The following is a 144,179-nucleotide window of genomic DNA, read 5'->3' on the forward strand; positions in this document are numbered from 1 at the left end:
CTATTCTGATCCAAATTTATTCATGATAGAATAATGCCCTTTTGGGTTTTTCCCAATTTGAATCAACACAAATCATAAAAAATTCGTCAAAAATTCCAAATTGATGGGAATTTTAACTTTTTGTATTGTCATATTCTGACAATTAGAGGATGAAAGGAAGCAAAGGTGTAGAATATGCTTCCTATGGTGATCAATAAGAGGAAAATGTGCGAAAAGCAAACGAAACACTTGTAGAAAACACATAATGTGCGAACAATAAACCACTAAATAATGATTTCCTAGGGGAAAATCTTCAGGAGAAAAACCCCACACTATAAAGAAAGAGCTTACAATACATTTATAGAGTCATGTTATTAGTGAGAGCAATAAGCAACATGTGAATTTTGGATAAATTTTGATAGCATAATGGTATCCTCGTTAAACTCACACAATTCTCAAACCCAAATGCCTTATATATAGGCATAACATTTTATAATTGTTGACATTGATGGCAAAGGGAGTTGATGTATAACATTGTTGTCATTGACAGAAAAGGAGCAACAAAGTATGATGGCAAAGGGTTAATGGATCTATGCACAGTTGAATATGATGACATGCTTGTTATGTTTGTCGAGCAGCAAGGTATGGTGCAAAAGGTGTTGAAGTGCTTGATTGGTGTTGAGTAGGTGTTGTTGATCAAGAGGTGAAGGTGTTGTTAAATATGCTTGAAAAAATTGTGATGCAAGGCAATGGCAAGTGTTATACTTGTTATGCTTGTTGTGTATGCTTATTACGCTTACTATGTATGAGCGAAGTTGTTGATTGCTAGACAAAGGTATGTTGCAGATGTTGCAGAGGTCAATGTTGAAGAGGTATGTTGTGGATGTTGCAGAGGTCAAATTTCAAGGTATGTTCGTTGACTATACTCCACTTAGTTCAGATCCTATTCAGATGTTCATTGACAGTATGCTCAGTGACAGTTGCAGTATGATGACTGAATGGAGTTGAGGTGTTACAGAACAAAGGGTTGTTGAGTATGTCACTTGTCAGAGGTATGACCACCAATACATTTGCATATGCTTTATGTGTAAGTCTGATTTGAAGGTTGATTTGTGCATTATGTAAAGTTGATTAGAGGCGCTTAAAATGTTGTGATGTAAGAGGACTTTGGCTATTGTAACCTTTAAAGGTGGCTTATATTAATGCGTGTTAATTGAATGTTTTGAAATTCATATTTGGTATTTTCGTATTCAAATTTTGAAGGAATTTGGAAACAAATGAGTGGAATGCAAAGAGACAATAATTTTCACTTCATATTCTTGTTTGAAATACTAAAAACCAACAAAGTTTGTTTATAAAATATGTGATTTTGTAAGGCTAAATGTTAGAGTGTGTGTGACAAAAGCGAAAGAGTTGTTGTGAGTTACTTGTTACAAGGAGAAATAAGAAGAGAAGTTGATGTGAAGAAAAATAGAGGAAGAAGAGGCAAGATAGAGATTGAGGTATGCATAGCTGAAGACCAGGTAAACCAGTATGTTGAAATTTTCATGTAGCAGGGGATTGTATTCTCCTTTCAAGTTGTTGCTTGATAAAGAACAGGATGGAACCTATTGAAGTGGAAGTAGGAGCTTTCAAGAAATTAGTATCTTGCATAACATAATCGAGGTAGGAGCCTCCTGTAGGTTGTAGCCTACATAAAATTTGTGTACGTGGGAGTAGGAGCTTCCCAGTAAGTTGTAGCTTGGAAAATAGAAGAGAGTTTGCAACTTCCAAAATATAATCTAATAGAGGAAGTAGAAGCTTGCCTTTGCATCACAACAACAACAAATTCGTGGTTTCCCCCTTTATGGGTTTCCACTTATATTAGGTGTCCATTTGTGTTGATTTTATGTGTTGATTTAATGTTGTCATAGAATGTTGTTTATTTGTTAAATTTTCTCTTTATATGAAGTATTGTTGCTCATTGAACAATTCAAATAAATGTTAAAAAGAAAAGTAAAGTAAAAATTGATCTCCACGAATGCACTAAATTGATTCAACCCCCCCCGCTCAATTTAATAAAGTTTCCAACCATTTGTATTAGAGTTGGTTCCCTCTGTGTCAACCTAACAGTTGGAAGGTAGACCTGGTTCAGTCATGGACTATAAAAGTGTATTTGTGCTTAGTAAAACAAACTTTCATGAATGGAGAGAGAAGGTAAAAGCATAATTGATTGCCTACGAACCTGAAGTATGGAAGTTAGTATATGATGGATATAGTAAATATTCCCCCTCTATGCAAGAACAAAAGTGGAATGATCAGGGAAAATGTGCATTTTATAATAATCTTCACAATATGGATCTTGAGATGGTTATAGATCTCAATCTACAAAATAAATTTGGGATAGGTTGCGCTCGTGCATTAAGGAGATAATAATAGCAGTAGTGTAGAAAAGGAGAAGAAAAATAGGAAGAATAAGAAGACCTATCAGAGATAAAGTATTTAGTCAAATGAGACGTGTTCTGTTAGTGTGAATATACCTAATTTTCATGAGGAAAAGACAAATGAAAACCAAGCTAAGCTTGACTCAGTCTTGGTTGAACTTTAAAGACTTGTAAATGAAATCAGAGATCAAAAACATTTCTTGCATATATGTGATGACATAGAGGATAAGTACAAGGAAGAATTTATTAGCCTGAGGACACAGTTGGAAGAAGAAAGAAGAGTTGAAGAGGTGATCAATAACCAATTGAAGGAGAGAGAGGAAAAGTGTGAAACAATAGAAGCTAAAGTTGTTTCAGTGACAAATGAGTTAGATGAAAAGAACAAACTACATTAAAAGCTAAAAGAGGAGAGCAATAGCTTAAAGGTGATCACTGGAGATAATATAACAAAACCAAAAATACTTGTAGGAGAAGGGGGAAACAACATGATTAACAAATAATAAAACAATAATAAGCACTAGTATCAAAAGTAGAGGAATGAGCCAAAGAAAGCGTCCCTTGTAAGAAGGTCATATGCTCCTTGAGATGAGGTTAAAAAGCCTACAAGATTTCCAAGGAGGAATAATGTCACGTGATTCCATTGCCATAAATTTAGCCATATAGCAGTAGATTGTAGGGGAAATCAAACCAAATATTATCAACAAAAGATGCAACTGATAAATCATCAAGAACACTAATTTCTTCTATGGCTATCATTTCTCGTGTAATTCATTTGGACATAAATTTTCTGATTACAAACATAACAAAAATAAAAGTAGAAATAGCACAAGAAAACACAAGCACTTTCCTTCATTTCTTGGCCACACAATGTGTTATAAATGTAAAAATCTTGGCCACATAGCCAAAGACTGCAAGCTACCCTATACCCTAAAGAAGTCTAGATAGAAGGAGAAGTCATTCAAAGCAGACCAAATATTGAATCAGAAGACAACGTATATAGCATAAGGTATCCCACTAAAGTCTGGAAGAGGAAGAAGGAGAAACATGTGACTTCAATGGAGAATTGAAGTCAACATGGCCTTAGGGAGAGTTGCTTATGAATTCAAAGAAAAATCCAACATGTTTCCATTAGAATACTAGTTATGAAGTGTGAAGCATCTTAGGGGGAGAGCAGCCCCAATAGTTGACAGTATTATGGGAATTAAAGAAGAGCATCCCTATGTGATATGAAAAAACTTGAGATGATTATATTTAAAGAGAACAATGTATGCAACAATGAGAAAAGTTGTACATTGGTAAACAATGCAAAATGTTTTTTTCTCCTGCCTAATAATCAACTTTTGCATCATGATAAATCCCGCAAAATTGAAGAGTTAGTATTCTTATTTTATTCAAACAAGAGAGTGCATGGAATACTTGAGAACTTTGTTCATAAAGATGCACAAAAATCTACATTAAAAATTATGAAGAGTGATGATGTATGCAAATTATGGATGTCTAAACTTCCGAATTTCCTCTACAATTAAATGAAAAAGGCCCTTGAGTTGAAAGGCATAAGAACAAGACACAAATTTTGACTTACTGGACATAATGTTTTGACAATTAATAATGAATAACAACTACATGTTTGAAGACTAAGAGATCAAACTTATAAATCTTTAAAAGAGATGTTGGTCAATTAAAGAGCCACTGCCTCATAAGGATGTCAACACAGCTTCTAGAATAGTGGGGAGATAAATACCATAATCTAAAATGTAATATAGAGACTAAGGGTTATGAAATGAAATGCAAAAACATCACACTTCAATCATTCCTCATACATAAGACAGTTAAAGAAAATGAAATTGTGAAGTTGAATGTGATGCCTTGGCCACGTAATAGGCTAAACATGTTAATGAATTAAGATTATTCTGTTGAAAAGTGTGCAACAAGAAATGCTTGTTGAGAATGCAACAAGATGATGGAGCTTAGTGGAAAGGAGTTGCCTTCACTAAGTGGTCCCGCAGGCAAGTTTTGGCGCAAAGTCTATTTTTAGACATATGGATCATGGTCTATGAGTTGCAGTTTGTTGTTTATGGATGATTGGTCATGTTGGGAAAAATAGATGGACTTCTATTTTTGGATCACAGCATGAGTGATCAAAGTCTATTTTTAGACTGCTAGTCAAAAATAGAAAAGTCAAATATTATTGTCTCATAATAATATTTAGACTATAAACTTTATCTTATCCTCTTGGAGCACTTCAGTTTGAGCTACAGATGTGGCACATGCAGCTGTCAGAAGGAAATACGCTTTCTTTGTGAGTTAGTTGAGCTATTGCATGCAGGACATCAGTTAGAACTCATGCATGTGAGTTATGTGGAGTTGGATGAGCAGTTAATGGAGTTGTGTTCAGTTTGACTTAGTTTGAACTAGTTGTATTTAGTCTAACTGGCCAATAGACTAAGTGATGAGTTGTGTGAATTAGTTATTAATTAATTCACTAATTATTAACTCATAATGCAACTGAAGAATACATCAATTAACTCAGTGCATGTACAGTTCAGTGGAGACAAGTGTTAGAGGTTGAGATTGCTATCAGTTATGACTATAGTTGTGCATGAGATTTTGCACAATCAAAGGATTGAGTATGCCCATGAGAATTGCATATGCCTAGTGATATAGCCTCTGCTCACGTGATTTCCAGTGTTAGTGATTCTCCAAGGTAAATAGAACTTGGAACGAGTTTGGATTCATGCATTCTCTTGCAGGATTGTGCGGTGGAGGCAAGCAAGAAACGGACGAGATTTGGAGATCAGATATGAGCTGTATTGTGTGTAACAGGTGGAGATAGTGCTGGATACTTGTGAGGAGTATTGTACCATGTATTGTTACATGTTCTCAATCATTAATATACAGATAGTGTGGGGTTTTCAGCTATAAGCTTTCCTTGGGTTACATACTGTGTTAATGTGCGCATGCGATTGATGTTTCATTGTTTTTAATGCTGCTAAATTGATGATCAACGTAGAGGAGATTATGTATTGTGCATGTATTCCACAATAGTGTATAATCGGGATAATCTCTGTGAATAAGTGTTTATTATTCAAAATTTCTACATGGTATCAGAGCGAGCTGATTTGTAGAAGAAGTTCTACATGATAGCAGTGTTGTATTGATCATCAGATCTAATATTCAGAAAGTGTTTACATTTTATTTCTTCAGGAAGAGTTTGTAATCGGGCCAGGTAGCTTCTAGATTCATCCTTCCTTTGGAAGGTGAGATATCCGGTAAAATCCCATACAGTCGATCTCTGTTACGAGAAATACTTTGTTCTCACGAATTTTAGATCAGAAGCGGTTGTGTTTTGAGCTGGTGGAATGGCGCTCAAGGATAAACTCAGAAACATTAGGTGTGAGAATGGAGACAGTATGCCCCAGTATCTCACGAAGTTCACCCAATGCCGGTATGAGCTGGGAAGTGTGGGGGTAACTGTTGAGGAGGATATGGTGAGTCTAGCACTCCTTGGCCTTCCTAAGAGTTGGCATAGCTACCAGGACTCGGTGAATGGAAGGGAGAAATTGCCAGGATGGGAGAGACTTTGGTCGGATCTTGTGCAAGAGGAGATTAGACGGTGCACTAGAGACAGTTCTTCATCTATGCATGATGAGGAGAACTGTGCCTTAGCGAGTAAGGCGAAGAAGGGGAAGGGGAAGGTTTCTCTTTCCGAATCCAGTTCTTCCAATGATGGGAAGAAGGTTGACAAGTTGAAGGTGAGATGCTTTCGTTGTCATGAGTTGGGCCATTATGCTACTAATTGCCCAAAGAATAAATCCAAGAAGGGATCCGGGGAAGGATCTGAACGTGAGGCACTTGCTTCACAACTTGAGTTGGATTTCACACTCTTCGCATGCATGGTTTCATCCATGATGGGAAGTGGTTGGTTTCTTGACAGTGGAGCTTCTTTCCACATGACCAGTGACAAACGTTTGTTCAATACTTTGGAGGAGAAAGATCTCTAGATACTCATAGCGATGGGTAATGATGAGAAGTATAGTGTCTCAGGTGTAAGCACAATTATTTTTTTGAGGGAGCTTGGAGCTCGCCTTACCTTGACCGATGTCAAGTATGTACCAGGACTGAAGAGAAACTTGGTGTCGATCGCGATGCTGGAAGACAGAGGCTATGATGTAGTCTTCAGTAAGGGAAAGGTTTTCCTCAGACACATCATCACTAGACAGGTGAAGCAGATTGGTTCACAGGTCAAGAACCTGTATGCTCTTGAGGTTCAAGATGCATGCAAAGCCTTGAGCAGCGAGGAAATTGATGGAGACTTGGTGGTTGAGAGGGAGTGTATATTACCTCTCAACATGCAGAGCCAAAAGAAGTCTCAGACAATTGTGGAGGAACCACGATTGGTGCAGCAGCTTCAGGAGGTTGTGGAGCAGCCACAACAAGTGAAGCTGAGTGGAGATCGAGTAGAGACATCTACTCATGCAGAGACCTCCAAAAGGGGGAAACTTTGAGCCAGATGGGCAGAGGGATCGCATGCAGCCATACCTCCAGGTAGGAGGTCGGGTGATGTGGATTGATCGTCCGAAGGAGGAGGGGAAGGATCCTTGAGGTACCCAACCTCTTGGATGAGACCTTACTACGGGAGCCCCAATGTGGAGTAGCAGGAACTGGCTAATTGGGTAGAGACAGATGCGGAAGGACTGGCAGAGAGAGCGACATTGTAGGGAATCCCAGGACAGCGCATAGCATGTAGGCTGCAGCAATGTGAGAGGCACAAGTGTTTTGCACAGTGCTAGGTGGCACAAAGAGGTGTGCAATGGTGCGAGATGCATGGAGATGTTGCAGTAGCACAGATGTTAGAGAGGGAGCACTTGTCAGCAGCAGGTAGATCTTCAGCATCAGAGTATGTTCCTAGCCCAACAGAGTGGTCAGTTGGGAGTGTTTTTGTTCTAGGTGTTGTTGGAGCAAAGTGGACCGGGCAGATGTGTTGCATGCAGAACATTCCAGAGTTACAGGATCAAGCCCAAACAGTGCTAGGTGTGTGCAATGGTGCGAGATGCATGGAGATGTTTTGTTGCACTTGTCAGCAGCAGGTAGGCATGTATGTTTAGGAGTGGCAGTTGGGAAGTGGAGCCGGGCAGATGTGTTGCATGCAGAACATTCCAGAGTTACAGGATCGGGTTTGAGAGGAAGCCTTTCTTGTTGAGAGGGAGTGTTGAAAAGTGTGCAACAAGAAATTCTTGTTGAGAATGCAACAAGATGATGGAGCTTAGTGGAAAGGAGTCGCCTTCATTAAGTGGTCCCGCTGGCAAGTTTTGGTGCAAAGTCTATTTTTAGACAATGTCTATTTTTAGACATATGGATCATGGTCTATGAGTTGTAGTTTGTTGTTTATGGATGATTGGTCATGTTGGGAAAAATAGATGGACTTCTATTTTTGGATCACAGCAGGAGTGATCAGAGTCTATTTTTAGACTGCTAATCAAAAATAGAAAAGTCAAATATTATTGTCTCATAATAATACTTAGACTATAAACTTTATCTTATCCTCTTGGAGCACTTCAGTTTGAGCTACAGATGTGGCACATGCAGCTGTCAGAAGGAAATACACTTTCTTTGTGAGTCAGTTGAGCTATTGCATGCAGGACATCAGTTAGAACTCATGCATGTGAGTTCTGTGGAGTTGGATGAGCAGTTAATGGAGTTGTGTTCAGTTTGACTTAGTTGAACTAGTTGTATTTAGTCTAACTGGCCAATAGACTAAGTGATGAGTTGTGTGAATTAGTTATTAATTAATTCACTAATTATTAACTCATAATGCAACTGAAGAATACATCAATTAACTCAGTGCATGTACAGTTCAGTGGAGACAGGTGTTAGAGGTTGAGATTGCTATCAGTTGTGACTATAGTTGTGCATGAGATTTTGCACAATCAAAGGATTGAGTATGCCCATGAGAATTGCATATGCCCAGTGATATAGCCTGTGCTCACGTGATTTCCAGTGTGAGTGATTCTCCAAGGTAAATAGAACTTGGAACGAGTTTGGATTCATTCATTCTCTTGCAGGATTGTGCAGTGGAGGCAGGCAAGCAGCGAAGGAGATTTGGAGATCAGATCTGAGCTATATTGTGTGTAACAGGTGGAGATAGTGTTGGATACTTGTGAGGAGTATTGCACTATGTATTGTTACATGTTCTCAATCATTAATATACAGATAGTGTGGGGTTTTCAGCTGTAATCTTTCCCCGGGTTACATACTGTGTTAATGTGCGCATGCGATTGATGTTTCATTGTTTTTAATGCTGCTAAATTGATGATCAACGTAGAGGAGATTATGTATTGTGCGTGTATTCTGCAATAGTGTATAATCGGGATAATCTTTGTGAATAAGTGTTTATTATTCAAAATTTCTACATATTTCCTTATCAAAATCAAGTTAGTTCAATGGGTTTGTTGTAGCTGGAAACCATTTTACAGGGCTCTAAGGAGGGCTCGCCATGATACGGGTTTTACAGGTTTACGCAAAGAACCTATCCAAGCTTTTCCAACCACCTCTATAGGGATCAATTGCATTGTATTGAAAGTCCTAGTGCAAACAAAAATTTATATATAGGAATTCAAACAATAAAAGTCTATCCTGCTTGGTTGAAGGTCAAATGAATTGGGAAGAGCAGAGCAGATAAGGTGTGATTAAGCTCTAACATTAATAATGGGAGCAAAGTATTCAAGAGGCATACGATCTATTCTCATAAATTCATAGCAACTACTACTCACTAGACCGTCACTCACAAAATCTTATTTGAGACAAGTCATTCGCCAAAAGGGAGGTGCCCTTATTTCAAGGGCACAATCTAAATCAGTCCCTTGTTCATCTCAAGATGCCCTCATATTATAATCCCAAAGCAGGTTTGCACACAAAAATCTACTTCTAATATCTTATCAACATTTCCTTATTCTAATTCCAAATCTAGAGGGATGAATAATGGCACCTGACGGAAAAAACAAAAAACCAAAAGAAAAACAAAAAAAACAAAACAAACAAACAAACAAACAAACAAACAAAACAAACAAACAAACAAACAAAACAAACAAACAAACAAACAAAACAAAAACAGAGACAGCCCAAAAGGGCAGTTGAGATCCAGTCTGACATGTGTTTGAGACACGGGGACATACTATAAGCACTAGTTTGGTATAAAAAATCAGTAAATAGGGAATGAATCAAAACCAACACCAATACAATATGCTACATCATCTCCTCTCCTCCGTCGCCATGAGCATCCTCAACCTATCGACAAAGCCAAGGATCAAAATCTCGCCAATTCAGAGGAGGTTATCGAAGATGATAAATGCTAAAATCAACAGTGAGATCAGGTACTTGGCACTGAGGAGAGGATTTGATATATACAACAAGATGGGAGAACGAGGCCACCTTCACGGTCACTATCAGAATGGCCACATCTAAAGAGGACAAGTTGGACCGAAAGTGTGGATGAGTTTTGAACGAAGTTTTGGATATGGGTAGCGTGACTCAACATGGATATTATTTTCTAATTGGTACATATATTTTGTTCTATCGACCATAACCATCTGATGGAGACCATAGTGACCAAGGATGTCACGGAAACTAGAAGAATCATAAAGGTTCATCGAACTGAATCCTCTTCCGGTGAAACACTAAATCCATTTGCAACGTATTTTTCCCAAAATTATTCAAATGGTTTAGAATGGATATCATCCCTGAGTCTAATATTGTTATGTTGTTGTGGACAATGCATATCAAAGTGTACTTGAAAGAACATTACATGTGTTGGAATGACTACAGATGAAATGAAGCGGACCTTGATGGAGAATCTAAAATACAATGATCGCATGACTAGGTGAGTAGATAAGTTACAATACAAGTAGGTATACAATGATATGATATGGATTTTAGATATAGAGGAACCAAGGATCTTATTAAGGCAGGACACGTTACACAAATCTACATTACATAGGAATGTTACAAATTTGGAATTGTGTATACAAGTGGAGCGTTACAAGTTAGGACCTACAAATTCCAAATTTACAAGTTGAAAATTCTAGGGATCGGAGGTATCAATTCTAGGAGAAGCTAGAGATATGTTAAACTGGTGATCGAGCAGATTTAGAAGATTAGCATAGGAACATTATCAATAATTCAAAGGACGGAGAGGTATGCCAACATGACAGAGATGCAAAGATAGGTGGTAAAAAGGCAAAAGTACATAAGCAAAAGTGTTCCCCTTTAGGGCAGTAGAATTTTTCACACACCCTGATTGAAAGACATTCCATTCCCCCAATTGGGCTAGGAGTAGGTAGCACCCTCAGGCCCACCCGTGATCTTCGTCGATCGGGTGGTACCACACTGATGAGGCAATGTGGCCCAGCTCCCTAACCTAGGACACCCCATGTGGTTGGGGTTCCAGGATGTCCCCTCTGGTCCACATGTCGAGTGTGGTACCACATACGAGAGGCACGACAACCCGACTCCCTAACCTGGGACACCCCAATCCTCAAGGATGGGCTGGGAGTCAATTCAGTCCCCTTAGGTCCACCGTGACTCCTGACATGAGTGGTCCCATTGTTTCTGAGGCAAGACTGCCCTGACTCCCTAATCTCACTCAATGGGACAACCCTTCCATCAAGGATGGGCTGGGTTCCAGGTAGCCCCCTCAGGTCCACACATGCGTTAGCAAGTGCATGTGGTACCAACAACTTGAGGCAAGGCTGTCGTAGCTCCCTAATCTCAACCTCTGAGGCTCGTTGTAGCGGGCAATTGGGCCGCAAAGCAGTCCTCTAGTGTAACTCCCTCACTTCAACCTAAACCTCAAATTCGTGACAAGGCTACTAGGAATCATAAATTTGTGTGCTCATCCCTTATTTCTTGTTGCCATGTTTGCTAATTTTCTTGGGGCCATTTTTGCTCAAAATTCATCCTAAAGTATTGGGGTCCCATCAAGGCTCAAGGCTCAAGGAGGGGCCCCATCAAGGCTTCAACCCGTCGGGCAAGTTCCTTATTCATTTTCAGCGGTCTTGCCCGACGGGTTGAAGCCTTGATGGGGTCCCTCCTTGAGCCTTGATGGGGTCCCTCCTTGAGCCTTGATGGGGCCCCTCATTAAGCCTTGAGCCTTGATGGGGCCCCAATACTTTAGGATTCATTTTGAGCAAAAATGGCCCCAAGAAAATTAGCAAACATGGCGACAAGAAATAAGGTATGAGCACACAAATTTATGATTCCTGGTAGCCTTGTCACAGATTTGAGGTTTAGGTTGAAATGAGGGAGACTGGAGGATTGCCTTGTGGCCCAATCTCCCGCAACAACGAGCCTCAGAGGTTGAGGTTGGGGAGCTAGGGCAGCCTTGCCTCAAGTTGTTGGTACCACTCGCGCATGCTAACACACGTGTGGACCTGAGGGGGCTTCCTTGAACCCAACCCATCCTTGATGGAAGGGTTGTCCCATTGAGTTGAGATTAGGGAGCCAGGGCAGTCTTGTCTCAGAAATAATGGGACCACTCGTGTCAGGAGTCAAGGTGGACCTATGGGGACTAACTTGACTCCCAGCCCATCCTTGAGGATTGGGATGTCCTAGGTTAGGGAGTCGAGTTGTCATGCCTCTGGTATGTGGTACCACACTCGACATGTGGACCAGATGGGACAGCCTGGAACCCCAGCCACATGGGGTGTCCCAAGTTAGGGAGTTGGGCACATTGCCTCATTAGTGTGGTACCACCCAATCGACAAAGATCACGAGTGGGCTTGAGGGTGTTACCTACTCCCAACCCAATCAGGGGAATGGAGTGTCTCTCAATCAGGGGGTGTCCCTAATACATAGTACAAATTTGGTCACCCAAAGGTGCTATAAACAAGTAAGGATAGGCAATAAGTGAAGGTTAAGGGCATCTAAAAAGGCCCATAGGGTGGAAATCTTAATCACGAATTTACTAAAGATTTTTCCTTATAACATTAGCACATCATATATATAAAAAATAAAAAAATTGGAACAAATAAAAGCATCCAAAGGATGCATCCTAAAAAAAGCATCCAAAGGATGCATCCTAAAAAGCATCCTAAAGATGCATCATAAAAAAATTGAGGGTATAAGGAGGCATCATTAATAAAGGGTACTAAATTTAGTACCCTTTATTAATGATGCCTCCTTGTACCCTCAATTTTTTTTTAAAATTACACCCCCATTTCTATCCCCCTTTAGGGTATTCAACGGTACACCCCCAAATGGGACCTCCAAAGGAGTCAAGGGACACCCCATCCCCAAATGGATGCACTGGGATCTAGGTAGCCCCCTCAGGTCCACCAGTTACTTCTGAAATGATTGGTATCCTATATCAATGAGGCAAGGTGGCCCGGCTCCCTAACCTCAACTCTGTTAACCCGCCCCCCTCTTGTCCACTTTTCAAGAGTGGTACTCTCCATAGAGAGGCAAGGCGGTTGCCCACCTTCACAGTGGAGACCATTCCAGTACCAATTCCCTCTTTCTTCCCTAACCAGGCAGTGGTTCACCATAAATTTACTAGGTAGTCAAACTCAATGCTGACTCCTGAGGTTACCTCACTGTAGGGTGAATTGGTTGTGGGCTCTACCTAAGACCTAACTCCCCGGAAATGAAAATCCCTAAAGTCGGGCTCTATCCTCGGGAGTAATGACTCTCGGTAGCATAGATAGAGGGATGGTGGCTCCCCAGAAATTATATTAACCAATAGCCGGGCATCCCAACATTGAGAGATAAAAGTTTCTCTTAGTTGATTTGGGATGGATGGGTTTTAAACCCAGGGTTGTTTTGTTTCAAAACAATCTATGGTAAGGCAACGGGACTGCCATCCATGGGTAAGGCAAAGGGAGTGGCCAACCACTTGAACTGAGCTCACCTCAGTTGCCCGATAGGGTTCGTATCTTGAGCCAGCTTGTACTGGTACGGGTTGGTAGCCATGAACCAACAGGTACTGATCTAACCTCCGTATCTGAGCTGCCGGTTGTTAGCTAGATAAGTGGACAGTTTCTCGACACCCCAACTGGTGGGTCGCCATGTTTGCTCGTTTTTTCTTGCTGCCATGTTTGCTTTTTTTTTCTTGCCACCATTTTTGCTCAAAATGCATCCTAAAGTATTGGGGCCCCATCAAGGCTTCAACCTGTCGAGCAAGTTATTTAATTAAATTTTAATTCATTTTTAATCAGTGGTCTTGCAAAAAGTACATAGTACAAATTTGGTCACCCAAAGGTGCTATAAACAAGTAAGGATAGGCAATAAGTGAAGGTTAAGGGCATCTAAAAAGGCCCATAGGGTGGAAAACTTAATCACGAATTTACCGAATATTTTTCCTTATAACATTAGCACATCATATAAAATATATATATATATATATTTATATTGGAACAAATAAAAGCATCCAAAGGATGCATCCTTTGGATGCTTTTATTTGTTCCAAATTTTTCACTTTTTTTATTTTTTATATATATGATGTGCTAATGTTATAAGGAAAAATCTTCAGTAAATTCGTGATTAATATTTCCACCCTATGGGCCTTTTTAGATGCCCTTAACCTTCACTTATTGCCTATCCTTGCTTGTTTATAGCACCTTTGGGTGACCAAATTTGTACTATGTACATGGAATATTGGAACATCACAAGTAAGAACTGTAGCTATTGGCGGAACAACACTTATTGGAACTCCATCAGATGCCAGAACAACATAACTTGGAACATGTGCAGATCCCAAAACACTACTTATTGAAATAATCGCTTATGCCAAAACATAAGCAGTAGGAACACGTATAAATGAAGGAAATAAAAAAGACTAGCTATTCCTATGAGACTAGAAGGGGAAGAAAGAAAAGCGGGCTCTCAATAATGGAGAGGAAAATCCATTGGCTTTATATACCGTGAGGGTTAAAGTCCCTCTATCCCCACCCAGGTTCCCAAATGACTATCCTTTTTTCCATGGGTGATATCTGAATCTATTCTAACTTCTTTATTCTTTTATTTTCACAGAAGGTGGTAACTGTAATGAAGTATTCACCAAACGTTATTTATATATATATAGTGGTTGGAACCTTACTTTTCTATAGATATCAGATGGAACCTGATCTATAGCGAGCGTATGGTCGGGTGTGCTTATACTTACCAACCTGCTTGCCAGCTAGTAAGGTATTCACCTTACCTTCTTGAAGGGTTTACCTTTCTTTCAAGACCTTACCTAAGATCAGGACCAGTAAGACCAGGACCTTACCTTTGCTAAGACCTGACTGGGTGGGTTGACCAGGAGCTGCTAGCCAGGACCTTACCTGCCAGCCAGGAAGGTGACAGTACTTTCCCCGGAGGTACTTCTCCCTGCTAGGAGATTCAATACCTTATCAGGTCGTAACACTTGCCTTGGAGCTTGTTGGAGATAGAATGTCGAGAGAGAGATAGAGATAGATATTTGTTGGAAGGGATATAGATATGGAGGGTTGACTTCTCTGGATTACCATTCCAGAAAGGAAGGTGAGTGTTAGCGAGAGAACCCATTCCTTATCCATATATGTGTGTGTTTCTCCAGAGATAGAGATAGATATGTGAAGGGAGATATCAAGGGTTGACTTCGTTGATCCAAGCTGGGTTGGCCAGGGAGGAAGAATGGACCACCACCACTTATTACTCTGGCCTGGACTCTGGGCCTGGGCCTAGGTCTAAGGCTGGGCTTGGGTTGGTTTATTGAGAAGGACCCTATACTTATTTTGAACTCAAAGCCAACTAGGGCCAGAGAAAAAATAATTGACCATAGTACCTTTCCCTTCTAAATAAGGGCAGGATACTACTTTATTATCCTCAAACTTCAATATATTCCAGAACTCTCTTGAGGGGAAGGAATAAAAGTGCCTTATCTTCCCGAACTCTAACTCATTTTCACCTGGTAAAGGACCTTACTTTCGCAGAGCTCTTTGAGGGGAAGAAATCAAGTCAATCCAGAATATCGAAAAAAGTACACCCCCCCATTTCGGTACCCGGTTTCAAATGGAAAACTGTGACCCCCACCCTCCAAAGGGATCAAGGGACAACCTGTCCCACAAGGTTGGGCTGGGAGAACCGTCAAGGTTGTCCCCTTAGGGACCACTCGAACACGGTGGCCCTATAATGGTAAGGCAAGGTAGCCTTGCTCCCTAATCTCAACCCCAAAAAGGGGTGGGTCCGGTACCCAAAAGGGACACCCCATCCCACAAGGATAGGTTGGGATCTTGGTCGCACCCTCAGGTCCAGCAGTTATTATACCTCGACGAGCGGCACCATTTATGTGAGGCAAGGTGCCCCGACTCCCTAACCAGGGACACCCCGTCCCCAAAAGGGATGGGTAGAGAATCACAAATGATAAAGAGGCTAGATGTCAGATGACAAGAACACAGTGGACAAGATGCTTACATGGATGACCAATTACACAATATATGTTAAGATGGTCAGAGAATGACAGAATGAAGGCATGGAAGAAGGATGACAAAGGGGATATTATCCCGAATCTCTTGAAAAAAGCAAACCAGGATAGATTTTGCATTCATGTGTAGATTGGGAATAATTTAAATGATCATTTTTGTTGGTATTTGATAGGAATGAAGAATTTGGAGCACAATGCTGACAATTTGTAAAGAAACATTTATGTGAAAACTTCCTCAAGGATATCATTCAACTTTTTTGAAGCCACCAATGGTCAGCTATATCGCCACAACATAGATGATTCGATGAGAGGCATGTTTGCAATAACTATGCTAGTGAGACGTAATACATTATATGGTTGCTGAATTTGAATATCCCCGTGTTGTATTGTTCAACAACCCACCTATTTATTGATTTAATAGTTAATATTCTATTAATAAATGGGGGCCCTTTAAAAAAAAATTCAAAAACTTAGAAAATGAGAGCTTCCTTCTTTTTGAACTATTAGAAATAAAATTTTGAACAAACTCAAGATATCAAGCCAAAATCCCTCTGTGACTAGGAATTCTCGCTTTATCGCAAACCGCTGGACCTTGTATGACAAAGGTTAATTAATAATCAGAATCCACGAATTGTGATAAAAAGGATCACCATAATAGACTTGTGGTATCATTAAACTTTTCATTAAAACTAAGGCTTAAAATCATTTCTTATGAAATAAAGTACTTATCGCAATCGCATAGCGGCATTTATAAAGGCACAGAACAAGCAAACCTTAATAATACGCGATTTGCGATATTGCGACATGACAAGTCAAACACTCATCGCATCGTGGCTTTTACACAAATGCCAAACTTGTGAACCATGAAAAGTTGCGAAATGCGATGTGATCTGGACCCGGTGGAATTATGCAAAAAATGTTATAACTTAGAACAAGTCTAGCGCATAATAAACAACTACTTTAGGCAATAATTATTCATTCAAATGAAATGTGCTCAAAAGGATAAAAGGTACGTCGCTCGCATCACATTACGTAAAATACTAAAACTTTGAAATGATACATAACTGATATTGTGATATTCTGATTTGTGATATTGTGATAATTACCATTAATTGTAATCGCATAATCGGCATCGCACGCTTTAACGCATCAACTTGAAGTATGTCTTACAAATTTACTATGCGATGGTTTAAATGAGTAATAAAGGAAATAATGAAAAGACCTTAGTGCGTAGTTAATGATTTTTAATGGCATTTAAGTTTAAAACGACTCAACGAGATTTGATATCTTTCATCTGTATTTTCAAATAAAAGCTTCTTCCTTGTCATATTTCAGAATTAACTGTATCATTGCATTTTCACTGTCATTTCTACTCTGTGTGTTTATCCGATAATCTCCATTTCTCAATTTCAGGGAACCTCCGAAGGAAACAACGTTTGAAAAGATGGTGAAGAAAGGAAAAGCTACTACATCTGAGAAATCAGACATGACCCCACTCTTCTCTGATACCACCTGCAACAAAGACGGAGGAACCACATCGTGGGAAGCCATGTATAACTTACTAGAGGGAGAAAAACCGAGACCACTAGAAACTAAGGCAACAACGGACGTTGAAGTATCATATGAGGCTTCCTACTTTGAGGCAACATGTTCGTTTCTACACAGAATAGCTGCAAGGCCCAAGATATTACCATACACAGATATGGTGAAATGGGTAATTGATAATGTGAATATTTCAGATAGGACTTTCAAAAATTCAAGACATGAGGTTATGGGATCTTTCACACCAGACAACTTGTGCCAGATGTACCATCTACCAGAGCCACGAAAGCTCTATGATAAAGATTTTCTTGAACATTTTGCCAAAGAGAATGAGTATCGAATGGACGTTACGCAGAACTGGAGATCAAGCTCCAACATATTCAAATGGGATAAATCTAGTATGTACCCAATTTCATCCCTCTCGGCTATTATGGAATACAGGAAAAAGAGAAATATCTCATCAAGAATTATTCCCCCTTTTTATATGAGCGCTTATTTAATGGATGCCATTTGGTTTTGCTCTCGATTTCCAAACATGGGTTGGAAGTGGACTGCACAGAACCCTCTCCCCATCCATGTGTATCATAAAATCTTGTGGGAGTCCCAATTCAGTTCCCATTTTTACAGAATTTTCCATGGTATTATGTTACCCATTTATAAAACCATTTTTTATAAAATGGCCCCTAGGCTTTCCGAAGAGGCAAAGATAGACATCTTTCCAGTCGCAAGATGGTTTGGTGAAGAAACATTTACTTATATCAGAGTTTTTGGGAGCATTGCAGCTCCACATGTCCTCCCATATTATGTTCCAGACAAACTACTGGCAAGAGAAAGAGCTTACCAAATAGCACGAGATGGTTTAACAAAAGTCCTAAAGGAAATGAAAAATATTATTTGGCCAACATTTCCGCTGCAGTGTGGCACTTTCGCACTACATGATTATGGGCATGCAGTAAAAGAAATAGAGAATATTGCATCTCTAAAATTAACCATGATTCCAGGCCGACAGTATGACTCAAATCAAGTTGCTAAAGACTTCACTACCATGGTCAAAGTTAGACAGTTTACTCATGAAGAAGATCTGTTTGATGACCTCTTCCAGGCAGCCGAATCATTTACACAGGTCTTGCATTTAGCATCACTACAATTAAGCCCAGATGATATCAATGCTTTTCATGTATAAGAAAATAAAAGATTATTGAAGGTCCCATTGGACCTGTTACAAATTGAACAAATAAGAGAACCTACTCCTATCGTGAGCCTGGAGGGAAGTTCTAAGGAGAATTTTGATGAAGCAAAGCAAGAAAAGTCAACTTAGGAGTCAAAACATTCAGAGCAACAATCTCAGAATGGAGAAGGAAGTCCCAATAAAGGTTCCGAGAAAAATAAAGAAAGAAATACTGAGGAAACAGCCGAACAGGCCTTGGCCAAGAAACATACAGAGGTTGAATCCACATCAGCTCAAACAGGGAAGATTCCAGTTGTTTACCTAGACAAGGAATGGGAGAAATTCAATCAAAAGCTCCAAACAGGCACAAGTCTTGAGGAGACATCTGGATTTCAGACCCTGAAACAGACTCAACAAGTAACAAATCCAGAGACAATAGAGCAAGGGGCCACAAACACTCAAGATATTGAGGTCATTCTGGCTTTCCCCACTTCTGAAATTGTCTTAAAAATTGAAGAAATACCTCCGCTCGACATATTTTACAACCTTACACATAAGTTTGTGGTAAAAAGGCAAAGAAAGAAGAGGAAGTTAGACTCTACAGCTGTTGCAACTCTTGAGAACGAATAAATGGAAGTTATATGGAAAGACACTCCTGTTGATCCATCTGAGAACCTTACGAAGTTGTCACAGTTTGCAGGCGCCTATGCCACTGCAACCATTGATAAAGAAACAGAAGTCTGACTACTGCTTAAAGAAAAAGAACAGAGAATACAACTGTTAGAACAAAAATTGGAACAAGAGAAATAGAGTACCAATCGGCAAGCAGAACAGCAGGTAGCTCAACTTCAAAGGGAGTTTGAGCAAATGAGGTTACAACACCAGGCAAGCATGTCAGAGAAAGACTCACAGATTTTCCAAATGTAGGCCATGGTAGACAAATTCAAAGATAACCCTCATATAGATGAATTCATCAAAGAAGCAATCAAGCTAAATTCCCTATTGACACAACAACAAGAGACGTTCTACTAGAAAATCTCACAAATCAATCCTTACTGTGAAACAAGTAATAAATTGACTAACCAAGTGATTGATCTAAGATTTGAATATGAATAAATCCATAAAAAGATTTCAGAATTTATTGCCTGGCAGGAATCTGATGAGGGAAGAAAGGCTGATCTACCAAATATAGAAGAATCCCATAAAGACATTCTATTTGCAGATTGGGATACACAGTTAAAGCAGGTAGAAAGGGCAACAGCGACAGCAACAGTTACAACAAACAATATAATTGAGACCATGAATGAAAATCTTCATAGTGCCAACCTTGTTAAAGAATGCATACCAGGGGCTCTCCCATACATCAGACAGCTAGAACAACAGTGGAAAGAAACAGCTCAAAACAAAGAGGAAGCAATCAAACAGTTGTCCAAACTTGATTGAGAGACATACTGGCAGTATTTGGTAAAACCACATAGTGAGTGGATGACTCTACAATGGTTAACTAGCTCTGCACAAAAAATGGTGCTAGCTCTCTCAGATGCCATATTTGTAGAACGGTTAAAATCTACAATCAGCCAGCTGCCCCAAGTCAAACCGATGTTCAAATTCTGCAATCTCAAGGATCAAGTGGCCGACTAAGATAATTCAATTTGAAAGAATCTTGTCATTAGTTTAATTTCTATTTTTAGTTTTTATTTCTTCTTACTCTGAGGAAGGTTGTTTGAAACCTCGTCATCTTTTTTTGTAATAATCTATTTTTGAAATATGTATTATAATATTTAAACCTCTCTCATGCATTTAGAGAGGGGTCCAGAATTTTATCAAAAACACTTTGCAAGACATTGCACTTTTGTATTTTTGTGAAGGTTTTGATGAAATAATTGGAACAGGATCTAATTTTCTTGAATATTGAAGCATATTGTACTAAAATTACACTTCTGTACTCTTAAGGTATATTTGATTAGAAGAAAGTGGATCAATATTGCTGATCTCATGAGCAGGACTTTTCATATATGGTACTTTTATCTTATGATCGTGTTTCGTTTATGAATTAGCAATAGTCTTTCTTTAATTGTCCTATGTATGAAAATCTTAGTTATAGTTTTACATTATTGTACTTTTGTATGATGTTTCAGCTTTGATTCCTTATTGAATACATGAACTTTGTCTAACTATTTAGCCAAAACAATTATCATTCATGATTTCATTTCTTTTAGTAGTTGAATAATCTTCATGGTCAGTTGATGTTAGAATAAGATAGATGTGTGTGTTTCTTGTTTAGATTAGATCATTTTTAGTTAAATAATTCTTCATTATATCTTATATCACCCCAACATCATTATCAAATCAATCCTTTCTGGGAAACTGGTCCCATTATCCCCAATCAGAGCCACTACACCAAATGGAAAATGAGTTTCTTTTAAGCTACGGACCGGGTGTTTATGCCCCATGTTGTCGCAACGAATTTTGAGGCTTCAACACCCCACAATGCTTGTGGTGAAATTGTTCACGAATCATATTGCTTATGGTTGGAGTATGAAACTCGCACTCATGAAATTACAATTATTGTCATACATATTAATGGCTTGCAAAACCTAGGTATAGTACAACTGATAAATTATCATAATGCAAAGCTAGTCCACGACCTCTCAGGAGTAGAAGAGAACAATGAATCATTGTTTAGAGCATCACCATGTTTGGATTCTTCCAAATTTATTTGATCAAAAGACTCTAGGAGAATTACATCATATTCAACAAACACTGCAAGGAAATTTTCTCTTAAACAAACTATTGCAGGCACAATCTTAGATGTTATATGATTGCATGGAAAAGGTTTAAGTTAGTCGAGGAGATATTGTAATCTGATAGATTGCAAAGGAAATTGTTTCTATATATTTCAAAGAGTTTGAAGTCTTAATTGTCAAGGAAGGGAATCTTGGGGAAGAGCTTGGCACATGCACTGCTACACTTGTGCATGTGTTGTAACCAATGGTTCTCTCTTTTTGAAAAGAGAGGATTTTTGTGGAGTCATTTCAATAGGATTCACCAATACATTTATATTAAACATCATATGGTTAATCGTTTAGCGGTTTCCTTATTAGAATGTTCATTTATGGATGGAAAGAGAACAATTGAAAAGCATGATAATTTTTCAACATTTTATATTGTTCAGCATGGAGAGGTGGACTTAACCTATCTTTCAAAGTTAGATTCAACGTTAGCTACATAAAGATCCTTTGTCATGATACTGATTGGGAAGATTTAAATGGAAGTCAAAATTGTTCAAGGAGAAATGAGGGAAGTTCTTTTTTAAGAACAAATTCTTCTCAGTGAGCAGATCAATACAGTAATTGTAGTTGTTGTTCGTAATGTTGTGTGTTTAATGATTAAAAATGAGTGCTTATCTATTTTATGTTGTATAGTGATCTTCCATATAGGTCGTGGAAAGAGAGTGGAAACAAAATTCTTGAACTTATATATAATTTGAGAAGCAATTTATGAATACCTTGGTAAGGCTAGAATACCATAAGAGCATAATATAAAGTAAGCACACAATAGGTGAAGTTATAGAATTTGACTTGACAATACTAGATGAAACAGAACGAGTAAAGAAATTGATGTGATTTTTTTGTTTGAGAGACTATAGGATGGTTATTAGTCCTCAAAGAATACTGCCTAAGTCAATTTTCTCTTAATGAGTATGACATTTTTTTTATCATCGCAAAAGGATTGTTACCATGAATGCTCGAAGACACATCAAGTTTGTCTTGGAAAAACATGTTTGTCTTTGAAACTTGTGCAAACACTGAGTGTCAAGATAGTGTTGGGTCCCTATAATACTAGTGATTACCCCATTACTATTGTAGTTGTATCCCTTATTAATACTGTTGTGCCCCTATTGTCCCCATATTGTTATTATTGTGCCCCATAGAATCCCTCTATTGTTATTTTTGTGGCTTTATATTATTATTGTTAGGTCGGTTGGGTTATATTGTGACTCCTTAGACTCCTATATATAGAAAGGAGGTTTTGTCATTTGAATCATCGAAGAATTGTTCATTTATGTAATGTAAAGGAGGTTTCCCCCTCGAAGAGGCTAAATTCTAAATCGTTGATCTATCTTTTCTATCTTTTTCTTGAGCTGGTTTCATAACATTTGGTATCAGAGCTTTAGATTCTAGGGTTTCGCTACTCCAAACAGGTCATCGTGGCATTTTTGCTAAAACGTTTTTTCTGCGATGTTTCAGAAGCTAAAAAAAAACCCATTTGAGAAGAAATCACACTGAATCTTGGGTACGAATTTCAGAGATTTTCGCGCTATATTTGCGGAGATATGATCTGAGGAAGTTGGTCTTTTTGCAGACTCCTGAATTACATTCCAAACAGGTGAACTAGGGAAAATCGTCATAACTTTCTCTCTGAGCATCAGATTGAAATTTCGTAAGAAGGTACAGAAAGACGACGGACTGTAGTTTCTTGTATATATTTTTCAGAGCCAAAGGTCGAAACAGTGACTCATGGCACGTCGTACAAGTTTGCTCTACTGAACTAGTCTATAATCAGGTCATTGTGGGAGATTTCGCATAACTCTTCCTTCGAGAATCCAATTTGGATCACACCGGTGGCATTGGAAAGAGGACACACAGGGCTACTGCAGATCGCAATTTTAGAACTGGATGATCCGAAAGTACAGAGATACATCAGAGGCAATATAGAGCTCCTACAAAGTGAAAAAAGGTGTGTAGATTTTTTTAAATTTTTGCTTAAGCTTGGTTTGAAAATTCATTTTGAAGGAATTCAAAGGGCATAGTAGAGCATTATTATTGGTAACTGATGCCCCGAGGAAAGAAAATGCAAACACCTAGTAAGCAACCTGAAAGCTCTAGCATGACTCATGAAGAAGAGGAAGAAATGCTACATGATATATCAAAATTACAAGACCAAGTGCAACAAATATCACTCTCACAAAAGCTAATAGAAGCTAAGATAAAGGGCGTGGAAGCTAAGATGGATGATTTGAAGATATATTTGAAGACAGATTTGAAGAGAGACATGGCAGATTTGAAGACAGATTTGACAAATTTTCTACAAGAAATACTTACTAATGGTGAAAAGGTAGTAAAGGAAATTGATGATGCGAACAAAAGAAATGTTAATCATGATTTCATAGACTCTAATGTGGGATCGAAGACCCACCTTATTCCCAAAATCAATATGAGGAATTTTGATGGCAAGGATCCCGTAACATGGATATTACAGATGGAGCAATTTTTCGATCTCAATAATGTGCAAAACACACAAAAGGTACGTATTGCAACTTTATATTTGGAACCAAATCAGTTTGTATGGTATCAATGGCTTTGCTCTCGTAAACAAATTATCACTTGGGCAATTTTTACGGAAGAATTGATAGCACATTATGAGGATACAAAAAGCAACATTTTTTTTAGCCAATTGATAAGTCTCGAACAAAAGAGTTCAATAATGGAGCACATTGAGTAGTTCCAAAAAATTGAACATAAGGGTAAAAAATAATCCAGAGGAGCATAGAATTGATGTGTTTATAGGGACTTTAAAGGATAATATCCAACATGATGTTCGCCTTTGGGAACCTGATTCATTAGAGAAGGCATTCAGGTTAGCAAAAAAAATGGAAAGCATAATTATGGCAACCAGGAAGCATACCACTCACAACTATAAAGATGGAAGTGTTGTTGCCCCTAGTCTTCCACAACCTATAAGTTTGACACCACAACAATTGGAAGAGAAAAGAGCAAAAGGGCTTTGTTATAGTTGTGATAGCAAATACACTAAGGGTCATAAGTGTGCTGAGAATAAATTATTCTACATAGATTGTGAAGATGAAGAAGAAAAGGAGCAAGAAAGGTCAAAAGAAGAGGATATACTCCAGGAAAAAAGCCTAGATAAAGAAGAAATGAATCCGACCATATCTTGTAATGCATTGGCGGGAATTACCACTCCTCAAACCATCAGGATAGAAGGACAAATCAAGAAGAAAAAGGTAATAGTGTTGATTGATTCAGGAAGTACCCACAATTTTATTCATTGTAAGGTAGCAAAAGAATTGAATTGCTTCTTATATCCAGCACCAGAGTGTCAAGTGATGGTTGCAAATGGAGGAACAATAAATTGCTCGGGAAAGTGCCATAATATCAAACTATCCATGGGAGAATATGTATTGACTAGCCCAATGCTTTCCATTCCAATGGGAGGTGCTGATGTTGTACTAGGAGTCCAATGGCTACAATCCTTGGGTACAATAGCTTTTAATTTTCAAGAACTTTTCATGAAATTTTCTGTGGAAGGAAAGGAAGTTGAATTAAGGGGTATTGCAGGGAAACCAGGAAAGGTAATCAGCTCTAACGGTATGACAAAGCTTCTAAAAAAGGAACAAAGAGGTGTAATTGCACAATTATGTTCACTAGATGTTTCCACATTGGAATCATCTATTTCTCTAGATCTCCAAAAAGTCTTGGACAACCATTCTAAGGTATTTGAGACTCCCAAAGGTCTCCTACCTATTCGTGATCATGATCATGCTATTCATTTGATTCCAGGAAGTGTTCCTCCAAACATCCGGCCGTACAGATATCCCTATGCCCAAAAGAGTGAAATTTAACATATGGTTACAAAAATGCTAGAGGCTGGTATAATTCAACCGAGTCAAAGTTCTTTCTCTGCTCCAGTGGTATTGGTGCACAAGAAGGATGGATCATGGCGCATGTGTCCGGATTATAGGGAGCTCAACAAGCTCACTATTAAAGATAAGTTTCCCATTCATGTCATTGATGAATTACTGGATGAATTGCATGGATCAATTTACTTCACCAAGTTGGATCTTCATTCAGGATATCATCAAATCAGAATGAAGACTGAAGACATTCCGAAAACAACATTTAGAACTCATGAGGGTCATTATGAATTTTTGGTCATGCCTTTTGGCCTTACCAATGCACCTTCAACATTTCAAGGTTTGATGAATTCCATTTTCAAACCATTCCTTAGAAAATTTGTGTTAGTATTTTTTGATGATATACTAATCTATAGCAAGTCTTGGAAGGATCATGTTGAACATGTTGACAGGGTGCTACAACTATTGGAGGAGAAACAATTATATGCAAAAAAATCCAAATGTTTCTTTGGAGTACAAGAGGTGGAATATCTGGGTCATATTGTATCTCATGAAGGAGTTAAGGTAGACCCTAGCAAAATTAAAGCCATTAAGGAATGGAAAATCCCCACATCCATAAAGCATCTGCGAGGATTTCTCAGGTTGATAGGGTATTATCGCAAGTTTGTTAAGAATTATGGGAGAATAGCAGCACCTCTAACAACATTATTAAAGAAAGATGCATTTTCATGGACTCCAGAAGCAACAAAGGCCTTCGAACATCTTAAAAAGGCAATGTGCCAAGCACCGGTCTTAGCTACACCGGACTTCACAAAAACCTTTATTATGGAATGTGATGCTTCAGGAAATGGAATTGGTGTTGTTTTAATGCGAGATGAAAGACCCATTGCTTTTGAAAGTTGTTCAATCAAGGGAAATTTTTTACACAAAGCTATTTATGAGAAGGAAATGTTAGCAATACTCCATGCACTTAGGAAATGGCGACCCTACCTAATGGGAAGACACTTCAAGGTAAAAACGAATCATGATAGCCTTAAATACTTTTTAGAACAAAGATTATCCTCTGAAGAGCAACAAAAGTGGGTCACAAAGATGTTGGGTTATGACTTTGAAATCATCTACAAAAAAGGGAAGCAAAATGTGGTGGCAGATGCACTCTCAAGAAAGGATGAGGATGTGGAAGCATTGTTGTGCGCCATTTCTATTATCCAACCAGATTGGATAAACGAAGCAAGGGAGGAAAGGAAAAATGACGAAGAAGTGTGGGCATTTATTTGAAAGTTACAACAAGATTCCAATATGTTTGATACATTTAGCTGGAAAAATGATTCGTTATGGTACAAAGATCGCTTATATTGTGACTCCTTAGACTCCTATATATAAAAAGGAGGTTTTGTCATTTGAATCATCAAATAATTGTTCATTTATGTAATGTAAAGGAGGTTGCCCCCTCGAAGAGGCTGAATTCTAAGGCATTGATCTATCTTTTCTATATTTTTCTTGAGATGGTTTCATAACAGATAGACCCCTTCTTGTTGATTTTCATTGTAAACTAGACCCCCTCACCATTGATGTCAAAGGGGGAGGTAAGCAGAGGTGAGAATCACAATATTTACATCAATGCCAAAGAGGGAGATTTTTGGCCTTGTTGTCATTGACGACAAAGGGTTAGTTGATGTATGGAACTGTTGTCATTTATGGTAAAGGAGAAGCAAAGTATAATGGCAAAGGGTCAGTTGACGTATGCACAATTGAAGTAGATGACATGCTTGTTATGCTTGTAGAGCAGCAATATATGGTGCAAAGGGTGTTGAAGTGCTTGATTGGTGCTGAGTAGGTGAAGGAGCTAGAGGTGTTGTTAAAGATGCATGAAAAGGTTGTGATACAAGGTAATGGAAAATGTTATGGTTGTTATGTTTGATGTGTATTCTTGTTACCCTTGCTATGTATGAGTATGAAGTTGTGGATTGCTTGACAAAGGTATGTTGTGGATGTTGCAAAGATAAGCGTTGAAGACACGTTGAAGAGGTATATTGCAGATGTTGCGGAGGTTAGTGTTGAAGGTATGTTAATGTTCAGTAACAATATTCCATTCAATTTAGCTATTGTTCAAATGTTCATTGACAATATGCTCAATTACATAAGTATGCTTACTTATAGTTATAGTATCTTTAGTGATTGGAGTTGAGGTATTACAAAACAGATGGTTGTTGAGTATGTTTCTTGTCATAGGTATGGCCACCAATATGCTTGCATATGTTTTATGTGTAAGGATGATTTGAAGGCTAATTTGTTCATTGTGTAAAGTTGATTAAAGGCCGATTAGATGTGCTTAAAAAATTTTCATGCAAAAGGAATTTGGTTGTCGTAATATGCAAAGGTGGCTTATGTCAATGCATGTTAATTGAATATTTTGGAGTTCATATTTGGTATTTTAATATTCAAAGGTTGAACGAATTTGGAAATGAATGAGTGGAATGCAAAGAGATAAGGTTGTTCACTTCATATTATTGTGTGGAATACTAACAATCAACAAAATTTGTTTATAAAAATATGTGATTTTGGAAAGTTGAAATGTTAGAGTGCATGTGAGAGAAACGAAAGAGTTCTCGTGAATTACATCGTACAAGGAGAAAGATGAAGAGACGTTGATGTGAAGTAGAATAGAGGAAGAAGAGGCAGAGACAAAGATGGAGGTATGCAAAGCTTAAGACTGGGTAAACCAATATGTTGAAATTTTCATGTATCAGGGGATTTTAGTCTCCTTTCAAGTCATAGTCTAATAAATAATAGTTTGTGTTAACACCCAGGTTGTTCCCTATGACTCCCAAGGGAATACGGCCGGGGTAACCACTAACCAATCTTTGGGTTACAGTTCCTAGCCTAACTGCAACCAGAGAGGGCTCTCTCTTTATGATTTGTCTCTGTTATGCTGGTGTTTTAGGCTAGCTATTATGCTCAGGTTTTGGTTTATGTTTTGGTTGAAGGATTTCTTTCAGGTCTTATGATGCAGAGTTTAGACAGTATAATACCATTGGGCAATGGAGTCTGAAGTTGTGAAGTGATCTGATACGCTGGTTTGGTAGTGCTCAAACTGCAGGGCCTATTGTGTATTTTAAACAGACAAACTAGATCAAATGGTGATGTACGTTGATTCAACAGAAAGCAATTAAGAATTTCCTATTGAGCTGGTGGGTGAAAGTGAGCACACTGCACAGGAGCAAAACTTTGAATTCCTGTGACAAAGGTCACTGTGATAGATGTATTCTGAAAGTGCAGCATTTAAGAATTACACTTAACTAGATTACAGCTGAAGAAAACATTGATAAACAACGCAGATTGAACTCAGGTTACTCAATGAATAAATCCTGAAAGCTATTCTTTTTCCTTGTTGCTTAGTATTGAAAACAGATAACATATATGGATTTTAACAAAACAACTAATTAACAGAGAGAGATACAGAGACTTATTGTATGACGAAATACACAGGGATCCAATAGTTATCAACAGACACCAGAACGCATCCAACACCTCAGAAATCCGAGAAATTCCATTGCTTTGCTCTATTAACTTCTGAAAAGGATTACAGCATAAGAACTTCTTCAGGAGAAATCAACAACAACCCTTGCAATCTTATGCGAAGGGGACTTTATAGAAATGCGTATACAAAATATCTCAGGCATTGAGTCATCTGAGAGAGAAAATATCTTCATTATTACGTTCAGAAAGTAGGCAAGGAGTTATTACAATGTTAAATGCAGCGTAAATGCCCTTTATGTCTGTCAGAGGATTGTTTTGACTTTTGAGAATCACTGAGTCGGTTGCATTACTCTGTTTTAATTCTGGAGATACGCATTTACTTTTGGCTGCGCAGTGCGTTCTCGGGTTTGCCAGCTGTGGTTCTCTTTTTCTGCTTTGTTGGCCGCTACATCCGCTGAGTTGGCTCAGCTTTGATTTATGCTGCATGCTGACTTTGCTGAACTGTGCTTTTTATAAAAAATTGTAATAAAACAGAAATTTGGTGAATGCCTTACTGATTACAAAATTCTGTGTATTGCATCTGTCCACCATTCCTGTGTAGGGAGCTGATGCTTGAGGATGGCCTCCATTGTCTCTTCAGCTTCTGTATATTTGAAAAAATTTGGGGCTACATCAAACAAGTGATTAATTTCATTCATTATAAAAAGTAGATTTTCTATCTTACTATAGAAAATCTGTCCTGTAATAGGCCCTGTGTCTTCTGAAGTGCTGGCCTTCTCATTGACCTGTGCTGAGGCAAAAACATTTACTCTTTTAGCATACTGTTCATGGGTGAATAATTTCCCTCCGCTGTTCAGTAAGCTAGGGAGTCCTCTACTCTGCAACACCTGAAACTTCTCCATGAACCTATTTACCTCTGTCTGCATATCCTGGGTTCTCCTGTCCAATGTCTGCACCAGATTTCTAAGAGTAAGAACCCTCTTGATCATTTGAATGGTCTCAGTTCTATTTGTGATTCCAATGGTGGCTAACTGAGAACTTGTTTTGTGGTTAAGCACATTGATCATTCTTGTAGCAACTTCAGGCATATTCCCTAATAAGGCCCTTGATGTTCGGATTTCCTTCTGTGCCTTTGGGATGAGCTCTAGTTGCTCATGGATTGTCTCGATATATGGCCATTGGTTGTTGATGGATTGACCAATATTGGACCATATCATTGCTCTGATCTCAGATATGATTTTATCTAGCTTGAGCTCATTCTCAAGCTCCTTGATCCTGTCTTTAAGGGTCTTGATTTCCCTGGCCTTTTCTCCCACCTCTCTTTTTGTCTTATCATGCCTTTCATTTACTTTGGCCAGCTTTTCCTTAGTTTCATTCAGCTCTGTCATCTGGGCTTCCAAAATTTGTATTTCATTCTTTAGCTTCTGCATATCTAGGCTCTGATCTGTGCTGATGGGTGCTGTTGAAGTAGATGTGGCTGTTTGTTCAGCCTGCTGAGGTGGAGGCACCGTAGTAGGAACAGTCTCCTCAAGATTGATGACTTGAGCAGGGGGCTGAGATGTCTGCCCTTCTTGTGCTTGTTTTAATGGTGCTTGTAGAGCTGCTTGTGTAGCTTCATATTGCCCCAATTTTTCTTGTGCCTTCACAAGCTCTTTGTAAATGGAAACTAGCAGGGCAATAGAATCCTGCTCATACCTTTGCTTTGCTATCTCATCAGTCTGTGGATGGATAGTGGCTGGAATTTTGATCTTCTTTCTTAGTGCAGCCATGTCAGCATCTCTAAGCTTCAGGATCTCTTGTATCCCTTTGATGTCATTGGGATTGTGCCCAATTTCTACAATGATTTCCTCTAGGGTTTTTATCCTGTTGTCTTTGGCCTGAGAAGAGGCCCTCTCCAGTTCTAGCTGGGAAGCTGTGGCATTCAGACTGCTTGTTAATTTATAATTCTCCAAAGTCTTGTCGGCCAATGAAGCATACACCATTTCGCCAGTTTGCTTATGCAGCTCAATTTTGTCCATAGGGTGTATGTCTTTGGCGAGGACCTCTAGGTTAGTCCTAAGATAGTCAGCAGTGGATTGTGGCTGGAGTGTCGTAGGCATAAAGTGACTCATTATCATTTTGCCTTCACTTACATCAAAAGCAGACATAAGTCTCTGCTGATTGGAAGGAGCCATGTTTAGCAGGTGATTGTACAGTTGTACTTTGATAGGATCACTCCTCCTCTTGATGTCTATAAATTGCTGCTTGATGCTTACTTGTCCCTCTTTCTGCTGGCTGGAGGAGCTGACCTCCCCTCCCATGGTCCTGTCCTGTTCCTGCTGGAAGGAACTTGCTGAAGCTTCTCTGCTGGGTGGGCCCATGCCCAATGCCTCTCTTATTGCTATATCCTCCTCTGGAAAATCATTTAGTCTCTGCCTTTTCTCTCCCTGGTCTATAGAGGATGTCAGGGGAGTTTCTCTGTCCCTTTTTCTGAAGACAAATGTATCCTCCTTTTGAGGGGTTTGGAGGACCGAGGCATCAAAGGTAGTGTCTTGTCTTGTAGGCACCGTTCTTTCAGTGGTCTGAGGAGTCTCCACTGTTTCCTTTTGCTGGGCAGACTGCTCCTGCCTTTGTTCTTCTTGATGTTGTCGCTCTTGCTGTTCTGATTCTTCTTGCTGCCCTTGCTGCAGCCCTTCTGCTTGCTGCTGTTGTTTTTGTTGCTGTTCCTGCTGTTCCTGCTCCATCTCTTTGCCTTTGCCTTTTTCTGAGATGTTTTCACCAGTTCTTGTAGCTTGATGTTGGGCAGTTGAGGAGGACGCTGCTGCTCCAGTTTGTGTGCTTGGCAGTGAGGTGACCTGTGAATAAAACTCAAGGTCAGCCATCTTCTTGAGGTTCCTTAGAGCTCTTTGATTAAGCTCTTCTTGGGTCACATTTTCTTCTAAAGTTCCTCTTCTCCACTTGCTTTGGTTGGCATATTTTTCTAAGTGAGGAAGGCTATAATGACCATAAGCAGATAATTTGTATTTGAGCCTCCTCATTGTAATGAAGTTGTTGGGGTCATAGGGTTTCCATATGAAGCTGTATTTGAGACCAAGGCCCACAAGCATTCTATCTGCCTCTCTCCACCCTTCATCCCTTTCATTGAGAAGGAAATGGCCAAGTTGATTTCTGACCTTTAACTGTGCCTTCTTACCCTTTCCCGAGAAGTGGAGCATATCCACATAACCAAACTGCCTGAAGTATTCCAAGGCAAGTAGCCTCATAGGCACAAATTTAGGTAGTTTAAATGGGGGCAACTCACACCCATATAGTCTGATAACGGTGTGGTGTTGGTAGAAATACCAATCCCCAATACTGTATGCTTTTGATAAATGCAGGAGTCTTTGCATTTCGTCTGTCAATCTGGGAGGAGGTGAACCCAACAGTAGAGTCAAGGCTGGATGGATGAAAAGATCAATAAATTCGCAGTAGGTGTATGGAGAACAGCTTACTATGTGAAAAACGGATGTCCAATACACTACTGATCTCAGATTGCCCTGTGCATCTTCTCCCTTCTTTGGGAAGGAGAACTTATCATGCTGGAAGTATAGGAGCAGATGATATAGGTAAGAGGTGTATTTAAATACCCTTTCTCTTGACAGATTCATTAACTGCTCATGCATCTTATCTGATATGTATGTGGCATAATCATAGTAGATTGGTTTCTTTCCTGGGGAAAACATAAGCATCATTTGTAGAACAGTTTCATCCACATACTCCACTGAATCATATCCCAAGATGGGACTGATCATGTCAGCAAGGTCTAAGCCCAACTGGTTAAGGTAGGCAAAATTGATGGGAGGAGTTTGCACAGTATCAGCTTTGATGAAAATCTGATTAAGCTTTGTGATTTGTGCCTCTGTTATCCTGGCTCCCTGTACTATTAAATCAGCTAATGATAGAGGGACCAACTTTTGATCTGTCTTGAACTGCAACATCTCCCTGATGGCTTCAAGGGTAATGAGGAACAGAATTGAGCCTGAAGAGTCCAGCACTGCCCTCTGGGATGCATCATAGTAGTCAGCAACTATGTGGATAAGCTCAGGGAATTGATTAACCTGAGGAAGCTTGAATATTGGGAGAAATGAATCCCAAATTCCCAGGATGTCTGTCCCCCTCTCATGTTTGATCTTTATTTCATTTAGGATTTGTAAATGGAACCTGCTTTTGCTCACAATTTCCTCTGATATCTTGTAGTCCAGGTCTGTTAATGCTCTTGTGTCCAATGTTCTATTAGGGGCATTCAGGGGAGCTACATTCAGGGCTATAGGAGCTACAGGGGAATCCATGACTCTTCTTGGGATGTGGTTTTCTTTGAAGACTGCTGTTACTGTGCAGAGTAACACCGACAAAGTTTCTTTGCGGACAATGATGGTTTTATGAGTGAAGGGTGAAGGTAAAGGCTGCAGCAGTTGAAATACTGCCTTTGAGTGATTAGGTGGGTGGCAGAAATGCTCAGAGTATGCTCTCTTGTGGTGGATTTGTTTCCTGCAGGTGACGGGTTCACGATTGCGCGAACCAGCGACAGTTTTCTTTCAAATTACCCACAGTGGTTCGACAGAAGTGTAGTGACGGCTCTGGTTCAGTCTAAATGTCAATTCAGTGGCATTTAACGGTGAATTTCGGGTCTTAAGGTCTGTTACTCATTGATACGCGAAATGCAGTGAAAATGGAGTTTCAGAGCTCAAATGAGGAATACCTGCAGAGTTGGACTGGTTAGAGCTTGCTGGCGCCGAAGAGATGGACGTTCTGGCGGTCAGGAAACACTTTTCCGCGGCTGGTGCAGGTTTGGTCGTAATTATGCATGCAGGATAAACAACGATGAATGCGCTCAAAATGGCAAAAAACACGAATTTTCGGCCAAAATAGACTTTTTGGTGATTTTGGCGCGAATTCGTGCTGACGTCATCATGACGTCATGAGTGGGGTCGGGGCCGGATGACGTCAGCAGGACGTCATCGGGCCAGGTGGCGGGGCCTGGTTGGTCCACTGGGGCAGTGAGATGGCAGGACAGGTGGACCAATGACTGGGCAAGGAAATGACAAGACGGCGTACCTGGGGTGATGGAGCGATGACGGGTTGCTGAGGTCACATAGGCGGGAATGGCAAAACCAGAAACCGCGGCGGTTTGATATCGCACCGCCTACAGTACGATGGCGGTTTGCAGCAGTAGTACCTCCGACGGATTGTGGAGCTGACGCGTGGATACAGCGTGACGTAACCTTTATACGGCCGTCGGGAGGTAACCTTCGGGCATCGGATGAGCTCCGACGCTATGGTGGCCGTCAGATCTGGAGGAGCCAAATCGGACGGTGATCGGAATACTGATGTGACAGGGAGATAGCGTACTTAATTTTCGGACGTCGGAAGGAGTCCGACGCGATCAGGGCCGTTGGAACGGGAGGTATTTGATCGGACGGTTGTCGGGACAAGCGAAGTGACAACCAAGTACGGGGAAGGGGAGGATTAAAATAATGTTTTTTCTGGGAATTTGCGCGATGGCGGAGACTATGTAAAAGTGGGTTTTCACGTTTTGTTTGAAAATAGCTCCGCCCTTTAGACTTAGCATAAATATAACATGTCAATTTTTCATGATTTTTGGCCATTTAGAAGCGGGTGAGGGTAGAAATTAGGTTTTTTAGGGGTTTTTATGTGCAAAAGGGGTCAAAATGAAGGAATTAGCTCATGAAGGGGTAGAGGTACTCGGCCTAGGTTCATCAACATGACCAGGTGTCATTCGATCCCTGACTCAAGACTTATTGGCTATAATACCAAGGGGTGGATATTTATATAATGCTTGGGGTTTATACACCATGGTGTTAGTAGTAATAGGGGAAAAGGTAATATAGGGGATTTACATAGTAGAATTAGAGTTAATATGGATGAGAGGGTAAGTGGAGGGGAAACCATTAAGTTTATGTGAAACAAACTTGGTTTTAAGAGTAGATCAAAATGAAAAGATTTTTAGACAAGAAATGTGGCTTCTAAAGATTAAGAACCACCATGAAAGCTTAGTCTTTTCCATGAATCTTAGCTAGTGGGGGAATGTTAGAAATGAAATTGGAGGGGAATGAGGGAAATTAGTCATGCTTCCTGCTGCAATTCGATGAAGAAGAACACCTTTGTCAATTAATTGACTTTGCTTTGATACCCACAGTTACCATCTCTGCAATGGTAGGGATAACCTTTCTGCAACCCCAACTACTTACCCAGCTACTTGCCTAGCATTTTTATTTCTTCTTGGAGGGTGCACTTGGACTTGCAGACCCTTACTTGCCTTTTCTTTTCTTTGGCTCTTTTTCTTTTGTTTTTCTATCTACTTCTACCCTTATCTCTTCCAAGGTCCCAGATTAAGCTGTTGAGAGCCTTTTCTTCTCTACCTGAACTAGTTGTCTGCCAAGATTAAGCAGTTTGGACAGACTTCTTTCTCTATTCTATAACTCAAAATTGAAACATGGCATGATCCAGGTTAAACTGTTGGATCATCCACCAAAATTGAAATAAGGTCATCAACATTTGAAACACTTTACACACCTCTTGTTCTCTAAGAAATATGGGATCTTTGTGATATCAAAGCAGAGCATATTTGGACTTTCCCTTGCCAATCATGAAATATGAAACCTATTGGTATAGGTATCCAACAGTTTGGAGCATGTTGAAGTGGAATTAAGAGATTTTAAGCAAATAGTAGCTTGTAGAATAAATTTGAGGTAGGAGCCTCTTGCAGGTTATAGCCTGCAGAAAATTTATGTAAGAGGGAGTAGGAGCTTCCTAATAAGTTGTAGCTTGAAAAATAGAAGAGAGATTGCATCCTCTAAAAGGTAATGCAATAGACGAAATAGGATCTTGCCTTTGCATCACAACCACAAATTCGTGGTTTTCTCCTTTTATGTGTTTCCACTTATATCTGGTGTCCATATGTGTTGCTTTTATATGTTGATTTTACGTTGTCATGGAATGTTGTTTATATGTTAAATTTGCACTTTATATGAAGTATTGTTGTTCATTGAACAATTTAGATAAATGTTAAAAAGAAAAGTAAACTGAAAATTGATGTCCATCAATGCACTAAATTCACAACCCGTCTCAGTTTAGTCAAGTTTCAAACTAACTCTATGCATCAATCACTCCTGGTGCAAGACACATTGCATGCATTGATTAATCACATGCATACATTGAGTGCGTACATTAAGTTTACATGCATCCTTTGAGTGACTATATTGTGTTTTCATGCATGAGCCACATGCACGCATGCATTGAAGGTGTATGACACACATTTCCTAACATTCTCCCACTCATTATGTACCTTACCAAAGCATAAGGAAGAATGCATCAAATTGTGAACTAGCTGTTAGGGGCCACAAGGCCCACATACTCATAACAGCACTTGAACTTGTTCATGCCCATTGAATTCATCAATGAATTTGCAATATGTTGTGCAATGTTAGCTTTCTCCAATATCACCTTTCCATATTCTACTATTTCTTGAACAAATGGTATTGGATCTTGATATGCTTCATCTTCACATGAAAGCTCAGGTTCTTTGTCAGGCAAGTAGTATTGTTGTTCTCACATTGAATTGCAATAGCTCTCTCACTAACCCACATATTAACATAGTTTCATGGCCCAAATGGCATCCTCACAGGTATGATTCATTGCCCTATATTTTGCCTTTGCAATAGAAAAAGCAACCACATCGTGTTTCTTACTCATCCAACTCTTTACTCTACCAAACAATCAAAACATGTATTTGTTATTAGATCTCCTACTATCCATATCCTTTACTGAGCTAAAAGATACATAACTTTTTATATTTGCTAGGTGTTTGTCCCTTGAAATATCACCACGATGAATAATGGAGTACTACGAAGTACCTTGCAAGTACATAGAGATCCCCTTCATTGCAACATGTTCTTCATGTCTAGGATTAGCCATGAATCTACTCAAATTCCACTACTCAAGCAATGTTTGTTCTAGCACGAACCATAGCACACATCAAACTACCAACTACACTAGAATAAGGAACATGATCTCTATCCTCGATATCGCCAACTATTGTATGCCACTACTTAAATGAAAGTTTGGTTCCCATACAATAGGAACACTCAATGGTCTGCAATCTACCATGCAAAAAGACTACAACGTAGAGTTCACATGCTTACTCTAACCCAACTAAAGCTTCTTTTTTTTCACTCCATCTCCTTTGATATCCATTCCAAAGATATACTTTGCAATGCCCACATCCTTCATATCAAACTTCGTTGAATGTTAAGACTTTAAATCCCAAATCACATCCTTACCACTACTAAAAAATAACATATATAAGTACAAAGTGATAATGAGAAAATGGCCATTGACTTATTTATAATGCATACAATGATCTAATTTGGATCTCAAAAACCTTAAAATTAGTACAAAAGAATCAAAATTTTGGTATCACATTCTAGGTCACTGTTTGAGACCATACAAAGATTTCCCTAATTTGTAAAAAAATGACTCTTGTCCTTTTTAAACACAGTATTTTGGTTGTATCATATGGATCTCCTCTCGCAAGTTACCATGCAATATTATTGTCTTCACATCCAATTGTTATATCTCTAAATCAAAATTTGTTGCTATGAATAACATGAGCCTAATAGATGTCAATTTAACAACCAGGGAAAAAAAATATCACCAAGTCTATCCCCTCAACCCAGGAATATCATTTTTAACCTATTTGGTCATGTGCTTTTCAACCCCGATCTCTCAATTGATCTCTTTTTTGAACACCCATTTGCATCTAATGGGTTTTCATACATTGGAAAATAATACCTAGTCCCACGTGCATTATTCTTCCTAAGTGCAAAAATATCCTCATCCATGACCAATCTCCACAACTCATTATTTTATATTTCATTACCTCTTTCAAAAGTATAAGCTCATTGATGTTAGTATATAAAGAAAATATACATTTGGTATTAAATAGACTATAATTATACTTGTCTAGTTGCCTTCTTTGATGAGTGAACTTCCTCAAAATGTTGAGGTCAAATTTTTACTCTCTCCCTTGAACTCTTTAAGCTCTCTTCCTTGTCAGTTCCAACATGAAGTTATGGCTTATTTTCTAGTTCATCAACCTTTGTCCTGCATGGTAATTAAACAATTAACTTCTTCTCATCCACTTTTCATTCTACAACTATAGGAGAAGAATTAATTTCTTTGAAAATAAAATTTATGTTATACACAAATTTCTCCACCACAATATCTCAAGATTTGTACCTTTTAACATCAACACCATAGTCGATGAAGATACATTTCAGTCTCATGTCATCCAACTTTTAACACTTCTCCTTAGGCACCTGAACTTATGCCTCATAACTAAAAACATGAAGATGTTGCAATGAGGGTTTTTTTCCTATCCAAACTTCCACAAGAGTCTTGTCCACAAGAACTAATGCACAAAAGTTGTTGATTAGGTAACACGTGGTAGTAACTGCGTCTACCCATAATTTATTTTCTTAGCTAGATTTTACTAAGCATACTCTATTCCTCTCCATCAATGTACTATTCATGTGTTTTTCATTTCCATTTTTCCCAAGGGTATATGGAATTGTCTAATGTGTTTCCTTGTCATTATCCTTGTAGAAATTGTCAAATTTTGTAGAACATAACTCATTGCAAGAGAGCCTTCAACTCCCTAATACCTTAATCTTCTGAATAACTTGATTTTGCAAGAGAGCCTTATACTCCCTAAGGTAACTAAGACCTTGGATTTACTCATGATGAAATATAATACCCATGTCCTTCCAAAATAATTATCAACAAATTATACATAATATAAAGATTTTGGAATTGAATTACATCATATTCAATGGACACTGCGAGGAAATTCTCTCTTAAACAAACTATTGAAGGCACAATCTCAGATGTTATATGATTGCATAGAAAAGGTTTAAGTTAGCGAAGGAGATATTGTAATTTGATAGAGTGCAAATGGAAATTGTTTATATATCGTGAAAAGAGGAATTTGAAGCCTTACTTTCCAAGGAAGCGAGTCCTTAGGAGGAGCGTGGCACATGCACTGCTACACTTGTATCTGTGTTGTAATCAATGGTTATCTCTTTTTGAAAAGAGAGGATTTATGTGGAGTCATTTTAACAGTATTCACCAATCCCTTTATATTAAACATTATATGGTTTGTAGGTATGCTTGCAAAGTTAACACTCTTATAGATTAACTGTTTAGCAGGTTCATTATTAGAAGTTTCATTTATTGATGGAAAGAAAACACTCGATATGCATGATAATCTTTCAACATTTTGTATTGTTCAACATGGAGAGGTGGAATTAACCTATCTTTCAAAGTTAGATTCAATGTCAGGTACCTGAAGATTCTTTGTCATGATACTGATTGTGAAGATTTAAATGAAAGTCAAAAGTGCTCGAGGAGAAGAGAGGGGAGTTTTTTTTTAAGAACAAATTCTTCTTGGTGAGCAGTGTTGGAAACACTGACAAGGGGTGAACCAATATGTCTTTTCAATTGTTACTTTACTAGTTATATCGCTCTTAATTAGAACACAAAATGAAAAATAAGAATAAATACTTTTATTAATCATAATAACGAGGACTTAAATCCTCTTCATTACAATAAATCAAGTATAATATAGCGTAGGCCTCCAACCCTAGATGAAGAAACCAATCTCCAATCCACCAAGCTCTAACCTGTATTTTTCCAAGCACCAACTTGGACTTCACGAGGCTCCAACCCTATCTTCCAAGGCTCTAACCTTGTTACTATGAGGCACCAACCCTATCTCTAATATAGGCTCCAACCTGGTCTTCTTAAGGACTCCTATGCTCTAGGGCTCCAACCCAAGTCTTCAATTCTTCAAGATAGATTCAACGGTTCTTCAAGGCTCTCAATATCTTTCATAATAAGTCTTGACAACATCTACACCTTCGGCACTGCCCTCAAAATATCTCCAAGGCAGTCAAATCATCATTGACAACTTTTTCTTCTTGTGAAAGTGTCACCATTGTTCTTCATGTTACCAAAACTAAATCTCCAAGATCACCTCATGATGATTGCATCATGGTATCCAAGGATGCCTTCAAGAGTTGGTCCAAAGGATGTCTTAAACAATGATCAAAGGCTTCTTTTAGACCTGCACAACATTTCTTCAAAGTTCCAAGATGCCTCAAGGTGTCTTCACTACGGTTCCTCCAAATGATTCACAATGTTCTTCAACCAAGGGATGGCTTCAATGATGCTCCAGGTTCTTCTACACAAATCTTCAAGTCAATAAAATAGACTATGAGTCCACTCCACAAAGTATTCTTTATCCAATGTAGCCTTCGGGCTAATCTCCCTAGATCCAAAAATATTGTCCTCAATAAGTTGATCTTCAAGATGTATATAGCTCAACCTGTCTTCAAATACTACTCTAAACTATGCCCAATATACTACTCTCAATGTCAATCCATGTCTTCTTCGAAGATTCTTCATTGTCTAGTACTTCATTGTCCAAACCACCAAATACTCCATTGTCCAAGGTCTTCAAGTCTTTAACTTGTACAAGCCTCTAGCTATCACCACTTCAAGCCTTTAATGTTGACTATTCATGCCTCCACTAGCACCGAGTTTAGGTCTAAGGTTATGATACAAATGCTAAGATTGTTGGTCCTTCTTCAAACTTCAAGCTATAAATATCCAAACCTTCAAGAGAGGTTTGTCCAACGCAATAAGCTACAGGTATGATCTCCACAGGTTCGAGGTAATGAATTGACCACAAATGATTTTCCCTAATCCTTCACAAGACTGTGACTTCGGTGTTCCACAGGCAGTCTACCCATAGGTTTAAAGCTCTAAGGTAGTAAGGTTTGAGCTCTCTTTATATGCCACTAATCTGAGCCTTCAAGGTGTAATTGTTCTGTAGTGAAACTCTTCCACTAGTTTGTTGTAATCTGATCCTTCTTCTATTTGAGCTTTCTGAGGCTCACTATACTACACTTCTTCCACAATCTTAAATCAGTCTGAGGTAAAGGTTTGATCTTCTTAACAAGTATGTCTGAGTCTCTTTACTAATACTAGGCTACCATAGTTTTGCAATCCCACAAGTCCAAGCTACACACCTTCCAAGGCACCACTCTGCAATTCGAGGTCTTTAACCCAACACAAGAATCTTTAAAATTGGAATTAGCCCAATATAAATCTTTTCTTATTATCCTCGGCCTATGTCCTGCTTCTCTTCCTTTTTTCTGAATTCTATGTCTTCTTGAACGAAAATTGTTGATCAAATGAAGTGTTTAGATGTCTATATATACTAGTTTTGGAGTTATACGAATAGACATGACCCTTGGAGGAAGATCTGACTTGGACATGTAGGTTCATGTTGGCCAGCATAAAAAATTATTATATTTTAACTTAGAAAATCATTTTCTCTCAAACTAGGAGTTAGAGGGCGAGTGATAGCTCGTTAGAAAGGGAAAATTGTCCTCTACAAGATGGTGTCAATTTCATCCTTCAATGAGGTCATTTTCCCATCAATAAAATTATATTTGTGAAATTGTCATCATTATTTCATTTATGGCACCTTTAGGATTTTATGTTTTGGACGGTGTTTAGGGATTCTTCACTTGTGTTCTTCATTAGGATTAGGGTATACTTAAAGGCATCATGCGGATCCAGGGATTCATTCATTCATGCTAGGGATTTTAGGGATTCATTGATTTATGCATGCATCATTCTAGGGAAAACCATCTAAGGTTTTATGTAGCTAAGTAATGAGCCTAGGAGGGTTTCATGGAAAAGGCTCCTTCATTCGTCATTAGATCATGCATCATTAGATTAGGGAGTTGTCATCATATGGATAGGGGTATATAGCTAGGGAATTTGCATCATCTCATGCTTAGGGTTTTCTCCTAGGGATTGCATGAGGTTATGGCAACAAGGGTTATTCATGTATCACAAGAATATTTTCCATCTCCAACAATGCCATATTGGCATCAATGACAATTTTGATCAACAGTCTCCCCCTTTGTCATTGATGGAAATATTCTTGACTTTCAACAATTTCTCCCCTTTGACATCGATGGAAAATGGGGTGTCCAAGTACTTCCCCTATCAAGTTGCTTCTTGACATGCTGCTCCATCGTATTTTCTTCCTTTCTTCATCAATGATAGTTCTCCATGATAGATATGTTGCTCCCCTATCATGGTGCCCTTCCTGTTGGAAATGTGATCCATGATAGATGTGTTTGCATTTCTTTATGTGATGAACCAACTTCCCCTGCCTACATGAGCTCTTCTAGCTCTTCTTTTTTCTCAAGATAAGAAAGATTTTTGCCTTGTGATCAAGTGGAATACATCTTCAACAATGATCCATCAAGAGATATGCCTCATAGCATGATTGTTCATGTGTGACTCATCAAGGTTTTCATAAGAATCTTCACGAATAACTTCTGCAAGAATAGTAAACAATCACGAGCTCCCCCTAACAGTATGCATGGTCTCCTTTCTGGCAGAGTTTCATCATCAAAACTTGGAATATCATATCTTCCAAAGATGTACTCAACAACATGAGTTGATGTATTGAGTGTTCAAGAGGCTTTTAGATCCAATTTCCTTTCTTCTCCAAACTTGTGTGCTTTCTTCTCTTGCTTGGTAGCCATGTTTTTAGCTTGGTTAGGAACCCAAGTCAAGTTACAATCATGAGCCATATGTCCAATGTTATGGCATTTGAAGCATTTAATTTTGTTCATGAATGAGGAATCGTGACTTCTTCTTGCAAAGTTGCTTCTAGGGAGCTGATGGGGACCATTATATTTGTCCTTGTGGTATGCCCTACAATTCTTTGCCATATGCCCAAAGTTTGTACAAGAATAGTAATAACCAAAAAATATACCTTGGTACCTGGAGGATGGAGATTGACTTGATGTACTTCTAAAGTCATTTTGTCTTGGGACCATTTGATGATATCCATTGCCTCTTGCATCCTATTGTAGCGGCTACAACCACCCTCCAAAATTTTGCCTTAGCTTCATTTTGGAGCCTCCCTACCAACCATCTTCACAGCATGCCTTACACTGTCAAGTACATAGGCTTCATTGGTTTTTCAATAGCTTTCCAACCTTTGCATGATGGTTTGCTTCACTCCCCTCATAGGTTGCCATTCCAAACTTGGGCCAGCTACTGGTTGAGTAGCTTCCTCATAAAATTGCGCAATTCTGGAGGGGAACCAACCTTCCCTCCAGAAATAGAGCAAATTTGTTGGGCAACCTACTAGGCCTAGAAATTGCGCAATGCAGTCAAACAACCTTCCTTAGGAAAATTGCGCAATCTGGCCCAACACTACAGCTCAGCACATAAATTGCGTAATTCTAGGCAGCGGTCACCTACTCCTCCCAGAAATTGTGCAATCCCTCTAGGGCAGCCAGCCCAACTCCTCCCAGAAATTGTGTAAAAATATCTCTCAGTCAAGCAAGTTGTTGCATGTTCCTTCAAGTTGACTGATTCCATCTGGGACCCAGCTAACTTGACTTGCATGCATGGGCTACTTTTTCCCGAAATAGAAAAAAGCAACATGAATAAAGTATCCCTAGATTTTATAGTTCTATTTTAGCAGCTCGGGGTTACATGCAAAGATCGTTTTAGAAACTTTCCTCTAAGTGTCGCTTTTTCCTAGATTTGTGGCATGTGAATCATAAGCCTCAAACTTATTTATTCGACTCTTCAGAGCTCATTCTTCACATCAATCTTGGAGCTTTGACACCCCACAACACATCCAGGAGTCTTCAGCACATCCGGCTCAGCTATTTCCTAGTAACTCCGCTTTACTTGTCTTATGCAACATTTCTGTCACTTTTTGTATTTTGGCTTGTGTGAGTGTTGTCTGCTTGATTTTTGTGAACACTTTATGTCATTTGCATGCATGTTAGCCTGTACAAGCACCATTTCAGTTTTCATTTTCATCTCACTGTTTTCGCATGCATGACACTGTTTTGCACGAACGGTTGCAGATTCGGCGACTCATTTAACACACATGCATGTTCTTCTATTTTTTGAATCTTGCATTCGCTATTTGCGTGCATGATCATTCACTCCTGATTACACTCAATATCGCCATACATTCACATCTTCATATGATTTCAGTCACTCGTCGGTGGGTCTAGGAAACCTTGGCCCGAACTCTACCTTGCCTGGACAACATTGCGCAACTCTGAGAGGGAAGGCTTTGCCTTCCTCCTAGAAATTGCGCAAATATTGCTAGAAAGTGGCCTCCAATATTGCTTTGCACAATTCTGAGAGGAAGTGTCTGCTGGCCCAGAAAATTGCGCAATGTAGTCTCTAGCCCTGCATTGCGCAATCTCAACAACCAACAAGCCAGTATGGATTGTGCATTGTGCAATTCCAACAGTCAACCAGCCTCCTAATAGTCCATACTTCTTTTTGTGTAGTTCCGAAAGTCAATCTCTCGGCCTCCCAGTGAAAATTATGCAATCCTAGCCAGCAGTCTCTTGGGTATGTTGCATGTCAGTCCTCAAGTTTTCTTTGGTTTAACTGACAAATTTATTGCCATGCATGTCAACATGTCTCCAGATATAGCAGGTGTTCATCCCTCTCTCAACAGTTCATGATCAATGGCCTTCAAGAGAGTAGGGTCAAAGGACACCGACGGAAGCACAACTGGAGAAGCAGATGAGCGAGTGTCTACGAGTTTTCCGATTTATGAAGACACCAAGATGATTGTAGACAAGGACATCAAGGTGAAATGGCAGGAGTTCAATGATGCATTCTTAGGCACATTTAGGGAATATATTGAAGACCGCAAAGTCTATGTGAACATTCACAAGTCTGACTTGTACCGATTGCATGCAAGTATCCTGCATTCCCATGCGCGGACATGATACATTGGATCCTCTTGCACACTGATCCCGGGACGATGGTATTGAGAAGTGTCAGTGGGACAGAGATTGCTACCTTTAGGGCACAAGACTATAAGTAGATGTACCGCTTGCCAAAGCCAGTGATCACTATGGAAACACCCTTCAGCATACTCAGCAACAATACCAACTCCATGGATATCTTGAAGAACTGCGTGAAGGAGCCAGCCAAATTCAGGATGACACCCAACCAAATTTACAAGACGAAGATATTGCAGAAGACGTATCAGTACTTGTTCATCTTTGTATGTCGCTTGTACAGCCAAGAGAGCACGGAGACCTTCCCGCAGAGTTGGGTGATCGTGTTGGACCAATTGGCCAGTGAAGGCAAAGCATGCAACTAGTCTGATATGTTGGCTCACAAGCTGAAGGAACAGGTAAAAGGAGCTCGACAGCCGCCCAAAGGTCAGCAAGAAGAAATCTACATGTCCGCATATATCTTGGATGCAATCTGTGCCCATCAGCATTTCACGAGCTTGAGGTGGGCATGGACATCGACAGAAACCTCTATGAACAATTATTGTAATTTTTCAAATGCAACTTCCGTGGGGTCATCACACAGTTGTCAAACTATTTTGTCACCCTAGTGTGCAAGTTGATATTTGAGTAGGATCCACCTTGCATGTCGAAGGCAGGAATGGAGGCATTGATCAACATAGCATATTCGTATGCCTCACCTTTTGGCACGTTCATATGGATGTACAGCGTGGAGAAGCCTCCACATGTTTTGCCAAGTTTTCCATGGACAAGCTCATCATGCAAGAAGTGTCATACCACATCTCGGTAGGACTGTCAGATAGGTAGCACCGCAAGAAGAAAACACCTTGGCCCACTCTTTCGTTACGGATCGGGTTGTACATGATACAAAATCTCAAGCATGAGGATGCCGAGACAGAAGAGTTCAAGAAATTTACTTTTGGCACTAGAAGCTTCAATCTGTATGACTCGCATTGCTTTGTGAAGGATCACTGCGTGAGAGTGAAAATTTCTGTGGATCCATGGGGTGTGTCATTGGGTTGAGGAAGACCCATGGAGATATTGTCACAACTTCTTTGAGCCGAATGAATCGGTCAACATCGTTGTGGAATGGTTAGCCAAGCAACATCTAGGAGAGCACCAGTAGCAGCAGCAGTAGAGGGTAACATAATTGTGTGTGACAAAGGCAAGAGAAAGATTGTCGACAATGTAGAGGTAGAACAAAGTTACAAGTTTAGAACAGACCCACTTGTGCAGAAAGCAGCTTTGGAAATAGAGGTGAAGAGGCAACAGCATGACAAGAGGACCACACAAAGGCAGAGAGAAAAACAAAGGATGGAAGAAACAATGAAGGAGTTGCAAGAGTTGAAGGAGCAACTTTGGAAGGAACAGGAGCTGCACAAACAAGAGAAGGAAGCGCAACAGGGACAAATACAGCAGGAGGTACAACATGCACAAATTGATGAAATTGCACCCATGCAGGTGGTAGACTCATCCGAGCAGCTGACACAAAGCAGACAGGGTGAGTAGTCGCAGGAGCAGGACTTCACTCAAGAGATTGAACGAGTACTTGAGCAGATGGATACGGAGATGGAGAAGCCAGAGTTAGAGCAAGACATCGACCTCATGCCTTACCACCAAGAGGTTGACCCACCGGCTTCACCAAATCTAGAAGCAAAGGAAGTCTTGAGTGACCAAGGAGATACTAAGATCATTGGATACAATCCGGAAGAAGAGATGCACAACATATCATTTGACGAGTCGCAACATATAGTTGTGCAATTGTGCAGAGTGCCTACTCTGGATGATCACACATCTCTTATGCAATTTGAGGAACGAGTGATCTTATCTAACGTATGCAAGCATCCAGTAGCATTGGCTGATGCTACCAGAGCATATGTCGAAGCCACTAGCTCGAGCATTCACTTCTTGATAGCAGAGAATGAGCGAATGGCTAAGGAGTTATAGATGGCCAAGCAGGGAGGAGAACTGGTTACAACATCTGCCCGAGTAGAGTTGAAGAAGGAGATACTGGATGTAGCATCATCCCTTGAGAAGTCATGCGAACATTGTATTCTAGATTTGGTACCGTGCATAAGGCAGTTGTCCATCTCAACGGTTGGCAACAAAAATGTGCTAGGAGAGCATGTATCTTCTTTAACTTGCATACTGTTGTTGACTGCATGTAAACATGGACAATGAGATATAAGGGATCCCTGTTACACTTTCCCAAGATGATGAAGCCCAGAGCGGTTAAGTTGAAGGCACGTATCCAGAGTCAGATCTAGAACCATGAAGAACTCCTGCAGCTCATCACTAATTTGCAGGCTTCCCATGTACAAGTGTTTAGAAGCATAGATGTTGTTTTGAATGCACATTTGATCCCATATATTGGGAGACTCACCGAGGCAAAGACAAAGGGATAAGTTTGACTAGAGATAGACTCGTACTTTGACGAGTTGATGCGCATAGCCACCAGCACAGACTTGTCGATTAGTGCAGACACAATGCATCAGTATGTCTCTGGTCCGGCCGCACTCAAGACAATGATGCACATGTTATCAGACGAGTTGGACAGAGAAGCCAAAGCAATGTACCCAGATGCAATAGAGGCAATAGTTCGTTTCCAGAAAGATGTCATCACAGAGTACACAGACACCATCGCGGATTACCAAGCTTGGCATCAGTTCGCCACCGTCGACCATCATGAGGATGTCAAAGAGTTGGTCTTCCCACAGTTGTCTGAGTCATAGTGATGTCTTGCATGGCTTACTCAAGCCTATTTTGTCTCACATGGGTACATGTGCAAATTGTATGTAACATCTTGTAAAGTGGCAGTTCAAGTGTTGATAGCTAAATGTAATAGTCATAGAGTAGTTGAAGAGTCATGAGGGTAGGTGAGCAGTCACAAACAGGAATGTCAAGGGTCAACCCACCATTTTCTATATATAGTACCTCATAACTCATTATAGAGGCTTTTGATCAGCCAAGCTTCTGATCGGTGTATCTTAGAGAAATCTTGGAGAGTATTGTAATGAGACCTGGTTTCTCCACAGTGCAGATCTAGTACATCTCTTTAGAGGAGCAGGCGGCAGTGACTGTAACGTTTCGCTATCGGGACTAGTGGTTGGTCATGGTTGTATTGTATGATTGGAACTTTCACTTATTAATATAACAAAGCCAACACATTTCATGCATATGTTGATATTGTATTTCACTTAAATTGTTTACTCTAATGATATATGTATATGTTTGCTTACGCATGTATGTATAGACCCTTTCGGTATATATATGTATGAATCTTAATGAAATGTGATGTTGGTTTAACCATCACTTTGGATTGTTGGTTCACCTTCCTTCCAGCTTGTGATGCATCTTTGCTCATGTGTTCCCTTCCAAGTTGTGTGTTTACACAGGTTTCCAAGGGGTTCACTCATTCCAACTTAAGTGTGTTAGAACAATTCATGCACCTTCCTTGGCTTGTTGCACATGTCACACCTTTGCTACCAACGGTTTGAGGTCTAGTTGGGACTTCTTACCTGGGAGATCCCCTGACATGTTAGCGGGTCCAGAACCATCAACACATCCTTAATGCCTTTTACATATCTTCTTAGAGTAGGGTTTCTTCCAATGCCATCTTGACTCTTCTCCTTTCTTTTTTTGGAACTAGGGGCATCAATATTTGTTCCAAGCTTTTTCACATCCTTGTTGTTTGAAGCATTACGGTTTGCATCATTTCTATTTGAGGGTTCACCTGCATACCCAAGACCTGATTTATCAAGAGGAGATCTTTGATGACTTAGGATGTCATCTAAGCTTTGAGATCTCTTTAGACTCTTGTTTAGATGGTCAACTTATTTTATTGGGAGATTAATTTCTTCTTCCATCATCTTGCATTCTTCATCCTTCTTTGCAAGATGATTCTCCATTTATTCCTTCATCTTGGTTGCTTCACCTGATTGGGCCTTAAGTGAGGTGATTTGTGATTTTAATTTGGTGATGTCTTCATCCTTTTCTTCTAGTTGGCATGTTATGGCATTTCTTTCTTTTTCTGCTTCATCGACTCATCCTTCTAGGAGAGTCAAAACTTCCATTACCCTTTCAGCTCCTTGTGCTTGTTTCTTTGCTTCTTCTAGTTGAGATTTAAGGGAGGAGACATTTTCCTTGTATTGACCAAATTTTGCTTCAAGTTTTTTAAAGTCCTCGTGTCTTTATTTGAGATGACTTGACAAAGTATCTTCTCTTTTCTTGGATTTATCCAATTGATTGTCACGGATATGACTTATTCATGATGCCTTTTATTGTTTTGAAGAAATTACTCCTTAAGCTTGGTGAGATCCTCGTTTCTTTCTTATACTTGAAGCATGAAAATGTCAACTTCCTTCCTTATCTTGTCAAGGTCATGGTCACCATTTTTTACTTGCTTCTTGAGCTCCTCATTTTCCCTATTTAATTTGCTTATCTCTTCTAGGGCAACTACAAGTTTTTCCTTGATATCTTTTTCATTTTCTTGATCTCCTAGGTCCTCCTTGATCTTGTTGACTTCACTCTTGTTTTCAGCTTCCTTTATAGGTATTAGATTTCCTTCTTGCTTTCCATCATCTTCTTGGCTAGAGGTCATGGTCAATGATCCTTTTGAGTGAAGATATTGAAGTTTGTCCCATATATCTTTTGTCGATGAACACTTTTCCACTTTGGCCTTTATAGGATCAGGTAGCCCACTCAGGATTTCTTTTATTACTACTGTACTCTGTTTCTTGGATTCTTCATCTTATATTTTACAACCAAAAATTACTGCATCCCAGACTTTAAAACCTTGAGTCATTAAGAAATTCTTCATTCTTTCCTTCCATATATCAAAATTTCCATTAAACAATGGAACTTTCCCAATTTGATTATCCACTGAGGAGGTGACATCTTCGACAGATTTGCAAGTCTTCTTCCTTGACTTTGCCATTTTTGTTTTAAGGATCTATCTTCAAGTTGTTAGGCTTTGAGTGAAGGTACTATATCTGATACCAATTGTTGGAATACTAAGGGGGGGTGAATCAATATTTCTTTTCAATTATTACTTTACCAGTTAGATCACTTATAATTAGAATATAAAATGAACAATAAGGATAAATACTCTTATTAATCATAATAATGAGGACTTCAATCCTATTATTTACAATGAATCAAGTACAATATAGTGTGGGGATCCAACCCTAGATGAAGACACCAATCTCCAATCCACCAGGCTCCAACCTGTATTTTTCCAAGGAACAACTTGAACTTCACGAGGCTCCAAATTTTAAGGCTCAAACACTATCTTCTAAGGCTCCAACCTTGTCACTATGAGGCACCAAACTCTAGGGATCCAACCCTATCTTTGGTACAGGCTCCAACCTGGTCTTCTTGAGGACTCATATCCTCTAGGGCTCTAACCCAAGTCTTCAATTCTTCAAGATAGATTCAACGGTTCTTCAAGGCTCCCAATATCTTCTGCAATAAGTCCTGACAACATCTACACCTTCAACACTTCCCTCAAAAGATCTCCAAGGCAGTCAAATCATCAATGACAACTTTTTCTTCTCTTGAAGGTGTCACCATTTCTCTTCATGTCACCCAAAATAAATCTCCAAGGTCACCTCATGATGACTGCGTCATGGTCTCCATAGATGCCTTCAAGAGTTGGTCCAAAGGATGTCTTCAACAATGCTCAAAGGTTCCTTTTAGACTTGCACAATAGTTCTTCAAAGTTCCAACATACTTCTTCCAAGATGCGTCAAGGTGTCTTCACTATGATTCCTCCAAATGATTCACAATTTTCTTCAACCAATGGATGGCTTCAGTGATGCCCCAGGGTCTGCTACACAAATTCTCAAGTCAATACAAAATGCTATAAGAAGACTCCACAAAGTATTCTTTATCTAATGTAGCCTTCAGGCTAATCTCCCTTTATCCAAAAATGTTGTCCTCAATAAGTTGATATTCAAGATGTATATAACTCAACCTGTCTTCAAATACTACTCTAAACTATGCCCAATATACTGCTCTCAATGTCAATCCAAGTCTTCTTCGAAGATTCTCAATTGTCTAGTACTTCATTGTCCAAACCACCAAATTCTCCATTGTCCGAGTTCTTCGGGTCTTTAACTTGTACAAGCCTCCATCTATCACCACTTCAAGCCTTTGTTGTTGATTGTCCATGCCTCCACTAGCACCGAGTTCAAGTCTAAGGTTATGATACAAATGCTAACACTATTGTTGCTTCTTCAAACTTAAATTATGACTGTCTCAACCTTTAAGAGAGGTCTTTCCAATGCAATAAGCTACAGGCTTGATATCCACAGGTCTGAGGTAAGGAATTGACCACAGATGAATGTCCCTAATCCTTCACAAGACTTTGACTTCGGTCTTCCACAGGAAGTCTACCCAGAGGTTTAAAGCACTGAGGTAGTGAGGTATGAACTCTCTTTATATGCCACTAATCTGAGCCTTCAAGGTGTAATTGTTCTGTAGTGAATCTCTTCCACCAATTTGATGTAGCCTAAGCCTTCCTGTTCATTGTTTGTTATCCGAGCTTTCGAAGGCTCACTATACTACACTTTTTCCACAGTCTTAAAGCAATTTCAGGTAAAGTTTTGAGCTTCTTAACAAGTCTGTATGAGTCTCTTTACTAATATTGGGCTACCATAGTTTTGCAATCCCACAAATCCAAGCTACACTCCCTCCATGGCACCACTCTGCAATCCGAGGTCTCTAACCCAGCACAGGAATCTTTAAAATTAGAACTAGCCCAATATAGATATTTTCTTATTCTCCTCGACCTCTATCTTGCTTCTCTGCCTTTTGTCCAAATTTTGTGTCTTCTTCACCGAAAATTATTGATCAACTGAAGTGTTTAGACATCTATATATATTGGTTTTGGAGTTATACGAATAGGCACGTCCCTTGGAGGAAGAGTCGACTTGGAGATGTAAGTTCATGTCAGCCAACATAAAAAATTATTATATTTTAACCTAGAAAATCATTTTCTCTCAAACTAGAAGGAGTTAGAGGGCGAGTGATAGCTCGTTAGAAAGGGAAAATTGTCCTCTACAATATGGTGACAAATTCATCCTTAAATGAGGTCATCTTCCCATCAAGGAAATTATATTTTTTAAATTGTCATCATTATTTCATTTATGGCAACCTTTAGGATTTTATGTTTTGGACATTGTTTAGGGCTTTATTCATTCATGTTAGGGACTTTAGGGCTTCATTGATTTATGGATGCATCATTCTAGGGCAAACCATCTAAGATTTCATGTAGCTAAGAAATGTGCCTAGGAGGTTTTAATGGAAAAGGCTCCTTCATTCGTCATTATATCATGCATCATTAGATTAGGGAAATGTCATCATATGGATAGGGATATATAGCTAGTGAATTTGCATCATCTCATGCTTATGGTTTTCTCCTACGAATTACATGAGGTTAGGGCAACAAGGGCTATTCATTGTATCACAAGAATATTTTCCATCTCCAACAATGCCATATTGACACCAATGACAAATTTGAGCAATAATCAATTCGGTAACTGCAGTTGTTGTTGGTAACGTTGTGTGTTTAATGATTAAAAAGGAGTGCTTATATATTTTATGTTGTATAGTGATCTTCCATCTAGGTCGTCGAAAGAGAGTGTAAAAGAAATTCTTTAATTTATATATAACTTGAGAATCAGTTTATGAATACCTTGGTAAGGCTAGAATACTAGAAGAGAAGAATATAAAGCAAGCACCCAACAAGTGAAGTTATAGAATTTGACTTGACAATGCTCGATGAAACAAAACGAGTAAAGAAATTGATGTGATTTCTTTGGTTTGAGAAACTATAGGATGGTTAATAGTCCTCAAGGAATACTGCTCAGGTCAATTTTCTCTTAATGAGTATGACATTTTTTTTGTTAGCACAAAAGGATTGTTACCATGAATGCTCAAAGACACATCAAGTTTGTCTTGGATAAACATGTTTGTCTTTGAAACTTGTGCAAACAGAGAGTGTTAAGATAGACCCCTTCTTGTGTATTTTCACTATAAATCAGACCCCCTTTCCATTGATGTCAAAGTGGGAGGTAAGCAGGGTGAGTATAAGTTCTTATTAAGACAAAAAGGGGAGGATCACAGTATTCCTGTCAATTCCAAAGGGGGAGATTGTCATTGATGATAAAAGGTTAGTTGCTGTATGGAACTGCTTTCATTGATGGCAAAGGAGAAGCAAAGTATAATGGAAAAGGGTTATTTTATGTGTGCATAATTGAAGTTGATGACATGCTTGTTATGCTTGTAGAGCAGCAACGTATGGTGCAAAGGGTGTTGAAGTTCTTGATTGGTGTTGAGTAGGTGAAGGAGCTAGAGGTGTTGTTAAAGATGCATGAAAAAGTTGTGATACAAGGCAATGGAAAATGTTATGGTTGTTATGATTGATGTATATGCTTGTTATCCTTGCTATGTATGAGTGAGTAAGAAGTTGTTGTTTGCTTAACAAAGGTATGTTGCATATGTTGCAAAGATCAGCTTTAAAGACACGTTGAAGAGGTATATTGTAGATGTTGCAGAGGTTAGTGTTGAAGGTATGTTAATATTCATTGGCAGTATTCCTCTCAATTTAGTTCTTATTCAAATATTCATTGACAGTATGCTCAATTACAGAGGTATGCTCAGTTACAGTTACAATATGTTTAGTGATTGGAGTTGAGGTGTTAGAAAACAAAGGGTTGTTGAGTATGTTGCTTGTCATAGGTATGGCCACCAATATGCTTGCATATGTTTTATGTGTAAGGATGATTTGAAGGCCAATTTGTGAATTGTGTAAGGTTCATTAAAGTCCGATTAGAGGTGCTTAAAATGTTGTGATGCAAGAGGAATTTGGTTGTTGTAATATGTAAAGGTGGCCTATATCATGCATGTTAATTGAATATTTTGAAATTCATCTTTGGTATTTTAATACTCAAATGTTGAAGGAATTTGGAAATGAATGAGTGGAATGCAAAGAGACAAGGTTGTTCACTTCATATTCTTGTGTGGTGTTATCACAAAAATAGGACCCTGATAGGCTACTCACCAAGTCAATCTCAGTGTAACTATTTCAAACCAATCTTTTGGCTGAGGCTTAGCCTCCTCAACCTGAGAGGACTCTCTCAATAGGTTTAAGGTTTTTTATTAATGATTAGATAGATGGCTAACTCTATGGTTTGTGATTTGATAAGTTTATAGGTTGAAAGATGGATACTTGCTACCATTGGGCTATGGAGTCAGTGATAGAGATAAAGATAACAAATAGCTCTTCTTATAAAACTGAGGTTTGTATATACTTCAATGAAAGAGTAACACATTCAGGAAAGTCTCAATAACTTGAAGTTCATAGAAGTCGGAGCATGTGGGCATGAATTCTGAGTAATGATACATCAAGGTATTCAAAGGGAAAGTATTGAAAGTGATTCATCAAAGTTTAATACTTAAAGGAAGTCAGAGCATGAATAACCATGAATTCTGAGTAATAAGTAACATTGAAGAAAAACATCCAAAGATAGGACCCAAGAACTCGATTCACGATAGTTTAACACTTAAAGGAAGTCAGAGCATGTTCCTCCATGAATTCTGAGTAATAAGAGTTAAGACTATGGAAGTAAAACATATCAAAGATAAAAGATAAAGCTCACTGAAGTACACTAAGAAATCTCAGCTTCAGAAAAGATAAACTGCCTCTGTATATATCAGTCCCTTCCTAGCATTTACATAAAAATGGACAAAAAAGTATCACTGGTTGAGTTACAGATTAGAAATCATTTATTGGGCCATGGAGTCAAAGTAGGCTTCAAGAAAACATCATAATCAGATAAACATGGAAGTCAAGGCACTTGGAGTTCAGGTTTATAAGTGAAACAGTAACACAGTGAATAAACACCGTCGACAAGCATGTGAAGGAAGTTAGAGCATTTTCAAATGAATTCTAAGTAACACATGCTCATAAAACTGCAAATAAGTAATTGGAAAAGGCCATAGAAACATCTAACACATAAACCCCTTGTGAATCTTGAGTAGTGAAAATGATCTCTGTATTAAGTTGAAAAACACACAGCCTGCTCTCATAACACAACTTCTTTTGCTAATACAAATGCCAACCATGAGGAATTCGACCTCGTGCTTCATATAGAGTCTTTACAACCTTGGATTCTATGATCCATCCTTGCAAGAGTTCAAATTTCTAAAATTTGACACCTATCTACTCATAAAACAAGCTCTTAATTACAAACTGACAGCTAACTGTCTTTTAGGAGTCCTAATACAAATAGGAGTGAAACTCCTAAAACATGTTTCAACAACCTTATCTAAGACTTAAATACATTATTTGACAGATTCTAATCCATATTTTCGACCTTTATGATGCCTCCAACATTGTTACCAACCCTGTTGATCCATGACCTAACTATCCATAAACTGTCTTTGGACAACATGTGTAAAACTGGAAAATTCTGATTTCTGAAAATATGGCTTCAAAGAAAACCTTGTTTCTCTCAACTGGTAACACTTCTGAGGAAAGTGAGAGAGCTCATTGTAGCTAGATATTTTATGAAGAGAAGCCTCTATCAGAATTATAAAAGACTTTTGCATTTGGCCAGAAACTGATCATGAAGTGAACTACTAAAACCGGAAAACAGAGTTTTTCTCTCAATGACTTTCAACAGTTTCGTAGCACAAGTTGCGTCATCAATTTCTCCCACCTCATAATGAATTTAAATAAAATGAGAGAGGTTTTTGTGTTTAAGTATGTCAGGAAGGAAAACCTCTTTCAGTTTTCAAAAATGAGTTTTCAATTGCTCAGGAACCCCCTTGGAAGTTGACTACTAAAAACAGAAAAACAGGGTTTTTGCCTCATTAGCTTGTTTTCGTAGTGCAGCTTTTATACCACTGTAAAACACTTCTTTGACCATTATTTCTTCTGATTTTCAATCTGAGTCTTCATCTGTGATCTTAATCTTTCCATCAGCAACACCAAAATCTGAAAACCAACAGTCTTTACCTCCCAAATACATGCTTAAAATGCCTAAAATTCACCTTCGCGCTACGAAACTGCTCTGTATGCTCCCTTTAACACGGTTTTCAGAAATTTACAGTTTGAAGATATTTAAAATTCTTCAAGGATTAGTTTCAACATCAAAAATCATAATAAATTGACCTTTAAAAGTGTTTTTCCTCAAAATTTGGTCTTCACCTTAATGAAACACTGACCTATACATTTATGATTTTTTGCATTGTTTTTATCTGAAAAATAGGTGTTGAGACAGAGCTTATATCTTTTTATCCCTGATATTTGTTACAAAAATGGAGGAGGTTTTTGTAGATAAGAATGTTTATAAGAAAAACCTCTCTCAGTTTTTTGAAAACCAGCTTCAGTTGTCCGGAATCTGCATTATAAAATCATGTATAAAACAGGAAAAATTCTGAATTCTGAAAATAGGTCTCAAAGGAAACTTCAAATCTCCAAATTGGTAGCACCTGGGAGAAATTTGAAAGAGGTTTTTGTTCCTTGTTATGTTCTTAGAAAAAAAATCCTTCATATTTTTGAAACTCATCTTTATTTTCCTAAAAATTTCTTTTGAAACCAACAGCTCAAATAGTCCAATAAACACACAAATCCCCTTGCAGCTCCTGGTAGAAATACATGTAACCTGTCTGGATGAAAGCTTGTGTGAAGCTGAGGTCATCCATGATCAGTTAAAGCTCTATAGGCTCCTATCCAAACACATAGCCTTCTTTTTATGCTTTCATCTTCATGGCAATTTCCCTTTATAACCCAAACTGCCCTCTTAAAAATATGACAGTTGTAAAGAACTATTTGGACAGCAAGTTGTTTGTCATAAAGTTAACTTTTCAAAGGTGACAACTGACTGATCTTGTGTCATTTCTTTAACTTCAGCTATCTTTTCCTTTGTAGATTGAGGAGTCTCAAGAATAACCACTGATGCTTTACTCACTTGCTCTTTCACCTGCTTTCTAGGTTTCAGCTTAACAAATCTTTTTGACCTGGTCATTACAGGCTTACTGATTTCTGCTGGTGGAGTTTCTTTAGCCTTAGGGTTAATGCCTGTATCTTGATTTTCCATTCCAAAACCACATAAAAACAAAAATGAAGACCATTCTCTGTTGATCCTTTTGAGTTCATGTAAAACTATCAGTTTAATTAGACCATGATGAAAAAGGGAGGTTTCATATCCTTGAGATTTCATTTGCACTTTATCTGCCATCTTAGCTATACTTCGATACAGGAAGAAAGGAAAATATAAAGAAATCATACTAGTAAAATGCAACAGGGATTTAAAATGATATGAATATACTTTATGATATCTTCCCTCACATGTAAAATACCGTTGAATATTGAAGAGCAAGTTGGCATAGATGTCTTTGATGTAGTTCCTTGGAATTGTCTTGGTTAAGTCTGTTTCTGAAAACTCTGGCTTCAGAAACACTTTACATGGTTCCATGTCAAATATTAAGTTTTTGAACCATCTATCTTGCCCCCTAGGAATCTATGTCACCAAAGTTATGATCTCAGGAGTAATTTGCAAGTTTAGGATTCCAACCTTTGTGTTTGAACCAGTGAAATGTAGAGCAAACTTCTTTGTCACCTGAGTGTGTCCTCCCTGCAATTTTTCACAAAATTTCCAACATCCTGTTTCCTTGAAGGCTTCCATTATTGATTTATCTATAGCTAAGACCTCGGTGCTTTCAGGCTCTGTTCTTAAACAATGACCAAACTTGTGATTTTTCCTTTCTTCTGTCATCTTTGCCTCTGAATTGTTGTAACAAATCAGCCTCACTTGAATTTTTGTTTATCAGCCTCGCTTGAATCATATATGAGAGAAGCTTTGGTAAGAGATTACCATAAGCTTATCATTCGAAAATGGTCTATTTGAGTGTTTGCATGCAAACTGCAATAAGAAACCAGCCAGCCCTTTTGAATTTGAAATTACCTATCATGATGACCCCTACATTTGAAATGATGGATTTGGATGGTTGCATGCTTAAGAACTGACTCCTAGCTGATACCTAATAATGAAAAATTAACAGAATTTGAACGAATTGATGTTTTGACAAGACTGCCTATGAATCCGTGCTTTCGTAGTGCGTAGGGAAAAGTGCTACGAAAAGAGCAGCGTTTTCGTAGCGCAAAACAGACATTTTACACTGTCTGTGCTACAAAAACATGGTTTCGGGGCTAATTCCAAAAAAAAATTGAAAATGGTTTAAGATATGAGTTCTAAACAGAATGTGAGACTTCTAAGACATGGAATAAGCTTGTTAAACTTTATTTGGATATGAAAATGAGACTTTTGAGACTCTTACCCCATCACCTACCCATTAAAACTAGAATGACCTTTAGACCTCCTTGAAATCGTGACCAAAAGCAGAGTTGACACAATGATGTTTTGAGAATTTTAGGGTGATAACATGTGGAATACTAACAATCAACAAAATTTGTTTATACAATATGTGATTTTGGAAAGCTAAAATGTTAGAGTGTATGTGACAGAAATGAAAGAGTTGTTGTGAGTTACATGGTACAAGGAGAAAGAAGAAGAGAAACTAACGTGAAGCAGAATAGGGGAAGAAGAGGCAGAGACAAAGATGGAGGTACGCAGAGCTTAAGACTGGCTAAACCAATATGTTGAAATTTTCATGTATCAGTTGATTGTAGTATCTTTTTCAGGTTGTATCCTAATAACGAACAGGTTGGAGCATGTTGAAGTGGAAGTAAGAGCTTCTAAGAAAACAATAGATTGAAAATATAATCGAGGCAAGAGCCTCCTGCAAGTTGTAGCCTATAGAAAATTTATGTAAGGAGCTTCCCAACAAGTTATAGCTTGCAAAATAAAAGATAGGTTGCAATCTCTAAAATATGATGTAATAGAGGAAATAAGAGCTTGCCTTTGCATCACAACAACAAATTTGTGGTTTTCTCCTTTTATGGGTTTCCACTTATATCTGGTGTCCATATGTGTTGATTTTATGTTGTCATGGAATGTTGTTTATATGTTAATTTTGCTCTTTATATGAAGTATTGCTACTCATTGAACAATTTAGATAAATGTTAAAAATAAACTAAACTAAAAACATATGTCCATGAATGCACTAAACTGATTCATGCCTCGTCTCAGTTTAGTCAAGTTTCCAACATAACTCTATGCATCAATCACTCCTTATGCAAAACACATTGCATGCATTGATTAATCACGTGCATACATTGAGTGGGTACACCGAGTTTACATGCATCCTTTGAGAGAATATATTATGTTTGCATGCATGAGTCACATGCACGCATGCATTGAAGGTGTAAGGTGTATGACCCACATTTCTTAACATTCTCCCACTCGTTATGTACCTTGCCAGAGCGTAAGGGAGAATGCATCAAATTGTGAACTAGTTGTTAGGGGCCACAAGGCACACATACTCATAGCAACACTTGAACTTGTTCATGCCCATTGAATTTGTCAATGCATCTACAATATGTTGTGCAATGTTAGCTTTCTCCAATATCACCTTTCCATATTCTACTATTACTTGAAAAAATGGCATTGGATCTTGATATGCTTTGTCTTCACATGAAAGCTCACGTTCTTTGCAGGCAAGTAGTATTGTTGTTCTCACATTGAATTGCAATAGCTCTCTCACTTAACCCCACATCTTAACATAGTTTCATGGCCCAAATGGCCTCCTCACAGGCATGAGTCATTGCCATATATTTTTCCTTTACAATAGAAAAAGCAACCACATTGTGTTTCTTACTCATCCAACTCTTTACTCTACCAAATAATCAAAACATGTATTTGTTGGTAGATCTCCTACTATCCATATCCCTTACCAAGCTAAAAGATACATAACTTTGTATATTTGTTCGGTGTTTTTCCTTTAAAATATCATCGCGATGAATAATGGAGTACTAGGAAGTACCTTGCAAGTACATAGAGATCCCCGTCATTGCAACCTATTCTTCATTTCTAGGATTAGCCACGAATCTACTCAAAACTTCCACTACTCAGGCAATATTTGGTCTAACACGAACCATGGCACACATCAAACTACCAACTACACTAGAATAAGGAACGTGATTTATATCCTCCATATTTACAACTATTGTATGCCACTACTTAAATGAAATTTGGTTCCCATACAAATAGGAACACTCAATGGTTTGTAATCTACCATGCAAAAAGAATGCAACATAGAGTTCACATGCTTACTCTAACCCAACTAATACTCTCTTTTTTTCACTCCATCTCCTTTGATCTCCATTCCCAAGATACACTTTGTAATGCCCACATCCTTCATATTGAACTGTGTTGAATGTTAAGACTTTAAATCATAAATCACATCCTTACTAGTGCTAAAAAATAGCATATCATATACGTACAAAGTGATAATGAGAAAATGACCATTGACTTATTTAAAATACATAAAATGATATAATTTGGATCTCAAAAACCCCAAACTCAATACAAAAGAATCATACTTTTGGTATCACATTCTAGGTGATTGTTTGACACCATAAAATATTTCCCTAATTTGTAAACCAATGACTCTTGTCCTTTTTAAACAGAGTACTTTGGTTGTATCATATGGATCTCCTCTCACAAGTTACCATGTAAGATTGTTGTCTTCCCATCCATTTGTTATATCTCTAAATCAAATTTTGTTGCTATGAATAGCATGAGCCTAATAGATGTAAATTTTACAACCAAGGAAAAACAATTTCACCAAGTCAATCCCCTCAACCCAGGAATACCATTTTTAACCTATTTGGTCATGTGCTTTTCAACCCCGATCTCTCAATTGATCTCTTTGTTGAACACCCATTTTCATCTAATGCGTTTTCATCCATTGGGAAATAATACCTAGTCTTATGTGTGCAATTCTTCCTAAGTGAAACAATCTCCTCATCCATGGCCAATCTCCACGACTTTTTGTTTTCTATTTCATTACCTCTTTCAGAATTAATTATAGGCCCATTGATGTTAGTAGATAAAGAAAATATACATTTGGTATTAAATGGACTATAATTATACTTGTCTAGTTGCCTTCTTTGATGGGTGAACTTCCTCAAAATGTTGAGGTCGATTTTTTACTCTCTCCCTTGAACTCTTTAGGCTCTCTTCCTTATCAAGTCCGACATGAAGTTATGGCTTATTTTCTAGTTCATCAGACTTTGTCTTGCATGGTAATTGAACAATTAACTTCTTCTCATCCACTTTTCGTTGTACAACTATAGGAGAAGAATTAACTTCTTTGAAAATAAAATTTATGTTATACACAAATTTCTCCATCATAATATCTCAAGGTTTGTACCTTTTAACATTAACACCATAGCTGATGAAGACGCATTTTAGTCTCATGTCATCCAACTTTTAACAATTCTCCTTAGGCACATGAACTTATGCCTCATAACTAAAAACATGAAGATGTTGTAGCCTTGGCTTTTTGCTTATCCAAACTTCCACAGGGGTCTTGCCCACAAGAACTAATGCACATAAGTCCTTGATTAGGGAACACATGGTAGAAACTTTGTCTACCCATAATTTATTTTCTTAGCTAGCTTTACTAAGCACACTCTATCCCTCTCCATCAATGTCATATTCATGTGTTTTGAATTTCCATTTTTCCAAAGGCTATATGGAATTGTCTAATGTGTCTCCTTGTCATCTCCTTGTAGAATTTGTCAATTTTTGTAGAACAAAACTCACTTCCTTTAGAAGTCCTCGACACCTTAATATTCTTAGTAACTTGATTCTACAATAGAGCCTTTGACTCCCTAAGCTAACTAACACCTTGGATTTACTCATTATGAAATATAATACCCATGTCCTTCCAAAATAATTATCAACTAATTATACATAATATAAAGATTTTAGAATTGAATAAACTTTAACATGACCAAATACATTGAAATTAATCAAGTCCAACAATCTAGAAGATTTGTGAGAACATAAAAGAAAACAGACAAAGTTTTCTTTTACATTTATGTAGTGTTCGTAGAAATCAAAATCAAGAGTACAATTAGTCAACCCCTCTGCAAAATTTTTGTTTCAAGGCTCATAGGCCATTCTTTTGTGTCATAACATTGTATTATTTATGGGTAACTTGCTCTTTAAAGCAATAACTTATTTGGGTATGAAAAAAACATGACCATCAAGATTGAGTCAACACTCCCTTTTGTTGCTAGTTTTAATGATGGGGGTGTGATTATATGAATGTCTTCATTGTAGGGACTAAATAACTATTGCCTTGAATGAACACACTCATGAGTACCATAACTCCTCACGCCATTTTACACCCTGTTGCAGTAAATTTTACATGCAAGGAGCCATTTCTCCGCAATCCTATGCCCTAGTAGGATCACTAGACAACAAAAATATATGGCTTACCCAAGATAACAAAAATCCCCAAGTTAAATGATCATGCAAGCAGTCTCCATGTAGTTCTTAATGTTATAAGGGTTTGAGCAAGTACCTTGCCTCCTCACAGGTCAGTGAAGGGTTTTGGGCCTAACGCAGAATCCTCTTTCTCCAATCCAAAGAACTCTTCCTTCCACTACCAATCCCAAGCCTACACACAAAGACAAACAAACAAAAACGATAAGTAGCCTTCTGCTGAAGATCGTCAGCTCAAAACATCAAGAAATACATGAACATAAATCACTGCAAATGTTGATATAAAGGAAGGGAACATGAATATTCATTAACCATATAAGAAAGAATACATCAATATACATTTAGCTTCAGTACTCCTCTCCTTATTCTGGTAGAGTCTCCCCACTATAATGAAAAAGAACTCAAAGCAGCATGGAGCTCTCAAAATTGAATCACACTAACAACATATGAGTCCTTGATTCTAACTAGCCTCACCCTCTAGAATGGCCCAGTATAAATAGGAAGAGGAAGACTCCCGGGAGGATGAATGTATACACCTATGACGAAGAGAAGTTAGAGATGCTTCTCATTAATGTGTCCTATCCAACTCAAATAGATGAGATAAGAACATGAGTCGAATTTATCTCCTAGGAACCATAAGTCTCTAGAACAAGTCCCCCAACCGCATGGAAAAAACTATGAAATCTCAGTCATAACCGCACGGATCAAGTTTCCTCCATGCAGTTGGAAGGTTCCAACTGCACTCACAAGTGGGGTTGTGGGCAGCTGGGGAGAAAAGTTGGGAAAAAGAGTAGTCAAGGCAAAATAAAAAGGTCAACAACATAATGACTCAACAGGACTAACCCTAGGGAGAAAAATAGGTTGATAACAAATCCCCCCTAATGCATGAGGTCAAAAGAGTAACTGATGGCTAAAATGAATTATATTAAAGCTCATAGGTCAAAATAAGAGAGAGGAGACAAAGCCAATAACTTGGATTAGAATTTACAAAATGTTGAATTCTCATCTATGTTGATAACATCCCCGAGGCAAGCATACCCGTGCTCATTCATAAAGGGATACTGAACATGGCCGCCAAAACATACATTGTGGATCCATGACATGAAATGCTAGAACATGGCCATGAAGAAATACACAGTGGATCCATGTGACTCATTAGATAGAGCATAGCCACCAGCAAATACAATCTGGATCTATGTCACGATATACATCAGGAGGACTATGGACATAATATGCAGAAGCTGCCCCAGAATAGACCTCAAAGGACATAAATGATACATAACTCCAACACAGCTTGGGAAGGTTTCCATATAAGAGTGAGATGTCCCTGACCCAAGGTCTTCAACATAACCCCAATGGTACGAATCTACGACATGTCAATAGATGTGTCAATGTCGAGCATGGTAGAAACTAGATTATTACCAGCCAATGAGGCAAACCAGCAATAAATGCAAGGGAATCTATTAATGAGGAAAATGGACCCCAAGGCACCCAGTACAATTCACTATGTGTGAATAAATGAGTTGACGTCGAACACATGTGAAAGCGACTTATCATTAGTCAGTGATGTAAACCCATTGTCGATCATGAGGAATGCTGCAACTAAGGTTTGAAAGCTTCAAGGTACTACTAGTTCCTAGATCAAGCTCCTGGATAATGAGCCAAAGTCGACATAAGAAGATTCGTTGATGGAGGGCCTTGATGTATCCCTCATCAATCAACACAAAACATGCTAGGATGATGTGATGGATGGATAAAGTCATGAGATGATGAATTACAATTGACATAGGGATGGTCAACTCAAAAAGGTTAATAGGCTACTACAAATGGTCGACACATGATGGGACTTCGCTTGAACACATAGTAGCACGACACAAGAGTGACTTAGCAGCAGGACTAATGAGCACCATGTGATATCATGCAATGACGCAGGAGGCATCGAATCAGGCTCCATATGATTGGAAGCATAACCATCTAGAGGAGTAGATAAACTCATATGGATGGTATGGCTCCTAGGCAAGCTAAAACCCAATTGTGAGACAATGATACAACAGGTGCCATGTTCAAGGTTGACATGACTGAAACTACCATTTTGATTACTAATGGAGATTAATGTTCCCTTCTCGTTCTCTTTTTGTAAGTTTAGTCCCCCAAGCCCGAAAAAGAGATAAAACTATACAAGGGAGAAACTTATAGCCATAGTAGACTATAGTATTCCTTTTTCGTAACTAATCTACTCAGTCCGGAAAAGGGTTAAAATTATATTGAATAGATGACCCTTCAAGTAATTTAACGAGAGTGAAGGAGACAAATTCACTTGGAAATATTTTCTAATTTAAGGAGTCTGAAAATATCTTAAATAAAACTCCTCTTGGAGGAACGAATGGTATAAGGGGTAGCAACTGGTTTCGGTTATGATGGAATTGGTCATGACATAAATAGGACAAAAAGTGGGCTAATAACACCACTCATCTCAATGGTTCCTCCAAGAAAGGGTAAAACACCAAGTGAAAGTGAATGGTAGGCCAAGTAGATCATGACGATGGAATGAATAAACCAAGCCTCATTGTGCAAAATAAGTTGATTAAAACTGGAAATCATAGGGGATAAGGTGGTGGAATCCTCCTCGGGTATAGCTGGAAATATGATGAAGAAGAGGACATGGGACTTAGATTCTAAGTCATGGCGGTTTAGAAGGAGGGATTCCAAAAAGAGAATAAAATAACTGCATAGAAACCAGGACAACAAAGAGGTGCTATAATAGGTTATCCATGATCAAGTAAGATCTACTACCAAGAGATGACATGCATAAAGGAAAGTGGCTAAAGTCACAACTTGATGGGTTCAGACCTAAGGTGTAAAAATGGCACTGACGGTCAAAATGCATCAGTGGCTGTGATATATGACCTACCTCTATATGCCAGTGAATGAAACATACCTCAGGCCCATTAGCATAAATGAGACCCCAAAAAGAAACACTAAGAAAAGGAAACTCCACAAACTCCTTCAAAAAGTGACTAGAAAAATAATTATAAATAAAAAACCCTCACAAGCCCAAAAATTAAAAAAGGGAATATTCTCAAAGATGCCAAAAAATATTATAAAAAGAGCACATACCTCCTCATTTGCTCATTGTGATTTGGAGAAGAGAGAAGGAGAGAACTTCCAAGCTTTTTGGTGCAAGCGAAAGGAGGAGCAAGAGTAGCCAAGGAAGGTAAGTCGATTTCTTCCCTCTGTTTGTCGATTTTGCATGGATTTCTCTTGGCCGTAGTTGCATTTTTAGGAAATTTTTAATTTTTTATGAAAGAAACACCTCGACCACACGTTCGAAACAGAAATTTTCAGTTGGAAGACTCCAACAACACGGATGATTCGCATCCCCTACAGTTGGAACCAAAATTTCAACGTTCTAAGAGTGTAGTTAGGACCAAAAAAATAAATTTTTGTTCTTGTTTTCCCAAATATCGATTTAGCTAGGGTTTTACAATGAAGCTCGTATTTTTACAATGGCCATGTCTGATAATAAATTCTTTGTGAGTGTAGGAGAAGCCATGGTGGAGTGGAGGGAAAGAGATCATGTATTCAATGAGATGCGGGCCATGGCACATCAACCAACCTTGGATGCACTAAGGAACTATGTGTTATTAAAATTTTACATGATCCATAGTATGACTAAATAACCCTTTGTACTTTCTGAAATCATTCGGTGCTGGGATGTACACAATCAAAAATTTATAATGGGGCAAAGTCATTTACAATAGAGTTGGAGGATATATAATTTCTCATTGGTTTGTCAAGGTGGGGTGCTCCAGTTGTGTTGGCAGGGGTACGATGTACTACTGGAGAAATAGTGCAAGGGTACATACAACAACACTGTAGAGTCGATGTGCAGAGAGATAAATATAGAATTCTGATTGAGGACCTCGCAGGCATCACACTCCACACCCTAGCATATATTGTGATTTGGGTAGCATGTACCAAAGCACCCCATAGCGTGACCAAACCACACTTGGAGATAGCTCTGAGATGCATGTAGAACACTTAGTTCTACTAGTGTGAAGGCACCTTGGTCAATGTCAAGGATCAACTTACCAAAATGAGGAGAGGGAGAATAAAACACTTTGGCTATGGGAATCTGCTAATGAGTTTCTTTTGGGAGAAGATTTCGGCCATGAGGTCAATGACACTAGATTATGTGGTGTATCCACCACCAATAGAGCCTCAGATGATGAGGTTGTGCTAAGTGTGCACAATAGTAACTGGTTTCTAGTATCATACTTCAAATGGTTGAGAGCAGCACCATTTGCAGTAGATGACTATCCATATGATAGAATAGACTTCTAGGGAGATTCGGACATGGTCTTGCTACCTGGAATGGATTGGGACAACATAGGTAAAATATTTTTGGTTTTTTGTATGTTTTAATTTTTTGGATTTTTTTATTTTTTTGGTATGGGTACAAAGTTACAAATATGTGGTAAATGTGATATGAATATGTGGCACCAACACACTGAGTACGCTATTCTCCACTTAGGAGAAATATACCACCATCCCAAGCCCAAGCAACAATAGAAGAGGATGAGGACGAGGAGTTACCGGATTTCACTCGCAATGTTGAGGGGTTAACACTAGGAGTTTCTCTTAGGAGCATTACAGATACACTGTAACACCCCCTCCTAGGTCTACCCAAAGTAACCATGCCAATGTTATGAAACCAGCTCACAAAAAGATACAAAAGAGAGATCAACGCCTTAGAATTCAACCTCTTCGAGGGGGCAACCTCCTTTACATTACACAAATAAGCAATTCTTTGATGATACAAATGACAAGACCTCCTTTCTATATATAGGAGTCTAAGGAGTCATAATATAATCAGAGCCAACATAACAATAATAATGTAAGGGCACAATAATAACAATAGTGGGCTTCTATGGGGCACAATAGTAACAATATGGGGACTACATAGGTACAACAATATAATAAGGGGGTTGTACTAATAACAATAAGGGGTTATACTAGTGGTATAGGGGCCTAACATGCCCCTCTCCTTCAAAAAGTGTTGTCCTCAATGCTTGAGTAGTTCTTGATGCTTCTGTAGAATATTCTTGTCCTCCCATGTGGAATATTCAGTGGGTAAGTTCTTCCACTTGATGAGATACTCTAAAATTGATTGATTTCGTAGCTGTCGGGTTCTTGTTTCTGTGACTGGTCCAAGTTCCAATATGATTTTTCCTTCCTCTTCAAGTTCTGACAATATTGTTTGAATTGGGATCTTCTGCAACTTTTGAATGAGTGGCCACACTTCTTCATCCTTCTTCCATTCATCCCTTGCTTCGTTTATCCAATTTGGTTGGATAATAGAAATAGCACAACACAATGCTTCCACATCCTCATCCTTTCTTGAGAGTGCATCTGCAACAAAATTTTGCTTCCCTTTTCTATAGATGATGTCAAACTCATAACTAAATATATTTGTGACCCGTTTTTTCTATTCTTCTATAGATAATATTTGTTCTAAAAAGTATTTAAGACTACCATGATCCATTTTTACCTTGAAGTGTCTTCCCATTGGGTAAGGTCGCCATTTCTTAAGTGCATGTATTATTGCCAACATTTCCTTCTCATAAATAGCTTGCTTGAGATGTAGCCGTAAAAATACCCAATCACCTACATCAAAACATTTTTCACTGCGATGTTGATCTACCAGTGATTTCATTCGATTCTGCACCAAAATGGCATTATCCTTTAAAAGTTGGAGAACTTGTTGTTGATGCTCAATCTAATCTTTCACTGCTTGAACTTTTTTCTTCTTGATATGTCCTTCTAGCTTTAGGGTTTGAGGAGTGGTAATTTCTTCCAATGCTTTACAAGATATGGTCGGATTCATTTCTTGATGCTCGATGTGATCTTTCACTTCTTGAACATTTTTCTTCTTGATATGTCCTTCTATCTTGATACTTTGAGGAGTGGTAATTTCGGTCAATGCATTACAAGATATGGTTGGATTCATTTCTTCTTTCTCGATGTGATATTTCACTTCTTGAACCTTTTTCTTCTTTATATGTCCTTCTATTTTGAGAGTTTGAGGAGTGGTAATTCTTGCCAATGCTTTACAAGATATGGTCAGATTCATTTCTTCTTTCTCTAGGGTTGGTTCCTAGTGTATATACTCTTATTTTGATGTTTCTTGATCCTTTTCTTCCTCCTCTTCATAATCTATGTAAAATAATTTCTTCCCAACACACTTATGACCTTTAGTGCATTTGCTATCACAATTGTAACAAAGCCCTCTTTCTCTTTTTTCTTCCAATTGTTGTGGTGTCACCCTTGTAGGTTGTGGAAGGCTAGGAGAATAATAACTTCCATAATTATAGTCATGAGTGGTTGGATTCCCTGTTTCCATAATTTCGCTTTCAATTTTTCTTGCCCACTTGAATGCCTTCTCCAATGAATTAGGTTCCCAAAGACGAAGCTCATGTTGAATGTTATCCTTTAAAGTACCTATGAAGACATCAATCCTTTGCTTCTCTGGAATATCATTTACCCTTATATTCAATTTTTGAAAGTCGTCAATGTGTTCTTCCATTGAACACTTTTGTTTGAGATTTATCAATTGGCTAAACAAGGTGTTTCTATTTGTATCCTCATAATGTGCTATCATTTCCTCCGTGAAAATTGACCACGTAACAAGTGGTTTACGAGAACAAATCCCTTTATACCATAAAAATTGATCCGGTTCTAAATATAAAGATGCAATACATACCTTTTGTAATAGTGGTACACCATGTAGATCAAAATATTTCTCCATCTGTAGTATCTAATTTACTGGATCCTTGCCATCAAACTTCCTCATCTCGCTTTTTCTTGATTTTAGGAGCTCAATCTTGAAATGACTGTAACTCTGTAATTTCGGATCTTCTAGTTCTGAAATTGCAACCTGCAGTAGCCCTCTGCGTCCTCTTTCCAATGCCACTAGTCTTATCCAAATTGGATTCTCCAGGGAAGAGTTATGCCAAATATCCCACAGTGACCTGATTATAGACTAGTTCAGTAGAGCGAACTTGTACAACGTGCCACGAGTCACTGTTTCAATCTTTGGCTCTGAAAAATATATATAAGAAACTACAGTCTGTCCTCTTTCTGTACCTTCTTACGCAATTTCAATTTGATGCTCGGAGAGAAAGTTATGACGATTTTCCCCAGGTCACCTGTTTGGAATGTAATTTAGGAGTCTGAAATATTACCAACTTCCTCATATCATATCTCCGCAAATATAGTGCGAAAAGCTCTTAAATTTGGACCCAAGGTTCAGTGACTTCGTCTCAAATGGGTTTTTTTTTTAGATTCTAAAACGTCGCATAAAAAAAGTTATAGCGAAAATGCCACGATGACCTATTTGGAGCAGCCAAACCCTAGAATCCAAAGCTCTGATACCAAATGTTATGAGACCAGCTCACAAAAAGATAGAAAAGAGAGATCAACGCGTTAGATTCAGCCTCTTCAAGGGGGAAACCTCCTTTACATTACACAAATGAGCAATTCTTTGATGATACAAACGACAAGACCTCCTTTCTATATATAGGAGTCTAAGGAGTCATAATATAATCAGAGCCGACATAACAATAATAATGTAAGGGCACAATAATAACAATAGTGGGCTTCTATGGGGCACAATAGTAACAATATGGGGACTACATAGGTATAACAATATAATAAGCGGGTTGTACTAATAACAATAAGGATTTATACTAGTAGTATAGGGGCCTAACAGCCAACCAGGGTAAACATGAGAAGAGAGGCTACTATGATCAGATTCGACCTCTTATGTTGCCTTAAGGAAGTGGAATCGACAAAACAAGACCTTACAAGCCTCCCTTAGGTGCATCAGGACCCCCAGGAGCTAATTCACCACTCCAGGTGCCCATCCCCTGAGTTAACCTAACATTTCAATGAATTAGACCCAGAGTCGCTCCCATGACAAGGCATGCATGTGACTGTAAACCTATAGTCACTCCCACAGTGCCTGCAAGGGAGAGACTGCAGTCTCTCTCAGCTAGTTTTGTGCCAAAGACTACAAGATTTAAGCCACTTTTTCAGGGCTAGTCTCCAAACCAATGCCTAGAACTTGATGAGACTTTCCAAGACAATAAATTACACCAAGGCAAAGCCTCTAACACAAAACTTGATCAAGGGCTTGACCTAACCAAGCCTAACCATGACAAACATTTTGTCAAACACTTAGTAAATATGCAACCTACAGGTCTAGGATACAAGACAAAGCATAAATGATTGAAACCACTTATGAAACATAACCAGAAGGATCACCTCCTTCTCCATTGAGCTACAACATCATCAATTAGGTATTGCATCCATCCATTTAACAATTACAAGTAAATACATGAAATAACCATGACATAAACCAATCATCTAACCATGCTTATAACCAACATTAAACCATGTAAATATCAGAGATATGACAGCCATTAAATCCACATATAAATCAGTACAAAAGTAAGAAAACTTAGCTTTTATTAATCATAGGCAAATCCGACCAAGTTTGGGACTTCCACATACCACCCGACCATAAACATGGTTGAACCAAATCTCTCTTTCAACCAGTCATCCCCATGCCATATTCCAATCATGAATGTGGGATCTCATAGAACAACCAATCCAAGAACAACCAAGGGAATCCAGAGGTTAAACCACCTCCACCCTCACCAAACCATGATCACACCAAAACTGGTGCTCCGATAACAACCAAACAAAACTTGGAATTCCATCCGGAATCCATCACTATCCTTGAGGAATTTTTCGTCTCCTTGTCTCTCAGGCTTTACTGCAATCCAAACCGAATCACTAGGCCCTAAACCAAGACCAGTCCCTCAGGATTTACCCAAACCTGGATCACTAGGCCCTAAATTGAGACTTCTCCCTCAAACTTTACGTGTATCCCGCCAAAACCAGTCAAGGGATTCCTAGGCCTTTGGGAATGCAACTTGAGACCACCTCCAACCTGAATTCTGAAATCCATCCAGCAAACCAAAGCTCAAAAACCAAAATAAACATCCCAACACCATGGTATCTGGAAAAAGGCTAAGCTAGGTTAAAATACATTGTCATAACCCAGCAAAACCATGCCACCAACAACAAGAGAACCATACACCAACATGCAAAGCCATGCATGTCCAAACCAGCTAGGAAATCACACATGCAAAAGGTTACCTGCAAGTATTCTTGTTGACGTTGCTTGATCCTGCTCTTCCTTCCTTGATCCAAAGCTAGAGTGCTTCAAGAAAACTCTAAGTGACCAAGAGTGAGAAAGAGAGAGAGAATAATGAGAGAGATCCAAACTTTCACTGGCCAAGCTTACACTATCAAAACTTGAGCCAAGAGCCCGCAAACTGATCCTCAGAAGCCTTTTTATCAATGAGGCCTCTAATTTCTTCATTTTCCATTATCTTCCTTCAATTTCCTCCTCACATGCAACCTGTGACCTTTTACCTTCCTTTTCTCCTAATTTCCTTTCTTTTCATAAATAAATGTGCCAAAAATGCCTTTTTCCCTCTTAATGCCTTTGCCAATTTTCCTTAGCCAAAACACACACATCCAATGATGCCCACTAGGATATCTTTGGCCAACATTCAGCTTGGAATATGTGTCCCTTACCCGTGGTCTTATTTTTTCCTTTATTAACTTTTATTACATGAACTTTTCATGACGATTGTTACATACACCTCGACATATGTCGAGGCACGTGGTTGGAGTCAATTCATCTCGTCATCGTGGTCTCCTCTGCCACATTGTGAATGTGGTGTTATGTTATCATGAGCACCACTGAGCATGGGTAGTGGTGTACCTAGGGTTGTGTGTTCTTTATGTTACTGCATATGTATGGTGGGATAATTGGGGCCTCTGATGCCAAGATTTTCAATGATGTACCCAAACTTCTGATGATATAATAAAATGACGACTTTTATGTGTTTGTGCTTAAAATTATGTGTTCTTTACAGTGTAAATTATTTTATCATGTGCATGGTTAAAACTTTTAATGTGACAAATGCTAATCTAACACATAATTCGCAGTGAGTCAACCAATGTATTTTTCCCTAAGGGAATATGAACATAATCAATGTAATAAAACAAACGTTCCAAGAGACATACCCTCAAAAAATAACGTAAAATGGTAGGGTTCCTTACATAATAGTGACGGTTAGGCTAAGACACTACAAGCTAAGAGTAAATCTGAACAACTAAGTTGGATATTCCAAGGTGATTAGCCTGAGTCAAGAGCTCACTGACAGAACTATATTCTACCACATTATCGGTAATTGGGCAAAGACAGATACCCTCTGAACTCACAAGCTCATCAGTGGGCGAAAAGATGACCCAGGTGACAGAAGCAACATTTCGAGTGTAACGAATTGCTTTGTCTACAAAGCCTCTATAAGGAGGTGAGGGTGTTGGCATTTGTGCATTAAATACCATACATGCGAATCACACATAGAAACCGTGGTAAGAAAAAAGACAAGTAAAAAAAACCTATCACACTCACACCTATATAAAATATGTACAAGTGACTATGCAAAGAAACTAAGCATAGTAGTATTTAAGATAGATCCCATTACGTGGCTCTGATAGCATATTCGCATCGCAATCAACTAACCCACAAGCCCCTATCTTGAGAATGTAGAAAATCATGTAGATTCACAAGCTCATGTAATCTACTAAAACAAGAGACAAGAATCTACTTCTACTCTTTACCGCGAAAGCCCATAAATATCGAGCAAACAATAATCGACAAGAGGAAGAACATCAAGGGCACATAACACAATAAATATCAGGCGTAATTCCTATGGAGGATATCTTGTATTTAAAGGGAAATAAAACCTCTAAAAACTATGCAATCCCTTGAGGATCAGTTCCTAAATGCATGCACTATCAGTGCAACTCGGAAAAATCTAAAACAAATAGTACACTATCCCTCCACTCTAATCTCAAATAGGTCTTTCTCAAAATCGACATGCATGAGTTTCTGATGAGTAAATATTCAGTTAAATATAGTAGCACTAGTTGAGTGCACTAATGCATCAACTGACTGTTAACTCACTATTAGTTCCTCAAACAGTTTGGAATTAATTTAACTAGACTTAACTCAGTAAACTGAGTTAACTAATTACAACTCATACTTAACTCATCGTGGACCCCTATAATATAGGGAGAACATATACATGACTTCAGAAAGACTTCCAACTTGAAATTCCTAAGTTAACTAAGTCAACTCACTCTAGTTAACTATTACAAGTTGCTATGAGAATAAAATTCGATTTTAATTCTCATTTTAATTCAAGGACAAATTAAACTGGAATTTCTGGATTCTATTTTTATCATTTCTTGTTGTTATTTTCAACACTCCCTCTTAACAAGAAATGAATTCAACTTGATTTTGATCCTGAACCTTTGGAATGTTCTGCATGCAACACTTCTCTCTAGTGTTGTTGCTCCAACAACTCTAGAAACAAAAAAAAAACATCCAACCTGAATCAGAATGACGCCTCTCTCATCAAGTATCTAACTGTTATTGCCTCTGTCGACTGAAAACTTTGCGCTTCTGTTGACTCTACCTTTCTGCACTGTTGTCAACCCTCTCTACACTTCTTCAATATATGACTGCTCTAGCCTCTATCACTTTGATCTCTGACTGCATCAATCCCATTGATTCCTCCCGCAGTTATGTACTTTGGGTTTTCGTAGCAAGGTACGATCCATGAGATAAAACCACTCAATGGACCCTGCCCAATTTCAGCCCTCTTGAGACTATCACTTCAAATCACCCCACCTCACACCTGGAAGTATGGTTGCATATGATACCTCTGCCCACTTGGCTCGAAATTCCCCCCTACTGGAGGTCTCTGCATGAGTGGATGCCTCCACTCGGCCTCCTCTAGGCTTCTCCAATTACGGCTACTCCACAATCGTCTAAGACTTCTTCTCTACTTGAGTGGATCTCTCCACTCAGTCTCCTCTCATCTTCTATAGTTGTGACTGCTCCACAACTTCCTGAAGTTGCTTCTGAGGTTTCTTCTGGGGCTGCATGTTGAGAGGTAATTTACTCTCCCTCTCAACCACCAAGTCTCTAACCTTTGCCTTGCTCCTCAAGGCTTTGCATGCATCTTGAACCTCAAGAGAATACAAGTTCTTGACCCGTGTAGCGATCTGTTTCACCTATCCCGTGGTGATGTCTCTATGGAAAACCTTTCCCTTACTAAAAACCACATCATAGCCACGATCTTCCAATACCACGATTGAAACAAGATTCTTCTTTAGTCCTAGAACATACATCACATCTATAATCCTAATAGGGGAGCTAGACTCCCTCTGTAAGGTAACCGTACCGAACCCGGTAGCTCTATACCTCTCGTCGTCTCCAAACTCTATGCTCTGCTTGAGGTCTTTCTCCTCAAAATCACTAAAGAGATCTTTATTCCTCATCCTATGGAATGAGGCACCACTATCAAGATACAACACACCTCCCATGGCAGTGCCATCCATGCATGCAATGAGAGAGAAATCAAGTTCGAATTGTGAAGCTAGAGCTTCACCTGCTGCCGCTACGATCGACTTCTTCTTGCTTTCTCTCTTCTGTGGGAAATTCTTGGCATAGTCCCCATGATGGTGACAGTGAAAACACTTGACTTTCATCAATTCCATCTTCTTTCCGCCCTCCTCGTTGTTAGGGTCCTATAATTTATAGGATCTCAAGGTAATTGAGTATTATATCTCAGAAACCCTATTTTGTAAATACTTGTCAATCTTCCAATGATTTACAAATTTAAAAAATTAGAATAAAAAATGAAAAGAGGGTATAAACAAGAAAAATAAAGAGAAAAACAAAAACAATGAAAAAGAAGAAAAGATTGAACCCCACCAAAAAAAAATAATAAAAAAAAAATATTGAAAGTGTTGCAAGTCTAAATGCCACTATTCATTTATATTTTTTGCTTCATTTCTGTAAAATAAGTTGTGTGCAGCTTGTTCACAATGCCACAATCACTAGCTTTAGTTTAATCATATTGTTTAATCATGATTAAATTTCTTTAAATTTCAGTAAATTAGATAGAGAATAAAGGTTTATCTAACAGTTTAATCTAGGTAAATCATTAGTTAGGTAGAAAATGACATTGACCCAACTGTTTAATCTGGGTCAATAGGAGAAATAAGAGATAGGTTAGATAGTTTTTCTTTCTTCATAGAAGAAAATAAAAGGGTTTGCTAGTATAAGTGCACCCTGGAGACAGAAATAAATAACGTTAGTCTAGCTAAGGGTAGGTAGACTAGGTGATGGAGTGAATAATTTGCCTATGAAAATTTTATCCTAAGTCTGAGAACATAGCAAAAGCTAAATGTACATGCTATGGGGTAAAGTATTTCAAAATTATATTTGCCTTATCCAAAGTTTGAAAACTCAAAGTGTGTTATGGATAAAATATTTCCCACTTTCATTACTCATCCTTATCCTGAGTCTGCATAGCTAATATAAAAAAGTGCATAAGGACAAAAAATGCTTATCATTTATGGTTAAATTTCTCCCTTTACCGCCGTGGGGCGGAGGGGGGGGGGGGGTGGTCCGGTAGGTGGTTTCTCCAGTTGGGCCCTACCCCCTACATGGCGCATTGCGGTGATTTCCCACCCCCCCCAACCGATACTGCTTACTGCCCATCACCCCCTCTGGAAACCGCTTATCCCATATCCGTTCCTGTCGTGCCCCCACCACTGCTCCTCCACCACTCTCCGCCTGCCACTTGTCTAGACCATTGCCCCAATTAAATGCTTTCCCTCTTAATACCTGTTTCTCATTTAATTTCTCACGGGTAACCATTCAGTAATGGTCCCTTTCCATTTCCAACGAGACTTTGTCAAAAATGTTTAAATAAATCCAAAGCATGTCATTCTCAATCTTTAACTATTTCTGCTATTCATAATTTATTGCCGCAATCTCCATCAAAGCTTCTTCGCCACCAGCTTCCCAACATTCGGTAACTTGCTTGTTCTTTTTCTCCTGACAAACTATTATCTTTTCTGAGACTGGTAAGCCTCCTTTGTGTATTCATTTTGTTCAGAAAATGCTACAGTCATGCCTCCTAAAACTAAGACCCAGGACCAGGCCATTAATCCATTAATTCCACCTTCTATATACCTAGATCACATCCCATTAGCAGACAAGGATTACAGGATAACTGAAACTCTCTGTGACTGTGATTTCCTGGAGTTGTATTGTTGGTTAGAGGATAAACACACTGATAAAACTGATGAGATAGGACTCTAGGAGTCAAACCTCCCCCACTATATCTTTCCTGTCACATTTCAAGCCACAAAATTTACCAGAAGATGGAAAGATTGTTATGTCCCTGCCCAAAGAGCCATAATTTCCCCTACATGTGACGTTCTATTCACCATTACAACCAAATCTACTGACCAAATCATGTTGGCCCCTTCTATGGAAAATGTTTCGCCTTTCTCGTTAGAAGCCCTCACACAGCTTTATCAAAAACTGGATTTTGCCACCAGAGCTAGATTTTTTTAGATTTTCTTGCCAGAGAATGCCCAATTGCCCAAGAAGAATCCGCCTTATCCTTCTTCCATTTTCCCTGATCAGGCCAAGCAGATTATTTCCATTTTTTCTCACATTTTAGGCTATCATTCTGATCAGTGGGTAGATGAGCCCATTTTAGGATTCCTTTCCACATTTTCCACAGACAGAAAGCCCTCTACAATTTTCAATTTCAGTCAATTCTTGGCTGACAATATCCATGAGCAGTTCATCAAGTTTCCTACAGAGCAGGTGTTTAGTTACACCTCTATTTTAATTTACATGATCATCTATTATCAAGTAGAAAAGTTCAGTTTTGAATTGCAAAAATTGCATGATGTAGGGGACTAACAACCAGTGATCTTTTGGACCTCATTGGTCATGAAAGAACAACAGGAGTTCACCTACAAGCAATTTGTAGAAGACTTTGTTCATCCAGTTATGAACATTCTCCACAACATAGTGCAACCTAGGATTAGTAAGGAGATCAAATGAATACCACATCTATCAAACCAAGCAAAGACCAGAGATTGGTACCTGTACCAAAACTACACAGAGATTAGAGTCTATGGATGTGAATTGGCCCCTTATAATCTCTCCAAGTACCTTCCAATGATGATCTTTGCACTGAAGTACATCTGGCAGATGTTGAACTCAGATGATATACACTTTGTAGTGGGCAAGAAGAAGGCACAATTCAGAATTAAAACACAGGTGGGCCCATTTGTGTGCAACACAAGAACAACAGTTGATGAGGCAGATAAGATACTGAAGGAAATGAAATTCAGCTTGAGCTTCACATGGTCTTATGACCCCTATGGCATCATTTCAAAACTCATAGTGGACAATAAGAACACTCCCTACATTCATACTTCTAGGCCAGACATAGAACAATATGCCAATCAGTTGGAATGGGCAGAAAATACCCTGCAGGAAGTTGAAGAGCAGATTGTGTCCACTTCCAGTTTGTAGACTCTTGTTCCTCAGGAAAAATCCAGCAAAAGGCAGAGGGAGGAAGGGTCATCGTCTACAACCATGAGTGAAGCCAGATAATTTAGAATCAGTTACAGAAAGAGGCCCAAGGTGACTCACAAACTAGAAGTAGACAAAGAGATTGAAGAACAGGCAGCTATCATCATCACAAATTCACCACCGAAAACCACCAAGTTCACTACATCTCCTTCTGAACCTTCATCTTCACAGGGTCATAAGGAGACTGAGTTAGAATAACACATTGTACAGACCGAAAAAGAGAAGACAATGTTTGATAGATTCAAGGAAATAAAGCTCAGGAATGAAATCTTGAAGAACAACACCTACAACCAATTTTGGAAGCAGACTTCCATTGCACAAAGTAAACTTCTATCAATGTTTGATATTGAACATGGCAGAATGCAGATGGCCTTTCTTGAGGCTCAGACTTCAAAACCCAAATCAGCAGTTGACTACAAGAGCACCACCTTTGAGTTCAGTACAGAGGACATACATCCCATTGATCAAATGGAGATGCACAAACAAACTGATGAAATGATATCCTCCACTTTGACTAATACTGCAATGTCCTTATCCAAATTGCAGGATTCTTTTGCAAATGTACAGTCCAAGTTGAAGATGGAGAAGGTCTCCTCCTTGGTGAAAGACAACAGGATCAAGTCTTTGGAAGACTTGGTGATCAAAATAGGGTATGACCCTAAAGATATCAATGTTGTTGTGGAAATTATCAGGAAAAGGAACTTGGACAGTACAACATTGAGGAAATAGCTAAAGCTACCAATTATAGAAGATCCAATGACCAAGGACATTGAAGAAGGTGAAGCTCAGAAAGCAAACATGATGAAACTGATTATTGACCAAAACATACAGATCATGCAGGTGGAAGCAGAGTTGGAAAAGATGATAAAGGAGAAAGGAGATAGCTTGAATATGGCTATAGTTCCCTTGGATGTTATACCTCTTTCTCAAATGCCATCAAAAGGAGAAACTCCTACACCTACCACTTCAACTTAGATACCCAGTGCTCAATATGTGACACAGACACTACAAAACATGTCATTGCAATCAAAGGAAATTGGGACCTTGCATGGCCAACTCAAAGCTTTGGAAGTCCAGAAGGCCAAAGTTGAAGCTGCTCAGAATGCTGAATTGGACAAATCTCAAAGACTTTTGGAAAAGTTGTGCCAGGTAGAGGGAGACACTTCAATTGACCAGACCTTGGCCCAAGCCAAGGAAACAATTTGGATGAACATACTTGACTCAATGAATGAGATTTGGCCTCCTATCCAAAATATATTTGAACAGAAAGAGTTAATAGAGAAGGTCACTGAGTCCATTGTGCAAGGAAGGGAAAAACTAGGAGAAATGCCAACTGAAGCTGCCAATATTATCAGGTTCTTAAATTCAAAGTTCAGATATGAGCTAGAGGAAGTGGGAGTCAGTGATAGAATTGCCACCATTCTGGAAGTCAAGAAAGTCTTGACTAAGAGAAATCTTATTGACCAGTTGGAGGAAAGGTGTGAGACATCGGAATTGCAGGTGAACAAATTTACAAACAGGATTGAAGCCTTAATGCCAAAGGGACTGCCCAGTATCTATGTCATCAATGACAAGCTGATCACTTAGGAGGACTATATCCTGAAGATGAAAGAGGTAGCCAAAAGCAGCATTAAGTATAGTGGAATCAAAGGGAGTATGACAACAAACGCATTTATGGAGACCATGTCAAGCGACTTCCATGTGCAGAATGAGGTAAAACATATTTTTAAAGTGAAACTAACTTTTTCTAAATATACAAAGGTAGATGAAATCTACTACAGGGTGAAAAAGTTAACAGTGCCATGTGAAAAGAGATTGGAAGAGTTGCTTGATTTACTGGACTAAGGAATAACTTAGGAGCAGTAAAAGATTTTGTCAGTGCAGCAGCCAACGCAAGATTCAGTTCAGCATCACATTCTGTTTTGGATGACTCAACAACATAAACCACCTAAACAGGGCCACCGCTTTCCTCAATAGCCTACATGGCCTATTATTTTGCCAAGATTAGATGATATTAGTTTGTAATTAGGCTAATAATACATTGTCACTTTGACAACGATTTTGTAAAAGAATTATTGTATTTTTTATTATAAATACTTCACTATTTGAAGTAATATTGTTGATTTCCAAATGTAATTTTTGCTACATATTGTAATTTTGAAGTTCTGGAGCATCAATAATATAGGGACCTTTCACAGGATTCATGCGGTGTGTTAAATGGTGATGTGTTTCTTTTGTCTATTTGTTTAAACGTTGTTATTTCTTTCCTTTGTTTTTCTAAATATTTGAATTAATCAACAGAAACTGTGATAAATAAGATTCGTTATCTAGAGTGCCCTATTTTGGCTGTTGTTAATTTTAATGTTTTCCACTGAAGTCAAATCAAGGAATTCTTAATTACTCTTTGGTCTCTACTGAACCTTACACTTCTTCTATTCCACAATTCATTTAAATTCTGAAAAGATCCATTTATTGCAACCTAGCTTGCCCTGTGAGAACTCCTATAAAAATTAATGCCAAACTTCAGTTTAGTTTATAGACTCCATAGCCCAATGGAATTATAACACTCAAATCAACCAAACCTTTCAAACAAAACAAACAAGTACATACATAACTAGCCTAAAACTTACACTAAAAAAAATCTAAATTAAATAGAGAGATCCCTCTCTAAAGCTGGGAGGGATAGATCCCAGCTTCCAAAGAGGTTTTGATGTTGTCCTATGTGCTTACTCCCTCAACCTCAAAAATACAGGACGACAACATAGTGGCGACCATACTGGGGAAGAATAAATTTTAATCCAAAACATTATTATTCCCTAGTTTTAAATCATTATTTCAATAAGAAATTGTTGTGTCATTATGAAATACATGATCTGAGGTTGTTATTTTGTATATATTTAGTATGTCCTTGATTCTGATTTTAATTTTTGTGTGATGATTTTTCATAGCCCTGGCTCCCAAAAGAATTTACACTAGATCTCACCTTGATCCCAACCATGCTGAAATTGTAGATAATCCTGAGAAATTGATGAGAAAGAAAAGCTTTACCGAGAGTCAAGGTAGTAATAGTCCTCTATCTAGATTCAATTCTCTCCCTGAAAATATTCCTTTGTCAAGGTCTAATTCTCTCCCAGAGAAATTTGAAACTTTACAAGATATAGAATTTGACTTTCCTTTCCAACAAAGTTTGTTTAGATCAAAGTCTGAGGATTTTGTAGGTCAAACTATTATAGATAAAGCCATACTGCAACCATATATACTCCAAACCCAACTTCTTGAAACAAATCCTGGTTTTGAATCTTTACAACAATTTGACAAATTACAAGGTCTAGTTTCAGTGTTGGACTAAGCTATTGAAGAAGCCATTATTCAACAGTCTGTTGAATTTTCTACTTTAACACTTGTAGCAGCCTCTTTGTCTAGTCAATCCTCCCAGTCATTTCATCTATAACCTCCCATTCCTACTCACTCCATAGTATCAACCTCCTCACCTTTGGTTTCCCAAACTATTGCGCCTATTATCCCTATAGTTATCAAAACTACACCTACATTAGGTCCATCTTCAAGTCAATCTTCCAGAGCAGTTAAGGCATGAAGATATGCACTGTTGGTGTTGCCATCCCAGCTGAATGTTATGCCTGGGGATTATCAATAAAAAATTGTGACCTTTGATAACACTGATGCTTATACTTCTCAGCAGCATGTGGATAGGATGAATAATGTGTTTGACCTCCAAGAAGTAGATGAAGATGATGTTAAAATGAGATTGTTTGCCCAAAGTTTAGGAGGTGATCTCAAGAAATGGTTTAGGGGTTTACCTGCAGGAAGTGTAGCCAACCTTGATGCTTTCCATCAAACTTTCTTAGCTTTATGGGAGATCAAGAAAATCCACTTCAACTCCTAAATGAATATAAAAGACTAAAAAGAAAACCAAATGAAAGTGTGGAAGAATATTGTGAATGTTTAATACTGTTTACAACGCCATTCCACAAGACATCAAGCCCTTCCCTAGCCTAGCTCTGATTGGTTTTCCAAATGGTTTCTATGTAGACATGGAATATCAACTTAGAGAGAGAGACCCAACAACTTTGGAACAAATGCAAGCAAATGTAATTAAAGTTGAAGCTAACATCCTGGCAAAAAAATCCAAACTGAAGTCTGAACACAGGGTTACCATAAAAGATGAACCTTCTACTTCTGTTGTTGATCATAAGATTGATAATTTAGTCAAAGTAGTGAATCAAATGATGCAAAGAGTGACATTAATGACCAAAATCAAGCAAGAGAAAACCAAAATTCCCCTCAAACTAGAAACCAAAACTTTAGAAGGAATGTTTTCCAAATTAAACAAAGAGAACAAAAGGGTCGAGACTAGCAGGTTCGGCCTCCTTTTTAGGAAAATTACATAGATGATGAGGGAATATTGTGGAATATTTGGATGATAATCAAATAAATTTGCTATGGATAAATGATGATGAAACAATTTTCCTCACTCAAGAGGAGCAGGAACTTTTTCTCATAGCCCAAACTGAATTAGATTCTGAAGAGTCAAATGAATACAAACAAGGGTTTGAAAATGCCATAATGGAATTCCATAGGCAATAAAACCTCAGAAGAAAAAAGAATCCAGACACTCTCAATGCCAAAATCTCAGAACAACCTGCTAAGAAGTCATCTGAAAATGAACTTAGGAAAACCACAAAGAGTCTTCCCAAGAAAAATGTAGATAATTCTGGTAAGAAAAAAGTAGAAAATCCTGTCAAAAGGGTTGCTGACAGTGTTTCTAAAACTACTCAAACAGATGTCCCAACCACCAGTCAACAAAAAATCCCTATTCCTCTCACAAAGTTAATGAATAAAAACATGTACAAACCCCAAGTAATGAAAGCCTTAAACATTGGGGAAAACATTGACTCTGTAAATCTGAATGCTGACCAGCCTAAACTCTTATTTGGGTCAGAAGTTGAAGGAAAACTACAGGAAGGAGGAGTTCCTCCATTCTATGTTAGCCTAAATATTCATGACAAGATTCTCCATAATGCTATGTTAGATTCAGATGCATCCCATAATTTAATGCCTAAAGCTGTGATGGAGAAATTAGGACTTGACATTACTAGACCCTATAAAGACTTGTACTCCTTTGATTCTAGCAAAGTTAGATGCTTAGGTCTTATCAAATACCTATGTGTTACTTTAGCCCAAATCCCCGCTAAAAGTCTAGTGATGGACATAGTGGTTGTAGACATTCCCCCTAAGTATGGCATGTTGTTGTCACGCTCATGGGGAGAAAAATTACAAGGAACCCTACAAATGGACATGACCTTTGCTACCATACCATTTTTTGGGCAGCAAAGGAGACTGTATAGGGAAACCTTAATGAAATTTATGGTGAGTACTCAAGACAAACCTCAAAATTATCCACTTTATTTCGTTCATTCATATTTAGATTCATTTATTATTTACAATGATGGAGATATCAACAATCAAGTAATCAATGCTGAGAATGAGGTTGCTAAAATAGACCCAGCCCAAACACAAATAATAGAACTGAAAACTCCTCCTAAACCTCTTTGGAACATGAGTTTTGATGGTTCTTTCAACAAGGATGGTGTTGGAGCCAGAATTTGGGTGGTTAATACAGGAAATAATCATGCTGAGGGTCACTCATACAAGCTTAATTCTCAATGCACTAATAACATAGCAGAGTATGAAACCCTCATTCTAGGTTTGCAATTGTTAAAAAAGTTAGGTGCTAAAATAATTTTTATTCAAGGAGATGCCGAATTAATTATTAAACAACTAAAAGGAGAATATTCAGCCAAACATCCTAGGATGAGAGCATACAAAAATGTTGTGATGGACTTCCTAGAATTTTTCCTTGAATCTGACCTTTCTGTAATCCTTAGAAAACAAAACATCATTCCAAACAATCTGGCTTTTTCAGCTAGCTCTTGCAAAATGCCTTATCCTAATCAAGAATATGTACTGGAGGTAAAACACTGACCAGATGTACCTAATAATGTAAGATATTGGTGGGTATTTGGAAATGATAAACAAATTGGGAGTTTCCTGCAATCCAAAGATGAATTTCAAGATGATAGTATTGATTTGGAATTTGAACGAGATAGTCAAACTATTGAACATTATGATCCAGAAAGGCAACTAGATAATTTAGATGTAAATACTCCTTCAAATAAAGTTGTAAATAAACCAAAATTGCTTGAAATTTACCTAGAAAAAGAAGAGTTTGAAACACTCTAGCTTAAAGATAATACTTTGTCTAAGGGTCTAGCTCCATTAGAAGAACTATTTGATTTCAATGATGTGGCTAAAAAGCCTAAGATTGAGCCCTCGGGAACATCAGTTGAAGATTGTAATTTAGGTACTGAAAAGGACCCAAAAATCATAAAACTGTCTAAATCAATCCCAGCAGTTGAAGAACAAAAGTATATTGCTTTATTCAAGGAATTTAGTGATGTTTTTGCCTAGAGCTATGAAGATCTTAAAACATATGACACTGAAATCATACAACACAAAATTCCAATTAAGGAAGATCAGAAACCCTTTAAACAAAAACTTTGTAGAAAAAATCTGGTTCTGATGCCTTTAATTGGAAAAGAAATCAAAAGGATGTATGATTCCAAAATCATAGTTCCTCTTAGGTACTCTAAGTGGGTTTCCAACATTGTACCAACTAGGAAGAAAATAGGTGAAATCAGATTCTGCATAGATTTCATAAACCTTAGCAAAGTTTCCCTAAAAGGCAACTATCCCTTACCTAAAATGGATCATATTCTGCAAAAGGTAGTTGGATCTTCTAGGATTTCCTTATTAGATGGATTCTCATGTTATTATCAGGTCTTAGTTCATCCAGAGGATCGGGAAAAGGCAGCCTTTACTACTCCTTGGGGTACCTTCAGGTATGTGAAGATGCCTTTTGGATTAATGAATGTTGGAGCCACATTTCAGAGAGCAATGGATATTGCTTTTGCTGATGAATTTGGCATATTTTTTGTGATCTATCTAGATGACATAATTATATATTCTAAATCTGATGAATAACATCTCATGCACCTTAGAAGAGTTTTTGAAAAGTGTAGAAAGTTTGGGATCTCATTAAATCCTAAGAAAACAGTGTTTGGTCTTGAAGAAGGAAAACTTATTGCTCGCATTATATCTAAGAACGTATCAAAATTGATCCTAAAAGGATTGAAGCTATTCTAAAAATAAATCATCCAAGAAATAATAAAGAACTTCAATAATTTATTGGGAGAATAAACTTCTAGAGAAAATTTATCCCTAACCTTGCATAACTTCTCAGAAATATCACAAACATGCTAAAACGAGACTCTAAAATCAGGTGGAACATCGAAGCTAGGCAATCGTTTGACCAGGTTAAACATGCATTAACAAAAGCACCAGTCCTTATTAGCCCTTATTTTACTAAAGGTTTTATAATTTTTTCCTTTGCTTCTGAACATACTGTTGCAGCTGTCCTTTTGCAGAAAAATCTTGATGGTTATGAACAGCCCATTGCTTTCTTTAGGAAAGCTTTAAGGGATGTTGCACTCAAGTACAACATAATGGAAAAGCAGGCTTTTGCACTGATAAAAGCAATTAAAAATTTTACATTATATATCCTTCATTCCCATATAATTGTTTATGTACCTAATGTTGTAGTTAAAGATATTTTGACATAAAATGGACCAGATGGCAAAAGAGGCAAATGGATTGCCATCATTCTAGAATATGACATGGAAATCAAGCCAACCAAGCTCATCAAAGGATAGGGATTAGCCAAATTGATGGCTAAATCTAATTTTAATGCTTTAGATATTAACTTTGTAGCTGAATTGGATGATCAAGAGGAACAAGCGACTCCACAACTAGATGAGGCTTTCATGACCTCACCCTGGTATGCAGACCTTATTTATGTTTTATTTAATTTAAATGCTCCTCCTGGTCTAACAAAAACAAAGGCTAGATTTCTTAAACTAAAAGCAGATAGATTTTGCATCTTAGAAAATGTTTTATATTGGAAATATGTTGGTGGTCTTCTACTAAAGTGTCTTTTGAGTGATGATGCAGAAAGAACAATGCAGGAATTCCATAAAGGCAACTGTGGTGGCCATCTATATTGGAAAACCACTACCAATAAGATCCTAAGAGCTGGTTTTTACTGGCCTACACTTTTTTTAGATGTCCATAAAAAGGTAACATCTTGTCACAAGTGTTAAATCTTTGAGGGAAAAAGAAAACTTTTGCCTTTAACTTTGAAGCCTATACCTGTTGAAAGCCCTTTCCAACAGTGGGGATTGGATTTCATTGGAGAGATCCATCCTCCATCCTTTGCTCAACATAAATGGATCCTTACTGCTACTGACTACTTTACCAAATGGATTGAGGCCATTCTTTATAGACTAGCCACAGATACTGTGATTATCAAATTCTTGGAAACCAACATCCTGTCTAGATTTGGCTGCCTAAACAAACTTATTACAGACAATGCTGCAACCTTTAGGTCTAAGAAAATGATAGATTTCTGCAATAAATACCATATCACTTTGGGGCATTCAACTTCCTATTATCCACAAGGTAATGAGTTGGCTGGATCTTCAAACAAAAGCCTGGTAAACATTATCAAGAAATTGTTAACAGACAACAAGAAGTCATGGCACAACAAGCTCATAAATGCACTTTGGGTTGATAGGCTCACTACAAAGAAATCAATTGGCATGTCACCATACCAATTGGTTTATGGAATGGATGTTGTTTTTCCATCCTCTTTGGGAGTCCCAATCATGAAGTTAATTCAGGAATTGCAGGCTGAGCCCAGTGATAATCAAAGGAGGATTGATCAAACAATCCATTTGCATCAATCCAGGGAAGAAGTTTATAATAAGGCTCAAGTCATTCATGGGAATATTACAAAATTGTTTGACAGAAGAACAAAGGTAGATGATTTCACCATTGGTGACAAAGTCTTAAAGTGGGATTTAATAAGAGAGGATAAATGGAAGCATGGAAAGTTTGATAACCTATGGATGGGTCCTTATGTCATTTATGCTTTTAGAGGAAATAATACATTCTTTATCAGAAAGTAAGATGGCACAGAATTACCTAGTCGACCTGTCAATGGCAGGATGCTCAAACATTATTTTTCTGAGCATTAGATATTTTCTTACCATTTATCATTGTATATATCATTGTCTTTATTGTGTGGATTGGGTAACCTATTAACAGAAGTTGAAGCTCGCAGAGAAGGCCCTAAGCTTCTATTGACGAGTTACCATAAATACTACAACAAAGAAATCAAAGGTGGAAAATGCTCAAATAAAAACTCAAGGCTACTGATCACATGTTCTTGGCACCTCACAAGGAAAGTTCCATCCCCAACTGGAGCCACTGTTAGGGTCCTATAATTTATAGGATCTCAAGGTAATTGAGTATTATATCTTAGAAACCATATTTTGTAAATACTTGTCAATCTACCAATGATTTACAAATAATAATAATAAATGAAAAGTGGGTATAAACAAGAAAAATAAAGAGAAAAACAAAAACATTGAAAAATAAGAAAAGATTGAACCCCACCATATATATATATATATATATATATATATATATATATATACTGAAAGTGTTGCAAGTCTAAATGCCACTATTCATTTATAGTTTTTGCTTCATTTCTGTAAAATAAGTTGTGTGCAGCTTGTTCAAAATGCCACAATCACTAGCTTTATTTTAATCATACTGTTTAATCATGATTAAATTTATTTAAATTTCAGTAAATTAGATAGAGAATAAAGGCTTATCGAACAATTTAATATGGGTAAATCATTAGTTAGATAGGAAATGACATTGACCCAACTGTTTAATCTGGGTCAATAGGAGAAATAAGGGATAGGTTAGATAGTTTTTCTTTCTGCATAGAAGAAAATAAAATGGGTTTGCTAGTATAAGTGCACCCTAGAGACAGAAATAAAGAATGTTAGTCTAGCTAAGGGTAGGTAGACTAGGTGATGGAGTGAATAATTTGCCTATGAAAATTTTATCCTAAGTCTGAGAATATAGAAAAAGGAAAATGTACATGCTATGGGTAAAGTATTTCAAAATTATATTTACCTTATCCAAAGTTTGAAAACTCAAAGTGCGCTATGGATAAAATATTTCCCACTTTCATTACTCGTCCTTATCCTAAGTCCGCATAGCTAATATAAAAAAGTGCATAAGGACAAAAAATGCTTGTCGTTTATGGTTAAAGGTGAGTGGCTTTGAGCGCCTCGGGATCCGACCCTACACTCCATCCACGGGATACCCGTTTCTCATTTAATTTTTCCCGGATAACCGTTCAATAATGGTCCCGCGCCATTTCCAACGGGACATTGTCAACAACATTTAAAAAAATCCAAAGCCCGTCATTCTCAATATGTAAACTTTGAAACATGAACTATAAACTCAAAACAAGAACTCTAGCCAAAAAACCTTTAAAAAAAACATGGAAATAGTGCCAAAAACAAAAAGTGTTGATGTTGGAATGTCAGGTTTTTTTTTTTTTTTTTTTAATGGGTAGGGTAAATTTTGAACATGTTTTAAAAATGGCAGTGAAAACCAATTTTTTGTGCAAAAATTGCGCAAAAAAAACCCTCAAAATGAAAAGTGTTGTTGCTCGAAAAACACATTTTTTTTCTAGGGTAAATTTTGAACATGTTTTAAAATGGCAGTGAAAATCAATTTTTTGTGCAAAAATTGTGTAAGAAACACTCTCAAAACAAAACAAAAAATAAAAATCAAACATATAAATAAAAAAACAAATAAACAAATAATCAATCTTAAAAATGTTAAAAACAAAACAAAAAAAACAAAATTAACCTATAAAAGATAAGAATTAAAATATATATATATAGAAATAAATAATAAGAAAAATATATTTTCAAAAAAAAAAATATCTCATAAACCATTAAAAAAAATATAAACAAACTAGATTTAAAAAAAATAGAGAAAATTAAAAAAATATATATATATATATATATATAAAACTACACAAATTAAGATTAAAAACTTAATAAAGATTAATAATAATTAAAATATATATAATTTTTATTTAAAAAAATATAGATTGCGCACTTTCTTCCCTTTTTTTTAATTAAACATTTAAGATTTGTTTTAAAATATATATTTTTTAATTTAAAAATAAAAATAAAAAAATGCACATTCTTATTTAAAATAAAAATAAAATAAAAAAGTAAACAAATAAATTTTTTTTAAATATATATTTTTATTTGAAAAGAAAAATTATGTGAATTTTTTAGTTTTTAAAAAAAATGTACATTAAAGTTTGTTTAAAAAAAAAAAAAAAAATTAGCCCGTCTTGCCATCGCCCGACCGCCCATGGGGGTGGCGATTCAGTTTTGAGAATTGGATCGCCGCCTCCCGGCCGCCAATGGGGGCGTGGCCTTGAGCGGCGGAAGGGTCGCGCCCCCACGTGCGGCAAGGGGCCCCAAATTTTTTTATTTATTTTTAATTAAAAATATGTGTTTTAAAAAAAATTAATGTCTATATATATATATATATATATATATATATATATAATTGTATAAACTTTTCTTTTAAATAAAAATTTATATTTTTAAAAAATATTATATGTTTAATTTTTTTAAATATATATATTTAAAAAAAAAATGTGCACAATTTTTTTTAATAAAAAATATATATTTAAAAATAAAATTAAATGTTTATATTTAAAATATATTCTCTTTATAGAAGTGGGTCTAGAGCCTAGCTATGACTAGGCTTCTGTTGTACAAGCACAAACTCAATAACATAGGAGACCATAGACTTCCTAAGCTAGCTTTAAATTCCAGCCAAAACCACCTAAGGCTCAAACGAGGTTGGTATAAAGACATCAGGGCCTGGTTAAACCATTGGGAGATCGACAAGAATGTTGCATTGTAAAACATTAATAACATTAAAAATATTGTTACTTCTAAGTTCAAAAAAAATGTGGTGTGAGAAAGATTTAGCAGCTAAAAGAAAATTAAGATATTATAAGGAGGTCATCAACCCCACCCTAGAAGATCAAAAGTATCTTTTTGTTTTAACTAGCTCAAAGAAGAAAATTAATATAGCCAAAATTAGAACGAACTCTCATGAGCTCCATAGTGAAACAGGTCGTTGGGCAGTTCCTAAAACACCATGGATGGAAAGGTTCTGCCATCTCTGTGAGAATATGAACATCAAGGATGAAAATCACCTCCTCTTAGAGTGCCCCACGTACAACCACATTAGATCTCAGTTTCAAAATCTTTGTTGCAATACTAACCTTCCTGGCCTTTTACGTTGTCAAAATTACAGTGAGCTCGGGAGGCTTCTCTCCAAGATTTTTGAACATAGGAATAAAATCTTAAATCAAACTAAATAATTTGTTTCTTTAGGTCCGATAGACCAAAGTTTGGTCTCAGTGGACATTAACCACCATCATCATATATATATATGAATATATTATAGATGTTTTTTTTAAATAAAAAATATATAGTTTTATACAATTTTTTTTAATCAAAAAAAATAAATAAATATATATATATATATATATATATATATATATAATTTGAAAATATGTATATAGTTTTTAATTTTAATTGTTTTTTGGATTTTTTTTTTAATTTGAGTATATTTTTGTTTTTTAATGTTTTTAATCTTAATTTTAGTAGTTTTTAAATTTGTTTTTGTTAATTTTCTAAAAAAATAATAATCTAGTTTGTTTTAAAAAATTTGTTTTAGTTTTTTTAAATTTTTAAATTAAAAAAAAAAAAAAAAAAAAAAATCCACACTTAATACATCAAAAAATTTAAAGTGTCAAAAATAAGCCCTTTAAAAAAAAGGTTGATGTTGCATCAGCACATTTCAAAATTGGCATGAAAATCACTAACATTTAAAAACAAATATTTATATATGATACATAAGAAAATTTAAGTGTATTCTGCATTGCCACTTTTCAAAATCGGGTCACTTTTTTGCTACCTCTACAAAACGGGTAATCGTATCAGTTCCTGTTTCAAAGTTTACATTGTTATTTCTTGTCGCAATTTCCATCATAGCTTCTTCGCCACCAACATCTCAACATTCCCTAACCTACCTGTTCTTTTTCGCTTGACAAACTGTTATCTTTACTGAGCCCGGTAAGTCTCCTTTGTGTATTCATTTTGTTCATAAACTACTACAGTCATGCCTCCTAAACCTAAGACCCACGACCAGGTCATTAATCCATTAATTCCACCTTTTATACACCTAAATCACATCCCATTAGCAGACAGGGATTACAGGATAACTGAAACTCTCTGTGACTGTGATTTCCCATAGTTGTATTGTTGGTTAGAGGATAAACACACTGATAAAACTGATGAGATAGGACTCTGGGAGTCAAACCTCCCCCACTATATCTTTCCTGTGACATTTCAAGCCCCATAATTTACCAGAAGATGTCAAGCTTGTTATGTCCCTACCCAAAGAGCCATAATTGCCCCTACAAGTGACATTATGTTCACCATTATAGCCAAATCTATTGACCAAATCATGTTGGCCCCTTCTGTGGAAAATGTTGCCCCTTTCTCCTTAGAAGCCCTCACCTAGCTTTATCAAAAGCTGGATTTTGCCACTAGAGCTAGAATTTTTTAGATTTTCTTGCGAGAGAATGCCCAATTACCCAAGAAGAATCCTCCTTATCCTTCTTCCATTTTCCCTGATTACACCAAGCAAATTATTTCCATTCTTTCTCACATTCTAGGCTACCATTCTGATCCATGGATAGATGAGTCCATTTTAGGATTATTTTCCATGGATCACCTTCAAACCAAAACTAAACAATGATCTCCTGACTTTATCATCCAACTCTGACACCATCCTATCCTGACTCTCTCACAACCTCAACAAAATCTTGGGTGTGACTTCCTGCTTCCAGCTTCCAGGTGACTTCAAGCTTCCAGCTTCCTACTTCCAGACTCTCTCACACCCTCAAAAAACAGCTTCCACCAGCCTTACAGAACCAGCTTCCAGCTTCCACCAGCCTTATAGAACCAGCTTCCAGCTTCCACCAGCCTTACAGAACCAGCTTCCAGCTTCCACCAGCCTTACAGAACCAGCTTCCTGCTTCCAGACTCTCAACAAACCAGCTTCCCTCTCTCTATGCTTCCTGCTTCCAGCTTCCACCAGCCTTACAGAACCAGCTTCCAGCTTCCAGGTGACTTCAAGCTTCCACCTTACAGAACCAGCTCTCAGCTTCTAGCTTCCAGGACAGTTTAACTACGAAAAAGGCACAGATTGAAGGGGTGAGCTCATTTCACTTTATTGGATGACTTAACCGTTGCCTAACCCGTGATGAAATACCATAATACATCCAAATATTAAAGTATCCACCGCTCTCACTACCATACAGCATTACGGATGCCAATCGCTATCCGTGGAGAGTAGGCTTAAAGGGGAATGCTAATTTTCGACGGTAAGCTTGCTTTCCAACCACGGCCAGCCCATACCAAGTAATCATTACATTGAGGTAGCCCCAATCAAAGTGGTTGCTTAATCGTAGAATCTGAGTTAATGTTAATGATATTTTGGTTATCCAGCTTTAAAACTAGTTAACCTCATTTTTTTGGGTTATAAGATCTTTAAACCCACCCTTTAGATTTAAAGATCTTATAACCAAAAAAAATGAGGTTAACTAGATTTAAAGCTGGATAACCAAAATATCATTAACATTAACTCAGTTTCTATGATTAAGCAACCACTTTGATTGGGGCTACCTCACTGTAATGATTACTTGGTATGGGCTGGCCGTGGTTGGAAAGCAAGCTTACCGTCGAAAATTAGTATTCCCCTTTAAGCCTACTCTCCACGGATAGCGACTGGCATCCGTAATGTTGTATGGTAGTGAGAGCGGTGGATACTTTAATATTTGGATGTATTATGGTATTTCATCACGGGTTGGAAACGGTTAAGTCATCCAATAAAGTGAAATGAGCTCACCCCTTCAATCTATGCCTTTTTCGTAGTTAAACTGTCCTGGAAGCTGGAAGCTGAGAGCTGGTTCTGTAAGGTGGAAGCTTGAAGTCACCTGGAAACTGGAAGTTGGTTCTGTAAGGCTGGTGGAAGCTGGAAGCTGGTTCTGGAAGTCACCTGGAAGCTAGAAGCTGAGAGCTGGTTCTGGAAGTCACCTAGAAGTTGGAAGCTAGTTCTGTAAGGCTGGTGGAAGCTGGAAGCAGGAAGCATAGAGAGAGGGAAGTTGGTTTGTTGAGAGTCTGGAAGCAGGAAGCTGGTTCTGGTGGAAGCTGGAAGCAGGAAGCATAGAGAGAGGGAAGCTGGTTTGTTGAGAGTCTGGAAGCAGGAAGCTGGTTCTGGTGGAAGCTGGAAGCTGGTTCTGTAAGGCTGGTGGAAGCTGGAAGCTGGAAGCAGGAAGCTGGAAGCTGGTTCTGTAAGGCTGGTGGAAGCTGTTTTTTGAGGGTGTGAGAGAGTCTGGAAGCAGGAAGCTGGAAGCTTGAAGTCACCTGGAAGCTGGAAGCAGGAAGTCACACCCAAGATTTTGTTGAGGTTGTGAGAGAGTCAGGATAGGATGGTGTCAGAGTTGGATGATAAAGTCGGGAGATCATTGTTTAGTTTTGGTTTGAAGGTGGGGTGATGGGGCTCCATCAAGGTTGGCCGAAGGTTCAAGGATCAAGGCTGGCCCGGATTTATTTACCTTTAAATAGGTCTTAATCCATTGTTAGCCAGCCTTGATCCTTGAACCTTCGGCCAGCCTTGATGGAGCCCCATCACCCCACCTTCAAACCAAAACTAAACAATGATCTCCTGACTTTATCATCCAACTCTGACACCATCCTATCCTGACTCTCTCACAACCTCAACAAAATCTTGGGTGTGACTTCCTGCTTCCAGTACAGCATTACGGATGCCAATTGCTATCCGTGGAGAGTAGGCTTAAAGGGGAATACTAATTTTCGACGGTAAGCTTGCTTTCCAACCACGGCCAGCCCATACCAAGTAATCATTACAGTGAGGTAGCCCCAATCAAAGTGGTTGCTTAATCGTAGAATCTGAGTTAATGTTAATGATATTTTGGTTATCCAGCTTTAAATCTAGTTAACCTCATTTTTTTTTGGTTATAAGATCTTTAAATCTAAAGGGTGGGTTTAAATGGACTCATCTATCCACGGATCGGAATGGTAGCCCCTCTACAATTATCAATTTCAGTTAATTCTTGGTTGACAATATCCATGAGCAGTTCATCAAGTTTCCTACAGAATAGGTGTTCAGTTACACCTCTATTTTAATTTACATGTTCATCTATTATCAAGCAGAAAAGTTCATTTTTGCATTGCAGAAATTGGATGATGCAGATGACCAATAACCAGTGATCTTTTGGACCTTATTGGTCATGAAAGAACAACAGGAGTTCACCTACAAGCAATTTGAAGAATACTTTGTTCATCCAGCTATGAACATTCTCCACAGTAAAATGCAACCCAAGATTAGTGAGGAGATCAAACGAATATTGCATCTATCAAACCAAGCAAAGACCGAAGATTGGTACCTATACCAAAACTACGTAGAGATTAGAGTCTATGGATGTGAATTGGCCCCTTATAAACTCCCCAAGTACCTTCCAATGAGGATCTTTGCATTGGAGTACATCCGGCAGATGTTGAACTCAGATGATATACACTTTGTAGTGGCCAAGAAGAAGGCACAATTCAGAATTAAAACACAGGTGGGCCCATTTGTGTGCAACACACGAACAGCAGGTGATGAGGCAGATAAGATACTGAAGGAAATGAAGTTCAACTTGAGCTTCACATGGTCTTATGACCCCTGTGGAATCATTTCAAAACTCATAGTGGACAATAAAAACACTCCCTACATTCATACTTCTAGGCCAAACATAGAACAATATGCCAATCAATTGGAATGGGTAGAAAAGACCCTGAAGGAAGCTGAAGAGCAAATTGTGTCCACTTCCAGTTTGCAGGCTTCCGTTCCTTGGGAAAAATCCAGCAGAAGGCAGAGGGAGGAAGGGTCATCATCTACAACCGGGAGTGAAGCCAGAGAATTTAGAATCAGTTACAAAAAGAGGCCCAAGGTGACTCACAAACAAGAATTAGACAAAGAGATTGAAGAACAAGCAGTTATCATCATCACAGATTCACCACCGGCAACCACCAAGTTCACTACATCTCCTTCTGAACCTTCATCTTCACAGGGTCATAAGGAGACTGAGTTAGAATCACACACTGTCTAGACAAAAAAAGAGAAGACAGTGTTTGATAGGTACAGAGAAATAAAGCTCAGGAATGAAATCTTGAAGAACAACACCTACAACCAATTATGGAAGCAGACTTCCAGTTCACAAAGTAGACTTCTGTTAGTGTTTGATACTGAACATGGCAGAATGCAGATGGCCTTTCTTGAGGCCCAAACTTCACAACCCAAATCAGCAGCTGACTGTAAGAGTACCACCTTTGAGTTTAGTACAAAGGATATACATCCCATTGATCAAATGGAGATGCACAAACAAATTGGTGAAATGATATCCTCCACTTTGACTAATATTGCCATGTTCTTATCCAAATTGCAGGTTTCTTTTGCAAATGTACAGTCACCATTGAAGATGGAGAAGGTCTCCTCCTTGGCCAAAGACAACAAGATCAAGTCTTTGGAAGACTTGGTGATCAAAATAAAGTATGACCCTAAAGATGTCAATGTTGTTGAGTAAATTATCACGAAAATTAACTTGTACATTACAGCATTGAGGAAACAACTAAAGATGTCAACTACAAAAGATCCAATGACCAAGGACATTGAAGAAGGTGAAGCTCAGAAAGCAGACATGATGAAACTGATTATTGACCAAAACATACATATCAGGCAAATGGAAGCAGAGTTGGAAAAGCTGATAAAGGAGAAGGAAGACAGCTTGAAGATGGTTATTGTTCCCTTGGATGTTGTACCTCTTTCTCAACTGCCATCAACAAGAGCAACTACTACACCTACCACTTCAACTCAGACACCCAGTGCTGAACAGGTGACACAGACACTGCAAAACATGTCATTGCAGTCAAAGGAAATTGAGACCTTGCAGGTCCAACTCAATGCTTTGGAAGTCCAAAAGGCCAAAGTTGAAGCTGCTCGGACTGCTGAATTAGACAAATCTCAAAGAATTTTGGAAAAGTTGTGCCAGGTAGAGAGAGACACTTCAATTGGCTAGACCTTGGCCCAAGCCAAGGAAACAATTTGGATGAACATACTTGACTCAATGAATGAGATTGGCCTTCTATCCAAATTATATTTGAACTAGAAAGAGTTAATAGAGAAGGCAACTGAGACCATTGTGCAAGGAAGGGAAAAAGTGGGAGAAATGCCAACTGAAGTTGCCAATATTATTAGGTTCTTAAATTCAAATTCCAAATATGAGTTGGAGGAAGTGGGAATCAGTGATAGAACTGCCACCATTCTAGAAGTCAAGAAAGTCTTGACTAAGAGAAATCTTATTGACTAGTTGGCGGAAAGGTTTGAGACCTTGGAACTGCAGGTAAACAGATTCACAAACAGGATTAAAGCCTTAATGCAGAAGGGACTGCACAATATCTATGTCATTAATGACAAGTTGATCACTCAGGAGGACTATATCTTGAAGATGAAGAGGTAGCCAAAAGCAGCATTAAGTTCAATGGAATCAAAGGGAGTATGATAGCAAAGGCATTTCTGGAGACCATGTCAAATGACTTCCATGTGCAGAATGAGGTAAAACATATTTTTACCGTGAAACCAACTTTTCCTAAATATACAAAGGTAGATGAAATCTACCGCAAGGTGACAAAGTTAACAGTGCCATATTAAAAGACATGGGAAGAGTTGCTTGATTTATTGCACTAAGGAATAACTTAGGAGCAGTAAAGATTTTGCCAATGCATCAGCCAGCGCAAGATTCAGTTCAGCATCGCATTTTATTTTGGATGACTCAGCAACAAAAACCACCCAAACAGGGCCATCGCTTTCTTCAATAGTCTACGTGACCTATTCTTTTCCAAGATTAGAGATATTAGTTTGTAATTAGGCTAATAATACATTATCGGTTTGATAATGATCTTGTAAAAGCATTATTGTAATTTTTATTATAAATACTTCACTATTTGAAGTATTAGGTTGATTTTGTTAATGTAATTTCGCTGCATATTGTAATTTTATAGTTCTGGGGCATCAATAATACAGGGACCTTTCACAGGATTCATGTGATGTGTTAAATGGTGATATGTTTCTTCTGTCTATTTGTTTAAACGTTGTTATTTCTTTCCTCTGTTTTTCTAAATATCTAAATTAATCAACAGAAACTTTGATAAATAGGATTCGTCATCTAGAGCGCCCTATTTTGGTTGTTGTTAATTTTAATGTTTTCCACTGAAGTCAAATCAAGGAATTCTTAATTTCTCTTTGGTCTCTACTGAACCTTACATTTATGCTATTCCAAAATTCATTTATATTCTGAAAAGATCCATTTACTGCAACCTAGCTTTCCCCGTGAGAACTCCTCTAAAAATTAATGCCAAACTCCAGTTTAGTTTATAGACTCCATAGCCCAATGGAATTATAGCACTTAAATCAACCAAACCTTTCAAACAAAACAAACAAGTACATTCATAACTAGCATAAAACTTACACTAAAACAAAGCTAAATTAAATAGGGAGATCCCTCTCTGAAGCTGGTAGGGCTAGATCTGAGCTTCCAAAGTGGTTTTGATGTTGTCCTATGTGTTTACTATAGAAATTCTCATTGTAGATTAAATTTATTATGCAATGTAGTTGATCCGGGTGGATCTTCAGACACAGTGACATGGGAAAAGCTCAAAATTAAAAGTGGTGGAAATGCGATTAACTTGACATCAGATCGAAGTACTTGTGACCCTGATTCCAACGGTGCAAACAACACTCCAATCCGAGTCCAGATGAAGAAGATAGAGGCAGTCAAAGTTGGGTTGACTTTTGATGACTCGGTAGGATTAATGAAGGCGCAATTTGGACTTTTTCCGGCGAACAGAATCCAGCCAACTCCAGCCAGATTCTGAGAAAAATTGTTGCCTCTTTTAAATGACTCCTATCCAAAACTGAATTTTCAAAATTGCACACTTTGTTTTAATATAACAAAAAAATATATAAAAAAAGGGTGGCCGGCCACCAACCCCGCCACCCCTTATCCACACCACATAACAATTGGTGGAGGGGCGGGCCATGACCCTCGACCCCTCCCACGGAATGCAGCAACAAACGGGGTGGGCGGCCATGACCCCATCACCCCACAACCCGACACCGTTATGTATAAAGTGGGTGGTGGGCCGGACCTTGGGGCACGGACCCAACCACACCCAACAAAACATACCACAGCCATTAATGGAGGGATGCATCCGTTGAAAAGGAGGAAAGTACGGTGGGCGGGCCCGACCCAACCCATAATTTAATTTAAAATAAAATCTGTTGTGAGGTATTAAAAAAGGAGGAGGTAGGGTTTGACCGCCCGACCTCCTCCATATTAATCGGACCTCTAACCAACTCAACTAATCGCCAATTTGGGAAAATATGCCACCAATTTTTATTTAAACGCATTTTTCATTGCGCTCAGGCAGAGGAGGCAGTGCACGCAATTCGACGCAGAATTTTGCAGGAGGGCCAAATTTTCACTTTGTCAGAATTTGACAAATTTTATATAGTTTCAGCACTTCTCGATGCCACAAACGCAATGGCATTGTCCGTTTCTCCATCAAAGTTCTGCATTTTTCGGCCATTTTTTCAGTATGGAGGTATAAAACTCCTTTTTGTAACTAATGCTTGTACTCTTCTTTCTTATGCCATTTAACGAATGAATACCTCCCCATTGATCGAGTAGGTCCCGGAGACGTAGTCTAAGACGGACGAACTCTATTATCAAGTCTTGTTGTCTTCTTTCATGCTTTATTTGTTTCTCCTCTTGTCTCATGTGCACATTAAGTTTTATCTGTTAAGCTACAATTTATGCATGTAATTCTTTAACACATCTATAAGCAAAAGATTTTGGATCAAGTGGTATCAGAGCAGGTCTTTTTTTAGATGTGAATTGCATGTTTGTATGCTAACAAGAAACAGGCTCTGAAGAGGCGAAGGGAAACTAAAGTCTTTCGATCTTGAAGCGGGGCGTGCACATTGAAGGAGAAACATGGCAGATGAAGAGGCTCATCTTGAAGAGGAGCGCAATTTCCGCAAAACCTTCTATTCAATGGCAGAGAATGTCGGTCAGTTGCTTTCAAGGCTGGAGAAAGTAGAAGAGAGAAAACCAGAAGAACAAGGTTCAGCGCATGGAAATGGTGGAGAAGAACCCCCTCCTTCTCCTTCCATGAGTGAAAGTTCTTCTTCCTCTCATCACCATAATCGTAGAAATTCAAGGGATGCATATAAGAAACCTTTCTTTAAATTAGATGTCAAATTTGATCTTCCCATGTTTAATGGTGAAAGTAATGCAGAAAAGCTTAACAACTGGATTAGGCAGATTGAAATCTATTGTAGGATTCAACAGATCGATGAGGACGAGGCAAAGATTCAACTGGCCTCTCTTCGGCTGAGTAACACCGCTCTCGTTTGGTGGGAGAGCAAATTGCGAAGCAGTAAGAGTGTGGGTAATCTTCTTTCCTCATGTCCTAATTTCATTTCTACATTAAAGGAACAATTCAATCCCTTGGGTTATATACGAAAATCCTTAATGGATTGGCAATACTTAAGGCAAGGTAGAGATCAGGATGTTCAAAGCTTTACAGAGGAATTTAGAAAACAGGCACTTAATCTGGGCATTTCACTTGACTCACCTGAAGTGGTAACTAACTATATTGGATCATTACATAGTTACCTTAGACATTCATTATTATTGTTTGAACCAACTACTATTGACTCCGCCAGTGTGAAGGCAATCCATCTTGAGAACAAGAGAAAAAATGAAAGAGATGATCATTTCAAGAAACCACCTTTCAAACCTCCAAATGGAAAACCCAAAGTGAAAGGGAAAGGAAAGGAGAAGAGGACGACATTAACCAAAAAGATGCAGGAGAAAGACCTTATTGCAATCACTGCAAAAAGGAAGGTCATGACGACGATCATTTTTGGAAACAGTACCCAGAAAAGAGACCAAAGAAGTATGGAGGAAAAGGCAAGCAGAAGACAATGGAAACTATGCAGCAAGACCTTGGATCCGATTTGGGAGATGAAGCATTGATCACAGCAGCAGGAACAAAAGGTACTCTTACACCTCATGTTAATTCTGAATCACATGAAGGCACTAGTTCAATATATGAGTCTCTTCCTAATGAACGAAAGAGAATTGAGCTATTTCATATTAGAGTTATCATAAATCATACAAAAGTGGAAACTCTATTTGATACCGGATCCCAAGCAAACTTAATTTTAGAGTCCTTGGTAAAGAAGCTAGGCTTGGAAACTACACCACATCCAAAACCTTACCCACTTGGATGGATACATGATAAAGCAAAACTGAATGTAACTAAGCAGTGTAAGGTTAAATTTGTGATCGCTACTAAGTTAGTGGATGAGGTAAACCTTGATGTGATACCATTGGATATTTGTGGCATGGTGTTAGGGAGTCCATATCTATATGATATAAAGGCAATCTTTTTCTGTCATGAAAACAAATACCAAATCACAAAAGATGGGGTAGAATATATTGTAAGGGCTCATCAAACTAAAATCAGTACTAGCCTTGTAAGTGCAGGACAAATGAAAAGGTTGGTGAATTCCAGTAAGGATTGCATGCTTATGATTGTAAGGGGAAAAGATGCAGAATTATCTGATGCTTTCCATGGTTGTGATCATGTGCATAAAAAGGAATTATGTGAATTAATTTCTAACTATGATGCAATGTTTCAGGAACTAAGAGGATTACCTCTGAAGAGGGAGATCCAACATGAGATCCATTTGCAGCATGACGCTCCTTTACCAAATATTGGCATGTACAGGATGTCGACCATTGAGATGGAGGAGATTAAAAAGTAGGTGCAGGAACTATTGAACCAAGGAGTCATCAGACCGAGCACTTCTCCATGTGGCTCACCGATTGTCTTAGTGCTGAAGAAAGATGGCACATGGAGGATGTGTGTGGATTACCGAGCACTAAACAAAATCACGATGAAAAATCGTTACCCTCTTCTCTGCATTGATGACTTGTTAGATCAGTTAAAGAATGCTATCTATTTCACCAAATTGGATTTGCGTAGTGGTTATCACCAAGTCCGAATTACAGAGCAAGATGTGTGGAAAACCACCTTCAAGACCAAACAGGGGTTGTTCGAATGGATGGTAATGCCATTTGGACTTTGCAACGCTCCAGCCACTTTCATGAGGATCATGAATGATCTCTTTAGGCCTTTCATTGATGAATTTGTTATTGTATATCTAGATGATATCCTTGTATTTAGTAAAAGTTGGAATGAACATGTATGTCATGTGAAGAAAGTGTTTGATGTATTGAAAAACAAAAAACTCTATGTAAAATTGTCAAAGTGTGAGTTTGGGAAAACCTCTTTGGTTTACCTAGGTCATATTGTTGATCATGGTCAGCTAAAAATTGATCCTTATAAAGTTGAAGCAATTGTAAATTGGCCTAAACCTACTAGCATAACCGAGGTTTGCAGCTTTTTGGGTGTAGTACAGTATTAGAGGAGATTTATTGCCAATTTCTCTATTATTGCAGCACCTTTACACGCATTGACAAGTGTAAAGCAAGTCTTTCAATGGGGAGGAAAGCAGCAGAGGTCCTTCAAAACATTGAAAGAAAAGATTAGCACCGCACAGGTCTTGGCCTTACTAGATCTCCAATAGCCATTCGAGATCGAGACATACGCCAGCGGATATGCCATGGGAGTTGTATCGATGCAGCAAAGGAAGCCGATATGTTAGCATTCCGAGAAGTTCTCTCAGGCTGTGATAAACAATCCCACTTATGACAAGGAATTATATGCCTTGGTCTAGAGTGTGAAAAAGTTGAAACACTACCTGATCGCAAGGAGACCATCATCCATACGGATCATCAGCCCTTGCAGTATCTTCAGTCTCAGACCAAGTTGCAACAATCTCGTCATTTCAGGTGGATGGGTTTTCTTCAACAGTTTCATCTGGCAATAAAGTATAAGAAGGGAACTAGCAACAAAGTGGCTGATATGCTATCTCGCCCTCCTATTTCTGCTTCTATTATTTTGCATAATGATTCGTTGTCTTTTGAAAGTTATGCTGAACAATATGCTAACAATGATGACTTTAAGGAGATTTATGCAAAACTAACACATAGTTCACAGGTGGACAACTATCACTTGTAGGGGAAACTGTTGTATCACCTTGGCAAATTGTACATACCCACAGGAGAAAGGGTACATGTAATCCGGGAGGCCGACACCTCCCATGTGTCTGGTCATTTTGGTATTGAAAAACCTTTGTGTCATGTACAAAGATTTTGTTTTTGGCCTCATATGAAGGACATTGTGACTCGCTATGTAAAGGGTTGTGTGATGTATTCTGTTTCAAAGCCCTCTAATAGAAAACTTGGGCTCTACACACCACTCCCTATTCCGAGTTGTCCATGGGAAAGTGTGTCGATGGATTTTGTAGGAGGTTTTCCTTTGTCTAGAAAAAGTCACGACTATTTGTATGTCGTCATTGACTGTTTTAGTAAGATGTGTATTTTAATGCCCAGTAAAAAGCATATCACTGCAGAGCAGACTGCTCATCTTTTCTTTCAGCATGTGTGGGTCCATTTTGGGCTGCCCACATCGATTGTGTCAGATCGAGACTCTTGCTTTCTCAGAGAGTTTTGGACCAGCTTGTGGAAGATGATCCACACCAAGTTTAAAAGAAGCACGGCATTCCATCCACAGACTGACGAACAGACAGAGGTTGTAAACCGCACTGTGGTACACTTGTTGCGAGGCTATTGTGGAAAACATCCTAAGTTGTGGGATGAGCATCTTCCATATGCGCAACATTCCTACAACCGAGCAATGCACTCATCTACGCATCGTTCACCATTTGAGACATGTTTTGGTTACCTGCCAAAGGGCCCTTTTGATATGGTCTTTGGAAGGGAAGATGACTCCAGTGGATGTAATGACAGGGACAAAGCACAACAGTTCATCCAGCAAGTCCAGTTGATTCACCAAGAAGTACAGGAGCAGTTGGAGAAAATTCAAGCCCGGTACAAGGCTCGACATGACAAACACCGATTCGACCATCAATTTCAAGTGGGCGACAAATTATGGTTCCATATCAGCAAGGACAGGATGAAGGGAGAAGGGAAGAAGTTGTGACCAATCCGGTATGTTCCATTCACCATTTTGGAGAATATTGGAAACAACGCCTTTCGTCTTGATTTGCCACTATATATGCAGATGTACTCCGTAGGGAATGTGGAGAACTTAAAGTTGTATGGGCCACCATTGATTATGGACACTGAGGAGGTCGGCACAGTTCCTACAGTTGATGACTTTGTACCATAGTATCTCGATGAGTTACCTGAGCACATCATCATTGACAGAAGGACCAAGACTTCACGATGGGGAGATGTGGAATACCTTCGAGTTGGTTTCAAGGGGATGCACCATAGCAAGGCAAAATGGCCGGAGAAGGAAAGAGTGAGGGAATAATTCCCTCACTTGCCAACTGACTGATAAAGCTTTTGGCAATCCAAAAGCTCCCCAATGGGGAGGATTGATCCAGGTGGATCTTCAGACACAGTGGCATGGGAAAATCTCAAATTCAAAGTGGTGGAAAGGTGATAAACTTGACATCAAATCGAAGTACTCGTCGCCCTGATTCCAACGGTGCGAACGACACTCCAATCTGAGTCCGGATGAAGAAGATAGAGGTAGTTAAAGTTGGGTTGACTTTTGATGACTGGGCAGGATTAATCAAGGCGCAATTTGGACTTTTTTCCAGTGGACAGAATCCAGCCAACTTCGGCCAGATTCCAGGCAAAATTGTTGCCTCTTTTAAATGACTCATGCAGTCCAAAACTGAATTTTCGAAATTGCACACTTTGTTTTAATATGACAAAAAAATATATTAAAAAAAGGGTGGCGGGCCACCAACCCTGCCACCCCTTATCCGCACCACATAACAATTGGTGGAGGGGTGGGCCACGACCCTCGGCCCCTCCCATGGAATGCAGCAACAAACGGGGTGGGCGGCCATGACCCCGCCACCCCACAACCCGAAACCGTTATGTATAAAGTGGGTGGTGGGCTGGCCCTTGGGGCATGGACCCAACCACGCCCCCAACCACGCCCAACAACGCATACCACAACCATTAATGGAGGGGTGTGTCCGTTGAAAAGGAGGAAAGTACGGTGGGCAAGCCGCCCAAGGCAGGCCTGACCCAACCATTAATTTAATTCAAAATAAAATCTGTTGTGAGGTATAAAGAAAGGAGGAGGCGGGGTTTGACCGCTCGACCTCCTCCATATTAATTAGACCTCTAACCAACTCAACTAACTGCCAATTTGGAAAAATCTGCCACCAATTTTTATTTAAACGCAGTTTTCAATGCACTCAGGCAGAGGAGGCAGTGCACGCAGTTTGAGGCAGAATTTTGCAGGAGGTTCGGATTTTCACTTTGTCAGAATTTGACAAATTTTATATGGTTTCAACACTTCTCGACACCACGAACGCAATAACGCTATCTATTTCTCCATTAGAGTTCCACATTTTTTTGTCTATTTTTCAGTATGGAGGTATAAAACTCCTTTTTGTAACTGATACTTGTACTCTTCTTTCTCATGCCATTTAATGAATGAAGGCCTCCCCATTGATCGAGCAGGGCCCGGAGACGTAGTCCAAGACAGACGAACTCCGTTATCAAGTCTTGTTGTCTTCTTTCATGCTTTATGTGTTTCTCCTCTTGTCTCATGCACACATTAAGTTTTATCTATTAAGCTACAATTTATGCATGTAATTCTTTAACACATCTATAAGCAAAATATTTTGGATTAGTACTAAAGCAAAATACTTAATCTACTTCTACAATCGAACTTGTGGAAGCTTAATCGATTTTATGCAAAATCAAACAGACCATACTGCAACCATATATACCCTAGACCCAACTCCTCAAAACAAACCCTGATTTTGAATCTTTACAACAATTTAACAAATTACAAGGTATAGTTTCAGTGTTGGACAAAGCTATTGAAGAAGCCTTTATTCAACAGTAAGTTGAATTTTATGCTTTAACACTTACAGCGGCCTCTTTGTATAGTCAATACTCCCAGTCAGTTCATCCACAACCTCCCAGTCCTACTCACTCCATAGTATTAACCTCCTCACCTTTGGTTTCCCAAACTGTTACGCCTACTATCCCTATCATTATCAAAACTACACCTACATTAGGTCCATCTTCAAGTCAATCTTCCAAAACAATTATGGCAGGAAGGTATGCACCTTTGGTGTTGCCAACCCAACTAAATGCTATGCCTGGAGATTATCAATAAAAAATTGTGACCTTTGATAACACTGATGCTTATACTGCTCAACAACATGTAGATAGGATGAATGATGTGTTTGACCTCCAAGAAGTAGATGAAGTTGATGTTAAAATGAGATTGTTTGCCCAAATTTTAGGAGGTGATGTCAAGAAATGGTTTAGGGGTTTACCTTCTGGAAGTATAACCAATCTTGATGCTTTCCCTCAAACTTTCTTAGCTAGATGGGAGATCAAGAAGAATCCACTTCAACTCCTAAATGAATATAAAAGACTGAAAATAAAACCAAATGAAAGTGTGGAAGAATATTGTGAACGGTTTAATATTGTTTGCAACGCCATTCCATAAGACATCAAGCCCTCCCCTGGCCTAGCTTTGATTGATTTTCCAGATGGTTTCGATGTAGACATGGAGTATCAACTTCGAGAGAGAGAGACCAGACAACTTTGGAACAAATGCAAGCAAATGTAATTAAAGTTGAAGCTAACATCTTGGCCAAAAAAACCAAACTGAAGTCTGAACGCAGGGTTACCATAAAAGATAAACCTTCTACTTTTGTTGTTGATCATAAGATTGATAACTTAGTCAGAGTATTGAATCAAATGATGCAAAGAGTGAACATTAATGACCAAAATCAAACAAGGGAAAACCAAAATTCTTCTTGAAAGAGGTCCCATCTATGGTATTCCTCCTGATCTCCTCCTACATCACCATAGTCGTTCCAAACCTGGCAGCTTCTCCCGACCATTCTCAGAGTCCTAATAACTATGCCAACTCTTTAGGTGTCCAAAAAGAGAAATACTGACCATATCATCATAGTCAACCGTAGTTCCAACACTTCCAAGTTCATCCCTACATTGAGTGAACTTGATCAAGTAATTTGAAATTGAGTCGCCCGCCTCCATCTTGATTTTTCGAATTTTATCTTTCAGTGCCAACTTCCTTTGGTCACTGCTATTCTGGAAAAGATGCTTCAATGCTTTCCACATAGCATGCAGAGTTTCCTTCCCATGGAGACTCGAGACAATTTGGTCTCGAACTCCCTTAAGGATTATCCGCCTCGCCCTTTCCACACACTTCTTCCATTCAGCTAGATTCTGAGCATCTGATGCTAGTGGCTTAGGAATGTCCTGATAAATGAATTCCTTCAAGCCATTATCCTCCAACACGGCCTCCATCATGTCCTTCCAGTATATATAATTCGAGCTGCCATCCAAGGCATACTCGAGCCGCAAACCATAGAACGCCATCTGTCGATCCTGAAGTATGTATTGTAAATTTGAATTTCACGTGTAACCCAGAACTCAAAACTTCGAAATCTCCTCTAGTATACTATTCTCAACTCCGATACCATGTAGAAAATCCTGTAGATTCACAAGCTCATGTAATCTACTAAAACAAGAGACAAGAATCTACTTCTACTCTTTACAGCAAAAGCCCATAAATATCGAGCAAACAATAATTGACAAGAGGAAGAACATCAAGGGCACATAATACAATAAATATATGGGGAAAGCCACGTCTCAAAACCCCACTACTATATTGTATAAATCCATAAAATCAAGATGAAATTACAATGCTTGTTCTCTCAAGAACAATCCCAATGCTCAACAAATTCAATCTCCAACTCATAAGAAATCTCAAGGCCAAAGCTTAACCTCTTCACAATCTCTTCAAGTCTATATTCCATTTTGTAATTCCTATGGAGGATAGTTGTATTTAAAGGGAAATAAAGCCTCTAAAAACTACGCAATCCGTTAAGGATCAATTCCTGAATGCATGCATTATCAGTGCAACTCAGAAAAATCTAAAACAAATAGTACAATGTCCCCGCACTCTAGTCTCAATTGGGTCTTTCTCATAATCAACATGCATGAGTTTCTAATGAGTAAATATTCAGTTAACTAGAGTAGCACTAGTTGAGTGCACTAATGCATCAATTGATTGTTAACTCACTATTAGTTCCTCAAACAATTTGGAACTAATTTAACTGGACTTAACTAAGTAAACTGAGTTAACTAATTACACCTCATACTTAACTCATCTTGGACCCCTATAATATAGGGAGAACATATACATGACTTCAGAAAGACTTGCAACTTGAAATTCCTAAGTTAACTAATTCAACTCACTCTAATTAACTATTACAAGTTGCTATGAGAATAAAATTCGATTTTAATTCTTAGTTTAATTCGAGGACAAATTAAACTGGAATTTTTGGATTCTATTTTTATCATTTCTTGTTGCTATTTTCAATAGAGAACACGTTAACAATGTAGGGACCATGCCACAAGGGTTAAAGTTTACCTGCGCCTAAAATTTCATGGTCTTGATCATCAACCAAAACCATAACATCTTTGGAAAAAACACGAGGTTGGACTGACCTGTCATACTAGGCCTTAACACATTTCTTATGATTTTTGCTATTGACCAGGGCGAGAAGGCATTGTTCATCTAAATGGGAAAGTTGTAAAAGGCGTTCTTCCTCAACCAAAGTGTCAGGAAGCAGTTCGACGACTAGATCAAGTGAAGAGATTTCACACTATATGGGAAGGACAAACTCTATTCCATAAACCAATTGGAAAGGAGTAAAGTCGGTAGCATATTTAACCGACATTCAATATGACCATAATGCAGAAAAGATAATAAGGTTCCAATTTGACTTGTGATTCCCTACCATCCATTGTAACATGGTTTTCAAGGTACGATTTACAACCTCAACTTTATCATTGGCTTGAGGATAATAGGGGGTTGAGTGTTCATGGCGAAAAAACCAACTTGGCAGCTAGTTCCTACATCATATGGTTCTAAAAGTGTTTACCATGATCGGTCACAACTCATTCAGGTACACCAAACCTGGCAATGACGTGGTTGAAAAGGAATAAAGTAGCAGTGACACTGTCGTTTAAATATGTAGGCATAGCCTCAACCCACTTGGTAAAATAGTCAACAACCATGATGATGTAGTGATGACCTTGGGGCCGAGGATGGGTTGCATTGCATAAACTTAATATCCCATTGGGCAAAAGGTTTGACAGTAACCACAGGGTGTAATGAGGCATGATGAATGTGCATTTTACTAGAAAATATTTTACATGGATAACACTTTTGGACCGTTGAAATGCAATCTTTAAGAGTGAAGTGGCAAGCCTAGAGAGATTACCACCACATGCCCAAGCATGGAAATCATTTAGGAAGTGTTCAATTTCTTCATGAGTAAGGCATCTACACAACATAGTGTCAACACCGCGATGGTATAAGGTATCATCGATAATAAGGTAGTGTCGAGATTGATGGCGTATGCGCCGACAATCATCACAAGATAATTTGAGTTGAAAGCGTTGGGTTTGGAGATACAAAAGGATGCCTTTGTACCATGGGTCAAAAGTACTAATGAAGAACAAGGGTTCATTGGGTAAAGGATCTGAGGCCGTGATTTCCTCATTAACTTGAGGCAATTCAACAAGTAGTTCAACAAAAGCTAAAGGTTTCTTGGATTTAGCAATAGAAAACTCCAAATCAAACTCCTAAAGGATCACAATCTATTTGGAGTACTTGCTCCCAGTGATATGACGACTAAGAATATGTTTCATGGGGTTGGAGTCAGCAATGACGATAGTCTTCTGTAGAGCCTTGAACCTGTACCTTCCCATACACCTCTCAGCCTCCTTTTCCCACTCATTTCATCCACCAAGTTGATTAAATCATTGTATTTTAGGACTTTTTACATGGTTTTCTAACTATGCTAAGTGACTGTTGTTTGGTTTAGAATTTTGGTTCAGAATGCTGCGTTTCCGCAGCCAACACAGGTTTCCGCAGCTGATCCAGGTTTCTGCAGCCAGCACAGGATTCCGCAGCTGTTTTATTAAACGATATGTTACAGGTGTCCTCTGAGAAGATGAGCCACATGGGCAAGTTCCAGGGGTCAAGGACATGGTACGTGTCCCTCCAGATCACCCAGAACAGCCATAAAAGCCCGTGGTCAACGAGGAGGCAAATACCGGTCAACAGAAGTGTTCAGCGGTGGCACGACTCTGCGTTGCTCTGTTTTTGGGCACGTGAAGCTAGGTGGCATCATCCTCAGCCACAGAGACAATCTAGAAGCACGAATCCAACAGCCATATTCTCCAGATTGAATGAACACGATGACAGTTACCTAGATCCGGGGACGCAGAGGATTCACGTGTTTTTAAACAGCTGGTTGAATAGCATAGATCTCGTTAAAGTAGTTTGCTTTCTCCTTATAAATAAAGCGTCCTTGAACGTTGTAGAGTTAATCGTTTGGTAATCATTTTTGTATGTAATTTTGAACTCCCCACTGTACTTTTACATTTGCTATCAATACATGAGAAGACTGTTTTGCATTTAAGCGTATAACTGCTCCTTGAACCGGCTGAAGTAGGCAGAGGGCCCCTGTTTGCTGAAGCCCTGTACAGTAACCTTTAATTTCCTGCATTTATTTTTCTTGTTTCATGTATATTAGCTGTACAGATGTCTTTTAATTGTTGCGTTTTTATTTCTTTTCAACATGTATATTAGCTGTACATAAACTTTGATTTCTGTTGATTTACATTTCTGCACTTTTATGTTCATGACTGATCAGTGTGTTATGCAGGTTTCTTAGGCAAGCCCAGGACAGTTTTCCTTCTTTTCTTTTCATAACTAGTGGCATGCGTGATCATCTTGTCTATGTTGTTGACCTTTATTGTTTTGCAGTTTTGATTTTCCTTACTGTCATTTCTTTAACTTGCATATTTACTTTATGCTCTTAGATATCAAGTTGTTCATCTATTGATGGTTCCTTTTCCATAATCAAATAACTTTATTGGGAGCCAAAATATCATTTAGTATAGCTTAATTTAGTTTGCTTTAGAACTCACATTACTTGACTTATTCATAACTGTTTCTTACATGATAAATTCAGCTGAAAGGCAAAATGTTAAGAGAAATTTAAAGTATTGTGACTAGTCTCTTTTATGTAGTTTCACTTAGATTTCACATTGCTTAACATTTCATGATATCTTTTCATAGAGAAGATTAAGTTGAAGAGTTGAAATAGTGTGAGATAGTTGTTCTTACTTTTAGTTGGATTTAATATAGATTTCATTTTCATTTTCATTCAGCAGCAGAGATACTGGGCCGATGTCATTAGTCTTTTATTTGATGTCTTTATTTTCCTTTAAGAGTTGATTTTATTGCAGTTGTTGTTCAAGCTTTCTTGTAGAATACTTTTTAAGTTTTGAGAAATCATTTGGAGATCACCACAATCATCCACATTTCACTTGCTTTATTACATTTTCATCACATCACAGTAGGAAAGATACATTCGAAACAAACTTAAAAAAGCTAAAAACGACAAAAGACTAAGAAAACGGTTATCTAAGTACATATAGTACACCTCACTTCATCAGCTTACGAGCCCCGGGTTGACATTTAAAAGTTGCAATTTAGACTTCACTAAATTGACCAAACATTTTGGCGCCGTTGCCGGGGAAGTGAAATTAGGTAGCCAATTTCTAAAAAAAAAAAACAAGAAAATTTCAAGGAAGGAAAATTGATAACATCTCAAAGTATGCTCTCCTCTTGCACTTAATGTGATCTGGAGGATCAGAAAGAGAAAGTTATTGGTTTAATAGTCTCTTGAGTATGCTCTCTTCTTGCACCTAGAGTGACCTGGAAGATCAGAAAGAGAATTATTAGCCCGACTTGAAGAAAAAATAAAAAAAAATGACATGCATAGAGCAAGAGATTCTAGGGGAAGGTTTTTAGCTAGAGCCAAAAGTTCAATTTTTACAACTCCATCTACTTCAAGGAATAGACAAGAGACACCTCCATCATCTCCAACTTACACTCCTAGCCCTAGGATTCCTGGAATTCAAGAGGCAGGAGTTGACTCTCCCACACCTTCCATCGAATCTGAACTAGAAAGAGATCCTTTCCTTCCTTCTACAGAGAGACAAATTGTAATTGAAGAAGTAGAATCATCTGCAGAAGAGGGAGAAATTCCTTCTCATACACCCTTAGTAGAAGAACCAGAAGACTCTGAAGTCTCCAGGGAAACTACCATGACAGAGGAAGGAGCAACTGGATTTGGTAGAGGTAGAGGTAGAGGAGGAGGAGGAAACAATGGAGGAGGAAGAGGTAACATTAGGGGAAATAGGGATGGGGATAACTCATTCGGGTTTCCTATAGTCGATGAGGACTCCCGAGCCACAATGAAAAACATTTCACCATCTGTCCTCCCAAACTTCCATGGGTTTAGGAATGAGGACCCTGAAACATTTCTATTTGAGTTTGAGGTAGTGTGTCGAACTTATGATTATTTGGAAGACTCTCAAAAACTCAAATTGTTTCCTTCAACATTGAAAGGAGCAGCCTTGAAATGGTTCATGGGATTACTCACTCAATCCATTAGGTCTTGGAATGATATGAAACAAGCATTTTTGGATAGGTACCTGGACTATTGTATGCCCACCAATCACAAGGATGAGGTATTCAAAATGATGCAAAAAGAAGATGAAAACTTGGAGGAGTTACTTGAAAGATTTCAATATAATCGGAAAAGAGCAAAAATGAGTAACTTGGATGAGGAGACCTTGAAAGCCCTTCTATTAAAAGCCATTAGAGATGAATGGATAGATATTTTGAACATGATGGGAAAGGGAGATGTATCTCAACTTCCACTTTCTGATATAGCAGAATTATGTGTCCATCTCTCAAGGGGGAAATCTAAAACTCAAAAAGGGCCTAGAGATCCTTCTCTCATCAGAGCAAATAAATCTGCAACTGGATCGGTAAGTAGGGCTGAGATTGGCAACATGCTTGATGAATTCAAAACTGATATCTTAGGGAGTCTTAGTGAGCAACTAGACACCCTTAAGATTCACAATAAGCAGAAAGCAGAAGCTGAGGCTTTGGCCATCTTTTTCCCAAAGTGTAGGAAGAAACATGCTCTAAGGGAATGTCCCTTGGATGCAAAAGTTGTAGAAACATGTGTAATTTGTTCAGAGAATCATGAGACCAAGGATTGTCCTTCAATTCCTGGGCTCAAAGCTGTCTTTCAAGAAGATCCAAATACAATCGAATCTCTCTGTTTTGTTGCAAGGAGACCTTGGCAGGGGCAACAAAATCAAGGGTTTAGCAACTCTATGAATTTTCAACCCCCACCAAATTGGAATCCTTGGCAACAACCTTGGTCCCAACCTCAAAATCCTTTTCAATCATGGGTACAAGGTATGCAAAATCCTTATGGGAGATTTGCTCAATTTTACCAATATCCTCCATCTTTTCAAAACCAACAAGCTTCACAACTTCCAAATCAAAATCCACAACTATCATTGCCATTTCCACAACAACAACAACAACCTTCTCAACAGAATCCAAATTCTCAACTCTTGCTTCCATTCCAACAGAAATCAAATCAACTTCCTTCTCAGCCATTGCCAAACCCCAATAATAAAAACCCTCAAAATGCTTACATGATGGAAGGTCAACAATTTCCTACCTATATGATTGTTCCTCTCAATGAAATACAACTCAGATCAGGTAGAGTCCTAGATAAACCTTCTATAAATGCTCAAAAGCAAAGCATTTTTGAGGAAGAGTCTCTTGAAGCCAATAAGGGTTCTGAAGCATCTCTTCAAAACCCAAACACTCAAAAAGAAAAAGAAAAAGAATTAACCCCCACAACTCCCATAGTTGAGCAACCTGCATCTTTATCCACACCTCCTTTTCCTGAAAGATTACAAATTGACAAAGGAGTGGAAAAACAAATTTGGTTGCCTGACTATAATTTTCTAGATGAATTGAAGAATGTTTGTATCAAGATTCCCTTGTTACAAGCCATTAAAGAGATTCCTATTCTAGCAAAAACAATAAAGGAGTTGAGTCTTAAAAGACCAGGAAGGAAACCAAGAGATACCAGAAGGATCCACCTGGTAGGGAAAATTGCAGATATCATGATGGGAAAAATTACTATGCAGAAGTATGTAGATCCCGGTAGCCCAATTGTCAAAACACATATCAATGGGATAGAAATACCAAATACTTTGATTGATTTAGGGGCTGCTATCAACATCATGAGTAGACAGACTATGGAACAGCTAAAACTTCCTAACCTTCTTTTTACACCTACTTTATTGCAACTTGCAGATCGATCAATTATTAAACCAGATGGTGTATTAGAAGACATTCCAGTCTCCCTAGACTCTTGGGAATATCCAGTGGATTTCATGATTTTAACTCCCAAGAGTAATCTAGGAGGACATCCTCTTATTTTAGGAAGACCTTGGCTAGCCACAGCTGATGCTTTCATAAGTTGTAGGTCTGGGGATATGTATATTTCTGATGGTAATTCGACAAAGAAGTTCAATCTGTATCCTCCAGCAAAAGCAATTACAGAAATAGGAGATAATGAGTGGGTTGATGATGAAGATACTATACAACCTGTCTTTACCATTTCTGAGATTAGTGAAGATAGTCAAATTCTGAACACACTAGAAAACTTTGAACCATCTTCAGAATATGACCACACACAATTTCAGTTGGATTCTGACATTGAGTGTCTATCATCTAGACAAATGTCTCTTTTCTCTATGGAAGAGTTTGGTAGTTCTGCCATTGAGATTTTTCCAGGAAAAACATTGAATATCAACAGAAACTTGGAAAAATCACAACAAGGGGAGCTAACCAAAATCTTGCAAAAACATTCTACTGCATTTGCATGGGAGTATACTGATATGAAAGGTATTGACCCTAAGACTTGCATTCATCACATCTACATTGAGGAAAACAGTAGACCAATCAGACAACCTCAAAGAAGGATGAATCCAAACCTTAGGGAGATAGTGAACCTTAGGGAGATAGTGAAAGAAGAGCTCCAAAAGTTACTTAATGTAAACTTCATTTACCCCATTTCAGATAGCCGGTGGGTTTCTCCTTTGGTTATAGTACCTAAAAAGAATGGTAAATGGAGGGTTTGCATTGATTACAGGGAATTGAACAAGGCAACTTTGAAGGATCACTTTCCTTTACCCTTTATTGATCAAGTATTAGATACTTTAGCAGGCAAAAAGTATTTCTCATTTTTGGATGGTTTTAGTGGTTACAATCAGATTCAGGTAGCACCTGAAGATCAGGACAAGACCACATTTACCTGTCCATGGGGGACTTTTGCTTACCGAGTACTTCCTTTTGGATTATGTAATGCACCCGCAACATTTCAAAGGGCAGTACTAGGAATCTTTTCTGATCTAATTCATGATTGTGTAGAGGTCTATATGGATGATTTTACAGTTTATGGTAATTCATTTGAAGAGGCATTAGAAAATTTGGAAAAAGTCCTTATAAGATGTAAAGAAACAAATCTTTCATTAAGTCATGAAAAATGTTTTATGATGTTTACTGAAGGGATTGTTTTAGGACATCATATTTCAGGAGATGGAATTAAAGTTGATAGATCAAAAGTTGAAGTCATCTCCAAGTTACCTATTCCAAATTGTCAAAAAGATGTTAGAAGTTTTCTTGGATTTACTGGATATTATAGAAGATTTATTGAAAACTTCACTAAGATAGCATCTCCGCTTTTCAAATTACTTACAAAAGACTGTGAATTCAATTGGGATCCTGACTGTCAATCTGCATTTGAAACTTTAAAAACAAGAATATCTGAAGCACCCATTTTGAGAGGGCCAAATTGGAAACTTCCTTTCCATATTTCTACAGATGCTTCAGATACAGCTCTAGGAGTTGTGTTGGGTCAAAAAGATTTAGTTCCTTATGCCATTTACTACACCAGTAAAAATTTGACTCCCACTGAGTTAAATTATACTGTGACCGAAAAAGAGTTCTTAGCCGTTGTGCATGCAATTAACAAGTTTAGACATTATATAACAGGCCATGAAACTTTTGTCCATACTGATCATTCTGCAATTAGATATCTCATGAACAAACCTGTTACTAATGGCAGAGTTACAAGATGGCTTTTACTTTTACAAGAATTCAATATTACTGTGTTAGATAGACCAGGAAAACAAAATACAGTAGCTGATTTCTTGTCTAGAATCCAAAATACTAACGAAGATTCTCCTGTAGAGGATAAGTTTCCAGATGAATATTTGTTTGCAGTAACTACTAAAACTCCTTGGTATGCAGATATTGCTAACTATTTGGTTACAGGGAAGCTACCTCCACACTTATTTCCTAATGAGAAAAGGAAAATCATTCAGGAGAGTTCAAAGTATTCATGGATTTCTAATGAATTGTTCAAAACAGGGCTAGATTGTGTGATCAGAAGATGTGTTCGGGAAGATGAAATGCCTGACATCCTTAAGGCATGTCATGATGAACCGTGCAGTGGACACTTTGCTGACAAGAGGACGGCCTATAAAATCCTTTCTTTAGGATATTATTGGCCTTCTCTCTTCAAAGATGCAAAACAATATGTTAGAAGGTGTGACAGTTGCCAAAGAGTTGGGAGACCAACTCTTTCAAATGAAATACCATTACAGCCACAGGTACTCATCGAACCCTTTGAAAAATGGGCTTTAGATTTCATTGGACCTATTAATCCACCATCTAGACAAAAGAAGTATATATTGGTTTGCACTGATTATGTTACTAAATGGGTAGAAGCTAAGGCATTGCCTTCTGCCACTGAAAATTCAGTTGTTCAATTTCTTTTTGAGGATATTTTTACTCGTTTTGGTGTCCCAAGAGAAATTGTGACAGATCAGGGAAGTCAATTTACATCTAACTTGATGGAGAAGCTGATGGAAGAATACAAAATCAAGCACAAAAAATCTACTCCATACCATCCGCAAGCAAATGGTCAAGTGGAATCCACAAACAAAGTTCTTGAGAGCATCATCACCAAAACTGTTCATCTCCACAGAAGAGATTGGGCAGAAAGGCTTCCTGAAGCCTTATGGGCCTATAGAACTACATGGAGGAACACAACAGGACATTCTCCCTATGAACTTGTTTATGGGAAAGAAGTCTTGCTCCCCATTGAGTTTCAAGTCAAGACCTTCAAGATGGCAGTTCAGTTGGGGATGAATCTATCAGAAGCCCAAAAGCACAGAATGGAGCAGCTGAATGAGCTAGATGAAATAAGACAAGATGCAATTTTAAGGACTGATCTAGTTCAGCACCAAAGAACTAAGTGGCATGACAGATATATCAAAGAGAGAAAGTTTCAAAAGGGAGATTGGGCGTTACTGTTTGATTCCAAGTTTAAAGACTTCAAAGGAAAATTTCAGACTCATTGGCTTGGAGCATATGAGATTGATGAAGTCTTTAGCAATGGAGCAGTTCGAGTCAAGACTATTGATGAGTTTCAAACTCCTCTCATTGTGAATGGCCACCGATTGAAAATTTATCATAAGCCACTCTCAAAAGAGGACTTTGTCAAAATGTTTCAAGAAAATTCTGCAATAAGGCTGGTGGAGAGGAATCCTTCTCCTCCATCAGCCTAATCTTTGTTTCTTTCAGTTGAAAAATATATATATATATATATCTTTTGTATAAGCCTGAAAACCAATCATAGATTGGCATTCTTATACAGAAAATGTAGAGTGAAAATCAGGGACACCTGACACTCTATATTTTCCAAAATAAAAAATAAAAAAAATCTCTCTTCCTTTCCATCTTCACTCCACCTCACTTGTCATTTCCATCTTCACCTCCATCTCATCTTCATCTCCATTCCACTTCACTCCACTTCATTTCCATCTCATTCCACTCATTTCATTCCATTCCATCAATAAAAGTCCCTCTCAAGACTATTTCATTCAGTTAGTTCTTTTTCTAACTATATTTGTGCAGTTAAAGGGGTGTTGTCTCAGTTTCCGCAGCTGGGAACCGTTTCCGCAGCTAGCACTAGTTTCCGCAGCTCGAAACGATTTCCGCAGCCAGCATCACTCTGTCTCTACAGCCAGCAGCACTCTGTTTTCAAAAAAAAAAATCACAGTCAAAGGTTAGCATCATCATCACCAAAGGCAGCAAAGATATGAGGCATTTGCAAGATCAAAAAGAAATAATGGGTCAGAAGCCTTAATCAACAAATGGCAAACTCCCAAAGGTATGATCAAAATCTCTACCAAATAACAATTTAATGTCATTGTATGCATAGTTATTAGATCATGGAAATTCCACTAAATACAATGATTTGATACGGCAAGATCCATATCACTCCTCTTCCACGATGATAATCCATCCACCTCATTCCTTTCTAACGGTCCCATAATCACCATTAATTCAAACTCGAAATGGGGTTGCTCTTTCATTTATTGGTCGTACGTGGAAGAAGTGACCTACTGTACTACGGCTCTCCTCCACCATAATTTCCGCAGCCAACGTTGAGACGTGGCGTAAGCCAACCGATTCAAAAGGACTCAGCCGTTATACTGCCCATTTATCACTCCATTCCTGCATGCATTTGATGCTAAACCCGTGACTGTTGTTTACCTCGTGCTCATACCATTCTAGCTCTCCATTTCCACTGCAACCTCCATAGCTTTGCTCTAAACCCTGATTACAGTCACTGCATACGCTTTGCATTTCGATTACGGCCACTCCACTTACCTTAAGAATCCCATAATCAGCTCATTTTTCCCTTGAACGTCCACACACAGTAAAATTTTCAGCCGGGTTGAAAGCCGAGAATGGGAAAGTTACTCAGAGCTGAACCTGAGGGCCCAAAATACCTGGAGGGGTACCCGCAGACGAAGGAGTCATTGAAGAAAGCAAAGTGGCTGAAATTTATTCAAAAGTTCAGAGGTTATCATAAGGAAGTCACTAAAGCTTTTGCTTGGTCCTTTAACGGACACGTAATGGAGGTAGGGGACTTGAAATTTACAATAACAGAGGCCACAATAGCAGCAGCAACCAGTTTACGACAACAGGGAGACAGATGGTTTAAAAACAGAGGACTGGATGATCAAGGATGGAAAGTCATGCTCAAAAACCCAGGTATGGATACTTCTATATTTACTAAAGGAATTCCTATGCATGTAATCAAAGAGGAATGGTCTGCGCTGTTATTACTTGTTCAGAAGTTTATTACATGCGAGGGTCGTTTTGGCACCATGTACATGTATCATGCAAGGATTATGATGAATTTTATGGAAGGCCATGCCCTTAATTTACCTTACTTTCTGTTAGCAAGCCTGAAGAAAATGAGCTCTACTGTTCAGAAACATGTAGGCCATATTGAATCCCACCTTTACCATCACGGGCTCATCAGAATTCTCATTGAAGATCAATTGAAAAATAATAACGATACTTGGGAAAAGTTTTTGATCAGAAATCACTTCCAAGAAGTGACTGAAGCCTCTGCCAGCAGTTCCCCAAAAATCCCAAAAAGAAGTAGGAGGAGAGAAAGAAATGTTACAACCCAGGACTCTCCTACAAAAGACACTCAGGAAACTGTTCAGGAGGAAGAAGAAGAGGGAGCTAGAAATAAGAAGCAGAAAAATGACAAAGGTAAAGTAACTCTTCAAGAGACATATCCATCCCCTGAACCATCTGTAGAAGAAGAGTCTCAAACTCTGGCAGAAAGGTTAGCACATCTTCAAACTGCTGCCTCAGCAAAGAAACAAAAAGAAAAACAGAGTGCACAGAAAAAGAGCACTAGTCCACATGTGAGGAGGAGCAGTAGGCTCAAAGGAAAGAAAAGTGTAACCCAAGAAAAACAATCACACTTTATTGATTTAGGTGAAGGAACACCTGAAAAAGGTCCAGCTCAGCAAGACATTGAGGCAAGTCCTCCACGTGAGGAAAGTCCTTTTCAGCTGGAAAGAGAAAACAATCCTCCTTTACCAGAATTTGAGTTCAAGCCGAGAAAAACACCTGAGGTAGATTCCACCCAGCAAGAAGCATATAACTACTTAGAGTCCTTGGAAAAATCAGCTGTAGGACCAAGCACTACCTTGCCACTTGATGCACAAGTGCAGTCTTTAAAACAGGAAGTGTTTGAGCTAGAAGTCTTAAACAGGCACATTAAACAAGAAAATGAAGCATTAAAAGAGCAAAGTAAGGTGGACAAGATTGTCCATGACAATACCATGCTTCACTTAGGACTGTGGCAGAAGAAGAATAGAAAGTTGAAGAAAAAGTGTAAGAAGCTGAGCAGGGCATTGATTAATTTGAAGTTCAGGTGTCTAGTCAAGAAACCAAGGACCATTTTGGCATCAAAGAGAAAGAGAAGAAGGCTGGATGTTCTTGCAGAAGCATCAGAGCACATGGATTGAGGAAAAGAACTAAGTTTTGGTTGCATGAGGACATGCAACACCTTCATAGTGGGGGTATGTAGAGCCTTGAACCTGTACCTTCCCATACACCTCTCAGCCTCCTTTTCCCACTCATTTCATCCACCAAGTTGATTAAATCATTGTATTTTAGGACTTTTTACATGGTTTTCTAACTATGCTAAGTGACTGTTGTTTGGTTTAGAATTTTGGTTCAGAATGCTGCGTTTCCGCAGCCAACACAGGTTTCCGCAGCTGATCCAGGTTTCTGCAGCCAGCACAGGATTCCGCAGCTGTTTTATTAAACGATATGTTACAGGTGTCCTCTGAGAAGATGAGCCACATGGGCAAGTTCCATGGGTCAAGGACATGGTACGTGTCCCTCCAGATCACCCAGAACAGCCATAAAAGCCCGCGGTCAACGAGGAGGCAAATACCGGTCAACAGAAGTGTTCAGCGGTGGCACGGCTCTGCGTTGCTCTGTTTTTGGGCACGTGAAGCTAGGTGGCATCATCCTCAGCCACGGAGACAATCTAGAAGCACGAATCCAACATCCATATTCTCCATATTGAATGAACACGATGACAGTTACCTAGATCCGGGGACGCAGAGGATTCACGTGTTTTTAAACAGCTGGTTGAATAGCATAGATCTCGTTAAAGTAGTTTGCTTTCTCCTTATAAATAAAGCATCCTTGAACGCTGTAGAGTTAATCGTTTGGTAATCATTTTTGTATGTAATTTTGAACTCCCCACTGTACTTTTACATTTGCTATCAATACATGAGAAGACTGTTTTGCATTTAAGCGTATAACTGCTCCTTGAACCGGCTGAAGTAGGCAGAGGGCCCCTGTTTGCTGAAGCCCTGTACAGTAACCTTTAATTTCCTGCATTTCTTTTTCTTGTTTCATGTATATTAGCTGTACAGATGTCTTTTAATTACTGCGTTTTTATTTCTTTTCAACATGTATATTAGTTGTACATAAACTTTGATTTCTGTTGATTTACATTTCTGCACTTTTATGTTCATGACTGATCAGTGTGTTATGCAGGTTTCTTAGGCAAGCCCGGGACAGTTTTCCTTCTTTTCTTTTCATAACTAGTGGCATGCGTGATCATCTTGTCTATGTTGCTGACCTTTATTGTTTTGCAGTTTTGATTTTCCTTACTGTCATTTCTTTAACTTGCATATTTACTTTATGCTCTTAGATATCAAGTTGTTCATCTATTGATGGTTCCTTTTCCATAATCAAATAACTTTATTGGGAGCCAAAATATCATTTAGTATAGCTTGATTTAGTTTGCTTTAGAACTCACATTACTTGACTTATTCATAACTGTTTCTTACATGATAAATTCAGCTGAAAGGCAAAAGGTTAAGAGAAAGTTAAAGTATTGTGACTAGTCTCTTTTATGTAGTTTCACTTAGATTTCACATTGCTTAACATTTCATGATATCTTTTCATAGAGAAGATTAAGTTGAAGAGTTGAAATAGTGTGAGATAGTTGTTCTTACTTTTAGTTGGATTTAATATAGATTTCATTTTCATTTTCATTCAGCAGCAGAGATACTGGGCCGATGTCATTAGTCTTTTATTTGATGTCTTTATTTTCCTTTAAGAGTTGATTTTATTGCAGTTGTTGTTCAAGCTTTCTTGTAGAATACTTTTTAAGTTTTGAGAAATCATTTGGAGATCACCACAATCATCCACATTTCACTTGCTTTATTACATTTTCATCACATCACAGTAGGAAAGATACATTCGAAAACAAACTTAAAAAAAGCTAAAAACGACAAAAGACTAAGAAAACGGTTATCTAAGTACATATAGTACACCTCACTTCATCAGCTTACGAGCCCCGAGTTGACATTTAAAAGTTGCAATTTAGACTTCACTAAATTAACCAAACATCTTCCACAATAAGATGTAATGCCTCAAACTTTGAACAACAATAATATTTGTTAGTGCCAACTTTTCAACATAGGAATAACGAAGCTCAGAGCCTAAGAGGCCTTTGCTAAGATAATAAATGGGGTGTTCATTGTGCATATCATCCTCTTGGACAAGAACCATACATAAGGAAGACTCTTAAGCTGCGAGATATAACAACAAATCTCGGTTGAAATCAAGTGGGCTAAGTAAAGGTGTGGACAACAAAGATTGCTTAGGGGCATCAAAAGAACATTGAGCTTGGTCATCCCAGAAGAAAGGTACTCCTTTTTTCAAAAGGCGCATGAAGCCTTGGGTGATGTGAGCATAATTAGCAATGAACCGTCGTAAAAAATTGTCTTTCTCTCGCAGTTCCTGAAGTTCGCGAATGGTATGAGGAGGAGGCAGGTTAATGATAGCATCAACCTTCGGGGGATCAACACAAATCCCTTCTTATGAAACAATGAAGCTTAGAGATTGCCCAAATCATAAAAAAAAAAAACACACTCATGTGGATTAAGCCAAATTTTATAATAACAAATTCAAAGAAAAACTTCTTGAAGGTAAGCAAGATGATCCTCACGAAGAAAAGAACGAGTGGTAAGGTCAAAAAGAAAAACTTCAATGATGTGTTTGATATCATGAAAGCATAGGACATGGCTCACTGGAAGGTGGCACCAACATTTTTCAGACCAAAGGGAAGTTTATGATAGGAAAATGTTCCCCATAAGAAGATAAAAGTAGTCTTGTGCTAGTCTCCGGGTTTGATCTCAATCTGGTTATAACCAGAAAAACCATCCATAAATGAAAAGATAGAATTGACAACACACACGTCAAGAATCTAGTCGATAAAAGATGTAGGTTAATTAGCTTTTGTACATGCCAGATTCAAGTCACGATAATCAACACAAACTATAATGATCCCTTACTTCTTATCAATTGGAATGGGATTAGAAACCCACTTCATCGATGGTACAAGGTAAATGAAACCAACATCTAAGAGCTTTTGGACTTCAACGTTAATAATAGCTACCTTACGGGGGTTTACTGACCGAAGTTTCTATTGAATAGTCTTGGCTTCAGGATAAGTCTTAATCTCATGTTGTATAATATGGGGATCAATGCCAGGCATTTTTTCATAGGACCAAGCAAAAACATCGCAGAATTATTTGAAAAGGGAAGTGCAAATTTCAATCTCATGAGGAGTACAGTCTATCCCAATAAAAATATTTTCCACGAGACATAGCCTTGTAGAAATATTAATAGGGATGGTAGCAGAGATATTGGCCAAGTTTCGATTAGAAGAGACAATGGAAATCCAATTACAGTTCACGGAAACATCAACATTGCTAGAGGAGACAAGGGTTTGATTAGACACATCCATGCTATCTACATGGTGAATAACATAAGATCAATGATGAAAATCTCCCCAAGGACAATCAAAAACTAACATGACCTCTCGAATAGCTTCATCTGATGGGAGTGGGAGGTTGTTGAAATGTGGCAACAAGAATATTCCAATTTTAATTTGTCCTTGAATTAAAATTCGAATTTAGTCTCACCAGCTATTTGAAAAATAATTAATTATTTCATCTTGAGTTAATTAGTTGGAAAAATCAAACATAAAGTCTTTGTGAAGTCATGCAACAGTTATCCGTTAATTAAGGAGATGAGGATGAGTCGTATTTAAGTTGTAATTAGTTAGCTCAATTCACTGAGTTAAGTCTAGTTAAATTAGTTCCAAACCGTTGGAGGAACTAATTGTGAGTTCAGTCAGTTAATGCATGCATGCATGAAACTAGTGTACTCCAGATAACTGAATATTCTCTCATAAATAACTCATGCATGTCAATTCATACAAAGACCCAGTTGAGATTAAAGGCAGGGACAATGTAATATGAATTTTCCTATAAGAAAAACTCTTGCAAGCAGAAGGAATTCATTCCTTGATATTTGTGCAGTTTTACAGTGTGTTGGAGCAGTGTGTGAGATCAGTGTCACACAAGGTTACAGCTGGAGCACCCAGGGAAAACTACGCAAGTAAATAGGAGGCTTGGAGGGCAGAGGAAAGGCATATGAGCTGTCTATTCTGTCTATGAGCAGTAGTGAGGGATTGTACTAAGAGCTGGATAGCTGTGAGAGCTAAAGCTTTGTGTAATCTTGAGATATTTCCACTTGTATGATAATACAGATGGCGGGGTTTTTAGTTGAGGCTTTCCCCAGAGTATTCTTCTATGTTTCATGTGTATTGATTCTTCTTCTTTGTCATATGTGTTCTGTTTGATCTTGCTCAAATCGATTAAGCTTCTGCAAGTTTGATTGTCAAAGTAAATTAAGTATTTTGCTTTAATATATTGCATTATCAAGTTGATCTACAGTGAGAATTTCTACATGGTATCGGAGCAAAGGTGATCGAAGCAGTAAACAGTATACTGAAGAAGGAAAAATTTGAAGTTTGAAGTTCTTGGTTGGAGAAGTAAAATCAAATTCTTATCATACCTCTAAGTTCACCAATGGCGTTCAATGGCTTGAGACTCGAGTATGCACTGGATGGCAACTCGAATTATATAGCATGGAAGCGGTATTAGAAGACAATGGTTTGAAGGATTTCATTGATCAAGAAATCCCCAAGCCAATTGCAGTTAATGCCCAAGAATTGTCTGAATGAAAGAAGTGTGTGGCGAAGGCGAGGAAGATTCTTCTAGAGGGAGTTTAATACCATATTTTCTCAAGTCTCCATGGGAAGGAGACTTCGTTTTCAATGTGGAAGACATTGAAGGATCTCTATCAGAACAGGAGCGACCAGAGGAAACTAGCGCTCAAGGACAAGCTTCGGAAAATCAAGTGTGAAAAGGGCGACACTATTTCTACATATCTGAACAAGCTCACCACCTATAGATATGAGCTTGGTAGTGTAGGAATAACTACAACCGATGATGATATGGTGAGTCTTGCTCTCCTCGGCCTTCCAAAGAGCTGGCATAACTACCAGGACTCTGTGAATGGAAGAGAGAAACTGTCGGATTGGGAACGACTGTGGTTGGATTTGATGCAAGAGGAGATCAGGAGAAGAACCAGAGATGGTTCTTCATCTAAGAATGATGATGAAGAAAATCTAGCCTTAGCCAATAAGGCAAGGAAAGGGAAAGGGAAGGCTTCCCATTCCAAATCGAGTTCTTCTCATGGTGGGAAGAAGATTGACAAATCTAAAGTGAGATGCTTTAATTGTCAAGAGGTGGGCCATTATGCAACTAATTGTCCATTAAAGAAATCTAGAAGGGATCCTCGAAAGGATATGAAGGTGAGGCACTAGCCTCTCAGTTCGAATTGGATTTTACCCTCATCGCCTGTATGGTTTCATCGATGGTGGGTTGTGTTTGGTATCTTGATAGTGGAGCCTCATTCCACATGATCGGAGATAAAAGTTTATTCAGTACCTTGGAGGAGAAAGACCTCAAGATGCGCATAGAGATGGGCGACGACGAAAAGTACAGTGTTTCAAGAGTGGGCACGGTTGCTTTTCAGAGAGAGCATGGAGCTCCTCTCACCTTGACAGATGTGAAGTATGTGCCTGGACTGATGAAGAACTTCGTATCGGTCGCGATGTTGGAAGACAAAGGCTACGATGTTGTCTTCAATAAAGGAAAGGCATTCCTGAGACACATAGCCACGGGTCAGACCAAGAGGATTGGGATTCAAGTGAAGAATCTCTACAAACTAGAGGTAGATGATTGTGTTGCATTGAGTTCGGAAGCAGAATTGGTGCAAAGCCAAGACATTGGCAAGTTATGGCATAGGCGGTTGGGCCACTTGCATCATGGGGCTCTGAAGATAATGCAACAGATCTCTACCGGACTTCCCAAAGGTAAACTTTAACAAGTGGACACATGCAAAGGTTGTACCTTGGGAAAGTATGCCAAGTCTTCCTTTCATGATCGAGACAGTCAAGCTGAGGCGATCTTAGAGCGAGTTCATACTGATGTGTGTGGACCATTCTCGACGGCATCCACCATGAAACAAAGGTATTATGTGATTTTCATTGATGATTTTTCTCGTAAATGCTGGATCTATTTCATGTAGAAGAAGGATCAAACCTTCTCAAAGTTTAGTGAGTTCAAAGCTTTGGTTGAGGAAGAATCAGGGAAGAAGATCAAGGCCTTGAGGAGCGATAATGGTGGAGAGTATGTCTCTCAAGAGTTTAAGGACTTCTGTGCAGTGGAAGGAATTAAACGTGAATTGACGGCACCTCATAACCCACAGCAGAATGGGGTGGCCGAGAGGAAGAACATAATGATTATGGGGGCAGCTCAGGAAATGTTGTATGACTAAGGCTTACCACTTCATTTGTGGGCTGAGGCATGCAACACAACGATCTATTTGCAGAATAGAAGCCACATCGCATACTTGGGATGAAGACACCAGAAGAAGCTTTCTCCGGGAAGAGACCAGATGTGAGTCACTTCAGGATCTTTGGCTCATCAGTATTTTTCCATGTGACCAAGGATGCCCAGAAGAAACTTGAGCCAACAGATGAGTTGGGGATACTTGTGGGGTACACTGATACACCTCACAACTATTGGGTGTACTTGCCTACTAGTCGGAGGACAGTGGTACGCAAAGATCTAAAGTTTGATGAGCAGAAGGCCATGCGAGTTTCCCTTGAGAGGGAGCTCCAACTGCAGGTTGTGGAGGAACTTTTGGTTCCTAAGGAGGAGGAGCCTCAAACTGATGTGGAGTAGCCACATGCAAAGGTTCCAGGAGTGGAGGCATCCACTCAAGTAGAGTCTTCCAGATATGGGCAGAAGCGCTCAAGGGAAGCTGATAGATTGTTGTCAGATGCGAGAGAGAATGTGGGAGAACCATCTTCTCAGCGCAGACAAAGGAGGTCACCTGATAGGTACATTGGATACATGGCCCTTATTGGGGAATGTATTGAGATTGAGTCATCTTCCTTTGAGGAAGCAGTGCAGCAGCCGATTTGGGTTGATGCTATGGTGGAGGAGTATGACTCCATAGTTCGGAACAATGTTTGGGATGTGGTTCCAAGACCGGAGAACAAGTCAGTTGTGAGTTCCCGTTGGCTTTACAAGGTAAAGCAAGTTGTTGATGGTAGTGTGGAGAAACATAAGGCAAGGTTTGTTGCCCGTGGTTTCTCACAGGTCGAGGGGATTGACTATGATGAGACTTTTGCTCCTGTTGCAAGGTACTCATCTACCAGATCGATGTTGGCACTATCAACATAGATGGGTTGGAAGATCCATCAGATGGATGTGAAGACTACATTCCTCAATGGCAAGATTGAGGAGGAGGTGTACATAGAGCAGCTAGAAGGATTTGATACCTTCGATCATGAGTCACATGTGTGCCGACTCAAGAGAGCTTTGTACGGCCTGAAGCAAGCACCTCGTGCTTGATACACCAGGATCGACAACTACTTCACTGGGTTGGGCTTCACAAAGAGTGAAGCTATTATATACCTAGGGGGGATAATATGGGGTACAAAGGGAGGTACCCAAGGGAATAATGTAATAATGGGATGGGTCATAGTAATAAATAAGGTGGTTAACCCGTATCATGTGAGGGACCACAAGTAGTTAGTAATAATGTAATGGGCCCATGGTATTAGAAAGATGGTATTGATGGAACCATGGTAATGACCCATGGTATTATATGTATGAGGCCTATATAGAGGCTAGAGACTCCACATTGAGAGGTGTCAAGGAATATTGTATGAACATGCATATGGCTTGTGGAGTGTTCTCCTTCCTTAAGGAGTGAATGTATGGTGTTGCCCTACCTTAAGGGTTTGATCAATAAAGAAGCATTTCTATCTATATTCAGATCTTTTTTTTTTCTTGGGTTTATTTGCATTGTCTTATATTTTCATATTAAATCCATAACAAGTGGGATCGGAGCTATAACAAGTGGTATCAGAGCACTTTCTGGGGCAAAAGTGGAGGTTTTTTGTTTTTTGTTTTGTTTTGTTTTGTTTTGTTTTTTTCTTTTTTTTGCTTTTGCAAGAACTTTCTAGGTCGGTGAGTTTGCAGATCAGATCTGTACATTTTGGAACAAAATATGCAAAATCTAATTACAGATCTGGATTCTTTGTGAAAAATACCCGATTTCGAAAAAAATCGGCTGAATCGGAGTCCGAATGAAGGAGATATCGCTGATCTAAAAATCAGTGGTGTTGCAGATATTTTTTTAGGGCAGTGAGTTTGCAACACAAATCTGTATGCTTTGGGGCAAAATCTGTAAAATCTAATTAGAGATCTGGATTATTTGTGAAAAAATACCTGATTTCAAAAAAATAAAAATCGGCCGAATCGGAGTCCGGATGAAGGAGATATCGCTGATCTAAAAATCAGTGGTGTTGCAGGCATTTTTTTGGGGCAGTGAGTTTGCGGCGCAGATCTTTACGTTTTGGGGCAAAATCAGCAAAAACTAATTGCAGATTTGGATTCTTTGTGAAAAAATACCCGGTTTCAAAAAAAAAAAAAAAAAAATCCATCGAATCGGAGTCCGGATGAGGGAGATATCGCTGATTTAAAATCAGCTCTTTTTTCATCATTTTTGGTGATGGCGGGAGAGTTGCAGCACAGATCTAAAATTCCAGTGCCTAGATCGGGATTTTTATCACATGGGAAGATGCAGAATGGTCATTCCATTTCCGAAAACAGGTCATAATAGAGATTCTGAGCAATATTGACGGAATTGTGGCCAATTCAAATTTTCGCCAAGTAAGATTTTTTTTCAAAACACTCTTCATGGCAAATCTTAATTTTACAGGGAAAGATGATAGCCCTACTATTGAAGAATCCATACAAGAGTCTAAAGTTCAAATATGGGAAATTTTGGAGGGCTATAGTACCGATTAGTTTCAAAGATGAGGTTGCCAAATGGTGGCGCTCATTTGACAATGACTAGTTGCTCAAACTCTCAGATGTCGAATATGAAAGATTCCTTTTAGACAAATGGTCTCATACTAGAAAAAAGGAGAATGAGACATGTAAAGGGTTATTTTCTACTGGTATATCCTTATTGGAGGTTCATGGATTGATTCAGAAGGAGAAGATCATTGTGTCTATAAATCCTAGTTGCAAGCAAAATCTCATAAATGTCAATTTGGAAAAAAAATTACAAGTGCTAGCAAAACACATTGAAAACACACAGGATGTGCAAGTTTATAAAGATTTGAAGCTTTCAATGGATAAGTATGTGTTGCATGGTGATTTTTATACGTCAGATATGGATAACACAGATGTTGTTTTGGGCTATCCTTGGATGGAATCCGTGGGTACTATCAATATTAATGTGCAGAAGAAATTCCTGAAGCTCTGGTATAAAAAGAAGAAAATTACATTACATGATACTTCCATCAATAAACAGGTAGAGTACATGGAGGCTGAAGCAGAAGATGTTCCAGGGACTGACATATCAGATGATGAGCTGGTGATGATCGACAATCAAATACAAACAGAGGCTGAAGTAGAAAAGGTTACAGGTGTTGATACATCAGATGAGGGCTTAGTGGTTGCAGTAATATTAGAAGATAAGACACCACAGTAGGCACCACAACATGCACCAGATAACAGTCAGGCTCCAGTAAGGGGTGAATTAAAGAAAAATACACCGTGAGTTAAAACTTCAACATATCATCACCCACATCACCCCGCAAGACAACAACCAACAAGATGGCAACCAATTAGCCACAAGGACAACAACCCCCGCATGACAGATAGAGAGGAGCGAAGATCCACCTACTACACATCAACACAAAGGAGCTGCCACAGTCAGCGTCCATCTCAAGCGAGCGAGACACCAGCGAGATCGAGGGTTCACCTTTCTCTTGGATGGCTAGATGCACATGCATGGTACCAGTGGACTACTCTTTTGAGTAGATCTTATTATTTGTGTTCTTCCCATGTTTCGGGGACGAAACATGCTAAGGGGGGTGGAATGTTATATACCTAGGGGGGATAATATGGGGTACAAAGGGAGGTACCCAAGAGAATAATGTAATAATGGGATGGGCCATAGTAATAAATAAGATGGTTAACCCGTATCATGTAAGGGACCACAAGTAGTTAGTAATAATGTAATGGGCCCATGGTATTAGATAGATGGTATTGAGGGAACCATGGTAATGACCCATGGTATTGTATGTATGAAGCCTATATAGAGGCTAGAGACTCCACATTGAGAGGTGTCAAGGAATATTGTATGAACAGGCATATGGCTTGTGGAGTGTTCTCCTTTCTTAAGGAGTGAATGTATAATGTTGCCCTACCTTAAGGGTTTGATCAATAAAGAAGCATTTCTATCTATATTTAGATCTTGTTTTTCTTGGGTTTATTTGCATTGTCTTATATTTTCATATCAGATCCATAACAAGTGGGATCAGAGCTATAACAGAAGCAGATGCGAACTTATATCGCGTCATGGTGGAAAGTAAGAAGTTGGTCATTGTTCTTTATGTTGATGATCTCATATTGACAGGTGATGATCAGTTGATCATCTCTTGCAAGGAGGACCTTGCAAGAGAATTCAAGATGAGAGACATGGGTCTCATGCACTACTTCCTTGGCATGGAAGTGTGGCAAAAGGATGGGGAATTGTTTGTGTCTCAGGGAAACTATGCCAATGAGATCCTCAGAAGATTCCACATGGAGAAGTGCAAGCACATGCAGACTTCTCTAGAAAGTAACTGGAGGAAGGAGGATGCTACTTCAGGAGAAGTAGTAGAAGCTACTATGTACAGGAAGCTTGTGGGTTCACTGATGTACTTAGTGAACACACGACCAAATTTGTGTTATGCGATGAACCAACTGAGTCAAGCTATGGTTCGGCCTACCAAGTTGTTTTGGAAGGCAGCTAAGCATGTTTTGAGATACCTCATAGGCACATCTTAGTATGGATTACGGTACAGACGGACAGAGGGAGTGAAGCTATAGGGCTTCACTGATGCAGATTGGGCAGGGAATCCATCAGATCGGAAGAGCACACCAGGAGGAATTTTCAACCTTAGGTCAGTAACAGTTTCTTGGTACAACAGGAAACAGAGGTCAGTTGCACTCAGCTCAGCAGAGGCTGAATACATGGTTGCAAGTTAGGCAGCATGTGAGGCCATCTGGATGTGGAAAATTCTAGTTGGTTTGTTTTATCAGAGGATGGATCCAACTGTGATCTATTGTGATAATCATAGTTGTATCAAACTCTCTGAGAATCCAGTATTTCCTGACAAGTCCAAGCATATCGACATTCAGTATCATCATCTCAGGGACTGTGTGGTGAAGAGGATCATATTGTTGCAGTATATTTAAACCGAGGAGCAAGATGCTGACATTTTGACTAAGGTATTGTCAAAGTGTAAATTCGAGTTCCATAGAGACAGGATCAGGGTGGAAAATAATCCCTTTCTTGTTGAGAGGGAGTGTTGAAATGTGGCAACAAGAATATTCCAATTTTAATTTGTCCTTGAATTAAAATTGAGAATTAAAATTTGGATTTAGTCTCACCAGTTGTTTGAAAAATAATTAATTAATTCATCTTGAGTTAATTAGTTGGAGAAAATCAAACATAAAGTCTTTTTGAAGCCATGCAACAGTTATCCCTTTCATTGAGGAAGTTATCCCTTAATTAAGGAGATAAGGATGAGTTGTATTTGAGTTGTAATTAGTTAGCTTATTCAAATGAGTTAAGTCCAATTAAATTAGTTCCAAACTATTGGAGGAACTAATTGTGAGTTCAGTCAGTTAATGCATGCATGCATGAACCTAGTGTACTCCAGATAACTGAATATTCTCTCATAAATAACTCATGCATGTTAGTTCAGACAAAGAACTAGTTGATATTAAAGGCAGGGACAGTGTACTATCAGTTGCAAGAATTTTCCTATAAGAAAATCTCTTGCATGCAGAAGGAATTCATTCCCTGAGATTTGTGCAGTTTTACAGTGTGTTGGAGCAGTGTGTGAGATCAGTGTCACACAAGGTTACAACTAGAGCACCCAGGGAAAATTGTGCAAGGAAATAGGAGGCTTGGAGGGCATAGGAAAGGCTTATGAGCTGTCTATTCTATCTATGAGCAGCAGTGAGGGATTGTACTAAGAGCTGGATAGCTATGAGAGCTAAAGCTTTGTGTAATCCTGAGATATTTCCACTTGTATGATAATATAGATAGCGGGGTTTTTAGCTGAGGCTTTCCCCAGAGCATTCTTATGTGTTTCATGTGTATTGATTCTTCTTCTCTGTTATATGTGTTCTGTTTGATCTTGCTCAAATCGATTAAGCTTCCGCAAGTTTGATTGTAGAAGTAGATTAAGTATTTTTCTTTAGTATATTGCATTATCAGGTCGATCTACAGTGAAAATTTCTACAAAGGTCGAGAAATTTACAGGACATAGGACGATCAACAACCTAAAAAAACATAGGTAATAGCCAAGTGGCACAAAAATGGCAGGTATTGACTCATCAGATGTAGATCCAGCTGAATGGTTTAATAAGCAAGTTCCGTTGGAGTTAAATTCATATGCTCAACATATTGATTCATATCAAATTCAGATGGCACCACCTAAGGATCATAAGCAAGTTGGGGTCCACAGGTGCGAAAAAAGATCCTATTGATATGAGAGAGGTATATGTGGAAGGAGTGTTAGGCGAGGGTAATTGAGGGAATACCCCAATAAGAGATGGACTTTTAAACAAACCCACATCAACACTCTGGAACTAACTAGGGTTATCTTTGATAAGTGAGACTGAGTTCCCCGTAGTGGTAAGTTGGGTCGATGGTACACAATAATCAAGTTGAATGATAGTAATGATTTTTCCTTCATGAGGAAAGTAAAGGACATGCAATACATATGAGAAAATTGCAGTCATGGCATAGAACCAAGTATGACCAAGGAGCAAGTTATAATCTAGAGGAGCGTCAATGACTTCAACATCAACATAAACAATTTTACCACCTAGCTCTATGGTAAACTTGGGAAGAACTCCCTTGGGTACGAAATTATGTCCATAAAATGCCTGAAGAGTGGTATTAGACTTAGCGAGTATCGTAGAGTCAAGGACCTTCCAACATGATGTTGACATGACACAAGTCGAAGAGCCTTCATCCGCTAAAGTGCGGTGAACATTCCTATGGAAAACACGCATGGTGATTTGAAAGGCGATCTGGTGGTAAATTCGAACAACAACCTTGTTAATGTTAAAAGTGATGAGATTCAAGTCTGAGGGGTCCACTCCACTGATCGCAAACAACAAATCCTTGCGTTGTTGAGGACAACTTTACAAGACCTCCAAGGCAGACATGGAACAGGGAGCTTGGGCTAAATATTCAACAATACTATAGTGTTGTGTAGCCCGGGAAGATGGATTGTGTGCTATCTTATGAACAACACACTTAGGTGGGCAGTAAATTGGTTCCACGAGCTTATCTATGGTGAGATGTCTAGTAGTAAAGTCCTTAGAAGAAAAACTTGTATCAAGAACACCATAAGGTTTAGCTCGCATGGTCACATTAATGTTCTCTTTACACATAAGGGTGGAAGAAGTATTTCCAGGGTTGAAATATGCCCCCTCATTGCCCCCTTGCGAAGGTGGAGGAGGTTGGGAAACCATTTGTTGTTGTGGTTGTGCAAGGAATGGATGAGTTAAAACAACAGGTTATTAGGTAGCTTGATGTGGTGCAAGAAGCCAATGAACTTCATCGATTCAATGGCACTCGTGACTTAAGTGTTCTCCTTAACAAATCTTACAAGGGAGCTTAATATTACGATGATGTTTGGACATGCTCACTCCCTGATTTTGTGGGTTTGGTTGAGTCTCCGGAGCAGTTTGATTATTTTGTTTATTTTTCTTGTTCTTATTGCCACCAGGTTGTTGATTGTACTTTGGTGTTGTGGACTTCACAGTTAGAACATCGGTGGACTACTCAGAGGAAGGTGCTTTTGTAGAGCCAGACACACTTGTTGGGGCCTGTGATGTAACAATCAATTGCCTAAGTTGGGCATCAAGTTGGCTCACGTAGTCGGAAACAAACCCAATCACACCATTAATGTGTGGGTTAGGAATAGGTTTAGGTAGGTCAATGGAAGGTCGTGGAACATTCAAGAGTACTTCATAAAGCATACCCGACTGTGAATAGATAAAGTATAGTTGTTGGGTAGCTAATATGTCATGTTCTTCAATAACAACTCTAAACATAGACACATCTTTGGAAATATGAGGTCTTAACAATCGAATGAACCATTTGTGTAATATCTCATCAAGAAGCTTGGTTCTAACTGTAACACGTCCCCTCCCACATTTACCTGCTTTTACAAGCCCTATGGGTAAATTTGAAGCAAAGTGCCATTATGACATGAGCTAACCTCCTAGTTCCAGCTAAGGAGGTGGGGCCAACTACCGAGACTTATTGACCACAAACTGACATCCTACAAGAACTACAGATCACCCAAGAGATGAAGAAACACCCAAGTGGTCAATCCCTAATATAGAACCTTGTTTCACTACCCTGGACCCCCGACCACATGCATGACAAGGCCTGGGCGCGGTTATAGACCTCCAACCGCATGCACAAAACTTCCTCCATGTAGATGTGACCCAACTTTCACAGTTCAGAGGGTGCAGTCCCGAGATCTAAGCCACAATTTTAGGCCAACCTCTAGACCACTTCCCAGAAAGGCCTCAAACTTTCTAGAATTATAATAGACATGGAAACAAAGCTAAACATTCAAACTTGAGTAAAAAACATGACCTAGACTTGCTAGAACATACTAAACATTTCATCAAACACATGGTAAACATGTAAGCTACATGTCATGAATGCATATCTGAGTGTAAATCTATGTTCTTTAGTTGTGAATCACCGAGAAGGTCTAATTCCCTCTCAAGTAACTGCAACCACACTTTTTAGCCCATGCATTCATCAACCATTCATTAATTTATGATAGAATAAACAAGAGTCATAATTATAACATATTATAGAACCATGCTTATAACCAACATATAATCAGAATATTAACCATGATAGAACAACCTTCAAAGCCACATAATAACAAGTATAAATGCTCATGAATCACAATAGGAAAATAACTCTTATTAACATATGCAAAAGGCAACAAATTCAAGGACTTCCACGTACCACCCGATCGTGGATTAAGTTGAACCAAATATTTTTTTCAACCAATCATCCATGTGCCATATTCCAAGCATGAATGTGGGATCTCATGGGATACACCAAGACATAAACAACCAAGGGAATCCAGAGGTTAAACCACCTCCACCATTAAACTATCGCGATCTCAGCAAAACTGGTCAAGAGATCACAAAACTAAACAAGCCTCTGAATTCCTTCACCGTACCTTAAGGAATTTTCCCGTCTCCACCCACTTGTCAAGGGCTTCCCAGAGAAAACCATCTCCACCCCAAACCCTTGGGAGTTTTCCTTAGACCATCTCACCCGGTTCCAAAACCTTCTCGAAATCCAAAGCTCAACCAATAAATGAATCCCATCACACCATGGCTATCTAGGAAATAGTAAGGCAACATTGAAACGATTGTCAAACCTGACAAAACCCATGCCATTGACAACAAATGAACCAAATAAATGACTGCATGTACCATACATTCACACAGCTAGGAAATCACACATGCAACCTATTACATGCAAAGTCTTCATGTTGAAGTTGTTGTTCCAACCTTCGCCTTGCTTCCTTTGCTTTCCTTGCTTGCTCTTGCTTGTCATTTTCCTTCCTTTACTTGTTTGCCCTTGCTTGTCCTTTTCCTCTTGGTTCGCTTTCTCTCTTTCTCACTAACTCCAAAACAAAATTAGCAAAAGGTTAACCAACAAAATCTTTGAACTGATCCTTAGAAGCCTTTTTATCATTGAGGCCTCTATTTTCGTCATTTTCCTTCTAATTTCTCTCTCATGTAAATTTGTGTCTCTTCACATTCCATTTCTCCTATTTTCCTTTATTTCATAAATAAAATGCTAATTAATGTCACTTTTCCTTTTCCAATACCCTTTCCAATTTCCTTAGCCATAAATAAACCAAAAGTGATGCTCACTGGAGTGTTTTTCCCAACATTCAGCTTGGAATACATGTCCCATGACCTTGGTCTTATTTTACCTTTATTATCCTTTATTACACGAACTTTAACCCTGGTTGTTACACTAACCAACCTCTTGCGACGTTGCCACTCATATATATGATCGTAAATTAAGGTGGCACCATCTTGTTTAAAATTAGACAAAAGATCAGAATCAGTGTCATACATCATGGGTAATTGGAAATGGGTTAAAAGAGTTTGGGCCAAGGATGCAAAATCATTGTAAGATGTGGTATCCAATTCAATGTACCATTTGGCAGCATCTCCAATTAATGTATGCTGGAACAAGCACAGTTTGATGGAATCACCTACTAAAGAATTTGATGAACACCACAAATGGTAAGTGCTAATATGGGTGGATGGATTATCTCCAGGTTTTCCTTCAAACTTTGGAATATTAGACGGTAACTTTGTGGGTATAGGTGGCCACCAAGGATCATGTCAGATGGTGTCATTAGTCAGCTTTGCTAAATATGGTAAATCAAGAGAAGATAAGAATGGATTATGTAGCTAACTAAATGGGTCATAGGCAAGAGAACTTCCGGACCAACTGTGAGGTCCCTCCATATAAGCATTATAAGATAAGGGTTGTTGACTCTGGTATGGGTTCGTTTCGGCATATAGAGTATGTGGGCTAGCATGACTAGTGAAAGGAGTTTACCCCCAAAGGTAAACGCCCCTAGAGAGCGTAGGACCCCCGAGAGCATAACTGCTCATGGGGTTGTACCTGGTGGGAAAAGACGAAGCAACTTGTGCAGTAACACCACCATAAGGAGGGTAACTCGCGGAAGTGATGGTGCTAGCGACAAGGTTTCCCCTGGGTAAACTAACAGCTCTAGGAAAAGTACTAGAGGTTGGCGTCCCTCCAAACAACAAACTATACCAGGCTTAAGAGATATTAGAAGCAAGGTTTCCCCCACACTGGCTAGGAGCAACAAATGATCCTCCCCACACATTTCTCGAGGTTACCATGCCCATCTGAGCAAAATGAACGATAGGTTGGGAAAAGCTAGGAGTAAAGATTCCTTACCCTACAGGATGATTATGATTAACAACCATAATTGACTTTTATGAAGGAGTAGGCACAAAAACACTAGGGAAACATGTAGGAGCCATAAATGAGACTAGTGGAATGCCCCAAGTAGATGTGAGAGGTGTAGATGGAAGCATAGGACCTACCACACTAAATGGTGGCAAGGATGCCATAGTAATAAATCCTATAGATGCAGAGGGTAACGAGGAACTAACGTCCTCCACATGTAAGATAGGGATGTATATGTAGGCAGGAGTAGAACCATCAGGGTTCAGCCACAATAGCTATAGCCCTAAAGAATCGGTCAAAGGTGGATTAGCAAGAGAATTTGAGTCATTTTCCAATGTTTCAATGGAAACTTGATCACTAATAGGAGGACTACGTATAGATTCCACAAATATGGGTTGTTTTAAGTCTTATGCACCGATAGGCACTCACCGAGTAGGAGTGACTAGTCCACCTCATTCATGAGAAAAATCGTAAATACGACGTGACTGGCAGCAACTTGGTTCCAACAGGGTGTTTTAACGTAAATTAACGAACTTAAGTTAGTGTAAACAACCCTAAGGCCAAACTACTCTACTCACACCAGATATCACACACTAGAAAAGTCATAAGAGGTAGTCACACATGCAAAATAATCTTAGTACTATGTTTTATATGGCCTTCCAAGAGACTTCTTACTTGCGGGATCTCAACTCCGCAGGTATAGATGTCTAGAGGAAGGTAAGGAAGAGGGGTGGTTGTCTCCCACAACCACCACCTATAGGGTAGTTTTACTAGGAATGACCACTAAGGTACCTTCGCCCCATGGGGGTGCATGAATCTTGAGCTTCTTGGTAGTTAGCCACAACACGAGAATCCCTGCCACGAGGTGGGTGGCCTCGAGGAGAATCACTCACAGTATGACCTAGCCTAACCCCCTCTGAATCTGGTTTTTGAAACCCTCCGATTTTGTCGTGGGATGATGGAGGATTCTTCACTCCTTAACTCAAGTTTCTAAGTTTGTTTTGTAGTCTTAGAGTAGTTGAATCACACACCTATCTCCAAGACCCTAGCCTAAGCTAATGTTGGTATACTACTAATAAAATGAAAAGACGAATCTAGTTGCTTTTATTATCACGTTGATTTTAAATGGTTGTTATTTACACAGTTGGGATGTGGCATGAAACTTATATGATGTGATAGACTCTTGTTGATAAACCTAATGTAGTTATATGCAAGTTTTTATTTTCAATTCAATGATTGCTAATTATAGGAGGGTAAGAGAAATTTTCACACAAAGCACACAAGTGCCCATCCAAAATGCATCTCTCACTGATTATTGAATGCAAAAATCCCAAAGTTATAAAAATTGTGACCCAAAAATAAACCAAAAAAGAAAATTCGAAAAGAGGCCAAAAGAGTCCCTAAGTTAGAACGCAAAGCACTTCAAAAACATCAGAGCTAGGAAGCCAAAGTTAAACAAGCACTCTCAAGCAACCAACAAGAAAGCCAAAAGTGACAAAAGGAAGACAATGTCAATAAGCTAGGGCTGTAGCACAATGTCTCAACAAAAGCCAATGTTCTACAAAGGTCAAAACCAAACCCTAGTGGGAGGAAGGCTTAAATAAGATTATAAGGGAGTGATAAAAAAATTACAAAACATACCCAAATAAACTTTTTTAGGTGACAATTGCACAACCAAAGAGAAAACACCACCACTTGTAAACAAGTAAGCAAACAAAACGAAATCACCCAAGCAAGAGTGATGGAAACCAAACAAAGGCAAAAAGTTGCAAATATGAAATGCAAGGAAAATCTATATTGTCCCTCAATCAAGCACCCAAATCCAAAAATGAGATCCAAAAATGAAGTCAATAGCTTCAACCAAGGCACACAATACCCTCAAAGAAAACTTTGAAAATGGATGGATAATGGAGGACCCTAAACAAGCCACACTCAGTAGATTCAGATCAGAGAGACAAAGCAGTTGATAGTAGCAACAATAACAGATCCAATAGATAACAAAACATATTAGAGAGAAAATTATTATTCAAAAGCTAAAATGTAACAAAAAACCTTCCAAAAGTAGACACTCAAATCTAGTCAAATTAGTTAAACACGACCAAATCTAGAACAAAACCATACACCAAACATGAAACAGAGGGATAAAAGCATCGAGATATGAGGTAGAGGGTTTCAGAAAGCAATTTTGAGATATTAGGGTTACAAACACAACTACACGGATGGGTCGTGCTCAATGCAATTATAACCACATGCTTGACACAAGCAAACAATGGTTGAAAAGACAAAACCACACTGAAACAATTCAGCATGTACAATTGGGAGGAAATTGATTTTTTTTCTTTAGAAAAAACACATGCACAAGGCGTCACAAAAGGCCAATATTCAGAAAAATAAACCCTAAAAGCAACCACAAATGCTTAGAAAAATTCAAGAGAGAACCATAAACCAGAATAGGAGAAAATTAAAAGGATTCCAAAGTGAAGCGGGCAAAGAAAATAAATGCTCTCATTGATAGCACCAGTTCTGTTGCAATAAATTCTACACGCAAGGAGTCATTGCTCCACAATCTTATGCCCTAGTAGGATCACCATAGAACAAGAAGATATGGCTAACCCAAGACAACAAAAACTCTCATGTCAAATGATCATGCAAGCAGTCTCCATGCAGTTCTTAAGGCTATAAGGGTTTGAGAAAGTACCTTGCCTCCTCACAGGTTGGTGAAGGGTTTTGGGCTTGACGTAGAATCCTCTTGCTCCAATCTGAAGAAATCTTCATTCCAATGCCGGAGAACTCTTCGGTACTCCTCTCCTTATTCTGGCAGAGTCTCCCCACCATAATGAAAAAGAACTCAAAGCAACATGGAAGCTCTCAAAATTGAATCACACTGACAACATATGAGACTTTGCTTCTGGCTCATAGATTCTAACTAGCCTCACCCTCTAGAATGGCCTAGTATAAATAGGAACAAGAAGACTCCTAGGAGAATGAATGTAGATACATAAGATAAAGAGAAGTTAGAGAAGCTTCTCGATAATGTGTCCTAGCCAACGCGAATAGATGAGACAAGAACATGAGTCTAACTAATCTCTTAGGAACCATAAGTCTTTAGAACAAGTCCCCCAACCGCATGGAAAAAACTGTGAAATCTTGGTCATAATCACATGGATCAAGTGTCCTCCATGCGGTTGGAAGTTTCCAACAACAACCACAAGCCCGGTTGTGTGCGATTGGGGAGAAAAGTTGGGAAAAAGAGTATTCAAAACCAAAGTAAAAGGTCAACAACATAATGCCTCAAGAGGACTAAGCCTAGGGAGCAAAATAGGTTGATAACACACCCTCCAATAGAGAAAACAACATACACACTCACATCATTAAGTGAGATTACTGAGAGTGATTTCGTGCCAAATTCAAAATGCACATAACTCCATTAATCCCCTTCACTATGCAATTGGGGAATTTAAACAAGACTCTACCATGACCAATTATGTCGAGATAAGAATCATCACAAAGTATAACTTCCCACCATTATATTTCGCATACATTAAAAACCACTCCAAATAGGAAATCATATGGAAGGAAGCCCTAAAGCCTATTGATCACACATGTTGACATGCACGGGTCGCTAAGGCTACAACAAATGCATATCCACCATCCTCTCGAGAAGATTTTTATACTCATCATTAGAATCCTTATTTTTCTTCTTTTCTCCCTTTTTCTCTTCATTGTAATATCTTTTGAAATGCTCAACCTTGTGGTAGTTCCAACATCTTTCCTTCGACTTTCCATGAGATTTAGATCTCTTATGAGTTTTTATCCCCCCCTCTCTCTTTTCTTGCCTTTCTCCTTAAATCTTCCATGAATATCCAAGGTCTCTTTGCTAGATTCATAAACCTTCAACCTCATCCGCTTTGAGACTAGAGTGGCCATGTCATCATTAAGCACCAATTTCTTTATAGTGCTTCCAATGATCACTACCATTTTGTCCTCGATCTTGGCAAAAGAACATAAAAGGGCCATGTAATAATTTCCTTATCCATCATCACTTCAATCCAATTATATTGGGTCATAATGATATGAAATGCATTTAGGTGCTACATTACATAATTACTATCATCCATTCTCAAGGCACACAACTTCTTTCGTAGAAAAAAGTTTATTAACTAAGGATTTAACTTGGTACATGTCCCCCTACTTCCTCTAAAGTTTCACCATGGTGGTTTCTTTAGCAATATTCAATAACAATAAATTGACTAAAAAAACTCTAACAAGACTTCTTGCTTTTTTTACTAGTGCTTCCTAGTGTTTGTCTCTCATAGTAGAGAATTTTTTTTAAGAGATATTATAACCCATAGATCTAGATCTGTGAAGTCATAGATTTTGAGCTTCCATAACTCAAAGTAATTGCTATTAAACCTGTCATTTATAGTCTTATTGTCTTGTTATTTCCCACAACACAATTTCCTCTTGCATAAGCTCCCATTGAAACCAAGATTTAATCAAAGAAAAACCTTGTCCCCAATACTTAGGATCCAAGTATTAGGCTTTGAAACCAAATGAAAGGAAGCATAAGTGTGGAATACATGTCCTATAATAATCAACGAAAGAAGAATGTGTAGAAAACAAAATTGCAACAAACACAATATATGAACAACAAACCATCACATAATGATTTTCGGGGCGAAACCCTTATGAGAGAAAATTACCACACTCCAAAGGAATATCTCAATGTATTATTTAGTGATAAGTTATAATACATTAACATCAATAATTAGTAACATCAATAACATCAATAATTAGTAACATATAATTTATGAAGAAATTTGAATAACATAACAATATCTTCATTAAACTCATAAGGTAACTCCTACGCAAGTGCTCAATATATAGGCTTAACACCATGCATCAATCAGTCGTCATGAAAGACACATTGCATCCATGCATTGAGTTAGTCACATGCATTCATTGAGTGGGTTGCATGTAGGGCTTCTTTAAGTGAATATAATGAGTTTGGATATAGTCATTGAGCAAATATGTTGAATTTGCATGCATGCCAATATGTGTGAGTCACATACACACATGCATTCAAGGTGTGTGACACATATTTCCTAAAGAATGAAATTTGTTACAAGATAGGGTAGTTTCCTATGGACATATCCATGTGTTGTTCAAGAGAATGAAAGGAAGAGTTGGTTTCAACTTCCAAGTTATTATTTACAGAGGAAAGAGGAAAAAACGACATTCCCATGCAACACTTTTAAGCAATAAATTAGAATTAGATGACAAAAAAGTAAACTTTGTATTATGTTATAATAAACTATATGACTAAAATGATTATTTAAACAAGGGCTACATAGTAGCTATTGCTTGCCGCTTAGTTTAAATGTAACTAAATCAAAGTAAAAATATTAAATGAAGTTAATATTAAGGTTTAGAATCAAGTTAATTTACATTCTACTGATTGGTATATTGAGGTAGTTGCTTATTTGCAATTTAACATTGTCACGACAGTGGAGAATCTAATCCTACCCAACAACAATAATAATAATATTTTTATTGGTTACTTATAGGTGTATGTTGGAAAGTCACATTTGCATATATAAACAAATCGGTTACAAAACCACTTATATTTTTCAAAATACATATTACAATAAGGAAGAAAAAAAAAAAAAAAAACAAAAAAAAAACACACTCATTCAATAAAAATACAAGTTTTTGCATAGGATGTATCTTTTGTTTAAGTATTGGAGAGAAAATAGAATTGCATATGATATATCTCCCATTTAAGTATTGGGGAGAAAATTGAATTGCATACAATGTATCTCCCGTTTACGTATTAGAGAGAAAATGGATATGTTGTATATTAGAGAAAATCATACCATGGACAACAACCATCAACATAATTAAATTTAAAATAATCAAATAAAAGGAACAAACCAACACTAAAATAATGAGTAATAAAATAATCAATTTAAAAAATAATTTAATTAACTTCAAAAAGGATGATTTATTAACTCATTAATACATATATTGACGAGAGAAATGAGGCTACCATTAATATTGCTTTTTTAAAATATGATCAATTAATATTGCTTTTTAAAAATCTGATCAATTCTTTTAGTATTAGCATTACCATTATGTTTTTTAATCGTATTTTTTAAATCACATCACTAGTTTGAGTATGATCTTTATTCTTTTGACATGTCAAGTTCAGTAATATCCAAATCTTATGTAATAAGTTTTGAAATATATATTTTTTAAAAGAAAAACAAAAGTTTATAGAGAAAAATCACATTTTATAAAAATAATTATAAAATTTAAATAAAAATAAAATTTAATAATTTGACATTTCTAATTAATAATATTATTTTAGAAATTATATATATATATATATATATTTATTTATTTCATTATTAAAAAATATCTCAATAATATTTCCAAAAGATATTTCCAAAATTTACATATAAAAAATATAAAAATAGATACTCTCAAACAATGTTAAATAAGTAGTAAAATTTAAAAAGAACTCATCAACACTCTACAATTTGCCAACAAAATCTACATCTAATATAAATAACCCCAAAACATTTGATCCAATTAAAATTAAACCTTAACCAACAATATTTTACATATATGTAAATAACAAAATATTAAATTTTGAAAATAGTGTTACAAATAAAATGAGACGTCTCTTCCATGTCCACCGCCAATAGTATTCTCTATACCATTGCATATTATTTTAGAAGTGCTAAATCATATATAAAGATATCATAATGCAAGATGGCAAGGTAGTGTCATTGAAGAACCTTTGCATTTAATAGATATCATTGTTCAAAGTTTTTAATGTTTTTTTGGGTTAATTTTATTTGAAATTTAGATATCGGTTGGAATTATCAATAATTGGCGAAGTTTTAATGGCTTAAAATATTTTTAAATGTTAAATTCATTTATAAAATATAAAATACATTAAAAAAATTTAAAATTTATATTGCTGGTAAATAAAACTAAAATAGTTAATTTAGTTTTTAATCAATATTTTATATTACGATTAATAATCTTTGTATTCTTTTTCTAAGGTTGCGCCAATAATGATTGAATTTGAGACTTGTTAGCAGAGTAAATAACACCATCAAAGTAACAGAAATCGCGCTGCTACTATCGCTAAGGAGCTGCGCAACCCTAGCCAGAGAACTCAGCACGCAGCACGCAACTGCCCCTCAGCGGCCTCCTGCTACTGAGGATTGAGCAACATGGACTCACCAGAGGACAGAGATCCTCTCTCTGATCACCAACAAGAAAATGAAGGAACAACAAAAGCTTTTGCCTCTCTCATTTCTGCAATGGGTCCGACAAAGAATCGACCATTAGTCACTAAGTTTGTTAAAAGATTGGAAGACATCCCTGAAATCTCACTCCCTCCTGCCCTTCCTCGTAAAGCAACACTGTCTCTGGCGGAGCGTGGATTAGTCGGGCAGTTTACTAGGTTATGGCCATTGCCCAAAACCGTCCAAAAATGGGTAGAAAGGAATTGGACTGCGTCAATAAATGGGAAAATTTCAATCAGGTTCTATGGAAGAGGGTACTACACCTCTCACTTTCAAACCAAGGAGGATCGAGATCTAATATTTAGGAACGACCCATACTTTATG

This window comes from Pinus tabuliformis, chromosome 8, assembly GCF_031772625.1.
Source record: "Pinus tabuliformis cultivar Carrire ecotype Pingquan chromosome 8, CPIR1, whole genome shotgun sequence".
Taxonomy (NCBI): domain Eukaryota; kingdom Viridiplantae; phylum Streptophyta; class Pinopsida; order Pinales; family Pinaceae; genus Pinus; species Pinus tabuliformis.